At 42.0% G+C, this 144179-nt stretch overlaps 5 protein-coding genes and 1 long non-coding RNA gene across 16 annotated transcripts; 2 read left to right on the top strand and 4 right to left on the bottom strand.

Annotated features, from left to right (window-relative positions):
• Positions 1-5279: 5279 nt before the first annotated feature.
• LOC133156658 (androgen receptor-like) lies at positions 5280-14347 on the bottom strand. The gene is made up of 9 exons (XM_061282544.1): positions 13311-14347; positions 12433-12569; positions 12179-12295; positions 11371-11487; positions 11045-11251; positions 9831-9975; positions 9227-9357; positions 8956-9107; positions 5280-6198 (listed from the first exon to the last, which is right to left on the bottom strand). Exons 1-9 carry the CDS (start codon positions 14117-14119, stop codon positions 6019-6021), a joined length of 1995 nt encoding a protein of 664 aa, XP_061138528.1. The 5' UTR covers positions 14120-14347; the 3' UTR covers positions 5280-6018.
• Positions 14348-29200: 14853 nt separating this feature from the next.
• Positions 29201-45198, bottom strand: LOC133160321 (moesin-like). Its single transcript, XM_061287975.1, has 13 exons — positions 45115-45198; positions 44949-45044; positions 44672-44794; positions 44055-44206; positions 43886-43969; positions 43667-43813; positions 35886-35982; positions 35447-35610; positions 35198-35328; positions 34719-34879; positions 34023-34115; positions 30720-30953; positions 29201-29612 (listed from the first exon to the last, which is right to left on the bottom strand). The coding sequence occupies exons 1-13, from the start codon at positions 45175-45177 to the stop codon at positions 29448-29450; spliced, it is 1710 nt and encodes a 569-aa protein (XP_061143959.1). The 5' UTR covers positions 45178-45198; the 3' UTR covers positions 29201-29447.
• Positions 45199-48977: 3779 nt separating this feature from the next.
• Positions 48978-56102, top strand: zc4h2 (zinc finger, C4H2 domain containing). Its single transcript, XM_061287974.1, has 5 exons — positions 48978-49137; positions 50964-51135; positions 51365-51537; positions 53345-53507; positions 55446-56102. The coding sequence occupies exons 1-5, from the start codon at positions 49085-49087 to the stop codon at positions 55557-55559; spliced, it is 675 nt and encodes a 224-aa protein (XP_061143958.1). The 5' UTR covers positions 48978-49084; the 3' UTR covers positions 55560-56102.
• Positions 56103-60691: 4589 nt separating this feature from the next.
• Positions 60692-64061, top strand: asb12b (ankyrin repeat and SOCS box-containing 12b). The gene is made up of 4 exons (XM_061289096.1): positions 60692-60874; positions 61043-61374; positions 62008-62536; positions 62613-64061. The coding sequence occupies exons 2-4, from the start codon at positions 61090-61092 to the stop codon at positions 62768-62770; spliced, it is 972 nt and encodes a 323-aa protein (XP_061145080.1). The 5' UTR covers positions 60692-60874; positions 61043-61089; the 3' UTR covers positions 62771-64061.
• Positions 64062-73142: 9081 nt separating this feature from the next.
• Positions 73143-123851, bottom strand: LOC133151921 (rho guanine nucleotide exchange factor 9). 11 transcript variants are annotated; one of them, XM_061275338.1, is made up of 15 exons: positions 123486-123851; positions 120689-122355; positions 118417-118755; positions 117563-117689; positions 117364-117470; positions 96206-96385; positions 95618-95707; positions 88616-88816; positions 87914-88093; positions 86227-86459; positions 85375-85504; positions 83556-83687; positions 80242-80485; positions 79284-79352; positions 73143-77053 (listed from the first exon to the last, which is right to left on the bottom strand). In XM_061275338.1, exons 2-15 carry the CDS (start codon positions 122282-122284, stop codon positions 76878-76880), a joined length of 3804 nt encoding a protein of 1267 aa, XP_061131322.1. In that variant the 5' UTR covers positions 122285-122355; positions 123486-123851; the 3' UTR covers positions 73143-76877. The 11 variants fall into 11 exon arrangements, with proteins under 11 accessions (XP_061131322.1, XP_061131344.1, XP_061131327.1 ...); XM_061275351.1 differs by having other exon boundaries at positions 76913-77053; positions 79261-79352; positions 123486-123849; XM_061275360.1 differs by lacking the exon at positions 118417-118755.
• Positions 123852-129570: 5719 nt separating this feature from the next.
• Positions 129571-134649, bottom strand: LOC133161911 (uncharacterized). The gene is made up of 3 exons (XR_009716145.1): positions 134390-134649; positions 129759-129813; positions 129571-129681 (listed from the first exon to the last, which is right to left on the bottom strand). It is a non-coding gene; the product is annotated as an uncharacterized LOC133161911 (long non-coding RNA).
• Positions 134650-144179: the final 9530 nt, after the last annotated feature.

Below are 144179 nucleotides of genomic sequence, written 5' to 3'. Positions count from 1 at the left end.
TTTCCTGGTGCATCATGTTGTGAAAGAGCCCCGTGATTATGAATTACACGTCTATGCTATCGCTTCTGATGAAAATGTATTTTCCTTGTCCTTGGAAACGATGCTCAGCAGTCGATATAATTCTGCAGACTCAATAATCCTTTCCACTGAGAGGCAAACTGACTGAAGTTGCTTTTGCTGGTGAAACAATAGAAGAGGGTGCATACAGTTTGTGTGTCGGCGGGGGTGAGGGGGGGAGGCATATATTTTTGCACATTTGGCATTATTGGATTTGGATTGTAACACGGTAGAATCCAGTTGGGCTGAGAGAATATCATGTTCGAATCACAATAGACATGGCTGATTGTTATTGCAGAGCTCTTCCATTAATAATTCAATCATTTGACCCATGACATGGCTTCCTGCAAAAACAATCCGATCCTCTTAGGGCTGGGAGAAATATTTGAAATCTTTAAGTGTGTGCATTTCTTTTGACCTTCCTTGCATGACACATATCCCATGCCTGAGGCAACATCTACAATTACACGGTTTAGGAGATGGCAGGAGAGGAAAAGAGAGGAAGATATGTCAAGACAGTATAAAATTGAACTTAGTCAGTGGTGTCTGTCACTCCTCATCAACGTTAATGTTAAGAGTGCTTTTTTTTTTTTTTTAAATATTTAACAGCAATGAACTGTTTGTAATTATATGATGGCTGTTCTTGTCACTCATTCTTAGTTTGTACACAATTTGTGTCTGAGTCCATCAAGTAATCTTGGACCTCTTCAGTTATGAGTGACTATCCTTCTGGAAATAAAAAAACCCAAAAGACAGGGTAAGGTCCAAAAGTGAGGAAATCTTGTGGCCTGTATCGAGTTTGGCGCTAATCAAGTGAATCAAAGCAGAATGAAGAGAGTGGTTTGAACTGAACAAGTTGTAGGCTTCGTTTTATCTTACAAAATAATAGTCAGTTTGAATGAAGTCCATCTTATGACCAGAGGCTTTGCTTCTGAACAATTTTGTTAAGCTAATTACAAGCTCAGAAGTTTAAATTACGCTCAATGGCAAAGCTGCGGGTTCCATTTCTGAATTGTGTTTAAAAAAAAGGAGCATCCATCGACCCAGAATTACATTGAGACATTTTGCGGCTTAACTGCAATCCAGCGACACACTGTAGTTTCCTGCCGAAGATTGATATTTTTTTCAAAGACTTCAGAGGAAGCACTCACTTTTGTTATAGTTGCAATGTCATTGGACATTGCAGCAGCTGGTTTGATTTATATTTGTTGCACACACATTGAATGCTGTTGCCAACGCAATCTGTAGCTTGTTAGCCGTAATAAAAGGGAGAGTCGCTAAGACGTTAGGTCTCAAAGTTCTGGGTGGTTTGACACCAAATCAACATGGACATTCCTGTCATTTTCTACTTGTCGGTTAAAGGTTCGTTGTATAAATGTAAATAAGTTAGATTAAAATGCAACACTCTTGCGGTCTCTGAAACAGGGCCCAAACTTTTACTGGAAACGTAAAATGCTCAAACTTGAATATCCTTGAATGTCAGAGTGAAGAATGTTACAGCGTTATTCAAAAAGTTTTATGATGGTGAAAGTTTGACACTGGAACGGATTCATTCTACCTCCATGATATCTGAGAAAGTGTGTCCCGCCACTGAAGTTAGTGTGTCAAAGTAAAGATGTATCGCTGCAGTGAGCATATGCATACATACATACCAGAGGAATGGAAATCTGAGCAGCAGTGACTGTGAGAAAAAGCAAAAGACGTGCAAAGACTGCATTTAAATGTTTAAACAGTGCGAGGGAATGGAAGCAATGCCCGCTAATATTAGAATTCATTGTTTTCGGGAGTGTTTCTGACAGAGGAAACATTCCACTTCCAGCACACAAAGCTGAATGAAGAAAGAGAAAAAGACTTGGGCAGCTGCTTGTAGACGGAAAACAGCGGCAAAAAAAAGCATGGGTGCCATCTATCAAGTTCCACGCTGAAGCTTTGGAAGGGGAAATCTGTCCTGTTATGGCTGCAAATGAGTGCCGTGGCGCTGCTGTCACATTGGGTTTGGCCGGGACACGATGGGAGCGACGAAGGGTGGAGCACAGAAACGGTGTCCGGAAATAATGAAGTAGAAGATAGCTAGAGCACCATAAAGGCCAACCTAAAAAGGGGAGGAAGGGAAGAGACCGAGTGGGCAAATTGGGGCATGACAGAAAGCGAGAGGGTCAGTTGAAGGATGAAAATGGATACAGTCTGCAGAAAAACACATGGCTAATCACTGTTGGGTCAGTCAGGAAATAGTGGAGAGAAATATTTACACTAATTACAGCCGGCTAATGCGTCTCCAGGTATTGAAGGCTGTTTCTCGACAGTAAGATAAAGCACACAGCGTGCATTGTCCATTAGAACGCAGCAGAGTTCGCAACATTATTAACACTTCACAGACAACCAAAACAAACATATTAGACTATAATTTGGTCTCTTTGCACATCCTGTTGTTCAAATGCGCATTAGGGCAAAAGTAGAACATTCATTCCTTCTGTGCTTTCACCCAAAACGCAACAAGGCCTCCAATTTCCCATGCACTGACCTACAGTTGTTCGAGTTAGAGGTCCCACTTCCTGCACACTTGACAAAAACGGCTGCCTCCACTCCGTCCAGCACATCAATATGATAAATGTCACGCAAACAAACAATCGTCACTTGCAAGGTAAAACACACACAATGGTGTGAAAAAGGCGCATTGCTTCGCAGACAGAGCCAAATGTATAGATTTACAATAGCACTCTGGACTTCCCAAACATGTTTTAATGCATCATAAACACTTTGGTGTTTTTGGTCTCTGGTCCAATAAAAACAGGGAGCGCGGGGGTGTAATATCTGGAGCTGGGGGAAATTAAAGCTGAAGTTCCTCTCCTCCTCAGTGCCCCCCACCCCCTTCCTCAGACACACACACACACACACACACACATACACGGGCACGCAAACACGCACGCTTAATCAGCCAGAGAAAAATCCAAGACTACATCTACACCCAGTGGAAGGAACCTGATACAACCGCATCTCCCCCCTTCCCACATTCCCCTTTTCCCCTTAATCATCCCCACACAGATGCTGATAAATTACAAGCAAGGTTCAGGCAACGTATGATTAACTGAAGTTAATGAAGACTAAGAGAGATCTTGAACAAGGAAACCATAGAACTCTCTGACATAAAGCTGGCACTAGAAAACTAGTCGACATTCTTTTCTCTGCTTTTCTGCTTCTGCTGCTATTTCCAAAAGTCCTTTCAGTGTGCGGTGACAAACATAACCCTTCTGACTGGTGGAAAAATAAATCATACTTTCAAGCGAAGACAAATGCCTTATCCGCTGGGAGTAGCCCCTGGCTGCAGGCACATAATGGCCTCTCGCTTTCACTTTTTCTCTCAAGGCAGGGAGTTTCCCCGGACTGGCCCGAAACGTCTAGCCGCACAAGCCAGAGAAACGGATATTATACTTTGGATGGACACTGTGTTGAGGCTGGTAAAAAGTCCAATGGGCAAAACTACTGTTCTGCTCTGAGCCATCAGTCACGTCTTTAACTATCAGAACATACGCATGACGAGAGGTCATTATTCAAGGCCGATCCTGTGACCAAGCCATAAAAGTCAAGGATTTCCTAACGCTGCTTTGCAGGCTTGGCCGAGAGCGGGCCAGCGAGTTGGGTCAGCTGCGGGAGCCTGTCCTCTCTCCTCTCAGTGCTATCAGGTTGCCACTCCTCCTCCTCCAGCCCATTACACAGGCCTCTTTATGCTGCGCTAAAAGCTGCTCATGTTCAAGCACTCCTGGGAAAAAGCTCCTTAAAACACATCAGGATGAGAGGCCCTGTCTGGTAAAATATTAATAGGAACTTAATTGCTTGTTAATGGACTGCTACTTGAGAAGGAACCTCCTTCCATTACACAGGGCACCGAAACGAGCCGCTCAACAGTGTCGTCTTACCAACTTCACTTTCTAATTGTTGTCCACTCACTGTAAGTGTAAATTGCAGGGGCTTGAAGCTAAATACGTAATTAGTTCCATCTAAGTTCCTGCAACATGGTCTCGAGTTGTATGAATTTAATACAGGCCGTTCCGTTACTTCTGCATGAAAGCTGAATCCAAACGCCTGCTCTATTTTCATACTTTTCAGTCATCTTCTCAGCAAACTCCTTCCTTCTGTGAATTTTCCAACATAAGGAAGTAGTTTTAACTTTTGTTTGCGGCCATTGTGTTTGTGCTCTCTGCGGTTGACGTTAGCCAACAGGAAAAATTCTTCTTCTGCTAGAGTAGGCATGTAATATTGATGCCGAGCAGACTTGGAAAACACCCAAATGAAATGGAATCTAAACCGAGTTCAAATGTGGACATCAACACATACATTTTTGATTATTGCAAACCGACAAGACGCTATTCCTTTTCGAGAAAGCCATGGGGGCAAGAGTAGCGAGGAATATATTCCCAAATGAAATGTCCTTCACATCAGACTTTCCCATCAATGCAACAAATAGGGGAAAGGTTGCACAAGTAACTGGTTTAAACTGCCAAGGGCGCCATTTTCGAACTTGCTTGCTTGTGTGTGTGTGTAATACCTATATTTGGCAATTTGCAACACTTCTAATAGATTTCCACAAGCAAGAGTTTATATTTGCTATCACGCAAAAATGTGATTGACATTTGCAACGTCCAGTCATTGAGTGAATGAATACGTGTCCAGTTACATTTCAAAGTACATGTCAATGGCTCCAACAGATGGCGAGCCAACAGTCAAGTCCCATTCGGCCCATCCTCGTCCAGCAGCCGCCACTAGATGGAAGTAAAACTACAGATATACTGTAGATCAGGGGCTGCCAACCTTTTTAGGGCGGAGAACTACTGTATGTACTTCTTGGGCAACTAATTAATGCGAAGGAGTAGCATTTTACACATTTCTGAAATAATACGTTTGCTAAAAACGATCTTTATACAGATGAAAATAATGAAAGGCTAGGGTGGACTACAGTGACTTCCTCAGAGATTACACTTTGATTTGTCACAGACAGAGTTGCATAGCATACAGTGAAATGAATCTCAGTGCCACTATTCAGGACAAAATGCTAAATGTAATGAAATTCCAATTAATTCCATCGCCATGGGCTTTTATACGCAGTTTTATTATATCACAATGTAAGCAAAGCAAGAAAACTAGTAGGAGCCTCAGACCTTTTTTTTGCACCTTATCATAATGCACAACAGCTTGACCTCTGTGCCGCCAAACATTCCACAGTACACTTTTGTGATCCTGTTTTTATTACATGTTGACATAGATGAACAGGTTCTCCACTGGAAATTTACATCGCAGCTACAATGGGGATTCACAACAGAGCACGTGCAAACAACACTTTGAAAAAAGTACACTTGTTGAAAAATTCCAACTGTGGAAAAGTCAAATTACATAAAATAATACAAATAATAAAAACTAGCAAATTGTAAAATACACTAACCACTTGTCAGCGTGGGCTGCTTTTGTGTTGTTCTTTTCTCAAGTTACCATCATAATTGTACAAATATATGAACACTCCATTGCTTTCAGAAATGTTTTAAAAAGCTTTCAGCAACTCTGCATGAATGACGTGCCCTAACCGTCAGTCATGAACTTTAGTTAGATAAGGTGCACACTGTAGAAAAAAAGCTAGGGGGGGAATGCTAGTGCATAAACCACAGATGAGTTGACTCTGCAAGCAATAGTATCTCGCCACTACCAATTTAGCTTTCAAGCTGAAGGTTTGTGTTGCCATAGTAGGCCAAAGTAACATTTGATGCACTTGACACAACACGCAAAGAAGGCACAAAGAAGAACAGAGTTGATACAATTAGAATACATTAGGCAGAAAAAAGGAGCTCATTTGGATTTTATCCAGATGCGGTACCTCTGTGCCAATCCATCATCCACTGGCCCCATCATTCTTGATATTTTGACCACAACCGTTTAAAGGAGGGTGTGTCAGATCTCAAGTGACATACAGCACAATCAAAGAGTCTGCTCTCTAGACGATTTATGGAATAAGATGGGCGTGACCATGCCTGAAAGGATCCTGGGCACATGGACGCTTACAATCTCTGAGATCATCTCCGGGTAGTTGACGTGGGTCTCCAGGGACTGAGCTTCAATGAAAAGCTCATAAGTGAATTGATGCAACTTCTTCACAATCTGCAGGAAAGGCAAAGAATGAGGGTCATTAAACACACTGTGTTCAACTGGAGATTTGACAGCAATGTCTGTATTGTGACGTAGCGTTTGGAAACGGCAACTATAATGTTTTGACCAGCCAGGCTCTTTTGCTCCTTTCCTAACATGTATTACCAAAGAACTCTTTCTCTACATTTCTTCATCATTGCTGCTCTTCACTTCGATGAATACTTTGGTGGGACATTGTTCATATACGCCCTCTAGTGGTGACATCTTCAGCAAGACCTTCCATTCTTTTCTTCATACGTAATGATTCAAAAGTCTTTCAATGATTAATTACTATTGGAACGTGAATTGCCACAATAACGGGATATATGACTATATGCGTATATGTACTACATATATGACGTGTTGTTGGTGTGTATTTCTCTTTTTAAGTTTTGACAATAATGGTTCTAATGCTAATCAATGCTAAAGGTTCCTAAATACACAAGTATGATTCTGGGTTTACAAAGTTGTCCTAATTACACATTGAATTTTATTTATTTATTTATTTATTTATTTATTTATTTATTTATTTATTTATTTATTTATTCATTCATTCATTCATTCATTCATTCATTCATTCATTCATTTATTTATTAACTATACTATAACTATACATGTAAGTAGGAAAGAGAAAATATAGTTATGGATAAATCACCCATCCCTTTATGTACAGTTTCTGTCCACATTACATGTAATATGCAACAGGAAAAAAATTGATTTTTGCAGTTTTGAATTACTTTAAGATTAGATTCCAGAACCACCTGCTGTAGGGAAAGATAAATGCATATAGAAACTGTAGACGGGCTCTTAATTAGACAACCTCATTGTCCAATTAAAGGACTATTTTTGGTACTTACTGAGGCATTTGTAATGGCATTTTTTAAGCTTTTTCTTTTTCTGTATAGCTCCTTTATGCTCCACGGTGTAAGAAACCCTATTTTTACTGCCTATTTTGCACAATTTAAGTGAGGTTAACTAAGTGTGGTGAACTGTAGTGCAGGAATTGTCAGTGGAGTAATAGTGCCACTAATGGTAAGACAGCTCTCTCTAGTGGTATGTGAATAAATTACTAAACTAAATACATTTAAAACATAAAACGCAGTCACGCATTTTGGAATGATTAATTGTAGTAAAGGACATTTTCTACTTCTCATACACAGTACATTTGTTAAGGACATTTTTAAGGACAGTTTAGTTTTATGTAACATTTTGAAAAGGTCAAGATTTTCCCAATCGGATGCTCTGTATCCGAGCCGGTCCAATCGCGTGACAAACGCCAAATGTCTCCGATTAACTTTCAAAACATCATGCCACCAGCGAAACGACCACCCCCCCACACCCCTTCACTGATTAACTGCTGTAGCCTTCGGGTGAAAATTTCAAACCGGAATCCAATTTGCTGAACTGGAATCCTCCATATTCAAACAATGCCAAATCCAAATAAAAAAATATGTGCATTTCGTTTTACAAACCCTTGACTGTGGGGAATGTAATTTACAATGGCTTCTTGGTTATAGAAGGGGATACAAGAATGTGACTGTGCTCGGGACGTCCCAAACAAATCTTTTTAGAATCATTTTCCTACTGTTTACCCTCCCCTGATTTTTTTTGGCCCAAATCATTTACATCACACTGACAGAGGCACATTGAATCTCTACTAGTCAACAGACGAATCTTAAATTTAGCGTTCGTGCAGTTTAACACAAATTAGTTTCCAATAGTTACACATCATAATATGATATCAGTGTCACGTCTCGTCCCCAGCCGTTCCACTATCACCCCGTGACAACTAGGTCAACAAACACCAAGCAGTACTTTGCATACAGGGATGCTGGGGTAAACCAACTTCTAACTAGCGACGCCCGGTAGATTAAAAACACGTTACCCTGCAGCTGAGCAGCAAGCAGTGCAATGGGCTGCTGTCACAGATAATAATAATAATGTCAATAATAATAATAATTATTATTATTATAAGAAGAACAAGAGGAAGAAGACGAATCACAGTTCAAATCCCAGTCTTAACACTCTAATGGGTCGAACAAACACTAATTCCAAGTTATGGCCTGTTTTAAAAAGAGTGTGAAGCATCAGGAAGCCCATCCGGCGTCAATACTGCGCCAAAACATAATTATTCTAACAGACTTCACTGTTGTAGTGTTACCTTCCACCAAAAGAGGGTGCTAATAGACTGTAAATGTCTGTGTAGATGGGGTACAATGAAGCCCGGAAAAAGAATTCATCATCATCATCATCAAAAAAAAAAAAAGGTTAGGTTGAGCACTCTTTAAAGTTGACTTGGGCGACTTTTTTTTGACAGTTCCTACAATGTGCTTGCGCATGTTTCGCCACTCCTCAGTGAGCGGGTTTGTCACCCTGGCCACCTCACTGTAAACTCTCTGGCTACGCCCCTGATTCTGTTACACAAAGCAGAACACAAAAGTCAAACTTGGAGGCACATGAACGTTGATGATTGCTCGCAGTAGATCTTCTGCACCCCGTGGAGCAATACTCCAACATATGAGGTGCGGAATTACAAAATGAGAGGTTTTATTAAAGTGTTGATGTAATTGAAAGAGAGGAAAACCTTACGTAATGATGTTAATTCTGGATAATGGGAAAAATTCACTGCTGCTGGATGTCGAAACTTGGATGCACTTTGCAGTTTAGTGACACCAACTCCCAATGACATTTAGAGTATAAACGACTTGGACGTGGAGTTGTGCACATTACCGACTGGAGGTAGTCCAGTAGCTCCGTGAGCTGAAACAGCCTCTCTGACCGGGCGGTCTCGCCACGGTGGCTGGCCAAGCGGTCCAGTTCCTTGATGTAGGAAGTCCGCAGATCATCAAAGCAACGCTGGTTCTTAAGGCCCTCCACTGGCACTGACAACACAAATACAGAACACGACGACTCACAGCAACTCTCAAGAATCAACGTCCATTAAAGCAGCTCTCCCAAGAATCATTTCAGATTTGACTTGACTAGACTTTGCAAGACTCACCGATGCTGAAGAGGACCAGTGCCTTCATGCACAAGAACTCCTCTTTGGTGACCTTCAGCATGCATAATCGTTGGGACAGAATTTTCATTCGGACGCAGTCCTCATACATACTGGATATATGCATCCGCTGGCTGCATGGAAAAAAAATAAAATAATGTAGAATCAGAACAAGGCGCATAAGATGTGAGAAAAGAGGGTGCATTGTGAAGAACTAGGAAAAAGCGAGGTGAGAAAGATGAGTGAGATGGATAATGGAAAAAAGAGAAGGACGGACAGGGAAAGGAAAAATGGAGGTCATAAACGGGGGCAGGCGTATCCATTACCATGCGGGTCAGAGGAAGCCCAAAAGCGTAAGAGTGGCACCGGCACACTCTCTACTGTGTCCTTGCTAAAACTGCCAAGCGGAAGCAGCTTGTGGCAGGCTTAGGGCCTCTGAGCCAAATTCACCTTCAAAACTCAAGACTATTAACTGAAATACAACTTGAACAAGGATGATTACTTTTGCTTCACACTTTGCACCCAGCAAAGCTTTCAGGGTGCACAGCGGTTTCACAAAATCCGATCATTTTTTAACAGAACTGTGCAATGTAACACGGTGACTTACTCATTGAAAACAAGGTCTGGGGCAAAGTAGAGCAGGGAGCTGTTTGTGAGGGTGTATGACCTCCAACCCATAGCAAACACCATCACCCCCATCCAGGACAACTGAATGACAGTCATCTGGTCATCCACATGCAAGTTGCAGAAGCCTGTTGACAAAACAACATTTTATTGCATTTGTTGTTTTAACAATGTCATAATGGTCATATGCTGTATACTGGACCCAGAAGAATGCTACTAAGTACATATGCCACTGTTAATAAAAACAATTGTGGAGAATCCAATTCTTAGTCAGCAGCTTACTTGCCCGTTTACAGTGGGCGGTGCAATTATAATTGTGGGAGGAGGGCAGTACGGTGGTTAGCACATGTGCCTCACAGTTCAGAGGTTATGATGATGATGATAGAACTTTATTCATCCCACAGCGGGGAAATTCACTTGTCACAGCAGCGCATATGAGTGCAAGAATAATGCGAGTGCAAGAATCAAACAAGTGCCAGAATGACAAAAAAGGGTAAATAACAGACAAGGACAAACACAAGTGCTACTAGCAGAGACAAAACACATTCATTTTATCAGGTGGCCTGCATGTTGTAAAGTCTGACAGCAGAGGGAATGAAGGACCTGCGGAACCGTTCCTTCCTACACCGAGGGTGCAAAAGACTGCCGCTAAAGGAGCTGCTCAGAGACCGCACAATCTCATGGAGGGGGTGAGAGGTGTTGTCCATGATGGATTTAAGCTCAATCAACGTCCTCCTCTCACCCACAACCTCAATGGAGTCCAGGGGACAGCCCAGGACGAAGCCAGGACGCGTTCAATTCTTCCTCCGGCCCTCCCTGTGTGGAGTTTGCATGTTCATGTTCAAAGATTCAAACCCAGAACCTACTGAATGTAGGACTGAGGTGCTAACCACACACACTGTGCAATTTTGAAACTGTATCTGTCTTATGTTTCACTATGTCAAAATAACAAAATACACATCTAGTTGACTTTCCTAAGGAACTGTTAATTTCAATCCAATGCTAATGTGCTGTTCTTGACTTGGATATGAACACATTACCCCTATAGTGACTATTTGATGCCCTGGGCGGGCCCAGAGAATAACTGGCACTAACTCCAAATGAATGATGATCAATACTTTGTCAGCTAATGGCTAGAATATATCCACATTTTGTACTGGATTAGTTTTATAGTTGTTTTGAATTGCAGTGAATTACCTGGAATTGCCTTGGCCCAGCGGACAACTGTGACAAGTTGTCTCTCCCCGAGCTCATTGAGACTGGTAAGCAGGGAGGCGGCACTGTCCGGAAGGGCAGGGTCGTGCCCGGCATTCACGATGCCAGGCTCAATGTCCTGAAGCACGTTGAGCAGGTATACGCGGGAGCGTATAGTTGGAGGGATGCTTACAACCGCACCCTGGGAGCCTGGAAAGAGGAAAACAGCTAGCAATAGCAGTCAGTCAGGCAGGCAGCCACAAAAAGAGGAAAAATAAAAAAGAATCACATGGGCAAGGTAGGGTGAGTGCGGCACTATTTGCAAGCACCTTGAGCCCCGGAAACGGCATTACTTATCCCCGGCCTGTTTCCTCCTTCTCCATGTCCCCAGGTTGCTTGCTCCTCTTCCCCGCTCCTCGTCTGGCCGACTCCCTTCAGCCGGCGACCTAAAATCCACCATGAGCAATTGAAACAAGACGTAGCAGAAACACGGCAATAAAATTATGTATTGAGTTGAGCTTTTATAATTTGGCTGCACAATGGCAGACTTACAGACAAAGACCCCACTGGTAATTATAACCATGTGGCAAAGTTTGCCGTCGTTGGCTGCTGGGAAAGAAAACACACTTTTGGACGATTCCGAAACAGATTTGTTCCACTGTATTCCAGTTAGAATATCCATCCATCCATTTTCTGTACTGCTTTGTCCCTACGTGAGGTCGCGGCCGTGCTGGAGCCTATCCCAGCGGGCATCGGGCAGTAGGCGGGGGACAATCTGAACCGGTTGCCAGCCAGTCGCAGGGCACGCAGAGACAAACAACCATCCGCACTTGCACTCACACCTAGGGGGAATTTAGAGTACCCAATTGGCCTATCAAGCATGTTTTTTGGGATGTGGGAGGAAACCGGAGTGCCCGGAGAAAACCCACGCGGGCTCGGGGAGTACATGCAAACTCCACACAGGGAGGGTCAGAGGTGGAATCGAACTGGCACCCTCCTAAGTGTGAGGCGGACGTGCTAACCAGTGCTCCACCGAGTCGCCTCAGTTAGAACATTTTATTAGTAACTTCTGATCCAATATATGTAAAGTAATGCATCACTGACACTTGCCCTTTGCTCTGATCTCCAGTTCCTCACCTTTTAGGCTCATTCCTGACATGTAGCACCGCTTTAAGCGACACGAGGCACAGTTCTTCCGCCTCAGCTTGTCAATAGTGCAGTCGTTTCGGCTCGCACACAGATGGTTCTGTTTACCTGTAAAAAAGGACGGAGGGGTGGGGCATGATGGGGCCAGTTCAACAATGCCCTTGCTTTGTTATATGCAAGAGTAGCGAGAGTAAGAAATGGAATAAGCCGATGAGCAATGGTGTGTATGTGCGTGTCACACCCACCAGCGGCGGCCCTCTTGAAGAATACTTTGCAGCTGCCACAGGTGACTGCTCCATAGTGACAACCTGAGGCATCATCCCCACAGACCTGACACACCCGGCGATCTGACAGGAACACAGCTGGGAACAGGTCTTCAGGCCTGAACACACATGTCAAGCCACCGTTTTGATTTTGGTCAATGTGCTTGACCTTAGCCAGCATTTCGTCGGCCCATCTACAGCGATCTGATTACACCGAATGGTATTATTGTGTCATATGGGTGGATTATGAAGCCGTGCATCTTTCTGCTGGATTTTAAAAACAAAATGCAACCTGCCACAGGATCAGCAGCAGGTGCTGTATCTCATGTTCACATGGATATATTAGCCTGTTTTGTGCAAAGAGCACCGCAAAGGTTTAGGCAGGCGTGAGCTTTGAGCAGGCACACAACAAGGCCAAGGCTGTGAGCTGCACACGGTGTTGTGACACAAATTGTGTAACACCGATAGGAAAGCTGAACTGAGCCAGACAGATTTGCTAGATTAGTGCGTGTGCGTGAGGCTGGCCATGTGGCATTGAGCAACGGTCGCGAAATGAATATTGTTGCCCTGCACGACATTAAAGCATTAGAGCAATGACTGAAGAGAACATAAACCAAAAGTTCAAAAGGACAACATGAAACAAAGGAACACTCATTAAGACCAATTGTGAAGCTTGACAGGACAATGCAGTCAGCAGACGAGCCGTTCACGCTAAATGTTCCCTTTTGTTTCTGATTAGAAGAAAGTTGTAGCGGATGAATGAAAGTTAGGAAAGAACCAAGAAGCATGAGTAATTTGCCCTCCCCTGGTGCGATGGAACTAAACAAAAGAATTGTTGTTGTCACTCTTACTGTATTTACCTGAAGCCGCCCCTCTCTGTGCACTCCATCCACGCTGGCTGCTCAGTCTTGATCGACGGATAAGTGGGCTGGGCGTGAAAAGGTTCACTTTGGTAACTTTCCATTTGACCGTAGCCTTGTGCCGTCGTTGCTGCGGCTCGCATGCCACCTTTACTGTGCTCACCCTTGTGCCAGACACAGGCACACGCTTGCATGGATCGGGCACTTTCTTGTCCACAGTTACAATATTTAGACTCCCGACTCATCTCAACTCGGCTGCCGTAAGCGCGTTCATTTGCGCACAAGGCTCCCGGGGTGTCTCGGTAGAAGTTCGGGTTCTCGGTGTAGGCGGAGTAAGGTTTGGATGGGAAGAGATGGGCCATTTGGGAGGGCAGTTCCGTGGCAGAGTGTGCAAACAAGTTTGAATCCTTGCTCAAGAACTTGGATGTCACCGAACCGCGCGTCACAGTCTGCACGCCGTCCGCTTCGCCTGACCTCAGAAGGTCCATGCAGCTCACCTGCTGGATTCCGTGGCACACGTCTCCAAATTCGCCCTTTCTCGGGTCGGCGTTGCGTCGTGAGTGCACGCTCCGAGCCGCGCCGAACTCCGCCACTGGACGGAAACTCTGACCCACAGCCGACTCGCAGTCAGCAAATGTGCCACCCGCGTTGCCGTTAGGTGACAACAAGGCGTCCAAACCCAGGGACACGGACACGGCCCTGCTGAACTCGGCCGTAGTCGGACATGGACAGGTGTCAAAGCGATCTCTCTCGTGTCTTGAAGAGTTGCCCGGCTCCTCTAAGCCGGACAAAGTGGAGCGAAAATCCATCCCGAGCACAAGCGTTGGCCGTCCTCGAATGAGCAGTGCTCGAGTTACTCTCAAGCTCGAGAGAGATGTGGTCGTGTCAGGGGGAAGGACATCTGGATGAGTCTGAGCCGATCAGCTCTCGACGGGAAAGAGGGGACGTCCTGACGATCAAATCGGCGGGTTGGGCAACTTTTTCCCTCTCTTTTCTCCTCCTCATTTTTCAATACAACAAATCCTGGTGCACACACAATGCCAAACGTAAATGACTTAGAAACTGGCCCAGCGCAACTTTGCAGGCATTTGTCTAATCACGAACAGTGACAAATACCCCTCAATTATACAATAATTCCGTTATATTTGCCAGCGAGTGACGTACCCAGATCTCGCGAGAGGAAAACGCCTGTTTGGAAAGGAAAGTGACTTTCACAGGGCATTTACAAGAGACGTCCAGCTCTTGTGTGTTCTTTGTTTATATTTCATTTAGTACTTAAAAAAGAAAAAAACGTGTCCTAAAAGCAACATAACTTTACATTGTGGATTGCACAAAACCTTGCCATGAAATAGCCATTTTCCAACCTTTAAGTTTTAACACCTTCAAATAAATCTCCCTTTCTTCCTCTCACGCCTGCACGCACTAGCGTTTTGAGATGGAAATGGATTATCAAGTGAAAGACAATTTCCAATTTCGTTGTTCTGCATCTCACTACCTGTTACTGGCATTAGTACATCATTAAAGATACTGTAATGCCCCTCATTGTGGTCAAGGCTGCACACAGTCGCTGGTGCAACTTGGTCGCTTTTTATTCAACATAGAACACATTTATACAAAAACTGGCTGGTGGCCACAACTCACGCCCATACGGTCGACACACGCACGAAGTCACAGCGCAGCCTCTCCAACCTCTGCGTTCCCCTTTCAGAAGTCGGTCCACACTCAACCGGCCCCGCCTTCACACGCCCAATCATGAACAAAGATTACAACACATTTTTATTCATAAGTTTCGGACCATTTAAGTGAAAATGGATTATTTCCGTGATCCGCCTGATAATTTCTCAGGAGACAACAGTATATGCCACTGCACATTGCAAATCTGGTATTACTATTATCTTATTAAGTTCCTCTGGTATTACTATTATCTTATTAAGTTCCTCTTTGTGTCATAGTTTTGTCTTGTTTTGCCGAAAATTAAATGGTGCATCTTATAGTGAAAGTCAAGACCAACATTTTCTTTACAATAATAGACTAAACATGGCATTCCTGGTGTACGTTTGAGGGATTGTGGATGGAAATGAACTAACAGTAATACTTGGTGCAAAGCATATTTTCTTTTTCACAAATGTCATGTGTTCATGGTCCCTAAATAAGCTAACTAAATAGTACCAAAAAAAAAAAAAAAACATATTGCACGAAAATACACTTTGTGTGGTTCAAAACAATCAATTATACCAGTGGGTCTTAACCTTCTTTCAATAATGTAGCGGCTACATTATTTAGAGTACCCAATTGGCCTATCAAGCATGTTTTTTGGGATGTGGGAGGAAACCGGAGTGCCCGGAGAAAACCCACGCGGGCTCGGGGAGTACATGCAAACTCCACACAGGGAGGGTCAGAGGTGGAATCGAACTGGCACCCTCCTAAGTGTGAGGCGGACGTGCTAACCAGTGCTCCACCGAGTCGCCTCAGTTAGAACATTTTATTAGTAACTTCTGATCCAATATATGTAAAGTAATGCATCACTGACACTTGCCCTTTGCTCTGATCTCCAGTTCCTCACCTTTTAGGCTCATTCCTGACATGTAGCACCGCTTTAAGCGACACGAGGCACAGTTCTTCCGCCTCAGCTTGTCAATAGTGCAGTCGTTTCGGCTCGCACACAGATGGTTCTGTTTACCTGTAAAAAAGGACGGAGGGGTGGGGCATGATGGGGCCAGTTCAACAATGCCCTTGCTACATTGTAGCCCCTGTGAAATATGTTTTTTCTAGCCAAGAGCCTCCTAACCAGTGCAACACATTTTTTTGGATGAAAAAACAAATAAACTAGAAACTGAGGGACGTGCCATACCAATACCTATTTCTTAATTTAGAAGACTGGCAATATTAGTATCATTATCAACTGTCAACACTGAATATTGTATTGTTGCACCTGCTCTCAAAGTGAAATAATTTACCTCATTTGAACTGAAAGCATAAACTGCCAAAAAACAAAAATTAGAAATACCTATTTCCTAATTTAGAAGACTGACAATATTAGTATCATTATCAACTGTCAACACTGAATAATGTATTGTTGAACTGAATGTTTTTTTTTTTTTTTCTTGAACGCTACTTTAGGCTAAGTTAAAAACTGAAGTCTTCTCTGATGTGCCTTTGGATACTTCCAAGGGTATACATAGGCCCATCTGAGAACCACAGAATTATACTACAACCTTTTATAAATATTCAATCACAGAAGCACATAGAGTTTAGAAATTTTGCACCTCGCCCCAAGTGAACAGTGACCCTCTATCCAAATTAGCGTAGACATTGTTACATCTCTATTGGACATTGTTAAATCTCCAATTATACATATACATTCCCTATTCATCCGTATTTTGTGGCAGATAATACTCATAGAGATATAATAAAATAGAGACAGATGTGCATGTCAATAATGAACGTACTCTATAAGCGGTTAAAGGCAGTCAGCACCTGTACATTGACAAATATAGGACTCAAAAATAAAAAAAGAAATATAAATATATAAATAAAAAATAAATCGCTGGGCTCTTAAATATGAAGAGCACAGGTCACAAAAGCAACTAAAAATATATAACATCACTAATAAATCTGGCGCAAACAGAAAGGTAGCTGCAACAAAGGGGCTGTTTGTCTTGATGGGAACAAAAGATTTAGTTCTATAATAAAACAAAACCCAGATACAATTTCATCTTTTGGACAACAGAAAAATGCTTTAAGCATCCATCATTTTTATTCATATGTTGGAACCTTCACCTTGACTCAGAATAAAAGCTTCAACCAATAACAAAAGGGTCAAAATGTTGCACACATTCCACTAAAACAGACAAAGCATAAAGATTATGGTCCGCTCAAGGATTCCAGTGACCTACTACAGGAAGTTAATGCTGCAGCGTCCTGAAAATTTACTTTGTTCCAGTCTAGTCTTTGCACTTTGGGGCTTCAGAACCTCTTTGGCTTTTTAAATTTTATTTATTTATTTAAATATTTATTTATTTAGCTTGGACTTGACACTTAAGTTGATGTGATGGAAAGGTGCTTGAGTGAGTACTGCGCTTCTGGAAACCCGATTGACTAAAAAAACAGTGTTGGGATTCATGGAAGGACTTTAAAAACAAAAGGCCGACCAAAGTTTTGATTTACATGTACATGGAATCCCTGTGGAGGAACACCTGCTGTCATAAATGTTGTACTGCTTCAGTGTTTACTATTTCACGCCGTGTTTCTACTTTAAATTATTCCATTTCGTAAAAGTTGAAATCAGGACAAATATCAATGGTACGAGCATTAATAAACAGACAAGACCAGTATTGTGTGTTGAGTGTGTCACGATCAGATGGTTTTGGTGTCACACAAGATTACCATATTTTCCGGACTATAAGGCGCACCTAAAAACCTAAAATTTTCTCAAAAGCCGACAGTGCGCCTTATAGTGCGGTGCACCTTATATATGGACCAAATTCCTAAATTTAAACTGGCCCGAAGCATTGTGTCATGAAATCAATCATAAGTGACCCGCTGAAGACTATGAATTATGAATCAAAAAGGCTATGGATCATTCTTTTGTGATTATAAAGTCATTTGTGGTGTCTGAAGTTGAAATAAAAAAGATAAAATAGAGAATGATTTGATTTGGATTAAAAATCTGCCATGATGCATTAATGGTGCGCCTTATAGTCCGGTGCGCCTTATATAGGGACAAAGTTTTAAAATGGGTCATTCATTGAAGGTGCGCCTTATAGTCCGGTGCGCCTTATAGTCCAGAAAATACGGTAACCTTCAATAAACATGTATAAATATTTCTTCGGGGTATCGACTCGATTGCACTGCTATTAGGCATTTTGCCTATCACCTGAGGTTAGTGCTCTCTTGGCTAGCCATGTGGGTGAACTCATGATAGGGTTCCTACTAAATTCCCTACTTTTTCCAGTCCAAAATGTATCGACGTACATATCAGCGTTATTTCTTCACCCGGTGTACAAATTATCATGGATTCATGGGAGATGTGGAGGTGTGAACCCACAGGTGATGGTTTCCTCCGCAAATCCTTTTATCCCTGATAATTGTAAACCTCGAAGGGTATTAACATGGTCAGTTTTCACTGAAAATAATTAATGAAACAATTCATATATTTTGGAGTCACAAGTTTTACTAAAACAATTTCTTTTCCCTGGCAACACCCGTGGACTTCACTATGAAGACTCATTCCAATCCCATAATTTTCCAAGGGAATCTAAACTCCATTCAGTACTCCAACAAAGGATTTTCTAGTTTTACATTATTAGTAACAACCAATGTGACAATAAATTCAATATTAAACATAAAAGTGTCCTGCCCCTCATTAGGATAAGCGATTTGGGTAATGGATGGACATTCTACCATCTTCAATATCAGTATGTGACGGTTTATGCAAGCTGACAACGCCGGTCTTCTTTTTGGTGACTTAAAATTGTCATGGTGTTAACTCAAAATAGTTTGTATTTGTCGATTTCTATGCCAGGTTTGCATTTTAATTGCCCTTTTCCTTGTTTATATTATCTGATAATGCACACTGATGTAATTTTCTGAACCAATCAGAATCTAGTGTCAACAAGCTTAATGAATCACCATAGGAATAACGGACAAAGATGTTGCACGTAAGCTGCATGTGATGAACGACCTGATGCTGGCACTCCCATAGAGATACAAGCAAGGTGAAACAGCTGGAACGGTATGTGAAGTCACAAACAAGTTCACTGCGGGAAATCAAATACTACGGTAAGCACAGCGAGGGAAATAATGGACAATGTGGGAAACGAGGCAAAACATAAGAATGAAGATCGCCCTGCTAAGAAAGCCATATGCAATTCATGCAACAAAGTGGGATATAAGAATCGAATAAATTGGAATTTACATTGCAAGGAGAGAGGTGCCTTGGGGCAGTGACAAAGGAAGATGGGTATTAAGAGCAATCTAGTTGTTACAAGGTTCTACACCAGTAGAGTTCAAAATCGGGGCAGACATCATCCGGGAACAGACCTCTCACTCTCTGATCACAACTGTGGCCTGACAATTCTGCTCGATAGCCCAGGTGGCAATGGGCAAATTGCAGCGCTTAGGTCAGATCCAAAGCACAGTGACCTACTGTGCCGAAACCACTTGCAATTTATAACATGTGTGTGCACAATGTCAGCGAGCCGCTGTCTGTGAAAATGAAGCTGGTGAGGTGAGCTGATGAGACAGTGAACAACAGAGGCAGCATACAAGCAGATGGTAAGCGTGGAACTTTACCAAGTGGAGTAGTGAAAATACAACAAAAATAAAAATGTTCAGCCATGTGCTGTAGACATATAGCACGTGTCCCTATTCCCTGCAAAGAACAAAACGTTACAGAGGCTGACTGCAGTCCTGAAGAAAAGCACAGGTAACGACGGCATCTGTGTCGACCTCCAGACTGAAGGAAGCCGTCAAAAGAGAACTTTACATTTTGCCTGCAGTTCAAGAGTTTATAGCTAAATAAATGTCTTCCTTGGATGCACTGATCGGGTTCTACCCTTCCACACAAATCGCCTAAGCTCACGATTAACGCAACCTTTGGCCGCATCAACTTCAACCGGTTTCTGTTTGGAATTAGAAGTGCACCTGAGATCTTCCAGAGAGTGATGATGGCGAGTCTCCAGGACCTTGAAGGTTTGATGTCCTCATGGATGACGTCCTGCTGTATGATGCCACAGAGGAAGAACATGATGATCACTTGGAGGTAATACAACGCTGACTTGAAGTTCAAAAAAGTGTTCCGTTACACATGGCCAACTGCAATTCCTTAGGCACCTCATTAACAAGTCCATCATTTGACCGGATCCAAAGACTGCAGAACAGGTGGGGGCTATATGGCAGCTGTCGCCACCAGTTGATGTAGAAGAGCTGAAGAGGTTCGTGGAAATGGTCAACTTGGGGAAGTTTCATTCCCAAGCACAGGGTCAACCCATGCAAGAGCTCCTAAAGCACGGCGCTGTGGGGACATCAAACAACCTTTGACAACAGCAAAGACCTGCTAATATCTGCACCCATGTAAGCCAACTGCTGTCAGCTGATGCAAGTAAATGGTAAATGGAGTTATGGACTAGGGTGGTGTGCTATGCCAAATCCACAGGGATTGTTGGAAAGCTGTAGTGCCTTGCTCCTGGAGGCTCAGTGACGCAAAATCTCGCGATGCACAGATAGAGAAAGAGGTGCTGGAAGGTGTGTATGCAAGAAGGAAAAGGAAAAATATGTATGGATAAGGACAAATAAGAACAGAAAAAACTTGAGCAGTGAATAAAGAGTATAGTGCCGTGAAAGAGAAAATATTGAAAATGTTCCGATAGTGGAAATGTTTTGACACACTGCCAATGTGTTCATATGCAGTCAATGAGTTGATAAGTTTAACGATTGACTTGATTTGACCAAAATAACTCCGGTGTTATTGCTTTTTTCTAGAAGAAGTAACATATATTCAGCCCAGAAGTAACAGTTACATTTAGTTTCATGTTACTGGAAATAACGCAAAAGAGGGAGAGGCATCACATGATAATATATTCATGTCATATTCTACCCATCCATTTTCTATACCGCTTGTCCCCACGGGGGTCGTGGGCGTGCTGGAGCCTATCCCACCAGTCGGCGGGGGACACCCTAAACCCAGAACTGGTGGCAATATGGATGTTTGAACTATTAGATGAATAACAGAAGTTCACATCTTTTGTCCGTTCTTTGTGCCCCAGGTTGTCCTCGGTGCAGGTACCTAATTTAACCCCAAAGTAGTGTTATAGAGATGCCCGGTGTTCCACGTCTCTGCCTCCATTTATTTGTCTACCCCAGTGGCTGACCTTTGAGTGAGAAAGTTGAATCAAAACCTAACTTTTGAGTGCACTTTCTATGGCCACATGATATTTGATTGTACTGGTCGTACTTATAAAGTCATCGGTTACATTGCCAGTCAGATGCTAAAGTATCCGTCCATCTATTGGGCGGCTGGGTGAGCTGGATACTATCTTGACTTTGTTGCAAGGAGTAGGGTGGATCCCGAATTGGTCATCAGTCAATCTGTACTGAGCAGTGGTAGGGAACGTTGGTCCCACTAGAGCAGGGGTCTCAAACTCCAGTCCTCGGGGGCCATACTCCTACATGTTTTCCATGTTTCGCTCGTTAAACACACCTGATTCAAATGATCAGTTCATCCTCACGTTCTGCAGGGGCCTGATCATTGAATCAGGTGTGTTTAACGAGGGAAACTTGGAAAACATGTAGGAATGCGGCCCCCGAGGACTGGCGTTTGAGACCCCTGCACTAGAGCCATGTCCTGCCTGTTTTACATGTCGTCCTGCTGCAACACTGGATTCAAATGAACAGAGTTGTTTTTCATACAACCAGGGTTCCCTTCCATTGGTAGAGACAAACAAATGTTCTTTTGGAATAGCCAAAGCAGACTCAGCAAAATGAATACAAAATGCATGAATGGGTGCATGTGAGAACCAAGTACTGAATACTAGATCAAAAATAACAATGGCAAAATGAGAACCAACGTCATTAAATCCAAACGCAAACACGCAAGAAGGCAAGGAAATGCAAGGTAGCAAGGAAAGGTGGCTCTCGTAAGTTCTCTGTTACATGATACCCAATGAGCCTTTTTTAAATTGCACTAGGGAGAAACTGAGAAAGATTAAAGATTAAGATTAAAGATTAAAGTCCCAATGATCGTCACACACACACCTGGGTGTGGTGAAATTTGTCCTCTGCATTTAACCCATCCCCGTGTGATTTTAATCCATCCCCTGGGGGAGAGGGGAGCAGTGAGCAGCAGCGGTGCCGCGCTCGGGAATCAGTTGGTGATCTAACCCCCCAATTCCAACCCTTAATGCTGAGTGCCAAGCAGGGAGGCAATGGGTCCCATTTTTATAGTCTTTGGTATGACCCGGCCAGGGTTTGAACCCACAACCTTCCGGTCTCAGGGCGGACACTCTACCACTATGCCACTGAGCCGGTAGAAAGTTATTGCCTTCACCTTCTTTGAGACTTGCGTAGTGGAAAAAGCCAGTATATTTTCCAAGAGCTATCTCGCTATCCATTCCAGCATGTGTTCAAAGTCAAAAAGTCAAAGTCTGCTTTATTGACAACTTCTTCACATGCCAAGACACACAAAAAAATCGAAATTACGTTCCCACTATCCCACGGTGACAAGACATAGTACACAATATACATACAAGTAAACAACACAAAAAAATAGAAACAAGAAGGCACCAACAATGAATAAATAAGAGTGATGAATAAATAATAAATAAACAAATAACATAATAAATAAGAGGAGCAAAAATGGAGCAAGTGTGCATACAGCAGACAGTCAGAATATAGCGCAAAAGTACAGGACGCTACGCAGAAGGGGGGAGAGAGAGCAGGATCCTAACAGCCTGGAGTATGAAGCTGTTGGTGAGTCTGGTGGTGCGGGAGCGCAGGAGTGAAGCACCAATAATCTTACCAGCCGTGTTCACTATGCGCTGCAGGGCCTTCATGTTGTATTAAGTGCAGCTACCACCCCAAACAGCGATACAACTGGAGAGGACGCTCTCGATGGTGCCACGGTAGAATGTAGTCGTGACGGCCGGAGGAGCACTTGCTCGCCTGAGTTTTCGCAGGAAGTACAGGCGGCGCTGAGCTTTCTTCGCCAGTGATGCGGTGTTGGTGGACCAGGAGAGATCCTCACTGATGTGCACCCCCAGGAACCTGGCGCTGCTCACTCTCTCCACCACAGCACCGTCGATGGTCAGCGGCAGGTGTTGGGTGTGACCCTTCCGGAAGTCAACAACAATCTCCTTGGTCTTGTTGACGTTTAGCAGGAGGTTGTTGTCCCTGCACCACGTGGTCAGAAGGTCAACCTCCAACCTGTATTGGGTCTCGTCGCCCTTGGTGATGAGACCCACCAGAGTCGTGTCGTCAGCAAATTTCACTATGCGGTGAAATGCGGTTCCTTCTGAATGAATGTTTAGTTGAGCTGGTTACTTCGTTAAAGCACAAAGCTCTTTGCTTTATGCTGATGATGTGGATCAGCTAATATTGCTCAAGAAAAAAAAATATATATATAAAAATACAGAAGCTGATTTGCTGGGTCTGATGATGCAGAGAAGAAACCATTTAGACAGGAGAACATATGATATTGCAAGAGTTTGAAATGTCCAAAATCGTAGAGAGTACTTACAAATTCCTGGCATTGCTGTGTTCCTGATGAAATTGTCAGTACACCACTAACAAATACAAGATCAGAATGACTTGAGGATAGAATGACCTTTGCTTGCTTGAGTTGGGAAGCAAACAAGTGGATACTGATGATATAATTCTGCTTTTTTGTTGCTGACTCTTCAAACTAATAAAATGTTAGATACATTCATTCCCATAATTAGATCATAACAAACTCAGGAGCCCATTTCAAACGACAGGTAGTCAGGGGTGCACGTGAAGTTGTGCGTCAGTGCACACGCATACTGAAATATCAAAAGAATCCTAAGGTCAAGTCTGTCAAGTCTGTGAACCAAGCATTTTGCAGTTTTTTAGGGGGGTGGGGGGGATTGGTATACGTACATTCTTGGTGAAAGATACTCCGCGTCTTATTGCCAATTAACTGTTCAGTGTAAAAAAACGTAGATAGAACAGGTTGTCCAAATCAAAACTTTTGAGAGAATGTTCCAAGTCAGTTGTAAACAAAACGAACAACGATAAAAACATTCTTGGTGAAAGTCGATACTCCGCGTCTTATTCCCAATTAATTGTTCAGTGTAAAAAAACGTTGGTAGAACAGCTTGTCCAAATCAAAACTTTTGAGAGAATGTTCCAAGTCAATGGCAGACCTGGCTCAGGCAGTAGACCGAGTTGTTCAGAAACCGGCGGGTCGGTGGTCGGACCCAGCTCCGAGGTTGTGTCACACACCTTGCCTCAGGGACTACAGATGAAAAGTAGCCATTTGGCTAATTCTGGTGCATCTACAGAAATGTTTATTGATGTACACTGTCCCTGTCCAATAAAAATAGAAAAAAAAGGTGGACTCACGCCATTAAGTGATTCAGAGTGCAAACTGCACCACTCGGGTCAAAGTATGTTTTTTGTGGTGCAAAATAAATCGGGGATTGTAACCTCGAGAATTCTATCAAATCAGCTGAGTCTGTGGACCGTGCGCAAGACCCCTTGATGACCCCGTATTTTAGATTTCAGTTACATGAATCATGTAAATATTTGTTACAGTCCTTCAAATTACAAAAATGTTTCTCGACACTTCCTTTTTGATTTACATACTGCTCTGTGCAACCTCACATTTTGAACATCATCACTGTTAGTAAGATCTAAATTTTTATGCCCAGGATAAGTTTGGCATGACGCGTGGTCTAAATTTGTGCAGAGGTGGGCTGGACTAAGCAGTGTGGTGCATTTAAGAAAAGGGATAGTTGCGCAATTGTGGGTGTCAATGTACCGACTACATTTGCAATCAATCGAATAGCCAATGAAACGTCAGAAGAGGAAACTGATTTGCTGAAATCCATGCATGCGGTCAAAGCATGCAACGTGCATTAATAAGGAATTGAAACCAGATTTCCACGGATGGACTGATATAAAATTAGCCAAGGATCTGTGACGTGAGCCTTTGGAAACCCCTTCCACCACCCAGATTGTATGAGTCTGCAATGAACCAGAGGGTTCAATGCACATGTGAAATGAATAAAATGACATTCACCACACATGTCCGCAGAGCTACGAAGTGTCTGCTTGCATCACAATCAAATTCATTAAACTCAACTTTATACTGCACCTATAGAACCAGCGATTCTGCAATAGGTTGTTGGTTGTTGTAAACAAAACGAACAACGATAAAAACATTCTTGGTGAAAGTCGATACTCCGCGTCTTATTCCCAATTAACTGTTCAGTGTAAAAAAAAAAACTTGGTGTGCAGCATTCAAGTTCCTTTTCCTCCATACCATGCTTGAGGCATGTTCCAAGACATGAGTACCATTGACTGTTACAGAGACAAAAATCTTTATCTGCACTTTGATTCATTACAGCTTTTCTCTGACTTCAAAGCATATTAGTTTTAAAACAAAATATACAGAACCTCTTTTTAACCACTGCTGGCTTGCCAAATATGTAATTAGCATTAAGAACATCAAGTGCTGGTGCTTGTTCATTTGTCTTAAGGGGGTCTTGGGTTGCCCAACCTTTGCTTTTGACTAAGAACATGGACAATTTACTTAGTGTTAGTTGCAGGTCTGGACTAACCCTCATTATTAGCCTTTAATAATAAATGGTTTTGGTAATGTTCTTTGGACACAGTTTCCTGTTTCAAAAAAAAAAGGGCCAAATTAGTGGCATTTGCTTGGTCTCACATTTTTCACAAAAATCTTCATTTCTCTTCACTGCACCGGTGTTTTAATTAATCCCTGAATTTTATAGCGACTTTTTATACTTAAAAAGCAAAACAAAGTACTTCACAAAGTGAAAAAAAAAACAATCTCTCCAGCCTGCCTGCAGATTCTGACACTACCATTTCCTGGAACACCTGACAAACCTGTGCCATTTATGAAAGCAACTCGACTTTAATTAGATGATTAAAATTAATGAAAATGATTTAATTATTGGAGAGAAATTGTGTTAACGACAGTGTCTTGTCCTAAAACAATTGGCTCATGGGTACGTTACAACTTTTTTCAAAGGTCCACAGATTGACCTTTGAGTTCAGTCAATCAATACTACGTTTGGACACAACTTGGACAAAGTGCTTCCCAAAAAAAGATAACAGTGACTAAAACCCCAAACCACCTACAATCTGAGTGTCTGATGCTCCATTTTCTAAATATAAATATTTACTATACAGTACTATAAAATACAATACAACTTTATTGATATAGAGCATTTCACAACAGTTGCAGTTGTAACAAAGCTATTCATATAGAGCTACAAACAAATAACTACAAAAACAGTGAAAGCAGTCAATTGAAACATCAATATAATGTATAGTATACAACAACAAAGTCAGAGTTGAAAAGAAAAGTTGAAAAAAAAAGTTATAAAATGGGTCTTCAAACCAGTTTTAAAAATGGGCATGCCTAATGAGCTTGCCTAACATTTAAGGGGAGATCATTCCAGACGGAAGGACCAGCAACACAAAAGGCTCAATCACTTCTGAGGCTCCGCTTAGTTCTCGACACATCCAATGGGGCACCGGACATGTATGCAGTGGTGAGGTGAGCTGGGCCGAGGGCACTTAGAGATTTGTAAACAATAGAAGTATCTTAAAATAAACTCTCAAATCTACAGAGGCAGTGAAGGGAGGTCGGAATTGGAATCATGTGCTCCCTCTTACAAGCTCCAGTTAGGAGGCAAATGGCAGCACTTTGGACCACCTGGAGACGCTTGAGGGTGGACTGCTGAATCCAAAGTAAAAAAAAGTCTAGTCGAGATGTTAGTAAGGCGTGGCTTACTGTTTCTAATTGCTGTTGAGAAAGGAAGGTCTTTAGCCAGCTGCCTAAAATAGAAGAAGATGGATTTCACAACAGCACTGATTTAGCGGTCCAATTTAAAATCATTGCCCAATTTAAAACCCAAGTTTGAGACTCCAGAGGGCCCAGGTCAACAGGATGGGATGTACAAGGGCCACTGGAACCAAAAGACATAATCTATGTTTTCTTTTCATTGTAATTTAGGAAATTTGGTGACATCCAAGCTTTGATTTTCCTCCAAGAGTGGCCTTAAGGAGAACACATCCTTTTTGCTTAGCAGGACATAGATCTGACTGTAATCCGCATAACAGTGGAAAGATTTTTTTTCTTTCGTAGGATGGAACCTAGGGCAGTAAACACAATGAAAACAGCAAGGACCCCAAAATGGAGCCCTGTGGAACACCGTGTTATAGAGTGGTAAAACGAGGCTCCAGGCAACCTAGACTAACACAAAAGGTCCTCCCACCCAAGCAGGATCCAAATATCCAGAGTTCAACTCCAAATGCCAACCTGGTGCTGTGAACAACCCAAAGGTACTGTATTATTATTATTATTTGTTTTTTTCTCATTGAAACACTGTAAATCATGGCACAATTGTCATGGAAGCAGGTGACCACAAAGTGAAGAAACAGGCGACAATATGGATGAATACTGAGACAAACTGAGACGGTTGAATGTTTGCAATGATGAGCACATGCCCCATCACCGACAGAGACTCACTTCACAAATTGGTTTCCCCCGAGGCAGGCACTTCGATAAACAAAATTAGGCCACTGTTGGTTTTTCAGTTTCCGTTTCATTTTAATTGTGCAGTGCAACGAAAGGTTTGTTTGTTTGGACAACTTTGGGGTTGCCAGTGACCCTTCCAAGTGATGTCCGAGTGGTTGAGAATAAACCTCTCCTGCCTTGCCACCCACTATAAATACATGTAGAACTGTATTGCAATGCAGACAAACGACACGGTCATATGTTCATTTCAATCTGCTGCAAGCTGCTAAAAACAAAATGATAGCCTTAATTTGGACTTTGGACACCCGTGGTTTAAACTTTTCAAACTATTTAGACCCTGGTCCTTAAAAGAATCGAAAGTGAGAATGCTATAGAATCGTCCTCACTTTTCTCCTTCTTACCGCCACTGACTTTGCCGCTTTGTGTAATTGATTTCCACCACTGTTTCTCTGTAGGCGGCTCGGTGGAGCACTGGGTAGCACGTCCGCCTCACAGTTAGGTGGATGCGGGTTCAATTCCACCTCCGGTCCTCCTTGTGTGGAGTTGGCGTGTTCTCCCCGGTTACTCCGGTTTCTTCCCACATCCCAACAACATGCTTGGTAGGCTGATTGAGCACTCCAAATCGTCCCTAGGTGTGAGTGCGAGTGCGAATGGTTGTTTGTCTCTGTGTGCCCTGCGATTGACTGGCAACCGGTTTAGGGTGTCCTCCGCCGACTGCCCGATGACGCTGGGATAGGCTCCAGCACACCCGTGACCCCCGTGGGGATTAAGCGGTCCAGAAAATGGATGGATGGATATTTCTCTGTAATGTTGTTTCTACTAACTGTCTCTACATCAGGTCTGAAAAGCATGGCCGCACAACGTGCTGAACTGCAGGTTGCAGCAACCTATATCAGACTATTACCGTAATTTTCGGACTATAATTCGCGTTTTTTTTCATAGTTTGGGTGTCAAATCAGACGAGTAAAAACTGGTCAAATATAAAAGATATTATTAAAAGTGAAGACAATTTGCAATTCTAGTAATGACACACAAATTTGATGCACAATTTGTCTTCGCAGGCCACATAAAATGATGTGGCGGCCCGTATCTGGCCCCCGGGCCTTGAGTTTGACACCTGTGCTATAGGGGATGTGTGAGCTTGACTCCATTTATAATAAATGTGTTAAATAAATCAGCAGTGATAGAGACTGAAAAAAAGATCACAGTGAAATGACATAGGGTGCTCTTGGAATGAAAATGTCACGTTGAGGAATACTGGTTGACGTTAGACTCAAAGTACCAAATAAGACCTCCAGCTTCTTTTTGTCAACTGCTCGGAAATAAAATCTGCTAATGCAAGCACGTTTTAAACAGATGTTTACCAAACTCACTGAACATGTAACAGCTGTATAGTGTAAATAGATGTTCTGTTGCAGTCTGACAGAAAACGTTACTACTGTGACCCGCAGGAAAAACAGTGGACAGAGCGGGCATGGGCTTTTATAGAACATTTAGTGTGTTTCTGATCAAAAGGATACGTTAAACAGAAAATATGTGGGATTGAAATTTATTTGGATTGAAGGTTTGATGCAATAAAGCTTGGTCTATGGCTAATTGGTACATTACAATGCCATTTAAAGCAGGAATTCTATATGCATCGTCATTTTGCTAAACATTTTTTATTTGCTCTTATTAGGATGTGCAAGCGTACCCAACATTATAATTACAGTATATTTGCAGTACATTTGCAGTAAGTGAATGAAAAATCGAAATCAAGAATAGTAACAGTATATATTAATTCTATTCATTCGTTCTGAGATCCTACACTGTTATCAATTCAATACTGCTCTACTTCTCAGTTTCTTAATCCAATTCAGTTGATCATTCAGTCCGTCAACAGACATTTCTTACATGGACTCAAATTCATCAATACGCTGTTTGGTGTTGCCCTGACGAATTTGACGTAGGGTCTTGTATTTGTCACGGCCAGCCTTGACATTCTCAGCATGGATCAGGTCATTTGGGGTCTTTTTGCTGTCGTCTACAGCTCGAGCAAGCTCAGTACTCAGGAACTGAAAGAGAGCACAAACACACAGAATGGAATGCTCATTGCTGAGACTATTCTAAAGCCTCAGCTCTCCCCCACGCCCAGTCTTCCCCTCAATCCCGATCTGAAAACATTCTTTTGTCCGTAGTTATTATTAAATCCATTTTTGTGTTGGAGGTTGTATGCAACATCATACGCATCATCATCTTGTTTTGCTTGGGAAATAGAGTCCAATTTTATTCCAGGAGTAATAGACTTTCTGGATGACATACCGTAGGCGTGCAAATAAAACCACTTGGATGACAAGCTACTTGCAACACGTTTAATTATGTAGAGTGCACCTAGTTCCTCAAACAACACATTTTGGGGGGCAATTAAAATGTCAACATAAACCATATACAGCATGTCTTAACAGAAAACTGAACAAATAGAGGAACCGGAATGGACACCACAAACTGCTTAAGAGGTGCTCTTGGTGCAGGGAAACTTGACCTTACTGCATCAGATGAGGCTGAGTCCATTTAGTCATAAATCATAAGTTACATTAAAATTATGATATGAAATTTTTAGAAGACTGAAAAGTCAATGTGGTCTATTGTTTAGTAGTTACAAGTTATGGAAATACTCCAGAAATACATGTTATTGTTGTCAAAAAGGTTAAGCCGGTATCTCATTGAACCGCAGGTGTTTGCCATAGCCAATGTTGATATTTTGTCAGTGTTCCTAAAAGGTTGCAAACAGATTTTCCGGTCATTCAAAAATGTAGTTGTTGACGAAAAAAAAAACGTGTTTGCAATCATTGAATCTGTTTCGGAATGTCTTTGCAACTGTTTGCAACTGTTTGAAACATTCAACAAACAGTGACAAAAAACATTCCCAATGTGCGCAAAATTTCGCTGCTCATTGATATACTGGCTTTTGTAAGCTTTCTGGGTAAATACACAGATCGTCTGGAAAACATCATTAACTTATCTCGTCATTCTCGATGTTCAACAATGACTTTGAGGGGGTAACATTTTGAGTGCATAGGATTCATACATTGAGGAACATCTTTTTGTGACAAATTTCAGTGATGGACAGGCATCTAAATCTAAAAACCTAGTTACCGAATTCTATTTCTTTTTATCCTCACCTTCAAGTTTTTCTGAAGTCTCTGGTTCTTCTGGGCCTCAGTGACTCTTTCCTCCTCACTACGGTCGCGTACTGTGCCGGGAGACATTAACTCAGCACTCGCCTCCGCACTGCTCTCATCCGTCTCGTCGTGATCATGCATGTGAGGGTGTACAGAATCCTGGATGTGGATTCCCATTATTTTCGACTTCAGCTCCTCTTTGGTTCTCTCTAAATCAGCTTCTACCATCATTGCCTGTCAACAAATACATTCACACATACATATATATTTTTTACATTGTTGATTGAAGATTTTTAAAGAAGACAGAGTATGACGAAAATGGTATGAGTAAAGTGACCAGACATGAAGCAAAATATAATTCATGTTCAAAAGTGGGAGGAAGAAGCAGGATGCTTTTCAAGTCCTATCCCTTCAAATCGTAAATATTGTGTTTGTTCTAACATTTTCGGAAATTTGGGTGACAATAGGTCACGTTTTTTGTACATTAAGACTTTATGTCATTGAAAACATTACGTCACTTAATGATTAAGTGACGTAATGTTTTTTTTCTCTTCAAGGCAATACCATACGGAAGATTCGCTAGATGCATATTTGGGCTCTATCTCTGTTTTAGCACAATATGCATCCATAACGGAATGATTACCCCTGATTTATGTAGGATGAGCTGACTGGATGATGTGTTTTTTTTCTCTCTCAAAGGAAGAATATATACTTGCCAACTTTCCCACTTTATGTGGGAGACTCCCAAATCTCAAGCCTATCTCCCACATGGTTCCCTTCCCGATCACTCATTTCTCCTGCCAGTCTCCTGATTTTACACGAAGTAAACAATTTCCATTGTGGTGAAACTGACGCAACACGTCTCCTCATCGCCAAGGGGGGAGACTTCTCGCCCAGACTCTGAGTCAACAAAACATTCCAGTGAGTGCTCATCCTCAGACACAGCCTCATCAGCATTTTGAAAAATATGTAATGCCTACATGTTTTGATATACATGTATAGACCATGGTGACCTGCAGATTTTCACAAAAGTAAATGCTGCGGCTGATTGCTATGCAAAAGCTGGCTATATCCTCCCAGTGGTGCAAAAGACATTGAAATTAGCAGATATGTTAATTGACAATCACGGTAGGTGAAGGACTAATGACTCGTTAATATTTTTTACATTTTTTTTTTAATCCACTTTATTCCTATGCCCCCTGCGACTGCATGAATTAGTTGTGCAACCTCAGGTATACTGTAACCCATGTTTTGTTTACACAATATATGACCCTCGTGAGGTAGAAGCGGTTTGTCGTTTAGATTCTGTTCATTTTCACATTTTTACCGTTTCCTGCCTTTCTAAACTTGTGTGGTTGAGATCAGTGGTCCCCAACCCCTATGCCGTGGAACGGTACCAGCCCGTGGATCACTTGGACCGGTACCAATCTGTGGATCATTGAGTACCGGGCCGCACAAGAAAGAATAAATAACTTTGCATTATTCCTATTTTATTTATCTAAGGCCGAAAAAGGATACAGACCGCTGGTTTAGATTGTGTCCTTTGTCTTGTTTTGTCTTTCCAAACTTGTGTACCGTATTTTACGCATCATAAGGCGCACATAAAAGCCTTTAATTTTTTCAAAAAAATGAAGGTGCACCTTTTAATTAGGTGTGCCTTTTGCGTGGACCAATTCCAAAATCTGTAAATGTTGTCGTGTGGCTGCCGCCACAGGAACATTATATGTAGACAGCGATCACAGTATTACACAAAATACATAAGATGACAGCGATGAACCAATCAGAGGACATTATGTTTTACGTAAAATATGTAGGCGAGGGTGGTGAAGCAATCAGAGAACTGTACGTAATACACAGAGTATGTACCTCCACTGCCCTTGATAAATAAATTTTAGCGGTTTGTGCAAACCAAAAAGCATCAGGACCCTCTACAACAGCATCAACAGAGAGACATGCTTACGAGGCACAGTTCAAGCTTTCTGGAAAGCCGGGATCATTGTCAAAGAGCAACGTGACAACGACGAGTCACTGACAAGAGGGAACTTGACAAACTGTTTAATTTGGAAACAGATGATGAGGATTTGCATATGAATATTGATTAACAATAGTGTGAGTACAGTACGTGGTAGCCCCCGCAATTGAGTGTGCACCTTTTAACACAAAGCGCCTTATTGTGCGGAAAATATGGTAGTTTTCTCTACCTTGGCGCAACTTTTTGTCAGCTTATTTTAGTGTTCTTACACAGCCAAGGTCTTTACTTATTTACCTAGTTGCACTTGTGAATATTTTCTTGTTTGCAAATTTTCATTGGGTTTGTTTTCACTTTGTTGTCTGCCTCCTGTTGTGCTACATCCATCAAGCTTTGTTGCTTTTTATTCCTGGGTTTTGTCATCAACAACTTTGTTGTCGTGGAATTATTTTCCTCCTTTGAGTTTATCCAGACTCCCTCGTGCTCATTCTCCTTGAATAAAGTCTTGATAATTGCTCATACTCGCTTGTCCGCTTTGGGGTGCTATTTTTGATAAGACATGCCATAAAAAGAGTGGTCAATTTTACGTATGCTACCCACACTCAGGACACCAACGCTGGCAGATTTCTGCAACCCCTCCCACCACTAACACTCCCCCCCTCCCTTTTCCGTGCATAACGCCATAGGGCAAAGGCTAGAGCGAAGAGGCTCAAGTACAACTTCTACTACCAAGAGAACGTGAAATGCATCTGACCCAGTCAATTTAGGTTTTGGGGTTATTATGCAGGAGTGAAAAATAACTCCTGAATCTGTAAAAATTGGTATTAACTGTCAACCGCTTGGGGATATGTGTGAGAAAGCCGGTGTATCTGAAGAAAACCAACATAGCCAGAACTTCAGAAGAGATAGGCAGATGTGCCAACCATTAGGTGCCTTATAATGAATGTAAAAGAAAATGTGATGCAATGTGCATGTCTAGAAAGTCACAACGAGTATGCAGAGTTCAAAATGCAAAATTGACTTAACTATGGTGACTTATGGTTGATTGAGATTGAAGACGGTAGAAGGAAATGAATGACTTGATATTTGAAAGATGACACATTTTAATGTGAGCATTTAAATTCAAGATTTCATGTTGTATCCCGAAATATTCACAAGCTTGTGATTTATAATAAATGCCTATTACTTCTTAGTTTTGTGATATTCTTGCCACTGTTGGATTCCTTTGATTCTACCTATCTTATTTTATATAGCCTGTTCACTTAGAAGTGTCAGACATTCCTCAATTTTGAGTCATCCTTTATCTGGCTCTTGCTGCTCCCATTAATTCTCACCCTTTTCTGCCATCTCATTGCCTCCTCGTCCTTTTTCTTCTTGGCTTCTTCCAGCTGGGAGATTTTCGACGTAAGCTCTGCCAGCTCAGTGGCCTATCCACATGTGCACACAAATGGGGAAAGTGTTAAGAATGCTCCTAATCTAAGGTCACTGTGCTCTGTCTGCTGTGACGATAGGTGTGTGTGTGTGTGTGAGTGTGTGTGTGTGTGTGTGTGTGTGTGTGTGTACGTGCGTGCGAGCGAGCGTGCGCCTGTGTGACTGTGTGGACACAACCTCTCCTGTTGTATAGGGTAAACTTGGATTAATTTTGTTTCATTTCAATAACCAAATAAAATTATCTAGTGCTCTTCTCCATTCCACACAATAGCATAGTAGATGTACGTATTTTTATTTGATACTAGTCACAATAGTGAAGTAGCGCAAGGTGGAGGCTAGTTAGACACGTAAAGGTGTTAGAGAGGCAAGAAAGTGCTCTCAAAAGAGATGAGCTTTCAATAGAGTACAGAGGGACGCCTTTTCTCTGATGGATATTAGAAGTTTTCCCACCTTCTGGAGCAACCAAAAAAAACCAGTGGATACGTGTGAGGGAATGTCATATATGAACTAGCGCCATCACGTTCATGCAGTATTAAAGTAGACATACATATGCTTTCACAAATGCAAGTTTGTATAAATGGTGAATTGTGGACATGTACCAGCTCTTCCTGACTCTTCATCTCAGACTGAGGATGTTGTAGCAGGGCTTCTTTAGCCTGCATGGCAGCCTTGTGGTCATTGTCCAGGATCTCAGCTTCCTCCTGCGCAAGTGTCCTTTCCTTCTCTAACTCAAGCGCCCTGCGAGTCTGCTCCTCAAGCTCTGAAATAGAACACCCAGCATGTGTAATACAGAATACAGCATATACACACTGTATACAATACTACCGCATTTTCCGGACTATAAGGCGCACCTAAAAACCTCAAATTTTCTCAAAAGCCGACAGTGTGTTCGGTGCGCCTTATATAAGGACAAAGTTTTCAAATGGGCCATTTATTGAAGGTGCACCTTATAGTCTGGTGCGCCTTATAGTCCGGAAATTACGGTATATACTGTATTGGGGATGATTCTCAAATCATGATTTTTTTTTTTTTTTAATATTCGGAAACAGAAAAAAATGTATTCCAATGGTTGACAGACCATCTTGAGCTCTCTTTGTCTGCTCTTCAATCTGTCGCAATCTCTCCATCAGTTCCATGGTCTCGCGAGCAATCTTCTCTGTTTCCTTCTCAGCATTTTCACGCTTTTTTTTCTCACTCTCAAGCAGAGCCCTGACAGGAGAATTGTGCATAAATACATATCTGCAACAACTCCATCCCTGACAATTCTTACTTAAGTACAAAGAACACAAGGTAATCTGTGGCAAAGAGAAGTCCTCGTCATTGTTACCTCTCCATCTGCCTCTTATTCTTCTCCTCTCTCGCCTGGGCCTTCATCTGCTGCACTTCAATGGTGTCCGGTTTGCGTCTGCGCATGTACAAATCGTGGTTTCCCATACACAGCGCCAGGATGCGTTTGTTGATACGAAGGCGGGGTACATAGAAAACAAAGTCCTTTAACACAAAAAGCATTCCTTATTTATGGTTGGATTTACGACACACTATGTTAGCATAGTATACTCGGGTAACCACCAATCACGTCTTGTTTGCAAACTGAGCTGTGACTGAGCCATGAGTACGTGGGATGTAATTTTCAGCCAACAGTTATCAAACTCATTAAAGACCAAATATTAACTTTTTACTGCTGGAAAAGGCAAAACAAACCCCATCAATGAACTGGCTTGCCAAGTTTATAATGTACTGTAAAGAATTATCTTTTCATTCCATACCGGAGATTTCTTGTCAATAGGTTTGATGACGAACTTCTTGTCATTGAAGGAAATATTTCTGATCTCACTCCAGGGGAAACCAATCTTTGGGGTCAGCCTGCAGAATATGAGAAAACTGTTACAAACCAAACCATAAATTCAGTAAAACAATAAACAAACATATGTATGTTAATAAGTTTTATTATGACTTCTCAGAGGCATAGTAGGGAGTGATACTTGATACCACAGATTTCTCTACTAAAATGATAGTGAATAAAGTTCAAGTTGATAAAGATGATTGTGATCTCTTCCCAAAAAGGAGTGTATTTCAAAGTGTAGCTTGATAACAATACAAGGCACCATAATTACATTAGGTGTGAAGATTGTTCGACAACTAATCAATAATCAAACTAATCAATAATTGTTTTTGATAATGACTAAATTGTTTATTAATTTTAATCCCAAATTGTCCACATGCTTGGAATTTCAGTTTATTGACAGTAAATATTGTCCCATGAAAGTGAAATATTTATTTTATTTTGAAAAGCAATGATCAACATTTTGCCCATTTCCTGATGTTGCAGACCAAACCATGACTGAATCATATTCGATTTGTTTGATCAGTTTGAATAGAGACATGGAAAGTAAAAAATGGGTTTTTAATCTGATAATCAATGAATTGACAAAACTATTACCAGAATTAATTGATTATCAATCGTTAGTTGCAGCCCTGCTTCTAAGGATTTTCTTTATTCAACTTTTATTTATCCAGTTAAGGAAATTGAGAACAGAATCTTGCTTACAATGCTGACCAGCCACAGTTAAAACAAAGCAAATAAAAAGGAATACATAGTTTTGGAGGAACTCCATAGGCCCTAATGATCTTCCATAGGGTGTCATGATGATGTAGGCTGTCAAAGGCTTTCCGAAAGTCGAAGAAGTTGATGCGCAGAGGAGTGTTCCATTCTACACACTGCTCGATAATGTTCCTCAGAGCAAATATTTGGTATATGCCTCTCCTAAACCCTGCTTGTTCCTGCCATAGCTTCTGGTCAATAACGGAACCGAATCTGTCCTGCAGAAGACCTTAGATCAGGGGTGTCAAACACCTTTCCTTGGGGGCCGAATCCCTACATGTTTTCCAAGTTTCCCTTGTTAAACACACCTGATTCAAATGACCAGGCTTAGATGGTACTGATAGCAGCGTGATGCCCCTCCAGTTGTCACAATTTTGGAGGTTCCCTTTCTTGGGGAGTTTGACAATCAGGACCTTGTCCCAGTCTTGAGGTATTACTTCCTTCTCCCAGATGTGTCACGACTCGCCCCTCCTGTGTGCTCATGTCCGTGGTTTCTCCTGTGTGCTCATGATTAGTGTGATCATGCTCACCGCCTCTTGTTACCTGTCTTGTATTTAAGTCCTGTCTGTGTGTCACTCCCTGTCGGATCATTGTTGCTGTCATTGGTAATGTCACCCTGTCTTTTTGTTTCACGTCTTTGTTGGTCAGTCCTGTTGTTGGTTTTGTTAGTGAGTTATGTCAGTTTACCGAGGCTGTATTTCGAGTTCCGCCAATAAACCCTGGTCCAAGCTGCAATTGGTCGCCCTGCTCCATTTCTACACCCGATTCGTGACAAGATGTCTTTAAAGAGATCAGTAAGCACATTGACAGAAGTGTTAAGGTCAGCTTTCAGCATCTCTGCATGAATAGAGTCTATGTCGGCAGCTTTCCCATTCCTCAAGGCTTTATGGCAAGTTACTTGGGGCGGTGGTCTCGATGTCAAGGACACTTTCTGCTCGCGAGGGGTTGGTAGGATCATCTGGCTCAGGGCAGTTGAGTACCTCACAGAAATGCTTAACCCATCTCAAGATCTGCTCACACTCATTGGTGAGGATGTTGCCTTGTTTATCTTTGACAGGAGCCGGCTGACTATTGTACTTGCCTGTGAGCTGCTCGGTGATCTTGTAAACCGTACTCAACTTGTCCCGTGCAGCTGCACACTATGCTATCTCTGCAAGAGCCTCAACAAAGGCCCTTTTGTCACTCCTTGCACTCTTTTTACCTCTCTGTCCTTCTAGGAGGGTGCTAGCCAGGCTAGCATCCATCAGGAACAACCCCTCTCACCCACTGCATCTGACCTTGGAGAACTTGAGCAGCTCCTTCAGTCAGAGACTCAGACTCCCCCCGTGTAAGAAGGAACGCTACCGCAGCTCCTTCATCCCCACCGCAATCAGGCTGTACAATGACAACCTGTAAACACATCCTTCTGTGCAATACTTTCCCCATAACGTGCAATTCTTCCAATGTGCAATATCCTCTGCCACACAATGCCTAGATCTATTTCACTTCCATAACCCGTGCACTATTTCTTTTATTAGCATTACTAAACTCATACACTTCATACACTTTACGACACTTTACCACTACTTTTTTATCTTCTTCTTTTTGTAAATATTCATAGCTTATATTTTTAGTTTTACTACAATTGTTGTTATTTTTCCATATTTTTCTTTTTATATTGTATTGTATTCTATTTTTTATGCCGGAGGACTACGGTCCAGAAGTCTCTTTTTGCACCTTTATCCCCCTACTTGTACCTTCCTGTAAATCGGGCTGTTGTTACATGCAGTTTCTCACACGTGAGATTAATAAAGTTCCTCTTATCTTATCTTATCTTATCTTATCTTCCTTGTAGGTTTTCTGGACCTGCTCATACAGCCTGGGTGATTTTGTGGTAAACATCTTGGCTTTTAGCTGATTTCTTCAATTCTTTGCCAGGTGGCAGGTGTTAACCATTCTTTGTTCCCTCTCTTTCAATAGCCCAAGACTTTGGTGGCTGCCCCTACATAAGATTTCTTGATGTTCTCCCACTTGCCTTGGGTGTCCAAGTCTTTGTCTGCAGGTTTGGCGAGAGCACTGAAGCGCTTCTTCAGTTCCAGGCAGAACTCTGTTGGTCTTAGGGCATCTTAGTTTGGCTACATCAAAATGTTTCCTACGTTGACTCCACTTTTGCGCTTTCCTTAGTTTCAGCTTGATAATGGCTCTTAAAAGGTAGTGGCTGCTGTTGACATCAGCTCCACGATAAACTCGAATATGTATCTTGGAGAGACCTGCGCCATTTTCCATTGATCAAGAGATGATCGATCTGGTTGGTTGTGGAACCGGCAGGTGAGTTGAGTTTATGGATGGTTTTGTGCAGAAAGATGGTACCACCGATGACGTAGTTGTTGGTCATGCAAAAGTCAACAAGACGCTCGCCATTGTCATTCATCACACCGCACCCATGCGTCCCCACAGCTCTCTCACAGTCAGTGTTATCATCTCCCACCTTGGCGTTGATGTCACCCATGATCACTAGCATGTCATGTTGGGGAACTTTAGAGACTGTCTGCTGTAGCTTCTCATACCACTCGTATTTTTCCACCTCCTTCACTTCGTTGGTTGGTGCATAGCATTGACTGATGGTGAGTTTACACAGAGTTGAAGCGGGCTCTGATCAGCCTGTCGCCGAGGGGTTCCCAGTCCAGCAAGGTGTTGACCTTCTCCTTTGAGACTGAGAGCCACGCCGCTCGTATGTTGATCGAAGTGACCAGAGTGCAGGATAACTGAGCCATCGCTCATCACCTGCCATCCAGTGCCGGTCCATCGGCATTCACTAATTGCCAGGATGTCCAACCTGCATCTTCTCATTTCACTCGTGACCTGAGCTGTTTTGGACGTGTCGAACATTGTACAGACATTCCATGCACCCCGGCGGATCATGGTTTTGGGTCCTAGTAGGCTGCCTGTCATCCTCTTGCCTTCCTTTTGAAGGCTTTCATCAGGGGCGGTCATACTGCCAATAGGTTGGCTCAGGCCTACTGCGAGGTCCATGATAGTATAGTTCGTAGAGGTTTCCATAACGGTGGTGACATTTTACGGGGTGGGGTTGTTGGCCCCATGCCCAACCCGGAAGACCAGCTGCTGTTTTTTGTCTGGAATCTACCTGGAATAAACCTGCGGAGGGCAGAGCCCCCATCGGTATAGCTGTCCGGGTCACAGAGACACACGCAAGGTTCCCCACCACGACAAGGTAATAGGACGGGGAACATCAAAGGTGCACTACTGAAACCGCAGCCCAATGAGATTAATGGTTAACAGTTTGCCAACAGGTGGAAAAGGAGCACGCTTGTGCTAACCATTAAAATACTAACATATGTGTATCTGTGTGTTTAAAGAAGAAAGATAGGCTTTGGCAACAATAATTTATGAGAGGAAAGGAGGTAGCGGATAGAAGCCACATGTGCTGCCGTGCGTTAAGCCAATCCTCTGGAGCTAGACACTATTGCCCCACTATCACATCTGGCAAGTATTAGGAGAAATGGCTAAACAAAATCTGTAGGGAAATAGCTCAATAGTCAAATAGATATAGAAATGGATGGGTTAAAGCGATTAAATCAGTTGAAAACAACAAATAGAGGGAACAGCGGAAGGAGTCACTCATTACTCTAAAACTGTTCAGACGAATGTAAGCAAAGTGAGAAGGAAGGAGCATTAGTTGATTGGGATTAAATTAAGGTAAATCAATAGTTTGTGATCAACAAAGCATTACACATATAAAAAAAGAGGATTAAATTTCAATATGAAAGTGGGAGTAATCTGTTGGTCCCTTTTATACCCTTTTAAATGTTTTCTTGGTGTAGATAGGTTAGCAACATGAGACATCTTAGAAGTTCAAAAGTAAGAGATTTAAAAGAAAACCACTTTTTTGATTTTGACAAATGGAGGCTAACAGGAGAACACTAAAAAAAAACATAAATATTTCTAATTTGGAAATTGATATTAGATCATATACTAGATCAGGAACATAGATATACGGGTATCAATCTGAATATCACTTGGAATAGTTCGAATAGAAACAAAAAGGTCATCTGCAAATTTTGGTATACGTCCACTACCAAGTACAGTCAATACAGGGTCAGTATCACCATTACAATTCTTTCCAATAATTAAGGTAGATCTTTAAGTTTTTGTGATGCCAGAAGATAATTGGGACAAAATGTATGACCAGTATTGACCAGGAGGGAACAACAAAGTTTGAATGTTCATTCAAATATCATTGACCGACAGTATTACTAAAAATGTTGTACTGTACATATTTTTTCAACCAAACAGATTTACAAAGTTATTGGAATTAAAATATGCTCTTTAATGTTGATTAGCTAACTTATGGATCACTGATTTATGTGAAATGTGTCATATCAATTTTACTTATAATGCTTGTGTTTTCATTGGAATTATTATTTAACATTCATTCAGCGCATTTCATTATTGCCTCTAATGACAAATTTCTGTTCAGTAAGGCTTCTGGTCGGATGATCGGACCGTTTTAAAATTTCTGCTGGAAGAGTAAGAATGTCAAAGTTAATTTCGTTTGCTTCTGAGATTTTGCTTAGATGTCATCAAATTGGCATGTCCTTCAGATAAAGTGCATTTTATCAGCACAACACAGCCCACATGGTTAAGTCAGTTTGGGTTCAGAACCCCCTCCCTTTGGTTAGCTATACTGACATTTAAATTGGGTCAACCAATGCAATGATTCTCAACCAGTGTGCTGTGGCACCTTAGTGTGCTGTACAAGATAATCAATTTTACCACAGAATTTTACGGGGTGGGGTTGTTGGCCCCATGCCCAACCCGGAAGACCAGCGGCATTTTTTTGTCTGGAATCTACCTGGAATGAACCTGCAGAGGTCAGAGCCCCCATCGGTATAGCTATCCGGGTCACAGAGACACACACGGTTCCCCACCACGACAAGGTAATAGCACGGGGAACATCAAAGGTGCACTACTGAAACCGCAGCCCAATGAGATTAATGGTTAACAGTTTGCCAACAGGTGGAAAAGGAGCACGCTTGTTCTAACCATTAAAATACTAACATATGTGTATCTGTGTGTTTAAAGAAGAAAGATAGGCTTTGGCAGCAATAGTTTATGAGAGGAAAGGAGGTAGCGGATAGAAACCACATGTGCTGCCGTGCGTTAAACTAATCCTCTGGAGCTAGACACTATTGCCCCACTATCACATCTGGCAAGTATTAGGAGAAATGGCTAAACAAAATCTGTAGGGAAATAGCTCAATAGTCAAATAGATATAGGAATGGATGGGTTAAAGCGATTAAATCAGTTAAAAGTTGAAAACAACAAATAAAGGGAACAGTGGAAGGAGTCACTCATTACTCTAAATCTGTTCAGATAAATGTAAGCAAAGTGAGAAGGAAGGAGCATTAGTTGATTGGGATTAAATTAAGGTAAATCAATAGTTTGTGATCAACAAAGCATTACACATATAAAAAAAGAGGATTCGATTTCAATATGAAAGTGGGAGTAATCTGTTGGTCCCTTTTTTACCCTTTTAAATGCTTTCTTGGTGTAGATAGGTTAGCAACATGAGACATTTTAGAGGTTCAAAAGTAAGAGATTTAAAAGAAAACCCCTTTTTTGATTTTGACAAATGGAGGCTAACAGTAGAACACTAAAAAACACATTAATATTTCTAATTTGGAAATTGATATTAGATCATATACTAGATCAGGAACATAGATATACGGGTATCAATCTGAATATCACTTGGAATAGTTCGAATAGAAACAAAGAGGTCATCTGCAAATTTTGGTATACATCCACTACCAAGTACAGTCAATACAGGGTCAGTATCACCATTACAATTCTTTCCAATAATTAAGGTAGACCTTTAAGTTTTTGTGATGCCAGAAGATAATTGGGACAAAATTTATGACCAGTATTGACCAGTAGAGAACAACAAAGTTTGAATGTTCATTCAAATATCATTGACCGACAGTATTACTAAAAATGTTGTACTGTCCATATTTTTTCAACCAAACTGTTTTACAAAGTTATTGGAATTAAAATATGCTCTTTAATACTGATTAGCTAACTTATGGATCACTGATTTATGTGAAATGTGTCATATCCATTTTACTTATAATGCTTGTGTTTTTATTGGAATTATCATTTAACATTCATTCAACGCATTTCATTATTGCCTCTAATGACAAATTTTTGTTCAGTAAGGCTTCAGGTCGGCTGATCGGATCGTTTTAAAATTTCTGCTGGAAGAGTAAAAATGTCAAAGTTAATTTCGTTTGCTTCTGAGATTTTGCCTAGACGTCATCGAATTGGCATGTCCTTCAGATAAAGTGCATTTTATCAGCACAACACAGTCCACATGGTTAAGTTAGTTTGGGTTCAGAACCCCCTCCCTTTGGTTAGCTATACTGACATTTAAATTGGGTCAACCAATGCAATGATTCTCAACCAGTATGCTGTGGCACCTTAGTGTGCTGTACAAAATAATCAATTTTACCACAGAATATTACTGTCAATTATCCATCCATCTATTTATTGTCAACACCGCTATTCCTGTTTAGGGTTGCAAGGGGTGCTGGAGCCTATTCCAGCTAACTACATCCTGAACTGGTTGGCAGCTGGTGGCAGGGCACACATGAAACCATCAACCATTCACATACACGATCCCATGTACATTTGTGCAATTTGCGAATTTTGACTGGCAAAATGTGACGCAAATCTGCTTATTTTGAGCCTTGCTGGGCCAATAGGAAATTTTATTATTTTGGTGAACGATGTGTTTAAGAATTGAAATCAGATTTGCTTACAAATCTTATATAATTTAGTGACCGATTAGGAAAAAATTGAATTTTGCATTACAATTACTTGGTTAGACATTTCAGCATTAAGGAGTGATTTTAAAGCAACAATTGACTTATCTGGGAGTTGAAGACCTACTTGTCTTTTTTGTCATATATGTTGAGGCCCAGGGCATCCACTCCCAACCACAGCTCAGTTCCTTTCTTGTTCTTGATGCTGAAGTAGTTGACCCCATACATTTCTAGATCCTGGGCTATCTTCAAGTACTCCACCATGGCGTCCTCCCTGTGACAAAGACCCAAGTCATATGTGATAAACCCCTTGATTGCAGGGAGGGATGAATTGATTCTGGGTTACCGTAGTATTCCCTTGTGCTCTTGATGCCACACTTGAATTCTTTCCTCCCATTGATTTTTATTCAGTTTGTGCTGCTCTAAAACCCTGGGTTTATCATTGAAGATGACACAGTTAGAATTCAGATGACCGTATAAAGTTAAAGTTTGTATCCGGGCCAGTGATTGACTACCTTTGCGGAAGCAGCTTCTCTCTGGTTAGGTAGCCCGGAACGTGATAGTCTTTTCTGTAGTCTCCATGTTTGACTTGAACTGTATACGAGGCTAAAAGGACGGCAGTCTCAGGTGGACAATAAATGTCATCATTTAGGATGCTTTCTTTCACCTAAAGCAAAAACAACAGTTGCTCATTGTTAGTATTTATATTGTACTTTATATTATAGCTCACACAAAGAAACGGCCATGTCATTTCTAAGGTTTAGTTGATGCACATGGATTTATTTTGGTGCACATGAACTCCCTTGTGACAAACTGAGAGGATAACCTTATGCCTGAGTCGATGGGAAATTCCCTGAGGCTGTTGTGGGATCTGTTTTAGTTGAGATTCCTGGTTTGTCTGTGTATCTACAAGGTGTCGCTATAAAACTAAAACTAGTTGAAAGTGTTTTTTATATATATTTTTATTTATAAAAAAGTTTGTGTTGAACTTTCAGCTTGAATGTGGATGTAAGCTATTTTGTAGTCATTTGGAATGCCTCATAACCTTTCACGATAACAACTATGAAAAGGCAAAGTTAAGAACCTCATTTTATTTAGTTTGGTTTCAGATGACTGCTGTGTATTTGCTAACCTGCAGAAAGAAGAGACGTTGTGTTGCCTCCTGAATGAGTTCTTCCGCAACATCCTCAGGGTAAAACTTTGCCCTGAACTTTATCAACAGAGGGTTGTCCCTCTTCACATCTTGAGCAGTCACCTGGGAACGACACAACCAACAAAGGGATTAACAGAGCAAGCAGCTAATTAACCTCAATGGATCAACAAAATCACATTCTTCTGTGAGCATCTGTCAAAGGTGCAGGTCATGTGAGAGATATGCCAACAAGCTGATACCATAACTTTCTACTCACCCTTTTGTTGAGCTTTAGCCAAGTAGAGAAGCCTTTGCTGTCCTGGTACTGGAGACCGAAGAACCACGTTTCCCTCAACCCGATTGTTTTCACTATCTAAACAGAACAACAATGGCATAACAATGATGATCAAAACGGGCATATTAGCCGGTGTTATACAGTGTACCTGATCAAAAAGTTGTTTGCCAGTGGTGCTGGGCAGGATGGCAAATTCCAGCTCAGCGTCCATGCTCGTAACCCGAACATTTATCTGCCAGAAAAGACAAGACACAGGAGGAAAATATTGCTGTTGTGCAATCATCTGGGCTGTGTAACTGCAAAGATTTTGAGGAACATGACAGCCAACATCTGATTGGAAATGAACACTACTTACGTATTTTCTATTATCTTTGTAAGCTCTTTGAAACTAAGGTCTTTTTTTCTTTGTATTTGGACAGAAAAAGGACCAAAAAGAGTGTTCCTTACATTCTTTTGTTCAACCAGGAGCATCCACTCACAAGAGGTTGGTGGAGGCTACAATAAAAAATGAAGCCCACAGTAGATCTTTAGATGGGGTTCATTCTATGATAAATATTCTATAATAATTGGATTACAACTAGAAGTGGAAAAAAATATCAGCACAATATTACCATTATTGCCATAGCTTACGTATGATACGACACCATTGTTTAAGACGTTTTGATGCAGTCAAGCGAATTGTGCACTTTCACAACATTTTCAACATTTAAATATGAAGTAATTCTCCGACAATGTAGGAGAGAAATATCTACACTATCTCACCAATTTGAAAATATTTGATTTCATTTTATTCTGTCGTTTGCTCATCTTGCAGTTTGATAGCTATCATGTTGCCGAATCGATTATTTTTTTACCAGGATATAAAATATCAAACCAAATGTTATGTCATCATATTATTCTTATCATTGTTCAAAGTAAAACATTTCTCCTAACAATAAGAACATCCATTAAAATCTATCGCTACCATGCATATTCATAACGTATTCTGTCTTGCTCCGTTTTAGATTACAATGCACTATTTTGAACCCAACAAGCAAAGGTGCTTATTGTAATCCACTGCTTTTACAACAAACTTCCTCAAACAGATTCACAATCATGCCACAAACAATGAAAAGTTGCTACTCACAGTTGACATTTCTCTTTATACTTTTCTGTGGTCGGTAGCAAAAGAATATTTCTTCGGGACGCTTCTCTCTTTTTCTCTGTGCAGTCATATGAAAGCGCTTGCAATACCAACAAGGATTAGACGGAGTGAGAAAAGACCATTGTATTGTTCCCAAGTACCTACCTCTCATTTAATCCAAAAGCAGCCTGGGGCCCAAGCAAAGGCAGACTTCATCTGGGCACCTGTCTCTTCGTCACATTTTCTTCATGCATCTTTGTCTGCTACAATTGTTTTAATTTGAATTGTGATGTTTTTAATAGACAGAATGACAGCTGGATCTCAGTGGATGGATGCTTTATTCATTCTGTGAGGTAAATTAAGTTGTCTCAACAGCAATATTCACACATCTAATCTGGTGTAATAACATAGAATCACATTTCGCCCATAATCGTAGGTGGGTTAGATCCAGCCTCTCTATTGCCTGCAAGACATGTGAAGGTATATTTCATCAATGAGGCCAGATGAGGGATCTTTCATCATTACTGTATTTAAGAAGGTTTTCTATAGCACAGGCACTTCTTCCTGCATCAGAGTCTGATTAAAGATCTGATGCTTGACGCTAGCCTTCAAGAAACTAATGCTAGCGCGATTATTTGGGGAGGTGACACTAGGAGGGATGGTTGTTACAAGACAGACACTACCACATCTGAGGCATCCACCTCTATCGATAAATGACGATCAAGATCTGATGTTTGGAAGATTTAACGGTCTGACACCATTTGATTGGCACCTCGGAGAAGTGAGATACGAGAGTGGTAGCAATGAAGCTGTCATGTCATATAAAACAGTGATGGAATTTGGCGGAACCCTTGCAATGGCCTGCAGGAGTCAGAAAGTGGCCAGAAGGCAAGCTCGGTCCAGCTGCATGCTTCCTTGTGCTACGGTGTATTCAGAACGGAGCATGGAAGTCACACAGGTAAAAAGAGAATCTTCAAGGATATGGTGCAAGACAGCCTAGAGTTGGTCAACTTGTTCCTGTAAGGACTTGAAGATGATGATGTCATTCAAGTATACACATTTATTAGCAGTTCAGAAAATCCTTGGCCATAGCTTGACATATGGCAGGGGCACATGTAAGTCTGAAGGGAATAGCCATTATCCAAGTATTCATAATGTCCTGTAAGGGTGTAAAAAAGGGTTTCGAAATTATCCCCCCTCACGCTAGGCGTTGCAGAAGGATGGTTGCTGCAGCAGCGAAGGAGATGATAAGTGGGCGGCAGTTCTTTATGTTCATGTTTCTGGGGAAAAGTAAAGGTAGTCTAGAGAGGGCCTCTGAGTCTCATATTTTTCCCCCACAAAGGTCTCAATGGCCTTTCACCCCGCATAAAGTTTGTAGGTGGAGAGGGGGATGTTGGGGGAGGAATGGAAACAATTAGTTGGGGTAAAGCGGCCGGCCGTCACTTGCTGCATCTGGGTTGCCAATGCTGTTTTCGCCTGTGCTTGAGTATTCCTGATTGTTTTGCTTTGACTATCAGTTGATTTGAGTGACATTTTTCATAAAATACAATGTGAGGAAAACCACAGTATCTGTATAAACAAGTAACCATGCAGAAGAAGTACCGTATTTTTTGCACCAAAAGGCGCACTGGATTATAAGGCGCACCATCATTGATTTTTTTATTTTGTAAATTATTTCATATATAGGGCGCACCGGATTAGAAGGCGCATAAAATAGAAGCTATACTGCAACAAACTGAGGTTGACTCGGGTTGTACAAATGATGGGGAGAACAGAGAGAAGGAGCGCGAAGGAAGAGAGAGGCGTGCGGAGGCGCGAAGGACAAGAGCAGGGGCGCAAGGGGCGCGAGCAAGAAGCGCGAGGGCCTTTTTGGGGCGAACATCTGTGCTGTCGAGAGCTGAAACATATTTGCCCTTGGGGCCACTCTAACTTTTGGAGAGACATCACTTTGACATCGGTTGAATAAAATCTTTTCCCAATCAGCCGTGTGTCACCAAAGTGCTTCCTTACCCGGACCTGCCATTGTCCACCGAGTGTTTTTTTGGAGACCAGCGAAACAACAAAGACCATTCACCACAATGGAGAATAGTAACAGGCACTCAATTGCCACTTACAAGCTTTGTCAAGCCAATAACAGAAGGATTCCAAAATCTGATGTTGGCCAGAGAGAAAGAGATGGGAAGCAATATGCAGCAAGTTCGTTGGTGAAAGAACCTAAAGGGCCCTTGAGAACCTGGCAACGTTGGGGTACTTGCATGTTTGAGATATTTGCACATAGGACAATAGTTGTTTCGTTCAGGTTCAGACCCTCTAAAACGGCATCAGTTTTCTTTGCAAACGATGCATTGCCATGGCAACCGCGTGCTACATAATAAGCTTTTAATAACTTTTCAAACTAAACACATTTAGATAAAAAAAAAAAAAACTCAAAGTTTGAAAATGAGGGGGCTCTTAGGGATCAAACTTGGCACCCTTGTTTTAAGGTATCAGCACTTGTGGAAATTGGCATTACCACCCACAATAATTAATTGAAATGTTATAAATCACGCTATATGTATCGGTGTTTTGGTATTGGAGCGAAATCAAAGAGTGGATACTCATAACCAATAACGATCTAGAAAAAGTAGTATTAATAGAAAAGATGTATTGAAATAATATTTGACAAAACACTTTTTAAAAACTGGATTACTACATTTGAGAGTCAGCATATTTTATTTATTTTGTAAAGGAGTAAAATGAGATACTGTACTACTACTTTGTTTCTAGTCAGTTCTTCAAATGTCACCTTATAACGTTGTAATACAAACTATTTCTGGCATACGAACAACCGTATTGACGTGGGTGCAGAATTCGCCGAGGCATCACCTTGAGCAAGCGCGCTCATGTGCGCGGTCACGTCGGCGATTGTCTCCCCCCCCCTTACAAATCAACAAGAGAGACCACCCGGCAACACGGCGGCACCTGCTGAGCGACGAGCTAAGCAATTTTTCTCATCATGACGGACGAACAAGAAATCATGTGCAAGTTAGAAAACATCCTGGAAGTACGGTAAGGCTGAAAAACACGTAAATAACAAAAAGCCTGACGTTTGCGAAAGGTCAGCGAATGCAACACCAGACAGAGCCCCCCTTTGGCTGCTTTGTTACCCAGTTAGCTAGCGGAGGCTAGCATTAGTTAGCAGCGACTGTGCTGCCAGCTTCTCCGCTAAACTGGCAAAGCGAGCCTTTGTTATTATCAACGCGTTTTGCCGTAATTGCATAGATACACATAGGCTGTAGCTGATATAAACAGTATAATCACACGTCCGCCAGCATTCCAGATGTGGCTTGTGAAGCAATGCTGTGGTCGCGCTAGCTATTCAGCCAGCTGCAGTTTGGAACTCACTGTCCATTCTTTGCTCATTTTTTAACTAATTACAATAATATATTTGAGATTATTTGCAGGCATGACCTATACTAGGCGTCTGCAACAACATGATGCACTGTCATTTGTCTGCTGTGACTTTCTTCGGGAAATAATGAATATGTCTCAATTTAAATTACTGTACTTTGTTGCTTTTCTAAATGTAAATGCTAAGATTGTGGTGGTAAAATGTTTTAGATTGTTTTTGTCACACGCACCAATAAGCAAAACATGATGGATTTTTTTGAGCTACTGTACATTTGACCCAGGTCACTAAACGATAAACCCAAGTAAAGTTTCTGGAAAAAACAGAATGCTTTGTGTTCATGCTGAATAAATAATAATGCTTGTTTTAAAAACAAACACTGCTGACATAGCTTCACAGGTGATGTCTTGCAATCATGTCTCCATGAAGTTGAGTAGTTACAGCACTGATGTGTTGACACAGACACAATATTCTGGGGAGCAAAAAAAAAAAAAATCACATTAACCAGGTTAAATAAATATTTGAATTGGCTGTTATTTTGCAAATATACATTTTACATTAACTGAAGTAGTCCTCAAGTCAATTGAGCAGCTGATTGCACAATCTACAAGTGATAAATGATTGCATAGTTAGCTTGCCTTTTTGGGTGGCTCCAACTGACTTTTTACATTTATAAACATAATTATATGCAGTATTGTCCTTACTCTGGAGGTCAAAGATGTTTTGGAGCTCCCTGTTACATGTGGAGGCGGATTTGGACTCAGAAGCAGACATGACACCAAAGTCTATCAAGTATCAAGAGAAAGCAGGACTGGGCACTAGACTTTCTACCTGGAAGAAAACTCAGCACACTAACAACTTCTCACAATAACCCAAGCTTATATACTATAAGACATCAGGCCTATATGACAGAATAAAGGTTGACATAGGAGAAATCATACAGTATAACACAATAGATTTATAATAAAAGGATACATTATAAAGGATCAGCAACTTTATAACAACTGATACATTGCAAAACAAAGAGTCACCAACCAGTCACAACACTCTGTGTTTTTTTTTTTTCCGTCTGGGTGACAAAATGGTTTCTTGAGTATTGAAGCTTGCCGACCCCTGGTTTACACAGTAAAGACACTTTACTGTAGTAAAGACACTTAACTGTAGTAATCCCCTTTTTTTTTCCCCTGCAGCCCATTTTATAATAGTTGTCATATCATGCGACACATGACAAAGCTAAAGTTTCAAAAAACTCTTGATAATTTCCTTTTACCTGTCTTACTACTCCATAATAACAGTAAATACTCTGGCATACCAACCGCAACTTCGTTTATTTTGGGGTTTTTTTCAAACAATGTGTCGGTGACTTCTGGGCCCCAATGCATTTTTTGCAAATTACCGTGGTGTTGTTTACAGGTTAACATTTATTGATTAAATTTTTTTCTGTTGTGAACAAGATGAGCTAAGTGTCTTCTTTTTGTGGCAACAGGAACAAAACAGTCCAAATGCAGAAGATCAAGTCTCGCCTAAAGATTGAATTTGAGGCTCTGGAGTCTGAGGAGAAGCATCTAAAAGAGTACAAGCAAGAGATGGATCTCCTCTTGCAGGAAAAGATGGCACATGTGGAGGAGCTCCGACTTATCCATGCAGATATCAATGTGGTGAGTGTATATCATACTGAGCTGTATGATTTTTATCATCATCTTTATAGCATAGTCGACAGGATTCTTCCATTAACTTTGATATGGCTATACAAGGAAACTAATTACTTTGTAAAACAAAAAAATAGATGCAAGGATGTTTTGTGGCATAGTAGCACGATGACTTCTAAATTAACAGCTTTTGGTTGATAAAGTTCAAGCTTTTAGGTGTATTTTTGTTTTTTCAAAGATGGAAAGCACAATCAAGCAGTCTGAAAATGACCTGAACAAGCTGCTGGAAACAACTCGTCGCCTGCATGATGAGTACAAACCTCTGAAGGAGCATGTTGATGCACTAAGGATGACTTTGGGACTGCACAGACTCCCTCACCTCAATGAAGAAGAGGAGAAGCTCTCCCTGGAGTCAGTATAACATACACGCATGCACGCACACTCAATGAAAAGTACAGCGGACACCTGTCATTTGCAGGGATCGATCCCCGGCGAATAAAAATCCATGTTCACCGTCAACAAGAAACATAACAAGTTTCCACTTAGCATTTTCCACCAAGAAAGGAAGAAATTACACCCCCTCTTAAACTTAAAATTCCCTTAGAGCAGTTCTGCTGCCCAGTGGTTTTGTATGACTTTGATGCTAAATTTACTGACTTCAGATTTGTTTTCTCCAAAGAAGCACCAAAATTGGTGACTTTCAAGAGTGTACTGCTGTATATCAAGTGTGAGGTTTTTCATGCTGTCACTTTTGGCTGTGCGCTCTAAAATGAAATACATTTTCAGTAGCACTGCAGCAACCATAACGACGGCTTTGCGATACCGACAGGTAACAGGTCTTCCTGGGCCTTGCCTTGCAAACGGAAAATAGTTTTCCGTGGTTTGTCTTCTCATCCTCGCATCCGTGGAGATTTTTTTTTCATTGCAAATGGTTTCTGAAAACTCCAGCCAAAGTGGTGATTTGCAGACATCTCCGGATCTGTGTTTGGATGTGCACAGTCATAACTAGAGATGCATATATTCTAATGTGCTAATTTTCCTAGCCTGCCTGCTAACTTGGTTTCGCCCAGAAAAATCGTTGTATTCACTTTGCATCGGTGTGGTAGTTTGCAATCAAGGAGTGAAAGATTTTCTTAGTGAACATTTTTTGCTCTGGAGTTGTGTTGAACAAATCAACGTTTGGCACGCTCAAACATGGCGAATAAAAAACTCTTGAATCTTGAATCTTGAAACATGTCAGGTAATGCAACCTAAAATATTTTGTTTGAGATAAAAGAACCAGTGAAGTGATTAACAAGTAAAAACAAAATGAACTTAGTACAACGAAATCAACGTTGTCGGGAGAAGTTCGTATGGATGCTGGACGGAGCGGTTCATATGCATCTCTTGTTTATCTAAAGATTTTGGTTGCCAATTGGCTTAATTGGGAACATTTCAATCAAACGTTTCCTGCAAATTTTAATTTAGAGGCTGATGGCCGAATCATCGATTGGTTGTTGACCGGCAGTTTCTAACTTGTAGGTCGATGGCTATCACTCTTATTCTGTTCTTAGAGCCATGATGCTGCCAGACTCACCAGTGGCGCATCTTACTGTTAGAAAAGTAATTATGCAATCCTTTTTTTTTCTTTAGTAGGTGGCAGAGCAACTTTCAAGTAAATAAAATGACACCTGTTGGGTATTATGATTTTAAAATGCTCTCTGAGAAACTGACACATCTGCATGACATGAGTTAGTTTGAAATAGAAATTGAGAAAAAAATCCATATTGATCATTCACTGACTGATCATAAAATATTGAGATGCGTTGTGTTAATGCACTGTTAATACGTGGTACGTTGATGGGATATGGTTACCGGAAAGCCAACCCATTAGATTTCTTCTTCAGTGAATTGTACTCCATCACTAAAGCAATTCCGAGAGAACCCAGATAGTATAATGAAATGGAATATATCACCTTTTTGGGGAAGTAATGCGCCAGTCAGGCATAAAAACCAAGGCATTTTTTTTTTGTCCTCAGCCCTCCCTGCCCATGTACAAAGACACTCACATTAATTCAACTAGTTTTGCTACGACTGTACTTTGTCCCAGAGTTGTACATTAGAAAGAACATAAAAAAAAAATGTTTTTCTTTGTGTTGTTGTGCGATGGGATGGAGTTTGTGAGATCCTGAAAGACTCACAGCTAGCCCTTTGTCTGTCTTGTCTTTGCCTTCAACAGTTACTTTGAGAAGCAAAAAGCCGAGTGGCAAAAGGAGCCGCATGAGCCGGCTATTCCGGAATCCCTCGCTGCCGCTGCGGCAGCGGCACAGCAGCTTCAGGTGTCACGGAAACAAGATGCCCGCCAGACGGCCACTTTCAGACAGCAACCACCACCCATGAAGGTATTTGTCAGCCCCAAAGTAGTCAAGGGGAAGTCTCGTGGTGGGATTTTATTTGAATTAAATTACTGTGTTTGTATTTAATTAATTGTACTTAAATGTAGTAATAATACTGAATGTTGCGTTGTTCTTTTTAATCGACTCAGAGGTTTGATTCGTTTTGTGACCAAGCTCGTGAAACTAAACACAAATCTGTTACAGTTCCACAAAAAAAACAAAAAAAAAAACACCAAAATGATTGCTGCATGTTACAGGAAACAAAAATGCACTTTGTTGGGGGGGGGAAAAAAGTGTTATTCTCACTATAAGTTTATCCTGATTAAGGTTGAACGATTTTTCGTTTTGGATTGAAATCGCTATACCAGACAACGTGATTTTGAGATCCTCAATACGATTTTTATTTTTTTTATATATATATATATATATAGGGGCACCTATGCCCCATGCTCTGCACTCAACAGCATGCACAGGTCACTAACCAAAAAAGTATCACGCTGTCACACATTTCGTGGCCACTTCGTAAAACTAATACTGGTCGGCGGTAAAGTCACTTGCGGCAACACAGACTTTTTATCCATCCATCCATCCATCCATCCATCCATCCATCCATCCATCCATCCATCCATCCATCCATCCATCCATCCTCTGAACCACTTCTCCTCACAAGGGTCTTGTACGTGCTGGAGCTAATGACTTTGGGCAGTCGGCGGGAGACACCCTGAACTGGTCGCCAGCCAATCGCAGGGCACACAGAGACAAACAACCATTCACACTCGCACTCACACCTAGGAACAATTTGGAGTGCTCAATCGGTCTACCAAGCATGTTTTTGGGATGTGGGAGGAAACCGGGTGGTGAAAACCCACACAGGCATGGGGAGAACATGCAAACTCCACACAGCTGTAGGTGGAATTGAACCCTCTGCATTGTGAGTGTGCTCACCAGTCGACCACCATGTAGCCAAGTTTCAAATATTGGATGAACAACAAAATTAATATCATCATACAGACCAAATGAATAAAAACCAAAATTATTAAGAAAATAAATAATTTATGCTAGCACGTCCGCCTCACAGTTAGGAGGGTGCGGGTTCGATTCCACCTCCGGCCCTCCCTGTGTGGAGTTTGCATGTTCTCCCCGGGCCCGCGTGGGTTTTCTCCGGGCACTCCGGTTTCCTCCCACAACCCAAAAACATGCTTGGTAGGCCGATTGAGCACTCCAAATTGTCCCTAGGTGTGAGTGCGAGTGCGTATGGTTGTTTGTCTCTGTGTGCCCTGCGATTGGCTGGCGACCGGTTCAGGGTGTCCCCCGCCTACTGCCCGATGACTGCTGGGATAGGCTCCAGCACGCCCGCGACCCCCGTGGGGACTAAGCGGTACAGAAAATGGATGGATGGATGGATGGATGCTAGCCCAGCAGGTGACTTAGGGTGTATTCAGACCTGAGTGTTTGGTCCATTTTAAAAGGACCAGGGTTTGATTCTAATGCTGGTCTGGCCATTAATTATTATCTGTGTAACAACAGCTTGTCCTACCAGGCCTAATCTGTCATTTAATTTCATGGTGTACCATTCATTGTTGGGACTGAGGTCTGCGGTGATTGGCAAAAACTTGCTAGAAAATGACTACGCCCTCGCCTACGAAGTTTGGAATCGTCTCTAAATTCCAATAGAAGTGTGCAAAAACAATAATTCTAGCTTTGGCTCGAATGATCTTCATTGTTCAGAAGAAAGACTTTCAAGTAGGGGAATCGGTGGGTGTTTAGTCTCTAAACACAGTTGTCCGCCATTGTTTTTGTTATCACATACTTGCGCCTACCCGTACTGAACATTAAACACGGCCGTTAAGCTTTTCTATGGAAACTGTTGGTAGTGGTGTTATTTAGCACTTTGAGAAATGTCTCTTTTCAGATGAAACAGCGTCTCCTTTATCCTCACTCTAGGCTTGCCTGTCGTGCCACCAGCAGATTCACCGCAATGCTCCCATCTGTCCCTTGTGCAAGGCCAAGAGCCGCTCACGCAACCCTAAGAAGCCCAAGAGGAAGCCGGACGAGTAGATCCTTTTACTATATTTATTGCAAACTGGCCCAGTATGCTGATCAAAGATCATATGCAAAATAAGGGACAGCGGTGCATCTTAGGAAGACTCCCAAACAATTTGGCAAAATATATCATTGGTACTATACCTTGTTGATATCAGTCTACCACTGAGCCAGGATTGGGTTGTATCTTCTTTGCGTGCTTCTATTTGTGCTTTTCGTGTGTTAATATATAACTGTATGACTTCCACTCTCGGTTTATTGTCCCTTAATTCGACTTCCTGCATTAATATAACAAAACGGTATCTGTCATGTTTATTGCCTTAGATAATGTACTGTCATTTCTGTTTGTTTGTTTTTAAATCATTCTATGCATGCTTCTGTGGTTGTCTGTTGTGATTTGTGTTAATACAATAGGCTTAATAAAATAATGTTTTATGTTTACAGTGTGAAAATGACCATCTACCCATGTGGGGGAAAACAGACAAATGCGATTTTCTTTATATTGTGTTGTAAGTTTTAATACGGTGATATGAAAATAAATGTCTCTTTTGTATAAAATTGTGTTATTGTATAATATGTTTTATATATATTCGTAAAACCTTGCTATCCTCAAAATATCTGAATCCAACCAAAACCTTTTGGAATCAGGTACATAATGTATTCTTTCAGTTATCTGTGTGGCTGTGTCACCTGTCCAAAGTTCTTTTTCTCGTAGCATTGCTTCAAGACACACACACACGCACACACACACACACACACACACACTGCGTGCAGTGCAAATCAAAGGCAGACTGACTTCACAAGCCCACGTACGCTCGTTTCACCAGCAGTGAGCAGGCGACAAATGTGCAATGTTAAACAAGATGGTCAAATGGGGATGGCAGAAGATCACGGGTCTGTAACAGCTTAAGTGGCATACTTGTAGAATGTGAACATCCGCCAACGCCAAGCTCTTATAATTATCTTTCTAAACTGAACAAAATTTACATGACACATCTTTGAGGTAAGACTCCATATTCATATACATATGAGAGTCTTCAATTACCCTAACACGCATGTGCAGGAGATGCTGTGGGATACTTAGAGAAAGTCCAAACAAGCACAGGGTCAGCATTGAACACGGCAATGTTGGAGCTGAGATTTGAGCCACAAACTTAAAAGGGAAGTCAACCCTAATATTTTTTGTAATATGTTCTGTGCAGCCCAACTCATCGAAACACAGTGTTCCGATTGTTTTGTTTGTAGAATATGAATTAAACCAGGGGTCCCCAAACTTTTTCCTGTGAGGGCCACATAACCTTTCCCTTCTCTGATGGCGGGCCGGTGTCAGTTTGTAACAGAAAAAGTGTGACGATCGTAGCGGAGCTTAAAAAATTTATTGTTTTCCAGAAAGCCACACATAACCAAATAACGGTTATTTAATAACCCTTTCCAGGTTCTATACAGAAAAAAAGTCCGGAAACAAATAATAACACTACGTATTAATGAAATAAATAATAACTAACCCTCTCTGAGTTCTTCACAGAAAAAACAGGAAATAAATAATAACTAAATAACTCTCTCTGGGTTCTTCATAGAAAGAAAACCATGGAACATTAACTTTCTGTTGTGCCATGCACAATCTTAACAGATAAAAGTTCAGCTCAGTTGTCAGAGCAGAACCTCTCTGACACATATGAGCAGTCTCTTAAAGTTCTTGTGTTCCTTCCTTATAATCCTTTTGTAGGTTCCAGTAGGCTTGTCGACACCGCTGTCTTTTAGATAGGTAGATGTTGACGTTCATGTGGCTGAACGTCACGTCGCGTACGTCGAGCCAAATTGGCCACTCTTTTTTAACATTCGGCACTCACTTCTTTTCTTCGGGCCACTCATTTTAATGGAAGGATTCCAGGGGAAGGTTTGTGGGTGGCTTTAGCGCAAAACTGCATCTGAAAGCTCAGCGCGCAAATTACAAGAATGCTGTCGTCACAGCCCACGCTCTAAATTCGGGACTGATACAAATAGAGCGCGAGTGCGCCATGTCCGTACGTACACGCACTTGTGAGTGTGCACCGAGCTTTCTGACACGGCTTCCGGTAGTAAATGCGCAGGCGAGCGCTTCCTCATCTACTGGGCAAACGCAGTCATTGCAGGCAAAATGAGCAAAAAAAAAAAAAAGTTTAATAATACAATTTGTTCAGGGTTGGCGGGCCGGATTAAACGGTCCCGTGGGCCGTATCCGGCCCGCGGGCCGTAGTTTGGTGACCCCTGAATTAAACGAACAAAATCTTCTATCAACAGACATCAGACATGGGTTAATTTGACAGATAACGAGAGATCCAAATTTGGAAAGTTGAGCCAAATTTAGCAAAGTTAATCTTTGATACACTCCTGCACTAAATTTCTTCAAAATTGTGTGTTGGTGGGTCCACTCAAACACAAAAAACAGTGGATATGTACTTTTTTGAAATTTTTGAATGCAATCTATGATGGTGTCAACCACAACTTTTATTTTTGTACAGGTTGACACATTTATGTTGTAAAACAGTATTTGTAGTATGCAATATATGGCTGCATATTAAAAATGAAGACATTTGACTCCACCTTAATTGCCCCTCATATTGTACAAATGGTGTGCCTGTCATGTCTGAACCTGCCTGTTTGAAAAAGGACAGAGAGGTCCTGCTAAACGAGTTCCTGTAGTGTTTTTGTCACGGTAACCCCTCATTTCATCTGTTACCACGGCAACTCCACGTTCTTTCGTAGTTGCTAAGGCGACCACAGGTTGCTGTGACCCGCATATTTCCACAAAATAGTTCCTCCCAAATCCAGAGAGGAGCATTGGAGGGCAGCGAGGCGTTTTCCACAAACTCTCCTTACATGTGCACTCCTAAAAAAAGGAATTGTTCAAAAGGTTCAACGGCATCAGATTAAACGCATCGGGTGTCTCCAGGAGACAGCCATATCAAAGATGTTTGGACCGAGGCCATATAGCTCATGGGTGTATTTAGTCTGCCTTGCAGTGTCTGGTACTGCAATTGTGTCTTCGCTCTGATAACGATTTTCAAGGCTAAAGAAACCTGTTACTCCTCACGCTGACCACAGTGGGAAACAGGAAGCATACAAACACAGCATTAACGTGGACCAGAGTAAACAGAACTACGCAAAAAGGCCAAACGAGAGTCATTTGGGTTGATTGCACTACTTGAAACCACTCTTCACATTCTCTGAGAATTTTGACCCCAAATGAACCAAAACGGGACAGGCTTCAAATTCAGGACCTTGAGAAGGATGTTGCCAAATCTCAATTTACTCAAAGGCCTCACACTAATGCTGGTGGGTTTCATTTAAGACACAGAATAATCCTACCAGTGATGTGGCAAACCGAGCGTTTCGTACATGGGGTTCAAGTCACTGGCGAACCTAAAGAGCCTCGCCTCCCTGAAATTTGCTTGCACCCCGTGAGGCCAGATAACTGACTGTTGGGTATATTCTGTTGTTCATTTTCTGGGATTTCTTTTTCCACATTTCCACCCGTCCCCGTTGGGAACAGATAAATTTTCACTCGCAATTTTTAAAGATTTATTTTGCATTTGTTGTTGTTTTCTGGACCCCCTGCAATATCTTTGCCCACCCATTTACCCCCCAAGGGAAATAAAATCTGAGCCCTACCAATGGTTTCTGTAGGAACATGGCTGACTTAATCCATCTGGTAATCCACTATCACATCTCTATCATATAAATCATCAATACTAAATATGAAATGCTAAATACCGGCATGCAACTATCTAATATGTGACAAAAGCATCCATCCATTTTCTGAACCGCTTTTCCTCACAAGGGTGGTGGGCGTGCTCGAGCCTAAAACGATTACATTTTCATTTATTAGAAGTTAGGTTGTAAATGTGCCACAGTGCTTCCGATAGTGTTTAGGCCAGTGGAGAAGGCGCTGATGGCCATACTGTAAGGATAATTTCTGTCGACCACACAAACCCCCATTCTGTGCTATCCAAATGTGCTTTTGAGAATCCCAAATAAACTCAAGTTGGTTATTTATTATTCAGTTTACAATGGAGCTCCATTCTTACAACACATATGTAACCCAATTTTCTTCTCCGGAACAGCAATCATTAACTCTAATGCTCCATCCCTATCCTACGATAGCCAGGAATAATTACAGTAAATACTTACATGAAAAATATGTCAAAAAATAGTCAATAAACTACATTGAAAACCAAATAATCAAAAAATTACAAAGCTTTATGCTTGACCACAGGAAGAAGCAAGGAGGGACTCCAGCTCCTTAGGAGTACCAGACATATACATGAACTAAGAAACTAAAACAAATGGATTGCGTCACAATTTGTTCTGTAAATGAATTTTGAACTAAATGTGAGTTACTAAATTGAAATGTAAGATCCCCACAGCAGAAAGCAGCATGTTGTGTTTCCAACAGGAACACACCCTGAAATGTATCACTTTTGCCACCTAGTGGAGAAAAAACGAGGATACAAATCCAGTTTACTTTCCTCTATCGTTGCATCTCAGTGAACCTGAATTATACATGAATTTTCGCTACTTGCACAAGAATTGGGAAAGTTAGCTAGAGTAGAGTGTCAGCAAAAAATCCACGCAAGCATGGTGAGAAACATACAAACTCCGCAAGCTCTGTATATTGAGTTGGACGTTTTCACCAAGGGGTGTCTCACCATTGTTGCCAGGGGCTTGGACATCAATAACTGTGCATTATGTTATTTTTAAGGGGACGCAGCAAATTCACACAGTTATGGAAGCTCTGATCAACACTGGATGGAGCAAAGGGTAATTTCGTCAATGTTTTCCCCCTGAACGGGATACAAAATTTACAAAAATGTTGTCAAATAATTGTCTCCTGTGCATTCAGTGAATGTCAGCAATTTGAACTATGCACTATCTGTACGTAGATTATATCAAGACATGCTTGGGTTTGGCAAAAGAACAGCTGACTGATGGCTTCTCTCGGAAAATGTCAGGCAGCTGACACCTAATAAAATGCCCCCCCCCCCCCATACACACACCAATCACAGAGTGTCGCTGGTCTATCACCTTTCTAATTTTAAACCTGAGCTTCTACCCTCCAAGAATGGAAGTTCAGCCAGGCCCATCTGCGGCCTAAATTTAGCTTCCACCAACCAAGACGTTTTAGCCCCTTAAACACACACATACATATGCATGCACGCAACACACTATCCAACACCTTCCACAACTCACACACCAAAACACACAAAGGATTTGAACCTTTTCTCCTTCCCTAAATGTTACTTGAAGGTAATGCTGTTGCTTCTACTTGGAAATAACTTCAGCAGAATAAGGTGAGTGTATTTTTAATTTTTTTTAAATAATGCAGCATTTTCACAATGCGCTACTTTTAGTTGTATGATGTTAAATTGTGATTTTAAATAGTGTCCACATTATATCATACATAAATCAACATATTCATTTATTGAGGTATGCTGGTTCTGTGTGTCACATATTGTCAGCGATTGCAGATGGAAGAGCTTTGACTTGTAACAGCCTGGAGGTAATTATGGCTGTGGGTCGAGCTGTGGACATGACTTTGATGGACATCTCCAAGATCTTCTCGCTTCTGCAGCCCAAGGACGAGGACGAAAGCAACGAGCTGAGCCAAGCCTTGAACAGCGCCGTGAGCAGTGACAACGCCATTCTTCTCTCTGAGCTTCTTTCTCAAGAGCGCTACAGGAGGTCTATTAACACTCGAAGCGGCTGGGGGGTCCCTGTCACCCCCTTACGGACTGCTGCTGCTCTGGGACACCTTAAGTGCCTGGAGCTCTTACTGGAGCATGGAGCGGAGGTAAGATATGAAGTAACTCTTTGTGAAGTGCAGCTGTTTGGGGTTAGAGGGAGATGGTGGGACTCCTTGGCTGGTAAACAAATATATTCAAATGAGAAATCAGAATAAGAGAAGGTGTCTAAATTCCTCGTGACTTTTTTTTTTTTTTAATTGAAGTGCTTCAAAATTTAAATCTGATTTAAAAAATAAAACGTTTTCTACCAGATTACAACTTTGATCAATTTGGGGACAAAGGAGGACATTTCAGTATTCTTAGGTTTTGAAAGATTACTGCATGCAGTCCAATGCAAAAAATAATTGAGGCAGATTGGCTTTTAATAAGTGTAGATACCTTCTGCTGTCCATGAAATAGATATTAATTGAATTAGTGAAAGCTTCTGCTTGCTGAAGAAAGACTGTACTCTTAGCTATATGAAGAAAAAAAGGCCAGATTTTCCAGCTGACTTTTGGGAAAGAGGGACAGAGAGGTACTATTTACTGATTATCTTAATTTTTTATGAAATCGGCCTCACAAGAGCTTCACACATCAATTCTAGATTTAAAATAGATGATTAAAAAGATTCCAATAGGAATTACAGGACACGAGTCAAGAAGTCTGTGTCAAGCCGTATGCGCTGGTGTGCTCACATGCAGATAGACAGCCTGGATGTGAAGGCCCAGACGCCACTGTTCACGGCTGTTAGCGGCAAACATCTGGACTGCGTGATAGCTCTGCTGAAGGCCGGAGCCGACCCAAACGGCAGCCAGCACAACAACTGCTCACCGGTTCTGACCGCCGCTCGGGAAGGGGATGTGGACATTCTCCGAGAGCTGCTGCGCTATGGAGCTGAGGTGGACGTTCGACCCAAAATACCGGAGTGGGCATCAAATGCCACAGCGTGTCGAGGGCCTCTTTATATCTCAGCTGTGTATGGACATCTGGACTGCTTTAAACTCCTCCTCCAGCATGGAACTAACCCTAACTTTAACTGCACAGATGAGAAGATACTGGCCCGAATAAAACAGCCAAAGACTGTGCTGGAGGTGTGTTTGCGTTACGGTTGCGGCGTGGAGTACATCCAGCTTCTTATAGACTTTGGAGCAAATGTGTATCTGCCTACACTCATCATTGACAAGACAACAAAGCAGAATGAAGCCTTGTGTTTTCTACTCAAGGAAAGGGGTAAGAGCCAAATAATTTAAAAATATATTTTGTCACATCATTTCATCGCTAATGTTTTTGTGTCTTTCTGCACCAGTTTGTCCCAAACCTCTGATGTCACAGACTCGGCTGGCAATCCGCAGAAACCTTCATTTTACGAACAAAGAGCCTGGTATAGACAGGCTGGATATTCCTCCAATCTTGAGAAACTACCTAAAGCACAACACCTCTGAACACGTGGGATGTTTCAGTTAGCTTCAGGACAAAAGAAGCCTCTTTATAGAACAAGCTTCATACTGTCATGTCCTGTCTTCTTTTTTTTTTTTTTTTTAAACGAGAAGGGCTGTCAAGTTTCAATATATTAAATTAATCTCCAAAGCATGCATTCTTTAAAATCAATTAACAGTTTTCTTTACATCCTGTGGCAGTTTATTATGGAGGACCAAAAGTGCAAAAATATTAAACAAAATGAAAATAAAAACAAACAAACAAAATGGAATATAAATACAAACTTAGAAGAGTTTCTCGCCCGAAGTTGGATACACGTGGATTTGAAGTTTTACTTGGTTGACGCGTGATGGAGGAATCTTAAACCAAAAAGTCAAGCGTTGTCTTAAACCTGATTTCCATGTTATAAAGAGGCCATGTTTTTTTTGCATTTGGTTTGACTTCAGTTTTTGGTGAGAAATTTTCTTGCTGCTTTTATTTCTAGTTGTAATCATCTTTGCTTAGATTTTGAGTTATCTTTCTAGTTATTTAGAAACCTTTTTAAAACTTGATTCTCACACATACGCCTATGAGATCTGCAATTAAGTGGCACACGCAAGAACATGAAGAACATTCTTCTTTAAGATGGTTGGAAGACCATAATTAGGGCGTTCACAAGACTGTTCTTTGCATTCTTCATTTTGAGAAATGGACAGTTTTTGGTGGACCTGGTGCCAAAAGTACCGCCCACCACTTTGTTTTAGGAATGTGTGAGGAGAAAACACACACAAGCACATGACACTTCCACAAAGAAAAATTGGAGGAGCCAGTCAAATGCCAAACCTCAGGATTGTGAAGCAGACACATTCTCAAAACTTTTTATACCAAGTACCACCCCCCATTAATAATGTTCAGCTCTCCAAGCATCACCATATTGACTAATATTAAAATACAGTAGGAAAGTAGGCCTGAGTGTTCATCAAAAGCAAGGTTGTCTTTAATCCAAAAGGACAAATGATAACATTGTAGCCTACTGTGGCATCATGCAGTTAACATAAATCCAATTAACATCAACAATGTGCTTCAACATGAGGAAAACTGTCCCTAATCATAACTTAAAATGCTAAAAAAAAAAGAATGCACTGTAGTGGGTTGACATAATTCACCCGGAACCTAAGTTCACGTTGCCGAGTTCCAGTGGGATGGTTTACAGGTGTGGGAGTTTCCTGTTGAGTTTAGTGTGTGTTAGGATCTCGAGGGGAAAAGAGTCGGCCCGTGGTTGAGTGAAGATAATTATAAATGTCATTAAAACAACTGCCGTTGGCACCGTTATTTGTCACTCCGCCTCCGACTCCAGTCCTTGCACACCACACTGGTGACCCCGACGTCAGTCCCGCTGAGGATTCCGGGACTGAACAGAATACCGAGCGAGACGGCATGGCGCATTCCGCCGTCCTCAGACTGCCTGAGTTTTGGGAGACTTCTGCGGCAACGGGGTTCGCACAGGCGGAGGCTCAGTTCGCCCTCCGGGGAATTGCGGATGACGCCACACGCTACTACCACGTTGTCTCAGCACTCGGAAGCTCCACCGCAGCCAGAGCCGTGAGTTTCATCACTTCCCCTCCGGCCCAGGATAGATATGCAGGGCTCAAGGCTTATCTCCTCAGGATTTTTGAACTGTCACGATCCGAACGAGCCCGGCGCCTGCTTGCTATTCAAGGCATGGGGGACAGCAAACCCTCTGAACACATGGAGATGATGTTAAACCTGCTGGGTGGGGAAGAGCCGAATTTTCTTTTCATTGAACTGTTTCTGCGACATATGCCGCCGCACGTCCAAACGGCCCTCGCAAATACGACTATTACGGAGCCGCGTGCTCTGGCAGAGGAAGCGGACCGTTTCTACTTGGCCACCCAGCGTTTCGCCCCTGGTGTGCTGGCCCCAACACGCAGCTACACGTCCCCAAGCGCTGGCGTTTCCCCTGGCAGAGGTCACGCTGCAACTGACGGCCGCGCCAGCACAGGTTTGTGCTACTTCCATGCACGTTTTGGCGCCAAGGCTAAAAGGTGCCGCTCCCCTTGCAACTTCAACACGACGGGAAACGCCAAAGCCTGCGCTCAGTAGTGGCCGTGACCGCAGGCAAAAAGAACCGGCTGCTGTTCGTTGAGGACTCCCTCTCTGGTCGCAGATTCCTCTGTGACACCGGTGCCCAGAGGAGCGTCCTGCCGGCTACAGTGGACGACGCCGCTGGAGGGTTGCACGGCCCGCCCTTAACATCCGCCAACGACGCCCCCATCAGGACGTATGGCACAAAGACTGTGGACGTATGTTTCGGGGGTCAGCGTTTCACATGGGACTTTGTCACTGCCGACATCTCCTTCCCCCTGCTCGGCGCAGATTTTTTGTGCGCCCACGGACTGCTCGTGGATGTTAAGAACGGCCGCCTGGTGGACGCGTTAACCTTCTCCTCTTTCGCATGTGTCCGCGATGAGGGGAATTATGTGAGTCTCTCCAGTTCGCTCTCCGAGGGCGACGTGTACCAGAAACTCCTCGGAGAGTTCCCCAGCCTTACACAGCCCACTTTTGCCGCCACCACAGCTAAACATGGGGTCGAGCACCACATCGAGACCAAAGGCCCCCCCATCTACGCTAGGGCCCGACGGCTCAACCCGGAGAGACTGACGATTGCTCGGGCCGAGTTCGCCAACATGGAACGCCTTGGCATTATTCGCCGCTCTGACAGCCCGTGGGCCTCCCCACTTCACATGGTGCCTAAGCCAGACGGTGGTTGGCGCCCGTGTGGCGACTACCGCCGCCTCAATGATGCCACCACGCCCGACCGCTACCCGGTCCCCCATGTTCAGGACTTTTCGGTACATCTAGCAGGGAAGCACCTGTTCTCCAAGGTGGACCTGGTGCGGGGTTATCACCAAGTCCCAGTGCACCCTGCTGACATCCCTAAAACGGCAGTGGTGACTCCTTTCGGGCTTTTCGAGTTTCTTAGGATGCCCTTCGGCCTGAAAAATGCGGCCCAGTCCTTCCAGCGGTTGATGGACTCTGCGCTTAGGGACATGCCTTTCATCTTCGTCTACTTGGACGATGTCCTCGTCGCCAGCTCCTCGGAGGAGGAGCATGCGGCACACCTGCGGGCCCTTTTCACAAGGCTCGACCAGCATGGCCTGATCATTAACCCGGCGAAGTGCGTCTTCGGAGTGCCGTCGATCCAGTTTCTTGGGCATCTCATCGGCAGTAATGGGGCCACCCCCCTCCCGACAAAGGTGGAAGCGGTCTCCGCTTTTCCCCGCCCACGTTCGGCCCGGGGGCTCCGGGAGTTCCTTGGGATGGTTACATTCTACCACAGATTCATACGCCGGGCGGCCCACATTATCCACCCACTGTATGAGGCCCTTAAGGGTAAAACCCCCAACCAGGACATCGACTGGACCCCCGAGGGGATCAAGGCTTTCGAGGATACTAAGGCTGCGCTGTGCCAGGCCACCATGTTGGTCCACCCGTCGCCTGGAGCCCCGGTCGCCCTCACAACCGACGCATCTGACTACGCAGTTGGTGCTGTATTTGAGCAGTGGGTTGGTGGCGCCTGGCAACCGCTCGCCTTTTTCAGCCGCCAGCTGGTCCCTAGGGAGCGCAAATACAGCACATTTGACAGGGAGCTACTCGGCGTCTGGTTGGCGATCCGCCATTTCCGCTCCATCCTGGAAGGCCGTGACTTTACGGTTTTCGTCGACCACAAGCCCCTCACGTTCTCTATGTCCAAGGTGGCTGAGCCGTGGTCCGCCCGCCAGCAGCGTCAGCTGTCTTTTATCTCCGAGTACACCACAGATATCCGACACATCGCCGGCAAGTCCAACGTGGTCGCCGATTGCCTCTCTAGAGCGGTCATCCACACGGTTCAGCTGGGGCTCGACTACTCAAGTATGAGTGCTGACCAAGCCTCAGATCCTGGGATCCAGTCGCTCAGAGACTCGGACACTGGGCTGCGTCTGGAGGAGGTCGCGGTTGGCGACTCAGGAGTCAGGCTGTGGTGCGACCTCTCCACCAGCCAACCTAGACCACTTGTCCCTGCCGGCTGGCAGCAGACTGTCTTTGAGGCGATACACGGCCTGTCCCATCCTGGCAGAAAAGCGTCCGTGAGGCTGGTGGCTCAGAAGTTCGTCTGGAAAGGGCTGAAGAGAGACGTGCGGGCCTGGGTCGACTCATGTGTGGCTTGTCAGCGTGCGAAGGTGCACCGCCATACCAAGGCCCCGTTGGAGCCGTTTACTGTCCCCGAGAGGAGGTTCGACCACGTCAACATCGACCTTGTGGGCCCGCTCCCCCCTTCCCATGGTTTCACCTACCTCCTCACCATGGTGGACAGGACGACCCGTTGGCCTGAGGCCGTCCCCCTCTCCTCAACCTCAGCTGCTGACGTGGCCCGGGCGTTTATCGGCACATGGGTCGCACGCTTTGGAACACCTTCAGACCTCTCCTCGGACCGGGGTGCACAGTTTACTTCCGAGATCTGGAATGTGGTTGCTAGGGACTTGGGCGTCAAGCTGCACCGCACCACCGCATATCACCCCCAGGCTAACGGGCTGTGCGAGCGGTTCCACCGCTCCATGAAGGCTGCTCTACGCGCCAGTCTGGTGGATGGCAACTGGGTGGACAGGCTTCCCTGGGTCATGCTGGGCCTCAGGACGGCCCCTAAGGAGGACCTGCAGTCCTCGTCTGCTGAGCTCGTCTACGGCCAGGTACTACGAGTTCCTGGGGACTTCATTCCGGACACCACAACGCCTTGGTCGGCGGCCGGGCAGCGGTCCTCCCTGCTGGAAGTCGCCAGGTCGTTCGCACCTGTCCCCACGTCACAGCACTGCACCCCTGTTTCCCGGGTGCCCACCAACCTACGCTCGGCGGGTTTTGTGTTCATCCGCCACGACGCCCACCGCGGACCAGACCCAGTGTGGTGTGCAAGGACTGGAGTCGGAGGCGGAGTGACAAATAACGGTGCCAACGGCAGTTGTTTTAATGACATTTATAATTATCTTCACTCAACCACGGGCCGACTCTTTTCCCCTCGAGATCCTAACACACACTAAACTCAACAGGAAACTCCCACACCTGTAAACCATCCCACCGGAACTCTGCAACGTGAACTTAGGTTCCGGGTGAATTATGTCAACCCACTACAGCACCTTAATTAATTTCTCCAAGCAAATACACCTAAATACACCAACTATAGAAATATGGGTGAAGCCATATTTCTCTAGTTGTATCAAAATACATAACATTTTCTGGTGGAGCAAGAACTGAATTGTAAAGTTTTATAATTATAATTGTGGATGTATGATTCTAAATAAATTACTTGAAAGGTTGTACAACAGAAGTGATTTTCTTCTCAATTCTGAATTATTTATCACACCAAGACCTGCTGGAAAATTCTTTGTTCCAAAAGTTTCCTATCCCGGTGTCCACAATGCCATGGTTAGATCGGTTTAAAGTGTAACTCCATTGATGAGCACTAGAGGCCGCAGTGAGCTACTCATTGATCTGACTCACTCTTGGGACTTGCCAAAGGCAGTTGAGCCGATCTATTTTCGTCTTCTGTCACCCGTAGCCATATCTTTTCATTTTGCAAGTATGTTCTAACTCATAAACAGTTAAATCTCTTCTTATAAAGAGTCACAACTGGAGCAAACCTCTCAAAAACAGACACCCACGCCACATCACGCCAGGGAGTCTTAACATCAAGTCTTGCATCTGTGGGCTTGAAAAGATGAGCAAGAGCAGTCAGCTGAGCTGTATTTGCATAAGTCTCATTACTTATTGATGGCAGCATAGTTACAATCTGCACTCATTTTTGGCAGGCATGCGCCTAACATGTCAGCAGCATCACCATGAAGTCAGCTACTATTTACAAGTGGGGGCGAAGCCATAATTTCTGAAACGGAGGTGGGGGTTTTGGGGGGGGGGATGCCGTCTTTTATGAGCCCATCTTGTTACACTCATACAGTATCTATACAAAGATAACCAAACTATGGTTGAGGTAAATAAATAAAAAAGCAAAACAAAATAATCTGTTTAAACAATTCTAAATCATGATCTAAAATGCGAATTCAATTGGATTGTGAAAACATATACATTGGTCTTTACCAAGACCATCATGAACATCAGCATGTACTGAAAAATATTAACATTTTTTCCTGTCTTTCAATATTATAGTCATTGGCAAACCTCCATCCACCCATCTTCTCCCGCTTACCCGGGGTCGGGTCACGTGGGTAGCAGCTTCAGGAGGGACTCCCAGACTTCCCTCTCCCCAGCCACTTCATCCAGCTCATCCCAGGGGATCCCAAGGTGTTCCCAGGCCAGCTGAGAAACACGGTCTCTCCAGCGCGTCCTGGGTCGTCCCCGGGTCTCCTACCGGTGGGACATGCCCGGAACACCTCCCCAGGGAGGCGTCCAGTAGGCATCCTGATGAGATGCCTGAGCCACCTCATCTGGCTCCTCTCAACGTGGCGGAGTAGCGACTCTACTCCGAGTCTCTCCCGGATGACCGAGCTTCTCGCCCTATCTCTAAGGGAGAGCCTGGACATCCTGCGGAGAAAACTCATTTCGGGCGCTTGTATCCGGGATGTCGTTCTTTCGGTCACGACCCATAGCTCGTGACCATAGGTGAGGGTAGGAGCGTAAATCGACCGGTAAATTGAGAGCTTTGCCTTTTGGCTCAGCTCTCTCTTTACCACGACGGACCGGTACAGAGTCCGCATTACTGCCAACGCTGCACCGATCCGCCTGTCGATCTGGCGCTACATCCTCCCCTCACTCGTGAACAAGACCCCAAGATACTTAAACTCCTCTACTTGGGGCAGGATCTCATCCCCGATCCGGAGAGGGCATTCCACCCTTTTCCGATTGAGGACTATGGACTCAGATTTGGAGGTGCTGACCCTCATCCCGACCGCTTCACACTCTGCTGCGAACCGCTCCAGTGAGAGCTGGAGATCACGGCCTGAAGAAGCCAACAGCACCACGTCATCTGCAAAAAACAGAGACGCGATGCTGAGGTCCCCAAACCGGACCCCCTCAACGCCTCGGCTGCGCCTAAAAATTCTGTCCATATAAATTATGAACAGAATCGGTGACAAAGGGCAGCCTTGGCGGAGTCCAACCCTCACTGGGAACGAATCCGACTTACTGCCGGAAATGCGGACCAAACTCTGGCATCTGTGGTACAGGGACCGAACCGCCCTTATCAGTTGGCTCGGTACCCCGTACTCCCAAAGCACCCCCCACAGAACCTCCCGAGGGACACGGTCGAACGCCTTCTCCAAGTCCACAAAACACATGTGGACTGGTTGGGCGAACTCCCATGCACCCTCAAGGATCCTGCTGAGGGTGTAGAGCTGGTCCACTGTTCCACGGCCAGGACGAAAGCCACACTGCTCCTCCTGAATCCGAGGTTCGACCTCCCGATGGACCCTCCTCTCCAGCACCCCTGAATAGACCTTACCAGGGAGGCTGAGGCGTGTAATTCCCCTGTAATTGGATCACACCCTCCGGTCCCCCTTCTTAAAGAGTGTAACCACCACCCAAGTCTGCCAATCCAGAGGCACTGTCCCCGATGTCCACGCAATGTTGTAGAGGCGTGTCAGCCATGACAGCCCCACAACATCCAGACCCCTTAAGAACTCCGGGCGGATCTCATCCACCCCCGGGGCCTTGCCACCGAGGAGTTTTTTAACTACCTCAGTGACTTCGACCCCAGAGATTGGAGAGTCCGCCACAGAGTCCCCAGGCCCTGCTTCCACAATGGAAGGCGTGAAGGTGGAATCGAGGAGGTCTTCGAAGTATTCTCCCCACCGACTCACAACGTCCCGAGTCGAGGTCAGCAGCACGCCATCCCCACTGTAAACAGTGTTGATGTTGCACTGCTTCCCCCTCCTGAGACGCTGGATGGTGGACCAGAATTTCCTCGAAGCCGTTCGGAACTCATTCTCCATGGCCTCGCCAAACTCCTCCCACGTCTGGGTTTTTGCCTCAGCAACCGCCGAAGCCGCGTTCCGCTTGGCCATCCGGTACCTGTCAGCTACCTCCGGAGTCCCGCAGGCCACACCGGCCCGATAGGACTCCTTCTTCAGCTTGGCATCCCTTACCGCCGGTGTCCACTAGCGGGTTCGGGGATTGCCGCCACGACAGACATCAACGACCTTACGGCCACAACTCCGGTCGGCCGCCTCAACAATGGAGGCGCGGAACATGGTCCACTCGGACTCAATGTCCCCCGCCTCCCCCTGGACGTTGGAAAAGCTCTGCCGGAGTTGAAGCTCTTCCTGACAGGGGATTCTGGCAGACGTTCCCAGCAGACCCTCACAGAGCGTTTGGGTCTGCCAGGCCGGACCGGCATCTCCCCCCAGCCAACCCACCAACAGGTGGTGATCAGTTGACAGCTCCGCCTCTCTCTTTGTCCGACTGTCCAAAACATGCGGCCGCAAATCCGATGACACGACTGCAAAGTCGATCATCGAACCGCGGCCTAGGGTGTCCTGGTGCCAAGTGCACACATGGACACCCTTATGTTTGAACATGGTGTTCATTATAGAAAATCCGTGTCGAGCTCAGAAGTCCAATAATAGAACACCGCTCGGGTTCAGATCGGGGGGGGCCGTTCCTCCCAATCACACCCTTCCAGGTCTCACTGTCATTGCCCATGTGAGCATTGAAGTCACCCAGTAGAACAATGGAGTCCCTAGAAGGAGCGCTCTCCAGCACTTCCTCCAGGGACTCCAAGAAGGATGGGCACTCTGTGCCGTTTGGTGCATAGACACAAACAACAGTCAGAACCCGTCCCCCCACCCGAAGGCGGAGGGAGTCTACCCTCTCGTTCACCGGGGTGAACCCCAATGTGCAGGCGCCCAGCCGGGGGGCAATAAGTATCCCCACACCTGCTCGACGCCTCTCACGGTGGGCAACTCCAGAGTGGAAGAGAGTCCAACCCCTCTCGAGAGGGCTTGTACCGGAATCCAAACTGTGCGTGGAGGCAAGTCCGACAATGTCTAGTCGGAACTTTTCTGCCTCGCACACCAGCTCGGTCTCCTTTCCAGCCAGAGAGGTGACATTCCATGTCCCAAGAACCAGCTTCTGTAGCCGGGGATCAGACCGCCAAGGTCCCTGCCTTTGGCCGCCGCCCAGCTTACACTGCACCTGACCCCTTTGGCCCCTTCTACAGGTGGTGAGCCCATGGGAAGGGGGACCCACGTTTCCTTTTTGGGCTGTGCCCGGCCGGGCCCCATGGGCGAAGGCCCGGCCACCAGACGCTCGCCTTCGAGCCCCGCCTCCGGACCTGGCTCCAGAGGGGGGCGCCGGTGACCCGCGTCCGGGCGAGGGGAAATGAAATCCATTTATGTTATTCATCATAAGGGACTAGTGTGAGCCGTGCTTTGTCTGGCCCCTCACCTAGGACCCGTTTGCCATGGGTGACCCTACCAGGGGCATGAAGCCCCAGACAACATGGTTCCTAGGATCATAGGGTCACGCTAACCCCTCCACCACGATAAGGTGACGATTCCACCTCCGGCCCTCCCTGTGTGGAGTTTGCATGTTCTCCTCGGGCCCACGTGGGTTTCCTCCGGGCACTCCAGTTTCCTCCCACATCCCCAAAACATGCTTGGTAGGCCGATTGAGCATTCCAAATTGTCCCTAGGTGTGAGTGCGAGTGTGAATGGTTGTTCATCTCTGTGTGCCCTGTGATTGTCTGGCAACCAGTTCAGGCAGTAGGTGTCCCCCGCCTACTGCCCGATGACTGCTGGGATAGGCTCCAGCACGCCCGTGACCACCGTGGGGACAAGCGGTACGGAAGATGGATGGATGGTTGGGTAATATTAATCAGAATACCGTGTTCATACCAGTGGACACACACATATACTGTGAGTTTGAAAAAAAAAACATGAGCAAGTCAGTGAGCATAATTTCTGAACAGAAACTAAGAATTGGGTTTGTGTCTAGTAATGAAAGAGCTGGCAAGCAAGCTGCTACACTGCAGGCACAATACTGTACAGTAGGCTAGGGCTATTCTTAGTGCATGGGGGGGGGGCGTTTTCAGTCCCAACTATATCGTTACTTGCCAACATCTAACCCAATCTCTTTTAATTAATCCATGTGCCAAATGTTGGGAATGCCATGGAATCATGTCAAAGAACAGTAAACCTGACACAATGCACTCACTCACTCACTCACTCACTCACTCACTCACTCACTCACTCACTCACTCACTCACTCACTCACTCACTCACTCACTCACTCACTCACTCACTCACTCACTCACTCACTCACTCACTCACTCACTCACTCACTCACTCACTCACTCACTCACTCACGCCCAACACCAGTCAGTAGAGATTTTATTGTCAACAAAAGTACAGCTATATCAGATATGGATTCATTTTTATTCCTTTTTTTTTTTTTTTACAGCGAAGTACAACATATTCCCAGTGCTTCTGAATACACCAAAACATATAATGTACATACAGTTGACATCTCCACTCTCCCATTCACAGTTTCTGAATTGAATAGGCATTATTTTTCATTTCTACATCAAATAATCAAACTCAAATTGCCAGCAAGAACATAAATGACAAATGTTTGCATATGGAGACAAGGATTTGGGGTAGTGAGTTAATAATTTTCAGCGGTAGGCAAAACTTCGACCTTGGGCTAGATGGTATTATACAATGACAAGTGTGTTTGTAAAAGTGGGACGCCAGTCTTCCGCTCACATTGCTGTCATTAAAAACCACACCTAATATGGCTCATTGGACTCTGTTGTACCCTGACTGTTCGTATGCAACCAAGGATATCTCTCGTGGTAATGTCGCCGTGCTCCACATGAGTGCTTTGTATACATGTTGGAATAAAAAGGGGGGGGGGGGGGGGGGGTTGGACTGAAAGCAGTCTCCTGTTCGCTAACTTGGCTGTCTAAGTTCATGACTGGATAACAAACAGGATTTAAAACGATCTTCATCAGCACTAAAGATAAGAATGTTTACCATATAAGATTGTTGACCAATTTAGCCCCCAAATTATAACATTTAACACTGGCTACTAATTAAATCAACACAAGTGAGAAAATCTTTACTGTCACGTTGTTATACTTCAGAGCGTGATATGCATTGTAATGAAGTACTGTACTCCTTGTGTGTCTTCAGGATTAGGATTATTTTTAGCACATCCCCACAGAGTTCTTGGGCGTTCGGCTCTTCTGCTGGACTAAAAATCTATACACCACACCTATGATCAGTGCTAACTCTTATATCGATATCATAAAAAAACTATACCCGTTTTGCCTCATATCTGATGTTCAGCAGTTACTGGTGTCCATAAATAACCAGCGAAGAGAGCTACGCCAGTGTCGATTGGATTAAAAAAGAGAAAACGTCTCATATTTGGCAAAGAGAATGCCAATGCCTTTCATTTGATCGATCAGGAGCTCACTCTGACTCTGCGTGGGGATAAGTCCCTTTCTTCTTCCTGGCATGGAATAGGAACAAAGGCTACAAGCAGAAACGTAACACGAGCAGGAGACAGCGGTGGCTAGGGACCAGAAATCCCTCTCCGGTGAGATGGCAGTGGGTGCACAACTGAATGCGTCACGGCGGAAAAAAATCCCGTCGGAGGCGAAATGAAACTAAACAAACCGTAAAGAGTTGTTTTAAGTCTCATGCAAAGTATTGGATGCCACAAGCATGCATTTACCTGGTACTGAGCTCTACCATACGCTAGAACTGGAACAACATTCGTCTCCAACGCAAAATACCAATATCCAAATATATGATCTGTCCTTTTTACAGTATTTACAGTGTGTAGCTGATAAAGTTAAAATAGATGACTTTTTTTTCTTATTTAATTCATAACTCATTGCTTATAATATTCTTCGAATGGTATACTCTAACTCGACTAAGCAAAACTAAGGATTTCTAATATACTATATTCCAAACAAATTCTTGTTCGACAATAACACTGTCATTTCTATATACTGTATCTGAAATCAGAATAACTTATCTTTGTGCAAGATAACTGCAGCTATGTAAATGTGACATAGTAACAAAATAAGTGTTTTGAGCGTGCTGTGCGCACAAAACAAATCGTGTGGAAGAGATCTGTTGGAGTGGATCTCATGCGAGAGGAAGGAAGAGACCGTTGCAAGTCCCACACCAAAGGGATAATACATGACAAATTCAAATCTGCCTGTGAAACGGAATAGATAATCACTAGTGGAATGCTGGAAGGCACTGTTAGATAGCATCTCTCTTCTCCGCAGCACAACGGGCCAGTAAGTGCGCATGATTGTGTGTCTCTGTGTGCGTTTGCATCTGCGGGGGTGACGAGGTGGGGTGGGTGGGTCGTTGGGTGGGCGCAGCACTGGACCTGAGGTTAGCATGCTCAAGGAACCCTATGTTGTTGGTGAAGGGAATTATCTTCCAGAACTATCAAACTGGGCGAGACACTACTTGTCTGTGTTGCAACTTTCTTTACACACATCCTACAACAGACACATTTAAGTAAGTTGTAAGGCTTGGCTGTATCGCACTTTCTTATTGAGGAACAGAGTAGTGATGGCACATTGCTCGGATGGGAAGATATGCTGTTCACTGAATCCAACGTGAGATGGAGTCAAAAGATGCTCACAAAGCGTGGCCAGATGTTTTGCTTACACTCCAAAGTTTAGCGACAAGATAAGCATTCTCAAGATCTGCTTTTCGAACCGCTCTGCTGAAGAAGCATCTCGTTCTTTGTGGGTTAAACAAATCCATCTGATCAGGCAGCAGTCTTTCTGTAAACAGTGTGAAGCGCCGCGCCAGAACATGGATCAGATCTGGATAAACAACACCATGGAAGGGAAATGCCAAGATTCTAATCTGTGGAGATGGATGAATCGCAATCAGAAAACGCCTCTGTGCTACACCTCCTTATAGCCATCTTTGTGCTGCCATATTTGCATTGCACTTCTTTTCCCCTCCTTTGTTAACGTCAGACGGTTCGATCTACTCGCGGCGGTAAGAGGTCTACCTTATTTTACGACACCCATTTGTGCAAATCAATCTTTTGCCAAAAAATTCTCAGCTGACAGAAAAAACAGACCTTTTAAAGATCAACCTCACTGCTTGCTGTCAGTGCATTTCCAGAGGTGGACCTTGCTCTTTCCAAACAGTCCGTGAGCTGCCAGCACAGTGCTACAGGGGTGGTCTCTGGGGAAAGAGGGGAGGGGCTCTGGTGCTATGCGGCTGGAGCGTAGCCTGCCTATCTCGTGCTCCCAGCAGGTTCATCTGAGCGGCAAGCTCCCCACCACCCACAGCCCTTGACCTTCTGCGTGATGGGATATGAATACCCTGTCAAAACTGCTTGGTGAAAGAATGGTAATACACTATAATTCTGACGTGCCCGCTATTGATTTGTTCCCGGAGCCGTCATGTGACAGCCGCTGGCAGGTTTCTGACCGATTGAAAAGCTTCCTCTGACTCATATAGGCTGAGCAGGTGAGCAAAGAGATAACGACGGCGAGATGACAAAGAGAGGCCGTGACGAGAGGGCTACTACAGAGTGAGTAGAGAGCAGATTCAAATGCGCCTAAATGGTCTGCAACTGGCGATGGGAGAGGTGATGCCCAAAAGAATCGAGCTTCTTGAGATCGACACGGGCCTGTCGTTACTCGGAGAATGCAACTCACATAGCAGCAGCACAGCAAGATTTAGGACACAATCATACAACGACCTGGCGCTTCCTGGTTTGTGTCATCCATGGATCTAAAGAGCAGTAATACAGCAATCTCTACAAACGATTCCCAGGACAATCAGTCGCGTGTGTGGATACAGGTAAGTGTTGCAGAATCTGAGTGAGAGTGCAAGTGACGGTTGACTCAGCTGGAGAAGCATGATAACTAAGAATGTTTTCAACAAGTATGAAAAGTTATGTCTGATTACCCCCCGCCATATTCTGTGAGTCTTCAATCCTCTTGCTGCTTTCAACCACACCCAATATTAACATAGGTCCTTAACTTTGAAAGTCTCAAATCAGTGTGTTTTTGTATTTTCTTCATTGTGTGACACGATCATCCAGTGTTTAGTGCTTCTAAGGAAAAAAATAGCTGGTCCTTCAAGAAGAGTCTCTATTTCTTAAATGGAGCTAATCTACTAAAATTTTGCCAGAAAGGAGCCTGGCCTCTTTTGGATTGACTGAATTCAAAAACCTCTCCTTGTGCCATGTCCTCCGTTACCTCATACTGCCCCGCGCTGAGGGGTTCCTGCGGGGGCGGATATGAGGGCGGCGTGCACCTGTTTACACCTAGAAGAGCAGCGGGCGCAGAAAAGCCAGAAAGGGGGACAAGGGCAGGGCGGGGCAAGGAGGCGGCGTAGGCACAAAGCAAAGAGAAAAAAAATGTCAGTCAGTCTTGTCAGTGAATTGCTTGACAACACAACACCTATTCATGCTGTCACAGCACACAGGCGCACGCATAAAAAATGAGAGTCCATTGCTGCATGGTAAACCTGAAAGGTGATCATATGATGACTGCTGAAGAGGATGAGAAGTGGAATTCAGCATTAGTGATGACACAAGGGAGACGAGAGATGCTATTCAAGCACGGTCTGTCGCAAGCAAACGAGAGAACCGACACATCACATCCGATCCAATGCTGGACAGGAGACATTGTTGCTCCGTTTTCGTTGTCGGCATATTTGTTTGAATAGCACCCTCACCACTTGAGGAACACAAGAGTGGTGAAAATAGAGCCCAACAGAAAGCTTTTTAATGTGCATTTAACTAGATTCTACCATGTCATTGAGCTAGTCTACAAGCATCACAAGTATGCTGGCGTAGTTACAAACTACTATATTTGGAGATCAAAGTTGCCATGGCATCTCAGAAAAAATAAATTTGGAGAAAGGGTGTGCTTTGTTACAGGTATTTTGCCAAACACTGTTTTAGCAGCAGTTTGATCTATTTGTGAAAGAGGACACTGTTTCTCTGAGATACTCCATTAGATAATGCTTATCAGCACACAGGGCAGCGACTGCATGCTCCAGCGGCAACGTTAGTGACAACACCTCCCAATGCTATTTGAGCAGTTGCCATGGCATCTTATTGTGCTAAGATCTAAAGAGAACTCTTAGGCATATACCTTTATCATTTTCAAACCATGTCCATACAACATGGCCCTCTTTCTCAAGATGAAATCTATAAATGAATCTGAAATTCAAGAGAGTACTTCACCTTGTGCCAGCCATGTACACATATACGGAGCACAGACACATTTACTTGGAAAAGACATCTATGAGGGTTGACGCCAGAGAGAACATTCAGAAGTGATTATTGGTTAATTCATACTTTAATGGATGATCATGCTTATTGTGCCGCTGACCGTAGCGAAAAAAAAAAAACAGTCATGGGGAAAAAAAGAAAAAACATCTAGACTAACACACTAAAGTAGCTAAGATGCAAAGAATGACACCAGCAGTTGTGACATGTGGTCCCAGCGTTTGTGCTGACAGGCGCTAGCATCTCCAAAACACCTCTTTTTCTTCACTAAGTTGTAAAGCTGTTGGGTTTCAAGTGGTGGCTGTATTTGTAGTTCCAACAGACTTATTTACATCAAGTAAATTGCGTCTATTAATTCAATGTGGATTCAGTTCTGACAAAGACAACAAAGCAGTTCTTACATAAAGAATACACCGTGCCTTGAGAAGTATTCATCCCACTTGAAATTTTTCACATCTTACAACCACAAACTTCAGCTTTTTTAATTAAGCTTTTATTTGCTTGACCGATACAAAGTAGCATATAATTGCCAAGTGGAATGACTATTATACACAGTTTTCAAAATTGTAATTTATAATTGCCAAGTGGCATGAATATGACACATAGTTTTCAAAATTGTAGGGTTCATAAAAATCTAAAAATTGTAGTGGGCCATTCATTGTATTCAGCCCTCCTGCATCAGTTCCCACCTTGTAAAGCCACCTTTCTCTGCAATTTCCTAAATATAATTGCCTCAAGGTCAGGAGGTAATTTAAAATTTTAAATCATACCTAAAACTTCAGCGACAGCTGTGAGGCATATGGTGAAGGTCTGGGTATTCAATTCACATTTAGCTTCATTGAAAAAATACGTATGTTGCAAACCCTAACCCAAACGCTTGCTTGTTAAGAAAAACCGTGACACCGGATCCAGATGCCATGAAGACAGGTGTCATCTTTAAAACTCAATACTTCATGCACACAGTCCTTCTGTCTTTTCATTGATGCTTAACGGGCTGCTCTACTGCATGTAGCAAATCAGCTTGACGTGAGCAAGCAGACATTTAACTCAAATACCGTACAAGACCCAAATTTCACCTTGATCTACGGTACTTTTCCAGGGCACCCTGTATAATATGTGTGTTTGCATGTTTAAGGAAAGTTAATGAAAGTAGGTATGAAAAAGCAGGTTGAACAAACAGTAAACAACGATGAGAAGACAGAGCACGCCAGCGAGGAAAAGAAAATGAAAATCACCTGATATCTTCTTGTTGCCTCACCTTTCTGTTTGGTCACCTTTCTCACTGTCATGGCCGCCTGCCGTTTCTGGTACTCTGAGATCTCAAAACCTAAACAACACAGTATACTCTCAAAAGAAGGGCAGTGACTACAGATTGGAAAAAAAATTTAAAAGAGAATAACTCACGAGTCCCAACTCATCTCATCATACTCAGGCAGGTTCACGTGATCATACCATACAAATATGAGAGCGGAACTATTTGATTGGATACATAGTACGTAGGTGTCTTAAGTGACGCCATGACAATGATGCCATGTCACTGTTTTTTGTCAATAATGTCCCTTTTGATCTTGGAAAGAAAAATATTTTATTTTTGGGCTCGGAAAAGTAAAAGTAGATGATGTTTAAATCAATGGAACAATTGGACTGCTAAAAATGTGTACAGATGAGCGGAAGATTAAAAGATTGATCAAAGAAGATTGAATAAAAAGAATAAAAAAGATTAACTTGATGAACAGCAGTGTAAATGTTTCTCTGCATCCACACGATTGATAAAAGGAGAAAACTTTAAAGTTTACATGTATCGTTTTACCAAAAAGTTTGAACCTGTAGTAAAAAAAAAGTTAAAGTCCCAATGATTGTCACACACACAACTGGGCGCGGTGAAATTTGTCTCTGCGTTTAACCCATCCCCGAAGGGAGCAGTGAGCAGCAGCGGTGCCGCGCCTGAGAATCATTTGGTGATCTAACCCCCCAATTCCAACCCTTAATGCTGAGCGCCAACCAGGGAGGCAATGGGTCCCATTTTTATAGTCTTTGGTATGACCCGGCCGGGGTTTGAACCCACAACCTTCCAGTCTCAGGGCGGACACTATATTATACACTAAAACAGTACACCTTCAGAAATGTTGTTATGCAGATATCTTGTATTGCATACATAAGAGCAATGACTGAAGCTATTGTGAGTGAAGCAAATGCCGTCTAAAGATATGACTAACCGATTTTCTCATCCTCCTGCACCATCTTCCTCTCCTCATGGAAAGCCCTGAGCCAGCGGATCTTCTCCTCCGGCTTCTTGGCCAGGAAGATGTGGATCTCGTCGCAGTCTTTGTTGCACAATTTGAAGGCGTTCTTCACACTTACGTTGAAGTCATCATCTCTCCCGTCAATGGCGTCCCGCACCTCGTAGCGATCCATGTCGATACGACCCTTATAGTACAGAATGTCCCGTCGTATCAGATCCTGGTGAGGTGCATAGAAAGATGAATTGTGTGTGGTACAAGTATGTGGTGTGTGCCCATGTCTTTCAATCGTGCCAAGGGGTCATCAAGCACCTTCCGGTTTTCCCTGACAGTCTGTCTAAAGAAACCCTTTCCATCTGCTGCCCAAATATTCTAACACTCTCTTTGCACATCGAGCGATGCCAGTTTTCCAAGAAATACACTTATCAACATTATTTAACACTGGCAAAGATGAGCGTATTGAGTGTTTCAACCATACATTAAAGCTTGTACAGGCACAGTGTTACAGCATTCCATATTCGTGGACTTCCCAAAAATCAAAAATGCATTCTCTATATCTATAGCATGCACATTGGCATTGACAAAAAAGTAGGCTAAAACAGTAAGCTTTGTAAAAATTGGCAAAGTAAGCAAGTTATCACTTATTTCCAAAGCACATGAATGAATGAACAAATGAATGAAACATTATTTCTTCACATAAATCTTTCTTTCATATACATATAACATGAGATTGTAATAGCATGAGGAAAAGGGTAAGTATAAGCTTTTATAACGGGGCCCAGACATACGGACGGACAGACAGACACTCATTATACACACATACACACTCTCAACCCTGCTAACTTTGGAAATGTGGATTAAATAATAGGTTTGAAAAAGATGTTTTTGTCAATGAGATTGAGGGCATGACCTTTAAGGCTTCATCCATTTTGTTCCAAATCTGAGGTCCCCTACAAGCAACACTCATACTGGTGTGCACATATCTGCGGTATTGTCCTAGGATGTGTGTTTTAACTCGCGTCTGATGGGAATGCTGGGGTCTAGTGATGGGGATGAGACTGCATAGTATGTAGTTTCTCTTGTTCACAACTTGAAACATGACACATGCATTATGAAAATCATTCAGCTCAGGTAGTCTGAGTAACTCAAATGGCGGAAGAGAGGGAGGGATGGAGAATTAAACTCAGACCAAGACAGAGGCCTAATGACTTTCTTTTGTGGAGATGGAAGTTTTATAAGGTGACTAGAAAAGGTGTTGCCCCATATGACATTGCAATAGTTAAAATGAGGTCCAAATAGATTTTGTATAAAATAAGGAGTAGTGACTGAGGGAGCAAATGTCTGACTTTGTCAAATAAATGGCACCTGAAAAAAGTAAAATTGCCATAGGTGACTCCCTGACCCAGTTGTAAATTGATCACTCAGGTTTAATGAAAAAGCCCAATGCTGATAATCGTCAAAATGCCAAATATCGGCCCCGGTAATCGGCTTGGCAAATAATCGGTCTATTACGAGCATTTAGCTTGGTAGTTCTACTGATCAGTGCATATGAAAGCCTTTGTTCAGCACAAAGAATTCCACAATAGATGGGGGGTCTCTGGGCCTGTACGGGACAGTCGGGTCTGGTCTGTGTGTACCGCTTAGTATTCTCGGCAATCAGTCTTGCATTTCTTTTGTATCGACTTTATTTACAGCTTTGCACCCAAAGCATTACGTCACACTTCCCTCCATCTTCTTTGTACCACCATGTCTTCAAAGCAACCCATTTACATTTCCTGGTAAAACAATTGTAAATAATAATTGTAATCATTTTAGGTTAAAAGTGAATTCAGCCACCAGATCGGACTCGGCTTACCCGAAAACAAGGCTTGAAAGATTAGACTGCGGCAGTATGTAAAAAGAAGTTAAATTGTATTTTGACTACACAACGGTTTGCATACATTTGCAAATTGTCCTTTTTAATCAATAATTACGCTATATAGCAGACCATTATATAACACACACATTCACCCCCTTAGAAAAGGCAGAAGCCAAAATCTGACCATGCCAACAGTGCATCCAGCACAAATAACCTTAGCCAATGTAACTTGATTTACTTCTCCTGTGTATGTAATCGCCACAGCACAATAGCCTTAGGGGCCAAACAACATCCAGTCACATGATGAGGTCAGTTGGGGTGAAATGAAAAGCAGAACATCTAATGAGTATGCAGAGATAAACCTGCATCTATGTACAATCCTGATAAGAACAATGCGAGAGGAAAAGATGGAGCGCTCACACCCCCGAGGCCTGTCACTGGATTTAGAATGCTGGAGGAGAAAGTATCGAGCGGAAAAAAAAAAAAAAAAGACTACATTTTTTTTCCATGTATAATGCGCAAAATTTAACTAATTTATTGTCCTAAAATCTGGGGTGCGCATTATACATGGGTCCAATCTTTTTATTATTTTTTTTATCCGGATATACGTCATACGGAGGCCGCCATTACAGATGCGCTTTCTTCTCTGCTGTTCACTTCAAACACGCTCCATACGAACACAATGCTCTCGTATCAGACGCTTGCTCGATCGCCTCCTCGTTTGCTGTCACAATGTACCCCACACAAATCCGAAACATTTCTTCGCTATCGAGTTTGCTAGCGCATGCGCAGTGATACTGACCGGCAGAATAACATCCGGTTGTTCCCAAAGATGATCTTTTTTCTGAAATAATTTTACGTTTACGGACTTAAGTAGGAGTTCAAATTTGGGTTTGTATTATACATGGGTACAGGCTTTTTCCCAGCATCAACATGCCATTTTTAGGGTGCGTATTATACATGGGGCGCATTATACATGGAAAAAAATGGTAAACTGTAATTCAGCATATCCTTGGAGCTTTTTTTAAGGGGCACTGCACAAATACTGTAATTGATTCGTAGTAGAGGTCACTAAATGATTAATACAATGCATCCAAGTGTCTCACTGCATTCGTGCCCGTGTCTCTGTGTGCCTGTATAGTTGAGTGTAGCCAAGCATGAATATTCATCTGACAGGGGAGCACAGCCTCGGTGCATCGAAGCCAAAACTACCGCAGCTACATTTTGAGAAATGTGCTGAGTATTTGAACTTAACGGAGGGCTCGTGCGTCTTCTACAGTATATTTCCAGCCTAAGCAAGAAGTTGCACTGGCTTCAAGCACCTCTGTGGTCAGTGCACAACTGTCTTGTGTTCTCCCTTATCAGCTTTGTTTTCATGCAAACAGAAATCAAAATGAAAGGAAGAAAATGAACAAAGAAAAAGACATTTTACCTTCTTACAGAGAACCAGCTGGTGATCAAAGAGGAAGAAGACTCGCTGCTGGCTGCGCCCATATGGCTGATAGATCCATGACAGCTCCCCAGTGTAGATGAGCTCAGAGCTTCTGTCCAAGATATCATCCCCCTAGACCAGCCCCCCCAAAAACAAAAAACCCAGATACAAAATCAATAAATCAAAGGTTCACTCTTTGAACGAACCATTAAATAATAGGATTACTTTGTCTTTATCTCTTTAATTCGGGATGCATAACAATGTCCTTTAGAAACATAGCACACGAGTAGAGCCGAACAGCATACTGTACTTCCGAGGAGAGAATTTAAAGACCCTTTAAGATAGATATGTAGGTAAAGTTTAACCCCCCTGGAAGGTAAATCCAATGTATTTATTCAAACAAACTTAGAATCACCATTTGTCTATTTTTGCTCCTATTCATTTGGCTACCATGTTCATTTATATTTACCGTTTTTCCCCATGTATAATGCGCAAAATTTAACTAATTTATTGTCCTAAAATCTGGGGTGCGCATTATACATGGGTACAAAAAAAAAACGCTTGCGCGATCACCTGCTCGTTTGCTGTCAGTGACAGCCTGTCACAATGTACCCTACACAAATCCGAAACATTTCTTTGCTATCGAGTTTGCTAGCGCATGCGCAGTGATACTGACCAGCAGAATAACATCCGGTTGTTCCCAAAGATGATCTTTTGTCTGAAATAATTTTACGTTTACGGACTTAAGTAGGAGTCAAAATTTGGGTGCGTATTATACATGGGTACAGGCTTTTTTCCAGCATCAACATTCCATTTTTAGGGTGCGTATTATACATGGGGGCGCATTATACATGGAAAAAAACGGTATATATATCATTTTACATCAATTTTGTATGATACTCAAATTTTTGCTTTGAGTCTTAGCCCACTAATGAAAGCAGTCGCTCAAACGTAAGATGCACCTATCCGTTCGAGAACCTGCTCCAAAATCGAACAAATTGCAGAAGTTGCATGTGGTTAAGGCGTCAACTCCAAAAAGTGTTTGAAGTCAAATGATGATTCTATAAAACTATTATCTAAACTGAATTTTGATGTTAACTCATCCGAATAAAAAAGGCACTAAAATCAAGACAAAACACAAATAGGCCTTTCAGCTTATGAGAACACACTCTCACACTCTCCTTTGGGTGTCTTCCTGTTCGTTTGTTTTTAGTCTGGTATCTGAAGCTATAATAAACACTTGGGAAAATGCTCATCTGCCAACAGTTGGAATACAGACTGGTGAGAAAACTCGCAAAAAGATTCAATTATATAATAACTGTAACAAAAAGTAAGGATGAAAAAAGTGATTCATTTCAAAGTCACATACAAAATAAAAATCTTTTCACAAAATGTATGCGTACATGTGGTTATTCTCTGCTCTCTGTGAAAGTTCATGCAATTAATGCTAGTTAAATTGTGCGATTCAAGAAACGGTGTCATTTATGCAAAAATGAAAGTCTAGGAACTAACTAACTAACTAACTAACTAACTAACTAACTAACTAACTAACTAACTAACTAACTAACTAACTAACTAACTAACTAACTAACTAACTAACCTGGAAGAAGATAGACAAAACAGATTTCATACATAAATCCAGCATAGGGCTATGAAGTAGGGGTCTACAGTAGGAGCATATTTTGTCTCCCACGGTACACCGATTGTTGTGTTAAGGCTTCGTGAACACAAAAGCTGTAGCTTTTACAGACGCAGTGAGAAGCCATTTGTATATTGAAGACATGGACACACGCCGACGCACACACGCACACGTACATACCTCCCAGTCTAAAACAGACGCTTGCCACTGGGCAATTTTGTCAATGTTTTCCAGTCTCCTCTTCCTCTCATTGATCTGCTGGGTGACGTTTCGCATTACCGCCAAAGCTGCTGCCACATATCGATAGTCGCTACAAACACAGACAGTGCACACATAATGACTCTCGGGGAATTTAATGGTCATGTTAAAGTCTTTGAAAACAGGCCGCTCTTTAAAAAAAAAAATAATAATGTGGTGATGTTGCAGTAATACCTTATTAGACGAGGAATGTATACTGAAGTAATAGTGGTGGGCCTGCTAGAACAAAGTCCAATAGCAAGTCACTATTGGATTGTAATTAGCCACTTGGTCTAGCAACTTTAAAAACAAGAGCATCAATGCTATCTGATAAGATTTTTTCTCTTTGCCTCTGGTCGCTACACATCCAAATATAGTGCGTATGTGTTTGACAGAGAGATGGCCTATACTTGGCAGATTCTCTGCTGTCAAAGAATGAATTGGCAGGTCTTGCTGGCAGATCTGGCAACTGGCTAAGAGCGCCTCGTTTGTGAATGACCTGAAGCTGGCTGGGTTACGCTAAATCTATTACGCTATGTTTCTGCGGGCTTGCATGTCCAAGTTTGCACGTCTGATTTTATATGTACAGGAACGATTTGTGCCTTTTTAAGCTTCTTCCAATACTTTACAGGAGAGCTATAAAGCGGTCATTTTGCACACATAGTGAGATGACAATTACTGTAGATAAAATTCAAAACTTGAATTTGCAACCCAAAATAAGATTAATTCACAAGAGATTAATTTTGAAGTACTGAGTAATACAATACTGTTACGTGTATGTATATTGTGTCATACCTGTGCTCTTGTGCCGTGTATTTGAGAAGTTCGGCCAACTGGAGGGGATATTTGCAGATCTTCTGAACAGGGGTGAGCAAGAAGCCATCTATGGCAATGTCAATCATTTGCTGGAGGAGTCGACAGGCCTCAAAAAAGTGCTGGTACCTGCCATCCCTCATCAACTTGCTCAGCTCCATGCAAGCATCCAAGTGGTTATTGCAGTATTCTGAATATATCCAGAAACCATCTTGCTGTAATAAAGAAGAAGAAAAGTAGGAATAACAAATTAAAACTTAAATAATTTGACATTAACATAAAATATTAAGAATTGTTTGTTTGTTTAGTCGGATGGCTAAAGTGAAGAACAGAAAGTGGTTCTTTGATCGTGTTCTTGATTCTTGAGCCAAAGCACATTGTTGCTGAAAGTGTCATATCCTTCTATAATTTCCGGCATTCTTGAATTTTGAATTGTGTAAAAACATAGTAGAAGTAGTAAATTGTATAATAAAGGCCCACACGCCCCATTACGCCCAATTCTACCAGCAAAAGAAAGGTTAAACTGCGATTTGCACAAGCTAGGGCCCTAAGTTCTCATATTCATGAATGACATTGAACACAGAAGAGTCCAACATTTCTAATTTCTTTTGGACTCCAAATAAAGTCTTAAACAGTCAATCCAAAACCACAAATCTCTAAAAAGCAGTCCTTAAGGAGAAGGAATAATAGAGCAAGCACAGGAGTGGATATAAGTACCGTATTTTCCGCCCTAAAAGGCACACCTAAAAACCTAAATTTTTATCAGAAGTCAACAGTGCGCCTTATAGTCCGGTGCGCCTTATATATGGATCAAGTGATGAATTTGTTGATCCATACTGGTTGTACACAGTGCTCTGCCAAAATGTTTTAGTACGTTTTAGTACGACTAGTAAATTACAAGGTGTAGTCAGGGGGCGTCACCGAATAGCTGTTGTACCCGCGAGGCTATTTCATTTCAAAATAGGCTGCTCCGTTAATGTTTCGAGTAAATCTACGGATCGATTTGGAAGGGAAACATAGGTAAGTAGTACCAATGCGTTAGATCGAACTTTAGTCAGTTCTGATCATTTTATAGGAGCTCGTTTGAGAGACGCGATTGTTTACACTTTGCTGAGGCTCATGGGAGATTGCGAGCTGAGGGTCATGGGTTTTTGCGGATGGCTAATGCTATAACGATAGCTGCTATACGCGCGAGGCTATTTCATGTCAAAATAGGCTGCTCTGTTCATGTTTCGAATAAATCTACGGATCGATATGGAAGGGAAACATAGGTAAGTAGTACCAATGCGTTAGATTGAACTTTAGTCAGTTCCAATCATTTTATAGGAGATCGTTTGAGAAACGCGATTGTTTACAGAGGGCTTGTTGGTTATTGGCTAGTGGGCGCATACCGCAACCCTAGTCAACCTCAGTTTGTTGCAGCAAAGCTTCTATTTTATGCGCCTTATAATCCGGTGCGCCTTATATATGGACAAAGTTTTAAAATGGGCCGTTCATTGAAGGTGCGCCTTATACCCCGGTGCGCCTAATAGGGCGGAAAATACGGTATGTCCAAATGTTTATGAGCTTGGGGGGAAACCTTGTTTTTTATTTTGCTGTTGCATGTTATATTGTACTCATTTGCATTTTAATAACAAATATATTTTTGAATCTTGCACAATGAACTCACATGCTCTAAAAAGCATGGTCCAATTTCAGACAGGTGGGGTTCCTCTGTGTTATATTGTTTCTCCAAGTCTCTAACAAATCCCATCTGGAAACGGTAGATGTCTTCAATGTTGCCGAAGATGACCTTCAGTTGGTCATCATTAAACATGTCCACCCGTTTCCTGCACTGGCGGAGGTAACCCTGCAGAAGAAAGTTCATTAAGTTCAATCATGCTTCCAAAAGATGATGTGGTTGGGAGCCATCAATTGAACGAAACTGAAATTACCACTGATTCAAAATCATGGTTATAACTAAATAATACATATATTTAGGATATAAAGGGTTAGTGTTCCCTCACCAATTTGTGCGTCACGTTTCGCAAATGCGCCATTTCGCGGGTTTATATGTGACGAGAGAGCAGCATTTAAATACACGCTGATAGCGCGGGGCGTGCCTCTGAGCAATGTGCGTCACTGCGGACATTTTTTTTTCAATCTCGCACATCACCAAACAGCAAACATAATATCAAAAGTGGTGTTCATTCTCGGACAGAATAAGAAGGTTTACCATGCGGTTACCATGACCGACACGCGACTTTGGCACCTCAACATTAAAATGTAAATGTTCCATAATTTGTTCCTTTTAAACCTATAGGTGGTGACTAACAGCTAATGATATCTCACTAGTCTGTACCTATCTGCTAGTTTCTAATGCATTTTGTACCTCACAAATGTCCTTGAGGTGTTTGATGTAGTGTCTCTCCGTGCTCATGATCTCGTTGATGACGTTAGCTCTCATTTGGTCACGGTTCTGGAGAGGCGAGCCCAGACACAAACAATCGTTGGCTGAGTCCAGGTGACCATTTTGAACCTCGCTCGTGCCTTCGGCTGGTTCCCCTCCTCCATCTTCTTGATTCACCCACAACTAAGGACAAACACATTCACACGCACAAACAAGGGGCACGTGATGACTGGGAAGCTGTGTGCAAACTACATTTGATGAAAAATTTTAACAAACAAATCCAACTGCAGACCCTTAATCCAAAACAAAATGTACACATACACGCACCTACGTACGTACATCAGCCATAGGACAAGTCATATAGTATTTTCAAAGATTTTTTCCCAGAGGTTATCTGACCTTGTGTGTGACCCCACCCGTTTCACTTCTGCACACATACACAGTGGATATAGACAAGAAGTGACCACACCACTGTTTAAATACCAGGTTTACAGGAAAAAAGGCACTTGTAAATCAATTTTAGTCATTGTACACGTGATCTCAATTCAATCAAAAAATATACGGTATATACTAAAACGAACCACACTAAACCTGACATTGTAGTTTGTTGAAAGACATTTGCTTCAATTACAACATTCTGTTTTTGAGATTAAAGTCTTAGTATTTAGCTGGCAAGAGCTAGATGAACCACTCGACGTAGTTCTTTACATTATCAATCTGGGACATTGCGATCTCCTTGTACAGCCTATCAAACTTTTCTTTTGACAAATCACGGCAGCGGAAATCCTCATCGGGACATTAGACATTTCCAGCCCAAATGCACAAAGTGCCTCTCACTGCTCTTCTTCCAAAAGGAAACTGTGAATCACTCTGCGAGAACAGAATTAATTGCAGCGTCTATGCATGTTTGGTTGTTTTGCTTGTTTTCCCGGCCTCTTCGCTTTTTGCCTTCATTGCAGCCACGTATCCCGCCCCCAAACACATTGTTGCTTCGTGATTGGTCCAGTCATCCGGTGACCGGCTCGGAAGAAATCAGTGGGCTCGGGACAAGATGGATTTTTGTGAACTCACAAAAATTGAGAATTCAGCTTGCAGGCAAGGTTATGTTAGTACGGAAGTTCTTGACTACTGGGCCACCATTGCTCGCAGAGACATTCCAAATTTGTCAAATTGCAAGGGCATTGCTTGTGCACACATCCCACATGTTTTCAGTTGGATTTAGGTATGGGTTCTGTCTGGGCCAACTCATATTGTCTTTTGGTGAACATTCTGTTAATTTGGACCTATACCTGGGTTAATTCTCTGCTGAAGATGATGCTTTTGAGCGGAATTTGAAGGCTTTTGGACAAAATTAACTCGTATTCGAGAGAGAGGGAGGAGAGAGAACGAGAGACAGAAGAGAAACCAATAACGCTGTGGCTGTGACTGTATTTCATTGCTGTACAACCAGGACTACAGCAGAAATTACTACAGCAGGTTTTATGATGCTGTGGGTCTCTTGACACTAGTCTTTTAATCAACTTTTGGTAACATCAATGTGGTTCCATGGTTTACAGTCTTTACTGTGCTCCAGGTTACATGTAAGGCTGTTGAAGTTTCTACCCATTTGCCTACTGATATGCACAAACCTAGCATTAACTTTTTTTCACCTTTGTGGTGCAGTTTTATTAATTAATGACTTTATTCATAGAGAAACTTGCTAGTTTTGATAATCGCAGACACCTGAAGTAAATATTGCACTATTACGGAATATAGGGTTGTAGCTAGAGATGCACCGATCCGACTTTTTCAGTTCCGATACCGATACCGATGCCGTGGCTTTGCGTATCGGTCGATACCCGATACCGATCCGATATTATGGTTGACTTGATTGATTGATTGTATATTTATTGATCCCCAGGGGTGGGGAAATTCAGGCCCCAGCCGTATTCATACCACAGAGTGGGTATACAAAAGACACACAGATGGCATGAGCGCAACTCAATAGGCTCTCATAAGGCTGCCACACAACGGTGCCACAAAGAAAGGCAGAAAGTGCTCAAGATAAAAGCCATCAAAGCAAAACAAAGCTAAAAGACAAAGGAAAAAAAGTAACAGCGGCCAACCAGCACCCCTCAATACAAGAGAACACCCCAAAACACACAAAATAGCCTCCACGGGGTCCATAGACAGGTGTAGGGGCAGTCCAGTTCAAACTTAACAAGCTACATAACTCTACATGTGGAACAGAAAAGACCAAAGGCAATGGCATCAGGCAGACTACACAGTTCTTTGCTCTAAATTAGGGGTGTCCAAACTAACGGTCCAGTTTTTATTGGCCCGCAGCAAATTCTGAAAACATAATTGAATATGGCCCGCACAAGAAGCTTGAGCTCAGCTTCTCAGTTTCCACACTAGATGGAGCCCGCCACACAAAGCGTTTGACGTCCCATTAACACCCCCCCCGGAAGAGAAGCGAACACGCAGCGTTTCACATCCGATTAGCCCCCCCCCCATTCGGGAGAGAAGCGAACGCGCAGCCTTTGACGTCCCATTAGCAACCCGAAGAGAAGCGAACGCGCATGGTTTGACGTCCGCTTAGCAACCCGGGGAAGAGAAGCGAACGTTCGCTCCATGTTTGCGTTTGTTTAGAAAACTCTCGTGGCATGCGGCACACGTGCTGCTGGCGTATGACGTAGCCCGCGTCCCAATAGATTAAGGAAAGTATCGGCTGTAATACCCGACACCCGATCCATCTATTTTGTTGATATCGGGACCGATATCCGATCCAGATATCGGATCGGTGCATCTCTAGTTGTAGCTATTGAATATTTTAGTATTTAAGTGTCCTATTGAAAATCCTATTGAATAATCAATTATTCAAATAAATTATATTGCTGTAATTAGAAAACACAAAAGAGAAAATAAAATATTTAACTTGAGATCTTACAGTCAATTGTTTTCCTTTTTAATACAATCAAGTTTCTGTTTTTTTAAATCACATGATTTTCTTGAATTAAAAAATATACAAATTCAAATGATTAAAATTAATTTCAAATCATACTTTATACTTTGTAGGCTCAGACATTTGAAAATATGCTTCAGAATATTTAAGTTGATGCTTCGTAAACAATACAAAGCATATCAACAGTAAAAAAGTTATTTGGACCAGTGCTAGGGTTTTGATGTTGTTGTGGTTTTAATTTTTTGTTTTATTTAACATGCCAGGTTGCAATTGCCCGCAGAAATGCTCATTGCGTAAAGGCAAATTTAAACTAAAATGAAGCTCACGAGGAATCAAATACTTCCTTCGTTTGACTACACCAAAACAATGTACTGTTTGGGCACATGAGTCATTTTACGCTGAAGTACTCTCTGAACATTTTGCATTTTCTACCCGCATTACTCAAAATGTAGCCATTTACGGTACTGCAGTGGCCATATGTCACAGTGCCTTGTGCCCTACACTGAGTAAAACTTGCATGCACCATAATTATGGTCACGGGCATATACTGTACTTGTCATCATGGTAATAAACAAGCCACATATTCGACAACAGCCATAATTAACAGAGACCTAGCCCTCCGTATACTTGCAACCTTTCACAATTTCTTTAGCCCTACCTCCAACGTGCCTCCGGATCAGCCATTACTCCCACAAATCCCCCAATTTTACAGCGGCTTTGTTGAGGAACACTAGCAAGTGGGCAGTCACTGACAAATGTCTGCGTCAAAATAAGACTATATGAAGCAAACTTATCAATCAGGGCACACAAAAAGAAGATAACATCCTCAAAGCGGATGGAGAAAAGAACAAGATGGTGGTACATAGTGGGAATGTCCCGATACGATATTCTGTATCGGTATCGGCACCTGATCTGGCTCTTTGGTAAATATCGGACAGAATCGGATTCGGTCACAGGATCGGGCGCGGTGGAGCGATTTCATTGCTTTATTTTAGATGATCAACCAGTGTCTGTCGTGGAAAACAATGACTTTTGTCGTAATGGACTTTTTGGAGCCAACCGATAAACTTCCTTACACGGACGGGGTTAATGGAGCTATACAACAAGAACTGCGATCGTGCAAGCGTTTTTTTTTTTTTTAAATCAATGAACAGTTTAAGTTGAGTTTTGCTAAGGCTAAAGATGCAACATATTAAAATATATTACATTTTATTATGGCTTGACTCACAGGGGAAATTTTGTTAAAAACGGCTAAACATAATTGTTCAATGTGTTGTAAGCATATCAAAGGACTTTTAATTCATGTATGATTCATTCCACACTTCAGGATTAAAATAAAAAAAATTAAAAAAAAGGGTCTTGGTATAGGAAAGAACACGCCTTAATAAAATCAGAGCAAATCGGAAACCCAAAAATCTTGATCGGGACATCACTAGTATAAGGAAGTAATGTCATAGTATCAGCAACCATCACAATGTTGTCAGCACAGTCCACACTACTAGCTAAAATTGAACAGCAGAACAGCAGATGAGACAAACACTATGTTTTGTCTCATCTGTGAATTTACACAGAGAAGTTATGTTCCATTATTAGCCATGCTGCAAAGAGTTAGTCCTCATCATAATTTCTCCTTTTCGCGGGATAATTATGGAGGGAAATTGGGGCCAAAATTTTCTACTAAAAAAACAAAACTCGTACTTGAAGAAAATAAAACTTGAAACTGAAAATAAATGTGTTAGGCTTGAAACTTGGAAAATGAAAAAATATATATTCAAAATAAAAATACTTGTATAAAAAGGTTTGTTGAGTAGAAAATAGTTTTGCTTAATTTTGGTAAATTTTTTGAATAAACAATTTGTTTCACCTCCATTTATTTCTCAAGTTTTGAGGTCTTTTTTTCAGTTGCATGTTTTATATTCCACATATGTTTTTTAGGTTCAACAGTTTTTTTCAGATTCAGATCTTTTTTTTTTTCAGTTTCAAATCTTTTTTTCGACCCGTATCTGGCATGGGGGATGTGGTACTAGCTGAGCGTACAAGCTCAATACGTTTACTTTCAGTTTCGAGTTTCATTTTTTCAAGTTCAAAACTTTTGACCCCAATCTACCTCCATAGATAATGCATTTGCTGCCAAATGTTTGAATTGATGCCACCCTCAATTTTTCTGTCAGCTTGGTCTATCCAAACTGGTACTAATTTGTGTTAAAAAAAAAAAAAAAAGATATAACTTGCATCTTCTAGAATTTTCTGTTACAGGCTAAATGTTACAAGACACAAAATATTAACATAGAACATCAGAATTGTTGTAAATGCCTGTTCATTATTCCATCCAGAATTGGCAAACACAGTTCTGCACTTCCATGAACATATTAAAGCGAACTGACCACATACTATAACTGATTGGGAAAAAAAAGTTTCATTTCCCTTTTACATTTACGGTACACGCCCAGGTGGAACGTTGTGTAAAACGGAGAAAGAAATACGGGCTACATTGATTTTTAAACCCTTTCCCACTTATATTTACCTGAATACACACCAAAAAAATAAGTTTTTTGCAAACATTGGCTCATTTTGAAAATTACACACAAAAAATAGGTGTTTTTCTGTGTAAACACCTGGTGTTTCTTTAGTGTAAACACCCAACTGGTGAATAGGTTAATGGAAAACAGGTGATTGTCATGATTGGGTATCATAGGAGCATGCCCGAAATACTCAGTTGTTCACTAGCAAGGATCGGACACGGTTCACCTATTTGTAAACAACTGTCTGAGCAAACGTTTGTCAATGTACAATTGCAAGTAATTTAGGGATGTCATCATGTCTGGTCCTTAATATACCGTATTTTCCGGACTTTAAGGCGCACCGGACTATAAGGCGCACCTTCAATGAATGGCCCGTTTTAAAACTTTGTCCTTATATAAGGCGCACCAGACTATAAAGCACACCATTAATGCATCATGTCAGATTTTTAATCCAAATCAAATCATTCTCCATTTTATCTTTTTTACTTCAACTTCAGATGCAACAAATTACTTTATAATCACAAAATAATGATCCATAGTCTTTTGGATTCATGATTCATAGTCTTCAGCGGGCCACTTATGATTGTTTTCATGACACAACGCTTCAGGCCAGTTTAAATTTAGGAATTTGGTCCATATATAAAGCGCACCGGACTATAAGGCGCATTGTCGGCTTTTGAGAACATTTTAGGTTTTCAGGTGCGACTTATAGTCTGGAAAATACGGTAATCAAAATATTCAGGGAAACTAGCTGCACAAAGGCAGCAAGGCTGAATCAGGCATCATTTTGAAAAGTATATTGCAACATGGGAGCAGGAACACTTCACAAAACTAGTATCAGTTAACAAAGATTGTCACCACATCAATATTTTTGTTCTTTCATTATATTTTAAACAGTGGCGTGTTCACTTTCTATACCCACTGTTGATCCTTGGAAACATCCTAACATGCATATTTGCTCTTGAACATTCATACGCACGGGTTCACACACATAATAGTCGATCCTGCCGTCACACCGAGCGTGATTTCAAATGCCCAGCAGCCAACACCTGATGATACACACTGCCAAGAGTACATTGAAGAACTGATGGGTAGAATGCCAAACACAAGATGAGAAATGCAGCGCCACAGACAAGCAGAGTGACGGGTGGGAGAGCACAAAACTGCAAGGACAAAAACTAGTAGCGCAGCCTTACAGTACAACTGCAAAATAGTCAGAGTCAACAGTAAATGAACTGTCCTGGAAAAAGATTTTAAAAAATAGCAATGGACATCAGTATTGATGTCAATTTAAAATTAAGATGATTAGTCACTTATACTGCCTAAATATGTTGGGTACAGCTCTTGAGGGGGGGAAAAAAATTGAATCTTTACTTTTGACTCATCACTACTACCTAGTATCCATGACACCTGTCAAGGGTGATTGGATGAGTTTAATGTTTGGTAATGTTAAGGGTGCGTTGCATGGTGGGTTGGACAGGCTTAGATGGGTGGATGAGGCTGGGGAAAAAAACGCACCTTTGACGTGGTGTTTTGGAACCGTGGAGTTGCTATGGGGTTGATATAGAAAACCTGTTTTGTTTGGGGCTGAGGAGGGTGGGGTTCCACCTTGGAGAGAAAGAATGACACAACAGAAAGATACTTTTTGGTTGACAGTCCTGCCCTCTTGGGAGCGACGATGGAAGGGTGGACAGGTGGGAATGGTAATGACGGGTGTTTGAAGGGGACATTTTGCTGTGAGCACAAAAGGATGCTCTTCCTTCAGCGGGACATCAAATAAATAAGACGCAGCATCTTCATCAGATAACAGTTCAAGCAAGTTAGTGTTGTTCATATGCTGGTAGTTATCTCAATGTAAAATGACAATATGGTGATTTCATTGGAGAGAAAAAAAAAAGAAACGTGATACCACATGAAAGGAACACCCTCGGCATGTATTTTTAGTAAGGCAGTATTTATTGTTCAAATAAATGATTGTTCACCAGTATGTGTGAAGAGCCAGCAGCATACCAACAGTTGGTTTGTTTGCATATGTTCATGTGCCTCCAGTTGTGTGAGCGGATGTATGTTGTGTCTGTAGTTGTGGGCCAGCTGCGGCAGACTCACCCGCACAAAGCTGGCAGGGAACCATCCCTCCTCCTCATCAATCTGGCCCCACCACCAGTCCTTGTTGGAGGCATCCAGCACCTTTATGACGTCACCGGCCTTAAATGCCAACTCCCGGTCCGCCATGGTCACATGGTCCCATACCGCCTCAGCGTTGACGATTGACCCTCCACTTATCAACTAAAGAATAGGTGAGAATAGAGAATGTATTTAAATCCATAGCTCATTAAAAATAGACTCCAACGATGTAGAAATAAAATGGTTTAGGTCACAGGTGTCAAACTCAAGGCCCGGGGGCCAGACACGGCCCGCCACATCATTTTATGTGGCCCGCAAAGACAAATTGTGCATCAAATTCGTGTGTCATTACTAGAATTCACTTGTATTAATATCTTCCTTTAAGAATATTTGACCAGTTAAATATTTGACCCATCTGATTTGAAAACGAGTTATTTGTCAGTTTTTTTTGTAGCTTTTACTGTATATAATATGTGGTCATACATACATTTATTTGGGTTGACAGTCATAATGGCCCTCCGAAAGAAGCTATGACTACAATGCGGCCTGCGAAAAAAATGAGTTTGACACCCCTGGTTTAGGTTATCATATGTAGTATCTAACATCTTTTTTACGCTTTTGAAAAATAAATGCTTTACGAATTGTGTTTCAACTGGAAAAAAAAATATTGAATTGATGTCACAGTGATTGAAATACGTTTCTTTTGTGTTGAAACCACTCATTACTAATGAAGGCAAATTCAAACCCTCAAAGCTCACTGGTAGCGTTAAGGACTGCAAACGGCATTACACAGTTGCTAACACAAAACACAGCACAATACAACAATGTGCACCAACAGAAAAAGGGCAAAACTACGACAGGAGAAACAACACAAAGTTCAGACATGCAACACTCAGTAGGTAGGGATCATGGCCTGTGAGCTGATCTTTCAGGGATGCAGGCAGCTAGCTAAAAGTGCTCATTATAGTACAAGAGACAGCGACAGTGCTATTAAGTGGGACCCAGATTTGAAATCACCCATTTAGTGGACCAAAACGTTATCTATCACACTGTTTTGCCACCTAGAGATGAAAACCAGGTCCAGATTAATTCATCTGTGGCAAAGCTCCATGTTATTGTTTGGCCAAATGTCCTCTTCCAATTCCGTCTTTTCACCAGAATTGTCCAGTAATTTTACCGTAATTTTCGGACTAAAAGTCGCTCCGGAGTACAAGTCGCATCAGCCATAAAATGCCCAAAAAAGTGAAACTAAAACATATAAAAGTCGCTCCGGAGTATAAGTTGCATTTTGGGGGGCAATTTATTCGACAAAATCCAACACCAAGAACAGACATGAACGAGCAAGAACAGGCTAAACGATAGGTATGCTAACGTGACATAAACACAAACAAAGAGCTGAAAACGGGCCTGACGTAACAGAGGTATTAAAAAAACTATTACATAAATAACACGTTTATAAAACTATCTGTGTCACTCCAATTCATTAAATCCATCGATCGTTCTTTGTCAACAATTTGTGCGCGCCGCTGACGGCGCTTGCACTTCAAAATATTCCACAGGCCCATATAACGATATATAAATTAGATATCAAATAACTATTATATAACCAATATTATCAAACCATCTGTGCACTCTAAATCATTAAATCCATCGATCGAATTCCTCGTCCTTTGTCAACAACGCAGCGCGTGCGCCCTGACGTCAGCCTCGTCGTTATTCCACAGATCTACTAGATCACTATATTGTAGTGTTAACAAAGTTCAAGGAAAGACGTGGGTTTGGTAAACGGCTCTTTATTTAACAAAACAAACTTCCAGGCGTGTGGTGGCGTGGACTTGCAGCCACGGAGGTGGAAGAGAGATCCATAGAATAAGACCGGGCGTGCGTAAAAGCCATGACCGAGCCCCATCCACCGTCCCCGGACAGCCACCCGGCCGACCGCTGGCCCCCGACTTCTATCCACGGAGGTGAAAGAGAGCTCCGTAGAGTAGGACCGGGCGTGCGTAAAAGCCATGTCCGAGCCCCATCCACCGTCCATGGACAGCCACCCGGCCGAGCGCCGGCCCCTGACTTCAATCCACGGAGGTGAAAGACAGCTCCGTAGAGTAGGACCGAGCGTGCGTAAAAGCCATAATAGTTTTTCAAACCTTCTGTGTGACTCCAAATCCTTAAATCCTTCAAACTCTTCGTCCTCCGTGTCACTTGGAAACAACGCCGCTAATGATGCCGGTAGTACGTGGGGCTCTTCATCATCTCGTGATCAATCTTTGTCCTTTTTGTAAACAACCGCCTCACCACGCCGCGTCGCGCTGCTGACGTCACTTGAAATTCAAATTACAGTAATACCTTGCAACATCGCGGTTCGTTTATCGCGGTTTCACTTTTTTTTTTTTTGAAAAAAAAAACACGTATAAGTGGCTCCTTATTATAAGTCGCCCCCTCCCCAAACTATAAAAAAAAACGCGACTTATAGTCCGAAAATTACGGTAATTAACCACTGCATCATGTTGTATTTCTAAGGAAATGTCTAATAAGAGAAGTTTACACATAGTTAATACTTAGTAGCTAAGGGTCTGGTGCATCTGCTAAATTCTTCCTTACGTGCCATGCAGAAGCATCCATTTGTGTTCAAAGATGTCACTGAGTAGCTTGATTACATTGACAATCACACAGGGCTGTGAGCTGCTGCAACAATAGCTCCAGCCTATATCTCAAAGCTCTTCACTTCAGGAAGAGAGGAGGATTACTGCAAAAACATGTGTCACGCTGCCATGGAAACAGCACGGATGGAGGCTGGTCAAAAAGATTAAAAAATCTGTTCATTCAGGAAGAGAAATTGGATTTATATCAGACAGAAATGATTGTACTGTAATGCAGAAATAGATCGTGGCATGATGGACCTGACTGAGCCAGCGCATGCACAACAGAGGTCAGCCTTGATGCTCCCCTATTAAAACTGATCAGGTTGGACCATATTCTTCTGCCCAATGGGAAGAGAGAGCAATCCAGTCACTCTTATGGTGTGCCTCCCTATTTTGTTCAATCCTTTCCCTCATCTCATCTCCTTAACAGCACTCTCCAAACTGGTTCATTCTTTTCCCTACATGTATGAATAAATTAAAAGTGTTACCTAATCAATCTCAACAATTGCCCCTGCCTTGGCGAAGATGGATCAAATCACATGAGAAAGCTCTTACACGCAAACACTCCTGACCTGTGGATCTGACAGCTGTAATGACCTACACAGTACGTCAAGTTGCACCATAATAAATCAGGACCCTACTCAACTTGGAAGATCTGTATTTAGGTCAAAGCAAACGCATGCAGAGGAATGTCTCCCTCTAAGCGTGGCATGTTCAAGCGACATACATTTAACAGAGAGCAAGAAATACAAAATTACAATTGCTTGAGTCCTTCTATCTTTGCACCACAAAGCATCAGTATTCGCTGCACTGGCTGCCCCACTGCATTCTTCCTCTCTTTGTAGTTGTAGCATAGCTGCACTGAAGCGCCCACAGCATTCCAAAGCAAATACATACTGTATGTTTCGACAAGCCTTACCATGTTCGTCGCATGTAACTGTAAGGAGAGCGCATGCATGGGGAAATCCGGCTCATACGATCATGATTGACGATCCCTTTCGATAGAGCACAAAATGATGGTTGTGCACGAGTCGTTTTACAGGGTGCTATATTCCAGAAAGAGGTTTCTCTTACTGACGCACAGAGTGAGTCTCGTGGTCCGTCCTCCCTGCGTCTGCCAACCTTGTTATGTAATACACATATACCCCGAGTCTGGGAGCCAATCAGAAATAGCTCTTCCTAAAATCAGGGAGAAATAGGAGCACATCTTGTCACTCACACGCAGGAATATTCTTTGCACATCATTTAACATTTAATAAGAAGACACCTGCCCTGCACTGATTTAATCAAAAGCTAAGACGTTATAACCCATGCACAAAAACAAACCACGGCAGCAACTTGCTATGTGCTGTGCTGCTTACTTTAAGATTGTGCCATTGCCACTACAGTACTCAACATCATGATGCTCTGCTCTCAAGTGCGGCCCCTACGTGGAAGTAAGCTCAAGCTTCAGTGAAGACAACATCGGCTCACATGCCATGACAAGTGAAAGTTACCTTGTATAGAGAATGGCTGCCAAGTATTTGTCTGCACATGCAGTGAAACCTTCCCACCTTTATGAAACAAACACATTACTTAGCCTACAGGGTGAGAGAGCACTTTAAATCTGAAAAAGAAGACAAAGCGAACTAGCCTGTCCACCATCACTAATAATAGGAATGTCATGAACAACTCTGAGATGGGCTTTTAGCATATCTATTTATAACATGTCATCAAACATTTATGACACCTGCCCCCCCATCTTTTATTGGCTCACGCTTTTGCATGCAGAAGAAATGGGGATTTTTCCCTCCAACATGCTTTTTCACTTGGCAGATAAAAAAAAAAAGAAGAAGCTGTGAGCCTTAGAAACATGTGCATTGTTCAAGTGTGACTAGTCCGGTACTAGAAATGGGAGCTGAGGTTAACTGCGTCGAAAATGGGGGAAACCTTAACGTGAGGCTGTCCTTTATTAGGCCTAGCCTTGTCCACAACTGATTACTGTTAAGGTAGCATGATCTTGCAGCGTCTGCAGCACACGTCTCACTTGCAGGCCTATTTGCCAGGAATAACACGTTGTCTTCAGTCGGGAGATTACATCTTTGCTTCCATGCTGGGAATAATAAGCAATAAAAGTCACGCAGCAGCAAGCCGATATTAAAAAAAAAAAAAAAAACATCACCCGGCCTCATAAAATACTGAGAGAATTAAATAACTCTCGCGCTCATAAGCCATGGGATACAACATGGAGGAGAGAAGAAAAGGAGCTCGACGAAAGGGAGATGTTAATATGCGTGGATAACTCGAGTGGCCACAGAAAAGGGTTCCAGCAGCTCAAGGTCTAGTGTGTCCGCACCACCACCACCAAACAACATAATCTGTCACAAACGAACGTTGAGAGGAGACAATACACATCGAAGGAGGGGGGGGGGTTAACACAAAAAAATAATATTGTACCAACGTCATTCATTTCAACGCGTAGCCGTGATGGAGCGCCGGGTGTCCCCACTCTCAACCACCGCGCACCGCCTGTCTCTCCTCTCCTGTGTGACAGCGAGGTGGGCTGCGAACCGGGCCCCGACCGCAGATCCATTAACGAGTACCGAGGATGAACATCAACAGCACGTTCACAAGCACCAGCAACGCGATCACCGTAAACACCACGCAAGTCTGGACATCCAAGGCCATGGCGCAGCACTGCGGGCCGCAAGAGGCGTTCTCAGTCGGGCGGTATTCAGCTGCGAAGACCCCAGGCAAGCATGTAATCCACCTTTACAGTTGGGCAAAACGTGGAGAAAAAGATGCCAATACGCCTCCTCACGCTGCGTCTTGTAACTCATAATGGCACAGGATGGGATGCATCATCCTCACCATCATCATCGTCATCAGTCTGCACCCCGATTTCTCCCTGCTGGTTCAACACCTGACGGTGTTTTGCTCTTCCCGACAAACGCAATTCTCCGGGCTGCAGATTTAAGCAGGCGGGGGAGAGGCGGTGTGCAGGCTGTGAGCAGCTGCGGAGCTGCCTTCCGGTGAGCGGGGACCAGGCAGGAGAGGGGCTCGGCGTTGGAGAGGCGGTCCTGAACTAATTCTCATCACCCTCCACTGCGAGACTACCGGCATCATACATCACACCAGGCGGGGAGGGGCACGGCCAGCCCCTCGCTGACTTCATTGACCACCAAGGCTGAAATCACAACCCTTCGAACAATACCACCGTACGTGCCATGCGAAGTGATTTTTCAAAAATCGGTCGCACCTTACGGTTGGATTTCACGACAAAGGACAAGTGTTGAGCACCTTGTATATTGAAATGATATCGGCATTTTTCCACCCTTCTCTCTGGCTAATCCATCTCGTATACAGTGAATTTTCGCGTGCGGGGGACAAAAACACTCATTTCTATGTGAAATCGTTTTTGCGCAACATTCAAATGATAACACTCCCTGGCTGCCCTGTCACACTTGTTTCGTGTGAATAATAGAAATACCCAAATAATCAGAACCAAGTGAAATTGAAATACCGTATTGGCCCGAGTATAAGACGACCCTGATTATAAGACGACCCCCTCTTTTTCAAGACTCAAGTTTGAAAAAAGACTTTTTGAACACCAATTTTAGTTTTTATACGGAAAATACTTACAGTGCATCTGAAACAATTGATTATAACAATATATTTGAGAGAAAAAGCATGTTATTTGGCCTCATTCAAATCGTGCAAAAACTGTCTATCGCATCTTAATATCTGAACATTTAAATATGTAAACTTGTAAATGAATGGCTTCTGGTTTTTGAAATGTAAATAAACCTACTGTGATAAAACAACAAAATTGCGATAACTGCATTAACCATCAAAGTCAAGTCTAACTGTAACTGTAGTCTTGAAACAAAACTGAATAAGGAAAAACATTGCAATAAAATAACCCAAACTGGTTTAAGCTTGAGTGTAGCTGAGATCTGTCATGTCAGAACATTGCCTCATTTATCACCATCATCTTGAAGTTTGCATCATAACAATCTCTTCAGCTGCCGGTTAACCTGGCCGATCTTCGACCCACTTTTCTCCAGATTGTCGCTACGTTTCTCCATTTTCTGTATTCTCTTCTCTTATTTTCTTCTTTTTTCTTGCTTACTGCTATTTTTTATTTTTCTTCTTCATGCTACCGCTATTTTTATTTTTATTCTTTGTGACAGGGGTTCACTTCGGCCTGGGGAATTAAGTTTAGCAGTCGCTTTAAAGATATCTGGTGCCATCTAGCTTTGTGAATGAGAATAATGTCTAGACCCCGAATGTATGACGACCCCCACTTTTTCAGTCTTATTTCAATACAAAAAACACCGTCTTATATCCGGGCCAATACGGTAATCAGCAGAAACTGTATTGTCGACTAACAAATCAAATGGAAAAATATTCTCTTGCAAATCCTGTACTGGAATATTACAGGTTTCCCAAATTAAACGCTATATACATCAGTTAATTGTCATGTTATTTGGGGCTGGGAGATATGACAAAAGTATATCACCATATAAGTATTATATACTGATATCGACCAATATGTACTTATTTTTTAATTAACTTTTGAAAAATAATAACCTGAAAAAAGTCATTTATTTTCCTAATAATATTTTTTTTTAAATAAATGCCTTTTTAAAATAATGTGCTTAGTGCGCGATATGGCTGAAAAATATTTCTCAATATAAGTATCAGTAATCATGTCAGTTAATATTGACAATTCAATGACCTGTTAAAAATAGTTAAATATATACAAATAATGTTATAATAATAATAATAAATGTACCACTACTACTACTACTAATAATAATAATAACAATAATAATAATAACAATAATAATAATAATAATAATAATAATAATAATAATAATAATAATAATAATAATAATAATAATGAAAACGTTAACTTTTTGGTGTATCGGTACATTATAATGGGCAAAGTTGCTTCTCCAGCAGTACACTGTCAATGCTCATTTGCGCTAGCCACTACCATAAAGTTAAAAACTCCAAACTTAATTCAATGTTCATACAATGTTCGTGTAGTGAACTAATACTCTTTTGCAGTGCAGGCATCACCATTGACCATCCACCATAGACCACTTATTATAGCCGAATAAGTCAAGAAAAAAAATAACAAACGAGTTAAAATTAGTCACAGCTACATCTTTGGTCCTCTATTTTTAAATTATACTTTGCATATAAAGCTTTGAAACCAAAGAAATGTTTAATCAATCCACCATGAGTAGTTCTCAGGGAAACAACACATTGTACTTGTATGCTTTCATGATTCAATTCATTTTATGACTGAATGGATTTCAAAGCATATTCCTTTCAATATTGTAATTCTTGAAGTACTGTGTGACTAGTTCTTTCAAAACATCTTTAAAACAGTATTCATTTCGAATCATATTTTTTTGTGTCAGGAACATTGTGGAAAAATATTAAACACGTTTACCACACAGTCAGGAGGGTGTGAATCTCTGTCGGAACAATTCTAATTGAGGACTATATTGCCCATTGACGTGAATGACTGCAGATATGTATTCCCTGTGAAAGACCAGCGACTAAATACAGCTTGGGCATAATCATTATTTTAATATTTGGGTCCTCATAGTTGAGAGGATTATGATGGGTGCGCACTATGCTTATAGATAGTTTTATAGGCTGCGTTTGGCTCATTTCAGCCACCTCATTCACAATCCAGTTATCAAATCAACCACTCAACACATCTGCACATACAGTCGCGCTTTGAGTTCGGCTCCAAAGTATAAGAATATGTTGAAAAGAATAACACCAAGAGTGCAGCTGTATTTTTAAAACCATAAATAATTTCCAGGGCACTTTCTGCACATATAGTACATCCAGATAAAAGTGAAGGCTCATGAAAGTGAGGCTTTCAGTGAATTGCAAAGAGCTGTACAGAGCGTCAACGCTAAGATATGACAACCCTTCTCAAACAAGATCCCGCTCTGTGCTTGCATATGTATGTGTGTGCATGTGTGTGAAAGGCAGAGGGAGCATATTACATAAGCGTGCCCTTCCACTGTGGGCTCACTCTCCAATCTCCCTGACATTTAGACAACAAAGGTCACATCTGAAAGTCTAAAACTGCACAGACACCAATGCTAATCCACTCATGCATATACAGAAGAGTTGGTTTGTTAAAACAGTACAATTCCTCACAGTATTATATCTGATAATGCTAAACTTACCGTAATTTCTGGACTATAAGTCGCACCGGAGTATAAGTCGCACCAGCCATAAAATGCCCAAAAAAGTGAAAAGAAACAACATATATATGTATATAAGTAGCTCTTGAGTATAAGTCGCCCACCCAACCAAACTATGAAAAAAAACGCAACTTATAGTACGAAAATGACGGTATTTTACACGAACAAGCATTGAAACCCGACCCTAGTTCTTCTCTTTGACGGACTTAGCCCTCATCTTGTTTAGACACATTTTTATTGGACTTAAAACTGGATAGATCGATTTATAATGTTTTAATATACAAAATCTGAGTTGATTGGACGGGACAACTTGCCCAAAGTGGATTGCTCAGCTATTTTGTGGCTCCCGATGTCTGTGAAAATTAGTTTCCTGAAAACAGTTCTTACAGCAAACAAGACTTGTCTGGACATGACAGTTAGAACACATTGATTCATCAAGTAAAAAAATTCTTTCAGTTAATAATCATATTCTGCATTAGTGTCTGCAATAAGGAACAAAAATCATTTTCGGCAATTTTTAGTTTTAGTTTTTTACTATCTACTCTTGGTAAAAATGACCTCGAACCCCTTCCCAAGTAGTGTCTGATCACACAAGTCACGAAAAAGCCAAATTCATCCATTAAGGCGTAACTCCAGTGCACAAAGGTCAACACTGGACAAAAACAGTGTCAACGTGATCTGGTAGCCGAAAAACAAAGAGACAAATCAGGTGACATGAAACCTTACACTGAATGTCACATGGACACTTCTGCAACTCAGTGTTTATCAACAGATTCACTGGTGTACTTATATTGCTGCTGAGAAGCACCATCTCACATTCTATTTCTCAGAGAAACACACATAAATCTACGGTATACAGTACTCATAAATGATGTTGGTATTATCCATCATCGCCATATATTACCAACAGTGGGAGCAATGTAAGGACAGACGCACTTAACAACTTTCATCTTATGGAGTGAGGTCTCTAGCCCTCTATTAGGAAGCAAACCATACCGGGGAACTTAACTGGCTGGTCAAAATGGATGCCACTGCCATTTCGACGAGAGGAGCCGTAAAGCGCAGCCCTCTGTCAAGACAACAATGTCAGCTGGTTGTATATTTCTTGCTCCATTTTTTATTTGAAGAGTCATAAACTTCAGTACATAATATGTGGATAGGTGTGCAGGTTAAACATTGGTTTACAGCTACCCCAATAAAATTGAGAGGCCAAATAAAAGGGGGGAAAAAAAACATTATTTATTTTAGGTTGTCTTTTTTAAATATTTTAGGAAGTGGCTCAAAATGGGTGAAGAGATTATCCATAATTCTAACCCTGGATTTTTTTTTTTCTCGAGTCAGTTTGTGTGAGACCACAAACATTTTTAGAATGTTTCCCTGTGAATAAGAATTTTTGTGTGATCAAATCTGTTTGTGGCCGGAGGGCATTTGGCTTATTGAGGCAATAGCCACCACACCCATTTCCACTCCAGTCTGCTCCTGTTCTTTTGTTTCCCTCCGAGCCCCACAGCAACCACACCGATTTCCTGCTTTCTCCCAGGGCCGGTTAGTCTCAGAATGCCTAAAAATATGCATTTTCATGAACCCAGATCTTTGACCGTTGTTCAAAAATTACTCATTGAAAGCAAGGTATAATAAGGTATGCATCTGTGCAGCATTTTTGTTGTTGAAGAAAATAAGGTCAAAAAAGGGTCTAGGTAAAAAGATATTTTTTGTTTCCAATGGCGGCTTTTCCTCTCATTGGACAGTTTATTTACCACGATACATTTAATCTAATCAGCATTTCCAATTTAGACAATCTGAACAATTTCACAAGGGTAATCAAAAAAGTCCAAAGCATGCTTAATATTAATGATGGTTTGTACAAAACTCTAGAAAAGGGTATTTATGATGGAAAAGGAGTAAGAATGCTTGACCTGTTTCATCTATGATTTGTTGCAGGGGAGCTCTGCGCTACTGCACTTGGATTGTGCCAGTTATGAGCGTGTTTATTAGTGTCACAACTCATCAGAGCACTGGCAGCCACCTGGGGCCTGAAACATTGGAATCCTGGCTGTGTTTTTTTGCTTGCTGGCTCCCTTTTTTTGCATGCATTGTCTCTTAGGATTTTAACAAATGTCTACTTCAGAGCAGTATAGTTAGATCCCTCCTTGTTTATTACATCTGAAGTTTTTTGTTAGGATTGATAATAAAGTCTTCTCACACACTTAGTATACCGGAGGGATCATTTCAATCTGTTTTAGTTTGTCTGTATATCAACACCAGACCTGCACAAAAATTGGTTCTGTTTGTTTTTTAGATATTATATTTCCCATTGTAATGAACGGAAACGCGATTAATCCGCTGCAGCCAAAACACAAAAGTTACAATACTGGTGCCTACCTTGGTGTGCGTGATGCACAGAGCCTGGTTACACAACGCAGAAAAAGCACAAGGCAGATGTTTCCACTCATCCATGACAAGCATTTCCACTACCTTTAGCAGTTTCCTCTTTTTTTTAGGAGGCATTCTACTTTGTTTACTGGATGGGCAATAGTTCAACGTGTCGACATGGGAACTACTGTACATCCACATTTATTCCTAATAATGCAGCTGCTTCTGGCATCTGGGATTGGGCCAATATACTTTTTGTCTACATATGCAGCTGCTTATGAGTTTTCACATTACAGCAATGTGTGTTGCCAATCATGGTTGCTTGGGGTGTAACAATACATCTTTTGACCGATATGGTACGTCTGGGTCACAGCAAGGAGGGTGCGGGTTCGATTCCACCTCCGGCCCTCCCTGTGTGGAGTTTGCATGTTCTCCCCGTGTCCGCGTGGGTTTTCTCCGGGCACTCCGGTTTCCTCCCACATCCCCGAAAAACATGCTTGGTAGGCCGATTGAGCGCTCCAAATTGCCCCTAGGTGTGAGTGCGTGTCCGGATAGTTGTTCGTCTCTGTGTGCCCTGCGATTGGCTGGCAACCAGTTCAGGGTGTCCCCCGCCTACTGCCCGATGAAAGCTAGGATAGGCTCCGGCAAGCCCGCGACACCCCGTGGGGATAAAGTGGTACAGAAAATGGCATAGCAATTTGGAGTGATCAATAAGCCTACCATGCATGTTTTTGGGACGTGGCAGCAAACCGATGCAGGCACGGGGAGAACATGCAAACTCCACACAAAGAGATGGAATCGAACCCGCACCCTCCAAACTGTGAGGTGGACGTGCTAAGCAGTGCGCCACCAAGCCGCCCCAGTGCTACTGATATGTCTTTTTCTTCTTTATTATGCATTTTATGGCTGGCGCTACTTTTATTCCGGAGCGATTTATAGTCCGGAGAATACGGAAATTACTGGAAATTCGAAATAAACAATATCACTTTTTGACTGGGTTTTATTTTAAAACCGGTTAAGCTTTTTTAATTCAAAGAAAATTGATATGAGAACAAGCAAGTTCTCTTGATATTCTAGCATCAACAAAGTACAACAGAAATGGCTAGTTTTCTTTTTATACACAAACTATCAGAAAAGGCTCGTATTTTATATGCATTAAACGATCAATGTAAACAAACCATTTTGATAAGGTGCGTTATACAGCTGAACAATATTCAACATTATCTTTTGTGGAACCAAAACATACGTACATACAAGTACTAAACTAAATTTTCTCCTTCGCTTTAACCTGCTGCTGTGATTATTCTGTAGAAATAACATCTAATTATATGTATCAGCAAACAATTTAGGCAAAGGCTAACATTTCAAACATATTAGTTGTTCTACGCGTTGCCTGTTATGCCGATGCAGTTTAAAAAAATAATCACCTTTTCCCTGCTCTCATTTTGGTGGGTCAAATGTGTTCCAAATCCAAGTATTCCTGTAATGTTCATATGTACTAGTCATTCCTGTTTGGTTCAAAGAATGAGTATTTCCATGGATAATGTGACATGTCCTACTGTGTGATCTGTCATTTACCACACCTCGAGTATACTGCTGAATGTGTGTACAGTTCTTTTGCTTCAACACGCAGCTATCAATTGTTGAATGCAAGCACTTTTTTTTTTTGCAAACCCTTGTTTATGAAATTGAAATCAAAACACATAGATGCGTGTTCTGTTCTTTGTGTCTTGAAATGAAAACGAGCACGTCCATGCACGTATTGTAATACCGCACTACTGTCACTCAAAACATGCATGCTTCCGTAAGCGAGACAACATGGGCCAAACAACTGTTGAGATTCGTCTACCAATTGTTATGTTGTTGTCAAGACGATCTCCTATCTTGCAAAATCAAAAGTGCGCTTGCTCATGCGGATCCTTTGCATTGTCCTGAACTCGCTTCCCAGTTCTGCGTAGCGTCCTGTACTTTTACTGTCTGTATGCACACTGGCTTTTATTCGTTGTGTTATCTATTTATTTATTATTTATTGTTACTCTTATTATTTATTGTTTGTGCCTTCTTGTTTTTTATATTGCGTCGTTTACTTGTATGTCTATCGTGTAGTATGTCTTGTCACCGTGGGATAGGGAAAACGTAATTTCGATCTCTTTGTGTGTCTCGGCATGTGAAGATGTTGACAATAAAGCAGACTTTGACTTTTGACTTTTTTGTCTTGTCTGTCAAGACACGATCTATGACCTCTGCGGAATCTGAGTCACGCATGCACAGAAGGTTGGCCATCTTGGATCACTAACCACAGCAACTACACTAATACCAAATATCTTTACATGCTTGTTCAATGTTCGTATACGATAAAATATGATATGATGAGAAACGTACACAAAGATCCTTATATAAAATTCTAAATTATAAGGATGAAATAAGTTCTATTGAAATAATACACTGACAATATCATTTTATATATACGATATTACCTAACTTATCGCTTGATATTACTAATGCTTGTCATAAATTGTGTAGGCACACCTACGCATTTTGCGTGTGAACGTGTTTTGACCTAGTGTGATTGAAGTAGTTAGCGATCCAAAATTGCCGACCCAATTCAATTGATAGTTTATAAAAAGGATGCTGTGTCGATGTGTGGCCAGCATCAATGTGAACAAATACACATTGATTAAATAGATGTATTATTCCACCACCAATGGTTACCCAGCGCAAGACGAACCCTTTGCGTCCATGCTAAGACCACTACACCAAAGGCAGGACATAAAGAGGTCATTTTTCAACAAACATCTTGTGCGTAACCCAAATTGTTTGTTGGGCGTTGGTAACAAGAGGTTCCAAGAATAATGACAAGCAAACTAAATAAAAATATGCTTCCATACTCACAGTCCCACAAGAAAATAGAACCATCCCCATCCCCAAAAAGCAGAAGGTACTGTACGCTCACATGCCTGGAAGGAAGACCACATTAGGACAATGCAAGTGAGGGGAGCAGGTGAAAAATAAAAATTGGTAAGTTAAAAACAAATTGATGTGAGGAGATGAAGAAAGTAGAGACGTCAGTGATTGAGCTCTAGCTTTTAACTCAACACTTGAAGGGGAGAGGCAGGGTGAAGAAGAAAAACTCAGAGTGAAGTGGTTGCATAATACTGGACGTGTGTGCGATGTACTAGCTCTTTCTCTGATGCCGCATTGGAGCCTGAAAGGTTAGAGACAGAAACTATAACAAAATCATGTACACAGGAAGTGTCAGCTGCCAGGAAAATCCACTCCATCTTTCACATGGGCCTACAGGACAAGAACTACTAGAACACCTTACAGCCAATTCTACTTGTCTAATTATTTTAGAAATGGGTCACCACCATTGCATGTGCACAATTCAGTGAAGGGCGAATGATGCTAATACCTGCCAAACTTCAAACTACTGTATGTAAGCTTGAACACCACAGAGAACATTTGCCTTGTATGTTTGTCTAATACCATGTGCATAAGTCCGCTTAAGCGGTTTTTGGAACGCTAATGCACAGGCCCTTCGAAACAAACATCCCTGGAGCAGTTTACTAATGACAGCAATAACCCACCACTTCTGATAGGCCCAAGCACCTTGTCTGTTACACAAACGTTTAGACCCCGCTCGAGCAATCTTTTGTGTGGGAACTGTAAATAATAAATCAGCCTATACTGACATGGGATCACTGCAGAAATTAAATACATTTGAATTGTACATTTTTGTTTGCATTAATCAGGCAGATGAACATAGCCTCAGAGAACAGGGATGCTAGCAGTTCTAAAACCATCTAAAGAAGCTGTGAGGATTATCCAGCATGTTAGCATTTGTAAAGTGCACAAACTATTTAAATCAGCGGTTCCCAACCTTTTTTGCACCACAAACGGTTCCATGTCAGTCAATATTTTCACGGACCGGCTTTTATACAAATATATAAATAAATAATACATTTATAATAAAAAAACGCATACAAATAAAACTCACCGTTACGTATCTGCTTTGCGAGCTCAACTGGGGAAACATGTTACCTGACCGGGACGAGCGTCTCGACCTGAATTCCTTGATTGTCAATAATTTGTTTTTTTTTTCTGTGCGGCCCGGTACCAAATGACCCATGGACCGGTACCGGTCCGCAGCCCGGCGGTTGGGGACCTGTGATCTATATGATCTTTCCTAAAAAGTACATTTTGTCACTGTTGTTTACAAATCGTTTCAACTAATTGTAAATATGCACCACGGAGAAGACTAAATATGCTTTTGACTTGAATTCCTCTAAGATGGAATGTTAAATTGAAAAAAAATAAAACATCATCTACCATTTGTGGATTTTACTGCAACTGCTAATTATGTCCCACAATTAGCTTACTTCTCATTTTAAGCTCATAAGGCATGCTGCCAATAAGGTAAAGTTCTAGTGTGTAGAATTTTGGCCTGAGGGTGACCAGAGAGAAAGCTGAGGCAGCATCCGAAATGCCAAGTCCACTACTTTGTGCACAGTCAATAAAATGACACATTTTCAGCTGAAGACAACATTATTGACTTTGTTTGCATATCCACTTCGCAAGTCGTGCTCCACAATATCCTTTCAACAATAGAACAAATTAAATCTACATTTTGGAGGTAAAAACACTACAGTTATGTCGTAAACCTTTGGAAGGAAAAGACGAAATGCTACTACATGGGGAAAAAAAATGAGCACAACATGCATTGTTATTTTAGTCTTCTGTGAAGGCCTGCTACAATATTTTGGAATGAGTCTGCGGGAATCTTGGCCATTTCATGCAAACTCTTTTGCATGTTATCCTAGGTAGAGGTCAAGGCTCTGTGAGCTAATCCCATTATTTCACACGAAATACATCCATCCATGCCTTTATGGACTTTGCTTTGTGCTCTGAGGCATAGTCGGGCTGGAAGAGAAACATACTTCTTCAATCTGTTCCAACACAGTTGGAACCAGATGAATTGTTCTAATAACTTAGTACTAACAACAGCAAAGAAGTCAGTCAAAAAGGAGATTATTGGTCTAAATGATGATAGAAATTCACCTAATCAAACAGGCCAAATGATGATACAGTTGATGTTAGATAAGAATGGTCTAAAGCTGTCCCAAACGAAATATTACATAATACAATTGTCACACCATCTACCTAATGTCCTCAACGTCCTAATATGACATCAACGTATGATCGCTTCAAAGATGATGCTGAGAAAAAAAAAAAAAAGCAAATAGTCCTCTGGAAGTATATAACACAAACAACAGAGCAGAAACACAAATCTGCAGTGCACAGACATACAAGATCTGAAAAGCTATAGAGAATAATGATGATATCGTTGCAGTAAAGCAGGCTACTCCAGTGAGTCAAATCAGAGAGTTACCACATAGTCTCTGGGAACATGCAGCCACATTAAATAAATGTGGGAATGGCTTTCATAGGGAGCAAAGGAAACTCTCTCGACAATTATGTAAGAAAAAGGCCCTGAGCTTCTCTGTTTGTCTCTGCACACAGGCACACAACATAAACACATACTTTGCATGCACCAACAATAACACACCTAAGGGGCATGAACCCAGTCGTAAGGAGAAACACCCTGGGGAGGCTGTGACACAACTACCTGCTTAGATTTTATCAACAACACTTAATCAGAACGCTTACAGCTGGTGGCTGCAGGAAGTCTCAGTGCATGGGTTTGCGCCAGTGTCGCTGAATAAACACCAATGGAGCGCACGTGGCTGGGAGTGCAGATGTTTGCTGTTCTTCATTGTTACACCTTCACAGGGTTTGAGACATCACAAACAGGCACAATCAATTCCTCCATCTGATTGTGTTATGCTTCGGATGTATCACTGAGGCTGCTGCCAAGTATCGCAGCAGTCATTTAAATAATGCACACCGAAAGAGCGAAGTCAACAGACGAGAACCGCGTGTGTCTACCGTTGCGTGCGCAAGCGGTGCGTTCCGTCACCGGACGATCCTTTGCCCAACTAACCACTGGCTGCTGACTCATGCCTTCATAATTAATAGACAGCGTTGCATAATATGATTATGACACAACTTGGTCTTGCACTTGATCATGTAAAATTTCTGATTTAAGTTTTAATCATCATGAAGCCCTCAATACATTTGCCTCACTCACAGCTGGTGAGTACAGATGCTATCACGGCATCAGTACTAAACCACAGAAAACTGTCCCCTCAATCTGAAGAATTAACAGGAGTGAGGAGAGGCGAGGAAAGGGAAAGGAGAGGAGGGGGGCAGTGACAGGAGAGGAATCCGTTTAAATCAGGGGTCACCAAACTACGGCCCGCGGGCCGGATACGGCCCGCGGGACCGATTAATCCGGCCTGCCAACCCTGAATAAATTGTATTATTAAACTTTTTTTTTTTTTTTTTTTGCTCATTTTGCCTGCAATGACTGGGTTTCCCCAGTAGATGGGGAAGCTCGCCTGCGCATTTACTACCGGAAGCCGTGTCAGAAAGCTCGGTGCACACTCACAAGTGCGTGTACGGACATGGCGCACTCGCGCTCTATTTGTATCAGTCCCGAATTTAGAGCGTGGGCTGTGACGACAGCATTCTTGTAATTTGCGCGCTGAGCTTTCAGATGCAGTTTTGCGCAAAAGCCACCCACAAACCTTCCCCTGGAATCCTTCCGTTAAAATGTCGCCCAAGTAAAGCAGGGTGAACACAGTGCCGAGCGTTTAAAAGAGTTGCCAATTTGGCTCGACGTACGCGACGTGACGTTCAGCCACATGAACGTCAACATCTACCCGTCACAGATCGAGGTAAACGGACCAACACCTCGGATCTCGCCTAAGAATTGCCACAACAAATTTTACTCCAGACTATGACGCACTATCAAACTAAAAACTAAAAAGTGTCTACAAGCCTACTGGAACCTACAAAAGGATTATAAGGAAGGAACACAAGAACTTTAAGAGACTGCTCATATGTGTCAGAGAGGTTCTGCTCTGACAACTGAGCTGAACTTTTATCTGTTAAGATTGTGCATGGCACAACAGAAAGTTAATGTTCCATGGTTTTTTTTCTATGAAGAACCCAGAGAGAGTTATTTAGTTATTATTTATTTCCTGTTTTTTCTGTGAAGAACTCAGAGAGGGTTTAGTTATTATTTATTTCATTAATAGTGTTATTATTTGTTTCCTGACTTTTTTTCTGTAAAGAACCTGGTAAGGGTTATTAAATAACCGTTATTTGGTTATGTGTGGCTTTCTGGAAAACAATAATTTTTTAAGCTCCCCTACGATCGTCACACTTTTTCTGTTACAAACTGCCACCGGCCCGCCATCAGAGAAGGGAAAGGTTATGTGGCCCTCACAGGAAAAAGTTTGGGGACCCCTGGTTTAAATGAAATGAAGAAGAGGCGTCAGCATTAGCAGTTAATCCACTGCAGTGAGGATGCTTTCTTTCTGCCTGCGGCCTCCAGGCAGTCATCCTAATAGGAACAGTACCACACACTGTAGTGTGTACCTAAAAGATTTCCATCAAAGCCTCAATCCATGTATGTTGAAATAAGACATGGAAAATGTGTAACATCCGTGGATGCTTCACATAAATGTCTCTCAACGTCCAACGACCTTTCCAGCGGTGCATGTCCCTACCCTAAGGCAGGCTAGCACACAAACATGCACACATAAAAAGGAAACATCTCTCATTCTCTCTCCCTCTCTTTTTCTCTACCGCCCCCTTTTCTCTCTCTCTCACCCACACACTGTCTTCTTTTAGCCCTTGCTTAAAAAGGCTGCCTAAAGATAGAAGCAAGTAGATGAGCGCGAGACAGCCAGTGTCATGGCAACATTGTGCAGAGGTTTGCAAACACCATTTAACATCAAGTGCAAGTGTTTTTTTTTTAAATATCACATTCTATATAGAGGTCATGAAATATTCAACATCAAACGATAATTAGCAAATAATACATTCACAAGCCATTTTCAGAATGGGGATAATATCGATCACGTTGCACTTCTCCCACTTTAGAATCTCAAATCAAGACCATCCAGAAGATTCAACTTAAAATGTCAAATACTATTTGACACTGGCCTTTTCCTCCCCCATTGCCCTTGCCACTCTCCTACCAGCGTACATTCACACACATACTGTATACCCACTTTGTATCCACTAACAAAGAATTCCCCCAAGGCCACTTGCACATCAAAGCAGCTATTCTGCTGTCTGATATATTTTTTTTATTACTCAGAATTTTTATTTAAATAATAAAGACTTGAGCAGAGTAATAGCAAGATGGAAACCATCTCCACAATGAGATGAGATTAATTTCAGATCAATAATCAAACCATGGTGAAGTAACTTTAGTGTAAACTGCAATATGAGGTGTTACACACTTCATGTCGATAATAAGCCAAGTTGCTTTTCATGAATTTGGGTCAATCAGGATCAATCATCTAAGGAAAAACTTAATTGTCTCAAGTGCAGGCAATGAAAATGGGGGTGGGGATTCTTATGATGGTAATAATAACCTGTGCATATGCATTCCTGCCAAAAATGCACTCCACTGGTTTAGTTTAAGATGACTGATGTCTAGCGAAAACTGGGTGAAATCAATCTGCACGGTCAATACATTCCTGCATCAATTCCTACATTGATGATGTCACCCTATTATTGCAACACGTGGTGAAGGGACAATTATCCAAATTTAAGCAATGTTTGTTCCTCCATCTTAAGTCAAAATGCAAATCCCCCGCAAGTCATAGCGAATGTAAACACAAATAAGAATTTGGTGGAAAAAAAAAATAGTTGCATCAAAAACACACAAACACTTGGAGGTGCAAAGGTTCTCATGGATGGTCTGTGACATGTAGCTCATCACACAAGAGCTCGACTCAGTACAGTGTTGTCTCGATACTTAGCATTTGCGGTTTAGTTATTGTGGCTTCGTTCTATCGCGGGTTTTCATCTTTAACTATAACTTAATCTATTGCAGTTTTACCTCGCTAGTTTGCATTGCGATTATTCTTCCTTCTGAGTTGTGCCAGTCAACGAGTGTTGATTTTTTACTTTAGACACACATCCCACATTCACTTTGACGCGCGTGCACTACTCTGTGAGAGTGTTCAGAGAGGCAGTACGCACCCCCTTTTATTAATTTCTGTACGCAGCCACTGATCTTAACCAACCAGCAGGTCGTGCTTGAACTGTGTCCATCTGGACTGCCTGACGCGCTGTGTCCCCAGTTGGTCGGAGCGCCAAGCCCCGGCACACCGCTTTTGGTGCACTCTGAATAACAGAACGACACATTTGAAGAAGGCTCTCGGTTTTCCAACGGTCAGAGTGAAGCAGTGTACCCGTGTAGCATATATCCTCCAAGCGCGCGTCTTCATTCAGAGTACCCCTGAAATCAAACCCGATGGAGGAAGTACAAGGAAACTAAACAATTTAGGAATCAATGTGAGTGGAGCGTACGATGCACCCTGTCAGGGTTGGCCCAAAAACTTCATTGAAGTTTTTCTTTTTATCTTAAAATTGTTTCTCTTAACCAGAATAACGCATTGCATTGTAGCCAAATGTGCCTTGTAAATTTTTGTTGTGCAAACTTAGTTAGTTGCCATGACTACCAAAGTCTTGAAACATCTGTGAAATGTGAGGGAACCCTGTTTCTCACTCTGTCAGTCAACCAGCATCAAAGAAGTGCATGTGTGTGAGTGTTTTGTTTTTTCTTTAACAATAATGACAATTTTACAAAGTTAACAATTATTATTTCGCTAATGAATCCAAATTATGCACCAGGCTCACCGAGTCGTGTGTAGCAAACGCATTTCAAAATGTGAACAATTAGGGGCCTATGTTCATTGTAGAATTCCATCAATCTATGGCTCAGCGATAGCAAAGGTGTGAGTGTTAATGCTCAACTTACAATGTTGACCCGCAGTGGTTCTGACCCAGGTCGTAGCAGCCTCTTCCTCCTGCGGCTGCTGCCTTCAGACCGCAAACGAACGGATGATGATGTTGATGGACCCACATCTGTTGGACAGGCTTAAGTAAGAAAGTGCTCAGACGATCCAGTCTAATGAACAAACATATATGAAAAATGAAAACAATGCAAAATGTAGTACCTGAGTGAGGCAGGAGAAGAGCCAAGGTAGTTAAAGTACTGGCGGGCAGAGGTAGGGAGCGGCACCGTTGCAGAGAAGCCTTCAGGGGCGGTTCTAACGGAGACACCCCCGGGGGGCGAGACAAGGCCTAAAGGGTCCTCAGGAGTTAGGACAATTCCCGTATTGCATACAGGGCTGCTTTGATATACTGCACTCGGGCGGAATGTACACACAAATCCTGCCTCTCTCCTTTGTGTTCAGTGAATTCAAAGTGTTTCGCATCCAGCCTGCTAAAAGCAGTGGCGTGTCAGTGGCGCATGGCTGGCTGCAAACTGTCAGACTACACAGTACATCAAGCCAGGCAGGCAGCCTCTAAGGTTCAAACAAACTGACTTTGAGTTAGGTTAACGAGAAGGAGAACTTATGGGAGCAATGAGGCAGAAAGTTGGACATGGAGGAAAAATGAGAGTGGGAAGGACAGGCAACAAAGAGAAAGACAGAAGAGTGAGAGGGGGGTGTGAGCTGGTGGAAAAGCAGTGTCCAGAAATAAAGGCCTTCCTTTATAAATGGGGCAGAGCTTGCTTGCATTGTTGCAGCTAGCAGTGAGTAGTGCATAAATAATGGGTTAGGAACAGGCTGACCTTCAGCATCTGCGCTGTGTTCATCCATTATGGCCTTGTGCTCTATTTATCAGTGAAGTGGCGGAGACTAGAAGTGCGACTCCGACCTCTTTTTGGCTGTTTCCAAATTGCTCATCAAGAGGAAGAGGGGTGCATTTATTCTATACTGTGCTTCGGTGAGGAATATGTACAAGTACCTATTGATGCCAAATTTAGTGAAAGGATGCACAAATGTGTAGGAATTTAACATCTTACTCTGTTGCGCAACTCCGTGGACTGCATCGTGCTAGTAGCAGTGGCTTCAATGACAGAGCAGGGCCTGGGACAAGCGGGCATCCTTCTAAGGCCCAGTGAGTGTCGCATGGTGGGATTAGGTTGCTGCCTCCGTCGGCATAGTGAGCCAAACTCACTATAATAGTTGCAGAGATCTCGGTCTGGGTTAGGTCTCCACAGATCCAATACAGCTGAAGCCGGGCGAGGACGAGGGTGCGGCGGCTTCTGAGGTACAGAGGTCTTCTCTGTGTTAGAGTGGAGCAAGGCTGGGCCTGGCAGTCTTACACTGCAGCCTGTCTGGCTTGCAATCTGCTCACACAGCTGGGATTGGCAAAGACTCTCAGAGGCTTGGCCCAGACACAAGGTGCAACAATAAATACTTGCAGGACACTACATTAGGTACAGTTGAAATCAAACAAGACAACACTGTGCCTTTCAAACGCAATGCTTTGTTTTGACTCAAAGCCAGCAGAAATGTATTCTTTTAATAATGCTCTGAGGGCCTGCTGCTTATCTGACATCAAATATGGGGATAACTAAGCATCAATTTGTCAATCATTGTACTTTGTATCAATTTAGATGCCAAAAAACACTAAGGAAAGTGCGTTTTACCAAATACAGATCTACGTATCTATTCCAGGTCACTGGTGATGTATTCGTACACACGACTGACTTTTGTGCAGCCAGCGTGGGATCAATTCCCACTCAGTGACTGTAGGTGCAAATTTGGAGTGTCAGTGGTTATCTTTCCCCATGTGCCTTCAACTAGCAACCATTTGGGGGACGGGAGGGAGGGTAGTCAGTCAGCTGAAGAGACTCAAGCGCAGCTTTAATTCATTAATTCATGTAAATCAAAACTGAGTTGAGTATCAACAATAGCATCATTGTTTATCCTTAACTGGATAGACCACTCTTACTCTATATAGTAAACAGTAAATAGCACTGGTTTAATTATGAGGATTACATTTCTTTTAATTATAGTCTTAATTTAATTGGTAAAGGGAAAGTAAACCCCCACATTTTCTTTGGAATAATATGTTATGTGATCGTGTTCTGATTAATGTTTTGTTTGTGGAATATAAATTAAACAGGCAAAATCCACCTTTTTTTTTAATCCATTTTAGGGGGCAGCCATTTTGCCACTTCCTGTCGACTGAAAATGACACAGTTGCCAGGTCTCAGGACACAACCAATCACAGCTCACCAGTTTTCCGAAGCTAGATTATAAAGTAATCAATATCTATTCTCTTCGCAAAGGTAGCACCGTTATTATTATGATTGTTGTTTGAATTGATCTCGGGTGTACCTAATGTTGTGACTGATGAATGTACAGTTTTGCATTACCTTCCATTAAATTAGAAATCATACATTTTACACAATCCCGTTTTACCAAAGAATTGCAGGGAACAGCAAACACAGTACGTGCAATTGCCCTTCAAACAAATCGGACGAGAGAAAATATATGGGATAATTCGACAAGCAACCAACATAACTATTTTAGCAGTGCAACAACAACATTCACATCACATGCCCTTGCACAACCAACCCTTATGATATTGCGCTGCTATGTCATTTCTTATTCTATCAACAGGATTGGGCGACCGTGCCCTGACTCAGTATGACTAGCAGGGACGTGACTAATACCTGCACTAGACTAGAGTACAAAATTGAAGGATCGCCACCATAAAGCATCAGCATCATTGTGCTCTGGGGGACTCAGCACAGCAAGCTTCTTGAGGGGGAAAAGGCTGCCGTTGCTTGCTACATGAGGCCGGCAGGCCAAAGAAGAGCAAACATCTCATCCGCCAGCACAATTACTACCACCTCTCGCCAACAGATGGTGCTAAGTGATAACGCTACAAAAGGTGCCATACTGACGTCATCTCAAGGTTGGTGAGTAGAATGTTTTATTATAGCCAATATTTACACCACAGCTCCGAGGACTGAAGTCATGCTGCAATGAAAGCTCTGATGCTATTTTTATACTCTGTTGCTGTTACAGGAAAATGAATGTATCTGGTTAAATGTGTTACATGAACCACATGTTGAACATGGACAGCAAACGCATGCCTCTGGCAGTGTTAATGATGAGGGAAAAGTTTGCGTTGGAATGTGGTTACGGCATCACTACGAAACTTAATAATACTGACTTCCGACACATTTACACAAATTCTATTATCGGGCACGAATGTTAAAAACGTGCTTTACTATGTGCAAAAAATACAGCTGCATTTAGATGTATAATGTACATTACCTTAAAAGTCTCCTCTGTGGAATCTGATGATGGTATGCTATTGGCCACGGTCTCTTTACCAACTGTTTGTAATTGAATCTTCACTTCCTGTATCTGCTGCGAGTCAGGTGGAGCATCCTTGGAATCCTCATCATTTCCTTTGTCTTCTTGTACAGTTTCTCCTAGGTGCAGACAATTTAATGGATTCATTTCATGCTCAGCATGAGTCTCCGTGCTTGTAACCGAGTGAGGAATATGATTCTCTCCAATGGTGGGCCTGTGGTTTGTTGCCGTGTCTATATGATTGCCTGTACTCTTCGAGCCTTGAAGGCCATTCACACTTCCAGAAGCTGATGTCCGAAAAGCTTTGAAGACAACTTTAGCAGACCCCCCACCTGTCACGGGTTCTGGGACCTCACGGTCACAGTTACTGGATTCTGAGGATTTAGTGGTCAATGGTGAGGATGCAGAATTCCGACACTGCGGAAGTCCTTCGTCGTGGAGAGCTAGGGACACGCTATGAACTTTGTGTACTGTGCACTGAGGAACCTGAGTCAAGCTAATTGGTGTCTTGGCTTCCTCAGGAGGGGAGAAAGAATGGGATGTCGTCCGCCACTTTCTGGCTGTTTCTGCTACATTATTGAAAAATTTAAACAGTCCACCAAAATGTCCCTTCATGTCTGGATTTTTGGGAGGCAGTGCTTGGAAGTCTTTGACATTCTCAGTGTCTACAGAACCATAGTCAGAGTCAATCGTCTTGTCAAGAGTGGGAAGCTCAGAATCAAAGCTCCTCTCTGAATAGACAGGATTTGTCTTTCCCAAAAGAGAGATCCTCCTCAGGTAATTCCAGACATCCTTGTGTCGCCTCCCTGCACCTTGGGTGGTACTTTTGCTAGCTTTAACACAAGGCTCCTCATAGCTTGCAGCTTTGTGACAGTTTGTTGAATTGATGTGGTTTCTTTTTGAGTAGGAAACCCGTTCGGATGGTTTACAACCGTTCTGAAGTGTAGTTTCTGGCACCGCCGTACAATGAAGATCTTCCGTCGGAGCAGAGAGGTCGATGTCTTCGAAAGAACAGTCAAACTCTGCTGTGTAGCCAGCGTATGAATGCCTCTTGCCACGATGTCTAAGTGCGCCCCTGCTGGATTGCTGCGGAGTGCCAATGTCTCTGCAGAAAGAGTCCTCATCCACCAATGAGCTGCTAAGCTTGGCACTAGACAATTTCCCAGCCTTTCCTCTGAACACCGAAGGGGATTTGAGTTTTTTAAAGGAGCGGACTTTATCAGCAAATGAGGGTCTAGGGATGGAAGCTTCCCCGAGTAGGATCATGGAGTGGGGTCTCGGCTCCAGCTCTGAGACACCTCGTTTTCGGTTCAAGATCTTCCAGATGCCTCCAGTGGCACGGGGTCTCCGATTGACCTCCTGTCTGTCCTTGACAGCGGTCTGAAGAGATGAGGCCTGGGCCTCACTCTGCATCTCTTCTGGCCCTGACCCAGTCTCTTTAATACAAACACTGCTGATTTCATTCTCAACATCCAGAGAAACATTAAACACACGGTTCACAAACCCATTAGGGTTGTTACTCTCAGGGGCAGGATTGTCTAGTTGCTCCATCATCTCTCATTCCACAATGTCAGCTATTACCTCCGAAGACCATCATGATTGCCTCCCCTCGCTTGTATCAACACCTAAAAGAATGAGAAAACCAAACCGTTCTGTCAACAACAATAACAACCCATCACTTCCCTATCCTCATATATCTTATTCATTTAAACCAGGAGGCAAAGTTGTCATGGAAACCCTCAAGTCAGCTACGTATGACTTGTTATTTGAAGCTGGTTGTCACATCAAGTGAACTTTGGAAATCTGATACTGAGAAAATTAACTGCAATTGTTTATGTCTACATATCGTAATTACGTCAGTAATGTACGGTGTGTAAATAATGGAAGCCTCATGTGTAAAGCAAACCTATGAAAAGTTGTTTAAACTTGTTTTTAAGTGACTAAAATTCTTTCCAAATGTAATAATTTAGACAATAATATACATTAGAATTCCAAGCATAAAAAAATTGCATTTAGTACATGCAAAATTACAATTACATCCTTAGGTATGCTATCAGGAATACTTTCATATAAGTTATCATTTCTTTAACATTATTATTATGCCTGAACTTATGAACACTGCTTACATTCATAGTATGAAGTCATTTATGAAAGACGAGCTACAGATTTTTTGTAGAGCACACAATTCTGTAAAACGAGACTTTTTGCTCCCATTCTGAACTCAGAATTAAAATATTTATATATACGTATATACATTATTTAGAGTAAATTTTACACTCAAACAAATTTGGAGTTATATTTACTTGAAAAAAACTTTTTTCACTCAGAAATTCTAAGTAATAAGTAATAATAATATGAATAATAATTTTTTTTTTTTACAATTTCTGACAAAGTTAAAAAAATAACGTAAAATTTATTTACAATTTCTGAGTGGGGAAAAAAACTTTACTAGTTGTTTTTGAAGTAGCTATCAGTCAAAATTAGTTTGAATGTCAAATTGACTGTGGTAATTTTTACCCTCTTCAAAGTGTCAATTTTTACTCTGTGTTGAGAGGGGGATCAAATAGACTCGTTTTCCAGTAAAATGTACTCTATGAAATTTACAGTGTACTTGTGTCAGAGACTTTTTGACACTCCCCAGATTGTTGACACTGGGCATCCACTTAAAACCAAAAGACAGGTTCTTCCACACAGTCACTTCAAACAAAACATTAACGCTGAGATTTGCAAGTTCAAGAAAAAGTTGTTTGCTTACTTCCCAGTCGTTGGTAAAGATGACATTATCGTTTGGGTCCTTAACGCAGCATTAAGTCCGACTTTCACACAAGCGCTAAACTTTATCCAGCAGTCTCTTTTGCGGCTTCGTTGACATCCATGAGCGAAGCAGCAGTTCAGCGGCGGGCAGCGACGCCCTCCCTCTAAGATCCTTTCCTGCTCGGTTTACACAACAAAACCTCGCCCGAGCCAGTGTGCATGACCGAAGCAACAGTGTGAGAGTTAAGCCACACACCGGTGAACTATTGGCCTGCAAGTCCGGACGGTGATTTTAGGACTGTGCACGCGCGCACGAGAGCGCACGCACACTGGACTGCGAAACAAAACTAGTGGAGACAATTTGCACGCTTTCCCCACTGTCGCCAGAAAATCAACTGTACAACACCGAGCTGACATCGGTTATTTAGTTTTTATTGAATGATAATCACGTCATTCGTGCTTGTAAACTAACACCAATAACTTTTTTTGCGAATTTTGTTAAGGATGCTTTTGGGCAGATTGAGCAAAGTACGGCCGAAGGGGGCATATCCGGCCCGCCCCCAGTCTCTGACCAGCCCTCACAGTGACCAATTATTCAGTGCTGTTGTATTGAAAGTTGCTCTTTTAATTTATGCGCAGACAAATGGATGCAAGTGAGGTAGAGAGCAAGAGCTGTGGCGCGGTTGCCAACCTAGTGACTTTTCCACAATAATTTGCGACTTTTCCGACTCCTCTTTTCTCTATTGTTCTCAAAAGAGACCAGCAAAAACGAAAATAATTTGGTGTGTTATAAGTCACAACTGCAGAACGAATACGTCACTTTCAATAATGTTATTCTTCCCATTTATCTATGAGAATAACTTTTAATCAATGCTTAAAGTTTTATTTAAAAAAAAAACATTTCCCAATTAAAACAATACATGTAACAATGTATTGCCGCAGGCAATATGCCTTTTCTAAAAACATTAAAAATAATGTCAGCAGAGTTGATTCAGTTGGTCATGTGACCCCTTTGCAAAATGAATTGCCCACCCCTGCTGTAGAGAGCTTATCAAATGTATCAGACAGCCACCCACCACCACAGCTTCCATCCAGCAGTGAAGAGTTCCATAGAATTGAGTAAGCTGTCCACAACTCAGAATTTTGAACAGAGACGGGAGATATCCAACAGAATTCCATTTTTTTCATACAATAAGTAAGAAGTTAGTGAAATAAATAGTTTGTGATCGATGCTATGATAGCTTTCAATACAAAAAAACCCATTCACTTTATAATAGTGGAAGATATATGTACTATATCTTATATACCAAATATATGTATGGTATTTTCAGCAGCGGAACAAACTATACCTAAGTGGAGATCACTTTTTGTAGTATTCTCATCAGCAAAACAAAAGCCAACTCTTACGCCACAATTGTCCATTTGCCTATTTGTGAGACCGATATGTGCTAAAGCGAATTTGTCAGTGAAAACAAGTAGTTGACTGCACTCTGGACTCACTAGTTGATCCTCCTTTGGGATTTGCCTTGAATGTGAAAATCCTCCCATTGAAAGGACACAATGGGGAGAGGGAGCTCGGGGGGTCGGGGAACTGAAGGAATTCACAAAACCTAAACAGCTCTACAGCCCCATAGCTGATAGAAAGAGGAGATGGTGGAAGAAGGGACCTAAATTTAAACATTTCCTCTCTGTCCTGTTTTGGGCCCATTGTCATTGCGTGGCGTTCTCCCTTCTGCACAGGAAGGAGTGGATCTGACATCAATGCTCTTGGGCTGACAATGCCAGGAAGTCTGTCTGACTGTATGTAAATATCTCTATGTGTCCATGCTTCCCTTGCTGCCCATGGAGCCACATTTCACCCCCTGGTCCTAGAATTGCGATAAGCACTAAACTACTTATTTCCAAATCTTTCGACTAAGCCTCCACTTACTCATACGGAACATACATTTTTTGTTTGGTGTGTTGTCAGTCTTTATGCTTTCGCTCATATCTCTTCCATTCCCTCCCTCCCCTCCCTCCACACACTCAGTCACTTCCTCAGAACCCCAAGCCGTCTTCCTGCTGTCCCCTCCCATCGCAAGACATTCTGGCCCAAACTGTGAGGCAGTACTCTGGCTCATGCACGCACGAAACAGTTTGGAAATACAACACTGTATAAAAATACGATAAAGTGAGATGCTTCATTGAGCGCATTGATGTATTTTCAGGGAAAGGAAATGCGAGCGACAAATGGATGGCGAGATTAAGAGATGTATGGACCTTTGACCAGCTGGTTCCTGTGTCTAAAATGATACGTTTTGTTGATGTTTGAGACGTGTACATTACCGCCAATTGCCTATTTATCTGGAGTGTTGAACACTCTCAACAGAGCTCTTTGAAATGATGTCATTGACTTCTCATTGTCAGAACAATCAACCTCTTCCTCCTCTTCCTATGACACAGTCCTCACTGGTGGAGATTACGGGACACAAACACTTGCTAAATTTCAGCCCAACTGTAATTATTTCACCAGTCTTTGTCAAAGCTGTTGAGTGAAAACAGGCTGCCTTCAAAAAAGTTGGCCAGACTGGGTCAGTAGGGGTGGGGGAAAGGCGGTAGATATGTTGTGATATCAAATGGGAGGCTTGGGAACTGAATTGAAGAGGTGTGTTTCTGTTTTGAAAACAACTGGGAGTTCCATATTATGTTCAGGGCAGGTGTTTGGTAACACAGTTTAAAGCTGTCTGGATTGCTGAGTTGAGAGAAAGACGCTGGCTGACTCCTCTGTGCGTGTATTCCATACAATGTATTTAGTGTGTCATGTGTTAAGATCTGTGCAAAATGATTCAGCATTAAAAAAAATCTGGACTTTTTACATTGAGCTGGCCCAGGTGCCAGTTTTTCCTCGTGGTCAAAAAGAGTTGGAATTATCCTGACATTCCAGACATTCCCTCAGTGCTGACCTGTATTCTACCCTGGCCAGGCAACGCATGGCACTATCATTGACACGCACGCACGCAGACACACACACACACACACACACATACACACACAAACACGGGATACTTGAGTCAGGTTTGCTTATTTCTATCGTATACGAGAAGTACCAACTAACAAAAACATGGATGATATTAAAGACCAGTCTAAATTATCAGTGATGTGAAGGTTTACTAAACAAAATAACAATTTAGAAAGAACTAGTAAATAAAAATGTGTATGACTGCATGGAGGGGGCGGGGCGCAGCTGGGGACTTTTAAGCTTTATCAGGGTGAATCTAAAAACAGGAAGGCGGCTTCCAATAAACAAGGGGAATGGTGGACAACTGCAGTTCTACTTCCTGTTCTAGAGCAAGAAAGGAAACAGCAGATTTTTTAGGAATTCAAATCTGTGGTTTGCACTTTAAACGTACTCTTGTCAGTAATTAGCTTTCGTGAGTCATGCTTGTTTTCTTTTTTGTCTTTATCGATTTGTCTATTCTTATGGTTGTTCTTTGTCTTTGGATGGTATAGGACTTGCATATGAGAAGTTGATTGAAATGATAAATCCTAACCTATTTATTGTTTATCTGGTGGGTTATCTCACAGCATCTTGCTTGGGCCGAACCGGACTGGGTTTCATTTGTGGTTTAGCAGCAAAGAGAAAAAGGCAGCCTGGCACACAAAAAATATTTGTGGTCTTTTGAATGCATCCACTTCTTTGGTGAGGAGACCTTCTCACTGAATCCCATTAAAAAAAGAACCAAATCATCAAGCAGATGGGGCAGGATATGTTTCTAAATACTGCAACATGATGTGTGCATCTTACGTAGCAGTGAGAGGGGTGATCCAAGGTAACTTTTGAGCATAATTAGCGTGCGATAGATAGAACTCTGGCATTCTGATTGTTAGGAATGTTTGTTTGGAGGTGTCTCTTTTATCTCTGATGAATGCTGACCTCTCACCTCAGGATTGTTTTAGTCCTGTTTCTAGTTCAGTTGGTAAAGCAACATTATTTTATCTTTATAAGGCGACCAGTCATCAAAATGCAACGAAAGCGCCATAACAGACGCTCCACTGCTCTGGTCGATGTAAACATGTCGCGTGACAAGCATCCCCACCCTTTCTAATCTTTGGCAACAATAAGGTATCATCTTGTGAGCACATTCAGGAATTTTAGACGTTGTAGTGCTCTCAATGACTCTTAATAAGTTTAGTTTTTGTTGTTTTAGTAATATAATTGGGCTTTGCACCCTTTGCACATTTATTTCCCAAATTCTAAACGTTTTCTGGTTCTTTGGGTAAACAAATTAAGAAACAATACATTCACTAAAAATGAAAAGGTCGTTAAATCAAATATAATGTTACTGTTAATGTTTTGCACTTCATATGTAGATCCTTTGTTTCCTACCTCAGTTTGGGACCTACAACAGATTGTGTTTGCAGATTCTGGACTATGTTTTGGTTTCAGTTCATTAAAGAGAAAGACTAATCAAGCAATTTTTGTTTGTATTTATGAATGTAAGGATACTGGATACTAGTGTGAACGGAATGGGTGAAAATGCCAATCTACACGGTAACTCGCAGGATCCTTTTTTATTATTAGGGGGGAAGAAAAGAACTATGAACTTTTAATTTTTCGAACGGAGTTCATACATTTTCAATTATAATCTATAAACTGAACTAGTTCATTTGAATAGTTGTGAAAGGAACTGAACTTTGAACTAGTTCATGTAGAAAATGAACTCTCCCAACACTGAGGGCGATAATGAGATGATGTGATCCAACCGTTGTCCTGTGCAAGGTTGCTTTTAACGGGGAACGAATACTGTTAGAGCGATATTTCGAATGGGCAATCTCACTCGTTTCTTACATGCCAGCTGCATACACTATATAATCTTCATACATAATTCTCAATATTTATCCCTGCACTTTCTCATGGTTCAGTATGCAGAATTAACACAGCCAGTTTCCTTCCTGTTTCGGCGCAACCGAGTGGCCTCGAGTTAAACATGGGCGAACAGCGACATCTAGAGGTACTACCTGAAATGTTGTCTTGATTTATTTGCGGGGTGGATGGATGTTTAGCCATGTCAGAATTGACAGATACCAGAGCCTTTGGCATTATAATAATTAGGGATAACTGTCGATAGTGCGTCTATCTTTTGCACAACTCCAAATGTGTTAAGCTCCAAACCTTGCCGTGACCCTGAAAAGGATGAGCAGATCCTACAAAATGAGAGGGAGAAAGTGCTGGGTTTGAAAAAATACAATATGTAGTACAGTATAGCCTATACATTTATGGTAAATATTATATTCTAAATTTATCTGTCTGTCTGTCTTAACCACAGACTAAGAATATTTGCATATGCCTGTACACTTATACATGTAGTCAACGCTATTCGCCACATGATGACGCTCTGGGTCTTCCAAATGGGCATGGTTGCCTGCTTCACAATACGAGCCTTTATTCCGAATCAGATACAGTGCGCGTTTGAGAATATAAATATTTTTTTTTAGAAGCCAAACAATACAGGGACACAGTATCCATGGGTTTTGCACTAGTTCACTTAAAGGAAAGGAAATAATCTAAAATAATGAAGTGATGGGCAAATTTTACCATATGATTTTAACTAACTGCTTGAACAGGTTCTGTTCACTCTTTCATTGAATTGCTGAATATGAGCTGGTTCCCATAAGACACTGCTCCCAAACATAATGACAAGCCAGGGATGTCCACTCTACGGCTCTATGTGTCTGAATTCTGCCATACATAAATGACACTCCCGAAGCTTCTGATTCCCCTGCCTGTAATGGGTGCAGGGATATGTGCAATCGTTTCAAGCAGGTGACCAGATATGGTACCACTAATGTGCTCCACTGAGACCTATCTGTGTCATCCAGTGAATTGTGGTTGTTATAATTAAGATGTGAGTGACCAAAGTTATTTTGTGTGTATGTGTGTGTGTGTGTGTGTGTGCATGTGTGCGTGTGCGCGCGTGTGTGTGAAGTAATTTCACATTAAAGTGCAGAAAAAGACAGGGGAGGTGTGACCCAATTATTTTCTTTGCAATAATAGTATGTGACGTCACCACTAGTCCAAACATGACATTGTAATTTATTTTTTGTTTGTGTAATATGAGTTAAGCAGCAAAATGTACCACAGCCGTGATTGGTTGTGACCCGAGACCCAGTGATTGTGGTCATTTTCTTTTGACAGCAAGTGTAAAAACGACCGCCCCCTGCAATGGATAATTCAAATCATATTCTACAGATGAAACATTAATTAGAACACAAAAAAAAATTGGGGTTGACTTACCCTTTGATGTCATGTGTGAGGATTTCTACAGTCAGGTTTCAATCCTTGGAGTGTTCTGTTGAATAGTTCCATCAGTAAATTCACTCTCATAATTTTCTCTTTAGCAGTATTATATGATGTCATTGACCTTGCACATTTGCTAAAACTGTTAATTTGGAGTGGAGAATATACTCATCACGTAGTTTTGCAAGGGAATTTCATAAAATCTGATAGTACCTAATTGATGCAAGTTAGGTAATGACTTGGTCTGAATTATAAGCTACAAGTCATGCGGAACGTTCTCATTTATTATTCAGTGAAGCATATCATCCCTGCTAAAGGCTTTAAGAGGAGAGATAAGAGCAAGAGGCTCTATTTATCTGTATATAAGGAAGACATACATTTGTCGCATCTCTCTTTTCCTATCAGTCACGACAAGGTCTCATCATTGAGTATATGCTTCATGTTTCCATCTTTTAATCCATCTTTCCCGAGTGCACATTCACACATTCATTTGGGTATGGGTAAAAAAAAAAAGAAAAAAAAGAAACCTGACCATTAGGTGAAAGAATGTCGAATATTTTTCAGCACTCAAAGCTAAAGCCTGTAACTTTCATGTTAGCAGCTGTCTGAGCCAAAAATGGCCAATTACCATCATTTTTCCTGCTGGTGTTGGTAATGTTAGCGGGAGCATCAGGCAGATAGAAGGGACCCGGCGGCAGATGAGGTAAAAACGGCAGAGATAAGCCACAAAATTAGACCGTGAAAAACAAACAACATCCACCATGACAGGAGGTGAATCCATCATTTGCAAAGGAAATGGATTCAATCAAATGGGTCCCCCTGGTATGTGACTACACACAGGAATTGTTTTTATGATAATAATATTATTGCAATTGCATTACCTGGTCTACTCACATTGATTATGCAGTGTAAATAAGCAAGACCCCAAGAAAGACAGAAAAGGTAAATCTGATGTATCAGCATACCATTTTTGAGAAGGGAATGAATTCTGAGACACTGGCACGGATCCGACCGAATGTATATATGCAACGTTTGTCGATAGAAGTTTAAAACATGTATCCAATAAAATCACTCTCTTGTATGTCTCAAATTTTATAAAGCTGAGCCCGAGTCAATTAAAGAAATGTACGCATCTTATTCCCGACACCTTTCAGTTGGATGATTCTTTTTATGTGGCTTTAAAACCAATGTGACACTGAGAGTTGATGAACAGAAGTTTAAACAGAATGAGAGTCTAGGATGGTGAAAGAGAGTATATTTCCCTCAGATGAAATATCTCTGCCTGGCTTTTCATCAGGTTTGATATTGCAGCTCAGAGTGTCACATGTGGGTGGCTTTGGTTGCCTTTGAAAAGGCATACAGAAAATGTTTTATCTCATTCACTCAGCTCGACGTTTGCGGTGGACTGAAACAAATATCTGTTTTGTCCAGCAGAAATACACTGTGTCGGACACATTTTAATCAAAGAATAAAAGTGCTTGGCAGGGGGTTAAGAATAAACTCCTCGGACATGATTGGTGCTTGACGAGATGTAATATTGAGCTGAATGAGTATGCAATCAGTTTTAATCAATGTACAAGGATAGTTTTTACTCTTCTCATATTAAATGCACAAAAGAGCTTTCGCATAATTAAGCACTATAAACTACTTTTTGATTCAGATTATTCACCTGATTATTCCAGCCAATTACATCTTGTTCTGATTCTGGTTTTGTAATATTAAGAAACTTGCTTTCTTCTGATAAAGGATGAGATCCATACCGCACAATAGTTGCAGGCTCAATCAGTTCTCTACATCCAGACATCGGCTTATAATATTGACTGCGCATCCATTTTACACATTCCAGACTTTGTCCGCTTTTCCAGAATGCAAATCTATGTTTAAATATTTGAAAACTTAGCCACTACAGCTGTAGGAATTGAAAATAGATAATGATTGTCGTTTTGGAGCTATAATGGCTGGCGCTCTTCTCTGACTTTGGTCATAATTTTCAAGTGTCTGTGTGTAAATTGGCTGCACAAGCTGAACACAAATGTGTTATTTTGTGCCGATGCCCAATAATTTGTTTTGTGGATTTGGAATGACATGCAGGACAGAAGTAGAATTGCGATAACATTCAAATTTGGATTGAGTTGATTTTTTTGCAAACAAATGTACAAAGGTTCTTGTATCTAATGTTGGTTTCTTGTTCAGCAGTTTTGTGCCATCATTGAATGGTAATTTTTATGCAGGAAAGGCTTTGCATTGAAAAATGTACAGCATTATCCAAAATGAGGGAGCACATATATTTTGCACACACTTTGTCCATATTTAAAATATTTTGTCTGGTTAGGAAGTGCATGGTCCTTTGAGGCTCTCACATTAGTAGTGATGAAAAATTGTGGCACCCTTGGACATTTAAGATGCTCATCGTTGTTCTTATTCACCCCAAAGATGATTGATGTGGTTGAGGTCAGGACTCTGATCGCGTGTTCTTCCATGCCAAACTCTACCAAGAATGTGTTTGATTTCTGCACTGGGCCACAGTCATGATGGCAGATTAAAAAAAAGTCTTGCCTTAACTTTTCCCACAATAATGAACTATACGTATAGAATTGCGCAAAATGCTTTGGTAAAATAAATTATATTTGAGGGTTAAACAAGGGACTAATCCAATCCCTAATGCATCCTAAAACATTAGTTCATGTAATGATTCTCACTCTTATTTTATGTGATGAATTCTTATGTGATAATGATCATTCTGTGATAACAATGAGTTTTACATGTCTCATTGCCTCCATCTGCCCCAAAAGAACATGTCTGGGAACAGGACATTGCCGGAACAGTTAATCTGCCTGATTTGCGTCTCCCAGTATGGCAGCTTTGTTGCACACATTGGTGTTCTCCAGAATAAATATTTCCACAGTGTTGGCGCACACTAAATGTTGATTTATCCTTGGCCTGTAATGGCCAAACTGCATATGGCATGTTTGTGTTTTTCATGTTTGTTTTTCCTCCTGCGTATCAGTATTACAAAACATTTGTCATCATCCCCATAAGTCTTTGTATAATGTCTATTGCAGGGATGAGCGACAAGACAAGTGACTCTTCGATTGATCATTGGAAAAATGCTTCCTCTACCACACAGGTGTCAAACTCAAGGCCCGGGGGCCAGATACGTCCCGCCACATCATTTTATGTGGCCCGCAAAGACAAATTGTGCATCAAATTCGTGTGTCATTAATAGAATTGCAAATTGTCTTAACTTTTAATAATATCTTTTATTTTTTAATATTTGACCAGTTTTTACTCATCTGATTTGAAAATGACTTATTTGTCAGGTTTTTTTGTAGCTTTTACTGTATATAATATGAGGTGCTCATACATTTACTTGGGTTGACAGTCATAATGGCCCTCCGAAAAAAGCTATGACTACAATGCTGCCAGCGAAAATAATGAGTTTGACACCCCTGCACTACCACATCTGATGACTTTGAAGTTGGAATAACACCAATCACCCCCGGTGGCAGACATCACCTGGATTTGACCAGTTTATATACATTCGAGAAGATGAACAAAGAGATGGTGTCAGCATGACACCCAATATATCAAAGACAGAGAAGAACACGCACATCAGGAAATGCACACTAATGTCCAATCCCAAAACCCACACTTCCAACTTTGTGCTTTACAATTGTGTGTTCCCAAGGGTATTCCAGTTCTCCTAAGTGCTCTGTCGCAACACCCCTTTTGAGGCCTTGTTTGACACTTCGGCTGAGCCAGCATCCACGCCAAAAGTCCTTCAGCCAAAGCATATTGTCCACAATTCATTGCAGAAATGATCCAAATAGTGTGAAACTTGCGGATTTACTGTGCCATTTTTCGCTTTTGTATATGTGGAGTATCTATCGAGGGAAAGGGCGAATAGTATGGCAGGTTGCTGAATGCGTTTATAATATGCTTAAGGTAGAAGCATAAGAAAGTACACAATTTAAGTACCGTATTTTCCGGACTAAAACACCTAAAAACCATTATTATAACTACACACCTAAAAACCTAAAATCTTCTCAAAAGCCGACAGTGCGCCTTATAGTCCAGTGCGCCTTATATATGGACTAAATTCCTAAATTCAAACTGGCCCGAAGCATTGTGTCATGAAATCAAGCATAAGTGGCCTGCTGAAGACTATGAATCAAGAATCAAAAAGACTATGGATCATTATTTTGTGATTATAAAGTCATTTGTTGCATCTGAAGTTGAAATAAAAAAGATAAAATGGAGAATGATTTGATTTGGATTAAAAATCTTACATGATGCATTAATGGTGCGCCTTATAGTCTGGTGCGCCTTATGTATGGACAAAGTTTTAAAATGGGCCATTCATTGAAGGTGCGCCTTATAGTCCGGTTATAGCTGTGGGTAGAGCAAGTTATCCAGTAACCAAAGATTACGCTGTTTTAATCCCGCCCTGTCAGAGTCATGTGTCATTGTGTCTCCCACCACCATACGTAGTTTACCACCAAAGAAAAAGCATCCACCATCTGTGGAGGTGTTCAGGAAGAGCATTCCACAGATGGGGAGCTGCAGCCTTGAGGGCATCTCCCATGGTCTTGAGATGAGTCCTAGTGGGCGCAGAAGATGCAACTGACCTGACCGGGTTCTGGCTGATTTGTGAAGGTTGAGGAGTTCAGCGAGGTACAGGTGGGGGCTACACGGTACAGACAGTGATGGGTGTGAAGGAAGACTTCGATGTGGAAGTGAACAGGGAGCCGGTGCAGAGTGCGAAGGATGGGGCGGGGTGTGCTCATGTTTATGCACTCTCATCAGGACCCGGGCAGCACTATTTTGGACATAATGAAGCCTTTGTTAGCTCCTGCCTGGGATCCTGATGTGGAGTGTGCTACAGTAGTCCAACCTGGAGGAGACAAAGGCATGGACAAGCGTCTTAGCAGCAGGACTGGAGAGGAATGGTCCAAGTTTAGCGATATTATGGAGGTGAAAGAAGGAAGTTTTGCAAATGTGGCTGATATGAAAACTCAAATGGGGGCCAAACTAGACCCCCAAATTAGTTATGAAGGGATAGAATGAGTTATCAAATAACACATTTAAACTCTAAACTGACGTGCACTTCCATTATGTATTGCAATAAAAAAATACAGGAGTATATCGTTAAAATAAATAACAGCAGATGCAGTCAACTGTACTTCAAAAAACAGTACAATACGTAGGTGCATTGAAAGGGTCCCTGGTAGAACTGATGAAAAACTGTTGATTACAATGAAGGGCACTCCATTGCTCCTTTTGTGTACTGGATCTTCAGATCAAGACAGTTTCCTTTGCTGGTTGTTTATTGCAGCTATTAGAATGTCCTCGGCCCATTTCTTCCTATTTGACTCTTTCAACATCATATTTTACGAAAGGACGATCATTCGAAAAAATCAGCTAATCCTAAACAAGGTCTCGCTAGTCTATGCCTGTAAAGTTAAGTGTCTTATTGTAAAAGCTTGAATTAATCTTCAGCCTTTACTTCATTGCTTTTGGTGTTGCAGCATCAAGAGGAAATACATTATAAAAACAAATGTCATTCCATACTGTATGCAATGCAGTGATTTAATTTGATAATGAAGGTTTGGACCTCAGTTTAAACAACCAGACATCCACTGAGCAGCTCTGAGACTTATCATTCATGCGCTTCAACATCCTTTGTTGATTTTGATATACATAAAGGTTCACTGCTTTCACGGCTTTCTATTTCCTCAGCAAACTATTCTGTCAAATTGGATCCAATAATGCACCAATGAGAGAGGTAAGAATGAATTAAAAAGCAAGAACAGGATATTGCTTTGTAAGATCGCCTGGGCAAGCTTACAAATGTTAATTTGCAGCATAAAGACATTTTTTTGGGTTTTGACTTTCTGAATACTTTTCAAGTTATAAAGACTTTTATTCTTTTCTATCAAAAGGTACAGCATGGACACAAATGCGCACACACATGCATATATATATATATTCTTTTCCCATGATGAATGTAATTGGACAAAACAGACCTGCTAGTCTCGGGTTACAATTCAAACAATAGATGCAATAGTTTGTATCGTGTTTGAGAAGGTGAGGAGCAGTAAATACAGAGTAAAAACTCCGACAAAAAAAGCGTAACTGTTCCGCTCACATCTTTTATTTATCTTGTAATGTCAAAGTTATACATAAAGGAAAGCAAAAATAAAGGAACTGACTTTCGGAATACTTTTAAAGATAACAACATGACAAACAAATGTGACAATGTGTGCAATGTGGACGGTGCTTTTTCAAAGATAAGATACTGAAATGGCATTGAAGAATTTATTCACACTCTCCCACCTTATGAGTCACCTATTGCAGCAAAATTACTGATCTTTAGGCTTCAGTCTGGATCAAACAAGAACAAGATGGTGAGAGTGGCTGAGACACATTCCCTGGAGAAGCGACAACCTTGATAGATTTCAGACTTTGTGAGCGTCTTCTATGGTACATCTCTATTCATGAAACTCTCAGAAATGACAGCTCTAACTAGCCTTCACACTTCCTCTGCTTGATGATAGAAAATTAGAAATAAATAATACATGAGAATACGTACTGCATGTGAGGAGTTCATTGTCAGATTTATGTGCACAGGCAATGGCGGAGGCAGCATGTGGCTATTTACCAGTCACAAATGAGAGATAATTTATACTTGCCAACATATTTTGATTTTGTTGTGAAGTTGCTTGACCATGAAAAAGTTGTGTTGCAGAAATAAATGGCTGACTTCTTTTCATCATGAGCTTTAATAGGCTTCACTTGGATGCATGAGTGGAATCTGATGCATACTAAGAAAATGGTCTGATGTGTGGAAATTATCATTATTAAACTTTTAGAAAATCCTCAAAACTCATCAGAACAAATTCTACCATTGGGGGTAGCATGCTCCTGTATATGCCGTCATTGTGTGGAATATTCGCACTTTAGTTGCATATGCAAAATTGAACTATGCACGTGTCAGTGTGCATATATTTTTGTATGTACTACAGATGTGGGTGTGTGCCCCTCTGAGACACAAGAAACCAGTTTTTAGAATAGCAGCAATCTGTTGGTGAGACAAAGATCTACCAGCCCTGTGGTGAGCCCTGTTTTCTTCCTCTGCCTTTTGCTTGGATTCCTTTTAGCAACATGCTTTAATATAGCATGGTCTTCAGATAAAACCTGAGTATGAAAGTGAAGTCTCTGGGTAGATATCCCAAATGAGAGTCAGCTCAAAACCCTTCTTGTAAAAGTTTTACAGAAATCTTTTTGCGAGATGAAAAGATACAAACTGTCCTTGCATGTCCCCTTTTTCCTCATCACAAGCTCTGTTGTTGTATGAAGCAAAAAAGAAGAGTTTTTGTGCAGAGAATAGGTATAACGAGCACAGAGGGGAAAAGTACAACATACACAAGATGTCCTCATGGAAGAAAAACTTAAAGCTAAACTTAACCCAAAGAGTGAAGATTTCTGCACAAAGACCCCTGAGACTATCTGCTTTTCCTTCAAGATCGAATTGAATCCTTGTTCAAACCACGTGAAACACACACACACATTTTCCTATCTTGCAAAAGGTTCTGGCCGTCACATACTGTACCCCTCTAGTGTCTGATTTAAGACAATGAATGACAGAAATTAAAATCAAATTGAGTTTAGAGTAACATTGCAGAGACAAGACGACATCACCTTGCAAAGTCAAGAGCCAACATTTGCCATGTGAATTGACAATATTGATTTTCCTTGACAGCTATTGGCAGAAGGAGTAAGGAGGACAGGGCCCAGTGTGCGGGTCCATGGGAGCTCAGTGAGATCCGAGCAACATTATGCGTACCAAGAGAATGAGGCTTAGCATGTATTGAGTGTTTATGCTGCAGAATAAAAAGTGTAGAGCACCTTGTTTATACCCGCTAAGTGTTAAACTGGGCTTAATGAAGAATCCCTCGATACCAACACGTGATCCAATTTCTTTTGCATAAAATCTATTATATGTGGGGATTTTTTTCCCTTTTTTTTGCCATGCGCATGTTTTTGTATCGATATTTTTCTGTTGTGCATTACAGTTCACATATAAATCGTGAAGGAGAGAGAGAAGGAGATTGACTGTAGCACAACTGATGAAAGGTAATGTGTTGAAAGAGGTGAGCTGAAGGAGACTGAAGAATATCCCTTGTTTGCCTTCTTAAGGGCAGGGCACACAAGAGGGACCGAGCTGAAGTGTATGTGGATTACACCCAAGCACCGTCCTGAATATATAACCCAACCAATGTCCTCTCATCCAATCTTCTCTGTATAAAAGAATTAACAGGGTTGTAGGTGAAGACATTCAAATACATAGACACCTCGTCAATATGAAGCTCGATCTGTATTTTCACAGACAGCACAGCTGCTTTTGAGTGTAAAAACGGGTGTATCCTGATTTTTATTTGATTTTAGTTCATCTCTCTGCGCTTTAGCGTTTCCTTCCATGTGTGCTCGACACTTTGGTGGCTGAAAGTAGACAAAAGGACTATCAGAGCGTCTCTCTCGCATGGCACTTAAAGGGAACGAGAGCAGCTACCTCGATTGCCGGCGAAACAAGTCGGCTCTGTTCGCACCCTCAAGGCCGAGGTCTGTGAAAATACCAAAACTGAGTCTAGCCACCCCCTGCGTAGATTTACACCACGCCTCACGTCAAACTTACATTGACCCAGGAATTAGAATTTTTGCACGGCAGTCTCTGCTGCATATTTCTAGTATTGAGTGTGATGAAAAATCTTGTCTGTCAAAGCGTGCTGAATATTGACATATCTATGTTCTGAAGACTCAATACAAAGTTCAGTCCCAAGTATGCTACTTTAATAAAAAGAACATCATAAAATACATTTCACATACTAAATTCATTTGTTATGACTGTGATATCAAACAGAAAAATTGATCAAACAGCATAAAGTTATTATTATATTGTTGGAATGAATTTTACCCCACACTGTCAATTTAAGTTTCTGGCATATAGTAGTAAAAGAGTGTCTCTCATCATTTGCAGCTTTTTATGTGCTATGAATTTTAATGCGATAGGCCCCTTGTTTGGTCGTGATTAGGAGCTTAACAAAGAGAATCATTGCTTTGCCTGTGTAGCGAACCCAGATGACATGAGGGATCAGGACAAAAACTGTGATCTAGTATTAACTATTGAGTCCATTGTTCAAAAGTGGAATGAACGTATTGGGTGAAAATGACCAAAACGTCGTACACTTCTGAATTTCAAGGTCAATTTTGCCTTTGGACTACAGTCTAACTGCACATGGATGGAGCTTTATTGCGGCAATTTCATAGATGGGCCCAGTTAGAAATCAAAGCGCAAAGTATGTTTGTACGGAACTGCAAGATCTCCACTAGCGGATGATGTAACCTTAGCAATCGTTAAGAATCCGCCTTCAACCACTGATCGTGCGCTCATGTGTGATGGACAGCCATTAAGAATGACATCATGCTTTTGCAGCAGAAAATATAGTTCTAAAGGTTTTGGACTTGGATAGGACAATTTCTTTACAATTTAGTTGTTCCTTTGATCAAATTGATTTGGAATCCAAATAAATCACAAACAGCAAGTACCGTGTTTTCTGCACTATAAGGCGCACCTAAAAACCTCCAATTTTCTCAAAAGCCGACAGTGCGCCTTATAATCAGGTGCGCCTTATATATGGACCAATATTGAGCCACTACAGCAGGCGTGTCTAAAGTCCGGCCCGCGGGCCAAATGTATATATCTTATATATGGACAAAGTTTTAAAATGGGCCATTCATTGAAGGTGCGCTTTATAATTCGGTGCGTCTTACAGTGCGGAAATTACGGTAGGTTTCCATTTCGGTGATCTGCTGTTGAGACGTCTTGTGTAGCCTGCACAAAAAAATGTGTGATAACGTGTGAATGTTTGTCTTTTTGTAGTGGATTAAAAAAAAAAAAAAGAAAAAAACATATCATATAAAATGTTCTTGATTTGGCAAATGAAGGCTCTGACACCTAAAATTGTTGTTGATTTTAGAATTAGCACTTTTCAGACAGGCATTACATCCTTCTAATTTACATTTTGATTTGTGTGTATGAAGTCATTTTTGTTTTCTTCTGACTTTCTGGCAGTTGCATAATTAAAGTGTCAAACATACCTATTCAAATAAGGTATTACGTGGATTTTGTACTTGAGGACTGACATGGTCTAATTAATTTAATGTCAAGTCCAAGTCATTTGAGACATCCTAATGTTCGAGTTATTGTTAACTGGAACATTATGGGATTTATCTGGGGTAAGTCAAGCACCTCTTAGATTTCAACTGTAATAAACAAACGTACGTATGTCCACCAAAAATATTTAGCGCTCCCAAAAAATGCTTGTCAGAACAACTGAGTGAAACATTCATTACCTCATCAACTGATGGGAGGTATTACACAGACAGCAATTTTGATTAATTACTCACGCACGCATACACACACACACGCACACACACACACACACACACACACACACACACACACACACACACACACACACACACACACACACACACACACACACACACACACACACACACACACACACACACACACACACACACACACACACACACACACACACACACACACACATAAACAACTACAGTAGATGAAAACAGTACAACTGGTCTCAGTGGTGTATTTGACATGCAAAATGAAAAATTCTCCTGAGCACATCATCAGACAAGTGAAGCGCTGTGATAAAGGCAAAGCCTGAAGGCAACACAGTCTAAAGGCAAGAGCGAGCAGAGAAAGAAAGCAACACGGTGTCCGTGCTATGTCTGCAATAAAACTCTAAAGATGCTGTACCCTGACGAAAACCTATTGATTATTTTGGTTTAACCTGAAGCAACCTTAGATGGTTAAACCCCCTAAACTACTGAGGGGAAAAAAATTACCAGTGTTTTCGAGACCAGCAAACATTGTGTTCTTGTACGGTTCCGTTCAAGGTCGCAAACATTCCCCAAACGGTTACTAGACCTTCAGTAGACGTTCCCCTGTACTTATCTTTTCCAAATTTCCTTGCACAATGAAAAACTATGGAAGCGGTTGGCAAACTTTTTGCAAAGATTTGCAACCTTGAACGCACGCACAGAAACTCTGATGTGAATGTGACATTCACTGCCTTTGAAAACACAATAATAGCATGTTTGCTATAGCTGAAAATGTTAGTGTGCGTTGAGTGTTTTTTCAAAAGGTTTCTTATTCACTGGATAAACTATAAAATAAAATGAAAGGGTCAATTAATGGACTGTATAAAATATTTGGTTTGTTGGGGTTTCTTCCGTATTTGTGGCCGTGGAGAATCTTCCTCCTATCCCAGCCTATCGACCATTCAATAGAAACAATCATTTATTGAAATAAATCAAAGCAAACTAAGATATAAATAAAAACGACCCTCGGTACAATGTAGCTGCACTGAAGACTTAGGTAAAGGAGTGTAAATATGACTCACCCATAAAACACAGCATAGTGTAGTAATATATAAACCCACTTTTTATGTCTGTCACTAATGAGGCCATGCTATATGAATATGGCACTTGAAGCATTCACCCGTAGCCATTCTTTTCAAATGAGTGCCTCGAAATATACACATTTGGATGCACACGGCGACACAAGCTGAAAAATTCCATGTGCTACACTTTAAAGCATGGAAGACATTTCAGTGCAGATGATGCTGGAGGCCTGATAGTAAGACATAGCTTACCCCCAACCGAGCAGGCATGACTTCGCCTGAGTCTTACAACCAGTCTCATTGATTTACTCATTATCTTCTTCACAGGCGATCATTCTGTTGGGAATCGCAGGACATCACTTTACTCCTTTCCTTTCTGTTGCAAAAGAGTTCTTGATCACAGCAAACCTTACAAAAGATCAGATCACTCAAAGTGCTCCAGTTGAGCTGGATAGATCATTTACATTTTACCACTTGACTTGTTGAGATTCTCAACCATTTTATAAACATAGTCGAAAATAATAGGCTCCGTATTAAAAGTAATAATGCGTCTGTTCACGCGAGCCACATTTCAGTTTTTCTTTCATTCATTTGTTCAATTATTAAAGAACACATTTATACAGTTGTTAGTTAATTTTGAATTAGAGCATAAAGTTGAGTATCATTAGTACCAAAATAAAGATCAAGAGTCCATAAGCAGCCAGCTCCAGGACCAGTACGAATTCTTTGAGATGTTGGACATACAAGCGTACAACGCCTTTGTCATCTGGATGGGATTGAACACAAGTGGAACAGGGAGAAGCTCCAGAGGAGATGCCTCTTCCTCAAGGAACTGGGAAAGGCACTGGTGATACCGCAAACAGTGCCCCATTTCCCAGACCTGCAGAACCACTATCTGCCGAGCCTGAAGTAAGTGTGCTATGCTCTCGCACTAAATTGCTGACATTTAAATAAACGTGTTTTTCAAGATCGTCACTCCACAAGAAATATTAACGTTAAGGGAAACCAGTTTCTTTTTTTAAATACAATGTGTGTTCAGGGAATCAAAGACAAAAATGTAAAAATGCATGCATTATCTCTTTGTGGAAAAAGGAGCTACCAATTGGTGGAATAATAATCCATCCAGTATTTGAACCAGTTATCCCAACAAGCCTCAAAAACCTCAATGAATAAAACAAGCCACCTTGTGCAGAACAAAGGTTTTAGTGACATTTTTTTTTTTTAGCAAGCCCAATCAAACTGGATGCTGCCTGTTTGAAGAAACCGCAGCAGTGCACCAAAGAGTCAAACTACTATACTGATATCTGTGGGCATCAATCATCAATAGATCAATATAATTAGTCCATCAATAATTTCAATGTCTGCAATGTCCTTTAGAATGGCTGAGGCTAATTTGATTGACAAGCCCTTGAGCTAACCCTACTCTACTATTCCTTTCTGTACTGTTCAATCTTTTTCACATATTTCTGATTTGTTTATTTTGTCAGAAATATTGCACAAATAAATCGTAAGACTCAGGCTGACGTGACATTCTTTTGTTTGTGCTGATGGTATTAAGAGTCAGCACAAATCACATCAGGAAGGAAATGTGTCAACGTGGAATAATTGGAATTATGCAAATGGTAAAAAAGTTGCACTTTGTAATAATACTATATTTATTCAAGTTTCTTTTTTTTTAAATCATCTTACACATGATCCTACTTTTCCGCTTGTAATAGAAAATTTGCGCAATGTTTCTTAATTTTCTCACCACCCAATGTTTCTTTTATTGTATCAACATGTAAATATAGGGGCATGAAAAGTAAAGAGTGATTTTTATTGAAATTCTATTTAAATTAGTTTGAAGACCAGTTTTTATTATATGTCTCTCGACTGATTGTATTGTTATTGGTTAACTAGTTTGTGGGTTAATTTACATTTGACTGTCTTTGTGGTTGTCCCATTGTCATTTGTACAGCTCCAGCTGTTGTGAAATACACAACAGTTATATTGTATTGTATTGGTTTTAAAAAATGAGAAGCGAAAACAAGTTAAAGCATCAAAGAAGCTTTCCATGCATATGTGTTGATTTCTCAGAGGAGGATCGTGAGGCCCTCTTTTTCTCCCTTCTAATTCGATCCACTCCTGCGCAGCTGTAAAGTTCTCTGCTGAAGAGCCTGAAGAGAAATCCATACGCGTCGCTGTCTGGCCATTGATATTCTCCGTACTGCCCTGTTTTCCTCAACACCTCCATCATCCCATCTTTCCCTCTCTTCTTTTGGCTTTCTTCGTCGGTCCGTAGTGGCCAATCCATCCTCGTGCCCTACACTGGCCTGGTCAGGACATCCAATACCCCATACATTCACACTTTCTCTCCCATGGCGACATGCAACCAACTAAGTCCCGTTCTTCTCTCCTCCAAGCTCTTATCCATCTTTATTCCTCAACTTTTGTCTCATCGACCCCTGTGCGGTGATGTCTTTGCTGTCTAATTTGTCTTGGGGCTTTTTGCATAGGCTGGACTACTTCTCCCATATTTGCCCTTCAAGGGCATATAGAATACATTATGAAACTCACACCCACCTCCACTTGAGACCTCCACTTGGACTGACTAATCAGCAGAGTTGTAGTTTCTGCTTTTCAAGCTTAGAATTAGAAGCAGTGAGTATGAATTGAAGGTTCTCAGTTCTAAAACCACATGGAAAATATGGAAATTAGGATCAACAGCTGTCGATAGGAATGATAAATAATAATGATGAGAAGTGTTGAAAATTGCAGTCCAAAATTTAGTATGGACAACAATGTTCCTATGACAGTTAAAGTAGTGGTAAAAATGGTACACTAAATAATACATAAAGAGTGAACAGCTGTTTTATTCCGAGTTAAGTATGTATGAACCTGTGTGGCTTCACTATCAGTAACAAGCCATTCCAGTATATCA

The sequence above is a fragment of the Syngnathus typhle genome, linkage group LG1 (genome assembly GCF_033458585.1).
Source record: "Syngnathus typhle isolate RoL2023-S1 ecotype Sweden linkage group LG1, RoL_Styp_1.0, whole genome shotgun sequence".
Classification (NCBI taxonomy): Eukaryota; Metazoa; Chordata; class Actinopteri; order Syngnathiformes; family Syngnathidae; genus Syngnathus; species Syngnathus typhle.
The sequence above is the reverse complement of the archived record's forward strand: the minus strand, read 5'-3'. Positions and strand labels throughout refer to the sequence as shown.

Coding starts and splice junctions, on each gene's coding strand:
- LOC133156658 (XM_061282544.1), bottom strand. CDS start 14,119: ATGGATTTTCGCTCCACTTTGTCCGGCTTAGAGGAGCCGGGCAACTCT. Junction 12,570..13,310: donor ACAGAGAGGGGCGGCTTCAG/GTAAATACAGTA, acceptor ATGTGTGTTCAG/GCCTGAAGACCTGTTCCCAG. Junction 9,358..9,830: donor CCAGACCTTGTTTTCAATGA/GTAAGTCACCGT, acceptor TTTTCCATGCAG/CCAGCGGATGCATATATCCA.
- LOC133160321 (XM_061287975.1), bottom strand. CDS start 45,177: ATGGACGCTGAGCTGGAATTTGCCATCCTGCCCAGCACCACTGGCAAA. Junction 43,970..44,054: donor GAGAAGCTGCTTCCGCAAAG/GTAGTCAATCAC, acceptor TGATAAACCCAG/GGTTTTAGAGCAGCACAAAC. Junction 30,954..34,022: donor CAATGAGATGGCAGAAAAGG/GTGAGAATTAAT, acceptor ATTTGTTGACAG/GCAATGATGGTAGAAGCTGA.
- zc4h2 (XM_061287974.1), top strand. CDS start 49,085: ATGACGGACGAACAAGAAATCATGTGCAAGTTAGAAAACATCCTGGAA. Junction 49,138..50,963: donor GAAAACATCCTGGAAGTACG/GTAAGGCTGAAA, acceptor TTGTGGCAACAG/GAACAAAACAGTCCAAATGC. Junction 51,136..51,364: donor TCCATGCAGATATCAATGTG/GTGAGTGTATAT, acceptor GTTTTTTCAAAG/ATGGAAAGCACAATCAAGCA.
- asb12b (XM_061289096.1), top strand. CDS start 61,090: ATGGCTGTGGGTCGAGCTGTGGACATGACTTTGATGGACATCTCCAAG. Junction 61,375..62,007: donor TACTGGAGCATGGAGCGGAG/GTAAGATATGAA, acceptor GCTCACATGCAG/ATAGACAGCCTGGATGTGAA. Junction 62,537..62,612: donor TTTTCTACTCAAGGAAAGGG/GTAAGAGCCAAA, acceptor TTTCTGCACCAG/TTTGTCCCAAACCTCTGATG.
- LOC133151921 (XM_061275338.1), bottom strand. CDS start 122,284: ATGATGGAGCAACTAGACAATCCTGCCCCTGAGAGTAACAACCCTAAT. Junction 88,817..95,617: donor TCCAAAACACCACGTCAAAG/GTGCGTTTTTTT, acceptor GTTTGTCCTTAG/TTGTGGGTGAATCAAGAAGA. Junction 86,460..87,913: donor GACCATGCTTTTTAGAGCAT/GTGAGTTCATTG, acceptor TCTTTATTACAG/CAAGATGGTTTCTGGATATA.